This window comes from Coturnix japonica, chromosome 1 (assembly GCF_054131305.1).
Source record: "Coturnix japonica strain WE chromosome 1, WE-NBRP24, whole genome shotgun sequence".
Lineage (NCBI taxonomy): Eukaryota > Metazoa > Chordata > Aves > Galliformes > Phasianidae > Coturnix > Coturnix japonica.
Window position 1 is genome coordinate 19,596,413 of NC_140663.1, and position 126,559 is coordinate 19,722,971.

At 40.0% G+C, this 126,559-nt stretch overlaps 5 protein-coding genes across 12 annotated transcripts; 3 read left to right on the top strand and 2 right to left on the bottom strand.

Moving 5' to 3' along the window:
- Positions 1-2,212: 2,212 nt before the first annotated feature.
- On the bottom strand, positions 2,213-10,548 carry LMOD2 (leiomodin 2). 2 transcript variants are annotated; one of them, XM_015853098.3, is made up of 3 exons: positions 10,043-10,533; positions 5,226-6,587; positions 2,213-2,395 (listed from the first exon to the last, which is right to left on the bottom strand). In XM_015853098.3, exons 1-3 carry the CDS (start codon positions 10,313-10,315, stop codon positions 2,285-2,287), a joined length of 1,746 nt encoding a protein of 581 aa, XP_015708584.2. In that variant the 5' UTR covers positions 10,316-10,533; the 3' UTR covers positions 2,213-2,284. The 2 variants fall into 2 exon arrangements, with proteins under 2 accessions (XP_015708584.2, XP_015708594.2); XM_015853108.3 differs by lacking the exon at positions 2,213-2,395 and adding an exon at positions 4,442-4,889 and having other exon boundaries at positions 10,043-10,548.
- A 6,977-nt stretch (positions 10,549-17,525) lies between these two features.
- ASB15 (ankyrin repeat and SOCS box containing 15) lies at positions 17,526-31,444 on the bottom strand. 2 transcript variants are annotated; one of them, XM_085522657.1, is made up of 10 exons: positions 31,315-31,444; positions 27,285-27,424; positions 25,712-25,764; positions 25,484-25,615; positions 24,893-25,051; positions 22,349-22,594; positions 21,782-21,953; positions 20,868-21,438; positions 20,169-20,322; positions 17,526-18,782 (listed from the first exon to the last, which is right to left on the bottom strand). In XM_085522657.1, exons 1-10 carry the CDS (start codon positions 31,441-31,443, stop codon positions 18,610-18,612), a joined length of 1,929 nt encoding a protein of 642 aa, XP_085378783.1. In that variant the 5' UTR covers position 31,444; the 3' UTR covers positions 17,526-18,609. The 2 variants fall into 2 exon arrangements, with proteins under 2 accessions (XP_085378783.1, XP_015708557.2); XM_015853071.3 differs by lacking the exon at positions 31,315-31,444 and adding an exon at positions 28,907-29,015.
- Positions 31,445-31,478: 34 nt separating this feature from the next.
- NDUFA5 (NADH:ubiquinone oxidoreductase subunit A5) lies at positions 31,479-35,924 on the top strand. 4 transcript variants are annotated; one of them, XM_015853047.2, is made up of 5 exons: positions 31,479-31,570; positions 31,791-31,835; positions 33,929-34,045; positions 35,078-35,143; positions 35,728-35,924. In XM_015853047.2, exons 1-5 carry the CDS (start codon positions 31,550-31,552, stop codon positions 35,827-35,829), a joined length of 351 nt encoding a protein of 116 aa, XP_015708533.1. In that variant the 5' UTR covers positions 31,479-31,549; the 3' UTR covers positions 35,830-35,924. The 4 variants fall into 4 exon arrangements, with proteins under 4 accessions (XP_015708533.1, XP_015708535.1, XP_015708539.1 ...); XM_015853049.3 differs by having other exon boundaries at positions 33,971-34,045; XM_015853053.3 differs by lacking the exon at positions 33,929-34,045.
- Positions 35,925-37,409: 1,485 nt separating this feature from the next.
- On the top strand, positions 37,410-57,802 carry IQUB (IQ motif and ubiquitin domain containing). The gene is made up of 12 exons (XM_085543085.1): positions 37,410-37,429; positions 37,597-38,051; positions 40,063-40,238; positions 40,487-40,642; positions 40,961-41,068; positions 42,436-42,646; positions 46,012-46,187; positions 49,593-49,763; positions 51,175-51,351; positions 51,984-52,232; positions 55,266-55,451; positions 57,492-57,802. The coding sequence occupies exons 1-12, from the start codon at positions 37,410-37,412 to the stop codon at positions 57,615-57,617; spliced, it is 2,211 nt and encodes a 736-aa protein (XP_085399211.1). The 3' UTR covers positions 57,618-57,802.
- Positions 57,803-66,152: 8,350 nt separating this feature from the next.
- Positions 66,153-114,181, top strand: ATP6AP1 (ATPase H+ transporting accessory protein 1). 3 transcript variants are annotated; one of them, XM_085523238.1, is made up of 10 exons: positions 66,153-66,470; positions 71,452-71,578; positions 71,684-71,752; positions 77,496-77,689; positions 78,881-78,915; positions 84,151-84,236; positions 103,468-103,709; positions 104,321-104,374; positions 107,999-108,236; positions 113,358-114,181. In XM_085523238.1, exons 7-10 carry the CDS (start codon positions 103,489-103,491, stop codon positions 113,565-113,567), a joined length of 723 nt encoding a protein of 240 aa, XP_085379364.1. In that variant the 5' UTR covers positions 66,153-66,470; positions 71,452-71,578; positions 71,684-71,752; positions 77,496-77,689; positions 78,881-78,915; positions 84,151-84,236; positions 103,468-103,488; the 3' UTR covers positions 113,568-114,181. The 3 variants fall into 3 exon arrangements, with proteins under 3 accessions (XP_085379364.1, XP_015708500.2, XP_015708508.2); XM_015853014.3 differs by having other exon boundaries at positions 66,153-66,277; XM_015853022.3 differs by lacking the exon at positions 66,153-66,470 and adding an exon at positions 71,160-71,281.
- The last annotated feature ends 12,378 nt before the right edge of the window (positions 114,182-126,559 follow it).

The following is a 126,559-nucleotide window of genomic DNA, read 5'->3' on the forward strand; positions in this document are numbered from 1 at the left end:
ATTAAATGAATGCATCTAAAAATGAATTCTGTCTTAACTGCGGGGTTTTGAAAACAGAGGCCCATCAGAAAAGGACAGCTGGACTTAGCAATATGTGAACTACATTTTGTTCTCTCTTGTACTTGGTTCCTGTCGGTATCAAGTGTAGATGGTATTAGGCCAGCATCTAGTGAAAGACTTGGGCTTCCATGTCATAAGCTTTTTATAAAGCTGCAGCTGACTTGCAGATTTGAAGATAAGAAGTCTTACTGCAAATTGTAGGAGCTTTTTACAACTTTTCATACTATCACAATTTGCAGATCTTGTGGAGTTATCACATTTACTTGCGTTAAAATAACAATGGCAGGACCTTCTATGTCACCAGCTTCAGGCTTCTGCTACTGAACGTACCATACTATACCTCTCTTTTTATGAGCTTCCTGCATTATCTTAACATCAAATTTGCCCATTCTTTTCTTAATGAGAAAGTTCTTTTAACAACTCTCATGTTCCGTTGAGAAATTTCTTCTGATTTCTAATCCAAATGTAGCCACACACAGTTTATACCTATTGTTTTTCTACTGCTAACAGCGTCCTGTGGCTGAATAGCTCTTTCCCCTTTGCAGTATTTATAGACATGAGCTGAAATCCTTTTGAGCCTTTGTTTGGCTAGACTGATCCCACCACCTGTTCCTATTTCTTCTCATTGGACAGCTTCTTCAGCTTCCCAATTATCCCAGCCATTTTCTGTCTCGCTTCCAATTCAAAACAATTTGTCATGACTGTTACCAGAATTGTACGCGCTCTCCCAGATGATGTTTCACTTAGGCTTACACCCAGGAATAGTTCTTGGATCTACTTCTCCCATTACATCCACCAACTGCAGGTACTTTAAGGTAGTTAGGAGTCATTTCTCTTTTGACTAGGGAGGTGGTCTACATTAATCATTACTTTCACCTATCTGATGAACTTCTGAGGAAACCATATGAGTTGGGGGGTGGGAGTTTTGAATACTCACAGCTTCTCTTCTATGCTGAGGTGGATGGTGTGCAGGTGAGGGAGGGTCCTCTGCAATAACCTCCTGCTCCCCTCCGCCCTGCATCCTCCCAGACCATCCAGGGACCTCCCGGGTCATCCGTCCTTCATAAAATCTTGCTAGAACTGTGTTCATAAGCTCCTCTGGCTTCCCATCTGCACGTAGCACAGACTCAGGCTCCAGCAATGTAGGTGTCTTTACCCAGATGGAGCTCTGCTTCCCACCTCTGCTCAGTGGGAAGGAGCAACCTCCATGGGGCCAAAGGGGTGATCAGAGTGTGTTGCTGGACCAGCACATCTACCGCTACTGAGTCCCCAGCTGCAGGGGAACACAGGTCGCTCTATAAAACTTTTAACAAGGGACTCAGCAGGAGGGCATATAATTTCAGAAGACATAGAAACAGAATCTCTTGGACTTTTTCAGGTTTCTTTTCCTTCTATAGGCACAGGCACTTCCCCAGGTGATAAAGCACTAACTAAAAAGTCTGCATCTACAGGTAAAAATTAATCTCTGATTTTTTTTCTGATGCACTGCTATGTCAGCAGCTAGGTGAGGCTTCTCTGTGTCACATGGTGCAGAGCAGCTGGGTAGCAGGAGGACTCAGGGCCAGTCTCAGCCACAGAGTGTAGCCTCAATGGTCTGTAGGGTCCCCCCTTCCTCACCAGCCTGTATTTGGGGGACACTCACAGGAGAGATTCAGCTCAGTGTAAACAGGGGAGGCAGGTTTTGCTTTATTTCTTCATCAGAAAGCTAATTATTTCTGCTTTTCATGGGGGTGGCCATTTCTGCCTTTCACAATGAGACAAATTAAGTTTGAAGAGCATGTGGGCTGCTCCTAAAGACACTCTAATCTGCTGTATTTGCCTTCCTCTTCACCTCTTTGGTGACAGCAAGGACTTGATTGTCATTTGTAGCTCTTCCATTGTTGACCAGTTCATTTGGAGAGATTTTTTGTGTGTATGATTTCTCTGTCTCATCTTTGACAGGGAGTGGACAGGCAATACTTCAGATTCATTCGAGGAACTTCCTGCATCCCAGAGCCTCTTCATTGAGGCACTCAGCCTCGATGAAAGCATAGGGACGTGTAGGAGCTGATACACTTACCAAATAGGCCAAACAAAAGGCAGTCGAGCCTTCAAAGGAGGTTGTTTTTCTTCCTGTGACTGAAGGGAAGTGTGTAAAGAATGATGTAAGCTCAGCAGCAGGCCCCAGGTCCCAGGCCCCAGGGGATGCACAACTACAGGGTGTTTGCACCAAGTGAGCTGAAACTCAGCAGGAACACAACTTGGCATCTCTCCACTCCTGGCTAGTGCTAAACTGGGAGGCGACACTGTATCTCTCAGAGCTGTGCTGTGTACTTGTCATATGGTGCTCCATCACCTATTTGAAAAGAAAACAAATGGCTTCTTGGAAGCTGTTTATGCCCCTGGGAGAAGAGGGTGCAGGACTGCTGCCCACCCAGGGAGGGAAGGGGCTGCCTTCCCCTTCAGCAGGGCATCAAGTGTTAACAAGGTGTATTTAAGAGCCCTGCCTCACAGCTCTGCTAGGAAACAGGCTTTGAAATGCCTCCAAGTGAAAGTGCTGTGAAGTTTATGTAGGCAGAAGGTAATTACCCAGATTAGAATTTGGCCAGGACACAGAACTGACACTTCAGGAAGGAGTGTGCCTCAGGAGCTTAAATAACCACAAGTGATCGGCGCTTCTGTGACTTTACATTTTAGCTGAAACACTAATCTCCATCAGCAGAGCAGTGATGGAGACAGGACTGATGAACAAGGTGTCAGCAACTGCAGGCTGCAGCTTGGACTGCGTCTATTTCTCTTCCCCTTCTCAAATATATGAACTGTAAAGAAGTAACTCAAGCTGTTACTGACCTGAAACCTGAATTCTACCTTCCTTTACTTTTTCTAGGTTTCATTCTCTTCTCTCATCTGCCACTTTTCAGTGTTCATTTTCTGTGAATTATCCTCCTTTCTGATAGCAGTTTTTACCTCCTGTGCAAGTACTTCCCTCACTTCCCCCTCTTCTCTCTTTCCTTGAAGTCTTTTATTCCATTTCCTTGCCTTCCTCCAAGTTGCCTGCACTGTGTTTTCCCTGATTTCGCCCTTTTGTTGCCTTTTGCAACTACCGAGTTGCTTCTGTCATTCCATGTAACATTTTGCTGCTTCTCATCCTTCACACAGCCGTCCAAGGTTGCAGGTCCCCTCTTAACCATGGCTGAATTCCAGCACTGCTTCCATCCTTGAAAGATCCCAAGTTCCAGCTTCTATTTGGCCACGGGATACTGACCACAGTTGATTGTTTTTTGTGCTATGGGAGACTATGCCATTATAAAGGCACTAAAGGCTACTTGTTAGTACCATATATCCTGTGACAGTAGGTTTTGACCCTGAGAGCAGAGGAATAAGGTTGGGAAGTGTTTCAGTTAGTTGGTTCTTTGGTATGCTTCTACTCAGTGACTTCCAAAGCAAAGAAATTTAAAATAGAAAACAAATCTTCATTATTTTCTTTCTATAACAGTAACTTCTCTGGTGATTCACTAATGCATTCTTTCTTTCTTATTACACTTAATTGCCTTAATTAATACCATGTTGGGTAACCAAAAATCATCTCTCCTGTGTAGTTTCATGTAGAAGAGATCTTAATTCTGTTACTTATTGCTGCAATAAGTGAACTAATTAATATTTACTTGCTTTTAAAAAACATGTATTCCTTCTTGACCTTCAATATCTTGGCCGCTGCTTGGTTTTCTTCTGGATAACACACCTTCACATAAGCTAAAGCACCCAGAACTGTGTCTAATTGGACAGAGTGGGACTGTCCAGTACTATATGAAGAAGAGCATCACCTGCAGTGAGATGCCTTCAGCTGTGCATCTCCAAATCAGACTGCCTCTGCTTCCACTTTATCATATTGACAATTCACACCAAGCTCGTTGCTCAACTGGTATCTCATGGAAGTCCTCTTCTACCTGATTGCTAGTTTCCCCTTTACATTTCTCTGTCTGACTCAATCCCTGCTCTGGGCTTAGTTCTGCCTGGATACAGCAGTTTGCACTTGTACAACATGGATTTCTGCTCTAATCTTAAAATATCCATGAAAGTTTTAAAGCCTAAGTCACCATGAACTGTAGTTCTATTGATCACTCATCCTTCCTTTCCTGCTAAATCATTTAGGACCTGGTACACAAAACCAGTGGCCTGACACAGCCCGCCACTTGATTTGAGTTGCATGTAGCATTATGAACCATATTCTTTTCTACATCAGCATGAAATTGCACTAATACAGGCTCAGGTACGATCCTCTAAACATGCTTCATTGATGTGGTTGAGGAAGATGCTGGGCTCTTTTGAGAGAAGTTCCTAATGTTCATGGATTTGACACAAACATCCAGAAGGTTTCCAGGCACAAAAACTCAGGACTAAGTTTCTGCTTAAAAGCTTCAAACTGCATTTATTGTAAATTCATGAAAAAAAAAGAAAGAAAGGGAAAAAGAAGTAGGAAGAAACCAGAGGCTGGTAAACTATTACATTTCATTGTGAAGAACTTGTCCAGTGATTTGCAATCCGATATTGAAAAGAATATCTAAATAAGCAGCAATTTCCCAATAGAAATCTCATTAAATAAAAAATTATTTCCATATTTACAGATTATAAGGCAAATGTATCTTTAAAGCACTGTTTAGTAGTTAGTGGGTTTATTTCTTTGAAAAGAAAAGATAAACTGTTTGAACCTAAGAGAATACTTTAGAAGCAGCTGGCTATACAGTCTATTTTACCATCGGTGAACAGCCCAACAGCCTTCCTTTGGCCACTGCAGTGCTCTGCTTCTTCTGTCACCCAGGCTTTCACCGAAGGGCTTCTGGTACCTCCACCTACAAAATGGGGAGTGGGGGAATCCTGTTATATTTGTTGTACATTCTATATCTCAAAATTCCTTCCTAAGCTGCTGGCCTTCTCCCAAGATCTTTTTGCTAATGCATGTCCTGTAGCAGGCCTGAAACTAGGAAAGTAACCCACTTTATGTCACAGTCCCAATTAAATAGAAATCGGAGAGCTGATAAAAGCCTAATCAGAGGAAAACAGCCTCCTAAGCATTTTATGTTCACATTTCTATGAGTGTTTTTATCAAATATCCATGTTCTAAAATTAATTGAGCTTGTTCTATATCTGATCCACAGTCAGTTACTGAAATAAGATCTCTTACTTACCCGCCGTAGTTGTTTTATGCTGCTTGCTCGAATTGCTTCCATGAGGTTGTCATGGAGGGACCTTTGTGGGGTGGAGGGTCGGGTGGAGGGCCGTGAACCTTCTTCTGATCTTCTGTCTGGGATGGATTTCAGAGAATCTTTAATTTCTTTCAGTATACTGTTCTCATGCTTTTTGCTTTTTTTGCCTTTTTTCTTTTTCTGTCCATTCTGTAAGGCTCTTTTTGAACTTTCTTGCTGTTTGATAACCTCAGCTATGTTCCTGGTTGGTGCTTTCTTGTCTGGGATGACAGGAGGAGGAGGAGGAGGGGGTGGAGGTGGAGGTGGAGGCGGAGGGGGAGGAGGGGTTGCGGGTGCTGGAGGTTGACTTTTTGCTGGTGCTGATTTCCTAGGGAGCTTTGGAGAGGACCAAGGTGAGCTCTTAGGTGACGTGTAGGGTGAGGAACGAGGAGTGCCTTTTTGCAAGGTTTTGGTCTTTGGGTTGATAGCTCCATCACAACCATACTCTTGTTGCCGTTGCTCCTGCATGCGCTTTTGCCTTTGTTTATCCATATTTCTTGTCAAGATGCTTGTCATGCTCATTCTTGGGCCAGCAAGGTCAAAGTGGTACCCCAGCTTGACCAGAGTAGTGTTCTCTTTTAACAGTTTAACTATGTCCATTTCCACCTGGCTGCCCATGATATGCCTTTGGTTGTGGAACCGTAACTCTGTTAGAACCTTGTTATGCTGCAAAGCTCTCATGATGGCCAATACTCCTTTGCCTGTGATAAAATTTGACTCAATATTCAGACTAGTGATATGCTGATTTACTTTTAACATACCAGCAATGGCTATTGCGACGTTGTCATCAGCATGTGTGTTAGCCAAGCTGAATGACTTAACTACAGTGTTGTCCCTCAGGGCTTGAGAAAATTGTATAAGCATCTGCGAAGTAATATTTTCAATGTTATTTAGATTAACCTCTGTGGTCTCAGGGTCATTGCTCCGAACTTTTTCCAGAGCGTCCTCAATAACTGTTGGATTTCCACATGGGTGGATGGCACTGCTTTTAAAGCTCAGATTTTCAGTGTCTTTCCCATCATGGCCATTGAACAAGTTTTCACTGTTCTTTGCACTGCTACACTTCTTGTGTCTAACATGGCCAGAACTCCTGCCACCCTCACAATTCACTGGTCTTTCACTAGCTGCAGAATTTTGTGTTTCCTCATCCTCGTCATCACTGTCATCTTCATCTTCCTCTTCCTCCTCCTCTTCTTCCTCTTCATCATCCTCTTCAGTATATGCCTCCTCAGATACTTCACTATTGCTTTCTGTGAAACACTCTTCTTGAATGTCTTCTGAATTGTCTTCTTCTTGCTCGGAATCCTGAACACAAATGTAAGTGCGGGTGTTAAAATGATTGCAGTAATGTAATGCTGCCTTTTTTTCTTTTTTTTTCTTTCGAAAATGATTACCTTGAAACTGTGTAAGTTAATGCTGAAAGCTAAAAATAAAGCCTCACAAACAAAGCCAGTTAAGTGAGCAGAAAAACTATTTCAGCACCTAACCGGTTATTACCATTATTTCTTTAATTTTCTTTAAAATACATATGCTTAATGTAAATTGGTTTAGATTTCCTGATGTCAACAATCATTCCCAAGAGAAAACTTGATACAAGATATTGTGATGTGGATGCTGCTTATGATTTGGCATGCCTACAAGGGGCTGTTATGAAACCATCCTTGCCAGCGGAAACGCAAGACTGTAATTTCAGAATGAATGTGATCTGTGAGCAACAAATTCCCTGTTTCACAAACATTAGGCAGCTGTATCAATGCACAGTCTCCCTTTCATTTACTAGCACACCCAAAAAGCTAAAGAACATTTGATTTACAAATAGTGTCTGCATGTGCCAACATGTGTATTGATGTGAAAAACTAATATAGAATTGCAAGAGTTACACAGAAAATACTCTGGATATACTAAAGGTTCAATATGCACTTCACAGCTATTTGTGAAGAAAAGAGTCATACACATCCCCGCAGCTAACAAGTAATCATCCCAATAAACCACAGATCACTTCAGGATTGACAAGAGGTAAGACTCTGTTCAGCTGTCAGGTCAGCTCCAACACTTCAACACGTTATTGCCCAAGCAATCCTTTCTTTTCTAAACTCCATGGTTATTTCAGTGTATTTTGTGGGCACCAAAATGTCAGTTTGGGATCCATGTCTCACAGTTCTTTCAGAGGCACTCAGCAGTTTTGGCTGCATAGGACAGTACCTCACATGCAGGACCAGCAAGGCCTGTGCCCCAGAAAAGCCCCCCTTTCCTCATGGAGAGCTCCAGAAGCACGGCCATGTTTTATGGGCCCTGACTGAGCCCTCAAGCTATGACCACCCCTCAACCTCCTGCCCAGAAAGATCGCTTATAAGCTTTATAGCCTACTGGACAAGCCACAGTGTAACCCTTTTTAATTCCATTGCTAAATGCTGATAAAATTTTAGAGGTAGAATAGTTGTTGCACAAACTACCTTATCAACATCCAGGTTTTAGCCTTTGTAAAATACTAAAGGGAAAATGGGTCCACTTTGTGGATACACAGTGACTGGGTTTCTTGTTTCCGGAAAACATGGTTGTTGTTGATCTGGTAGCTTAATTTTATAAACCATGGGCAGCTTTAAGTTTGCTTAATTATCTGGTTCTAAAAACACAGAAAGGTTAAAAGAAGGGTAATAACAGATTGCACGGTATTGTTTCACAGCCTTAAGCAGATTTCTGCATTGGGGCACATGCAAAACATACGGTACTTGTTAATGTTCAGATACATTTGACTCAAATGAAACATGACATCAAACTGTTCCAACCCGCTGTCCCTGAGAGCACAGTGCTGGGAGGGCTTGCAGGGTCCCAGCCCCATTGCCCTGCCAATGCTGAGCAAGAAGGCACTGCACTGCATGTGGAAACAGGGCTGGGTTTATTAAGGCACTGAGATTTGTATTTGCAGCTTCTGCACATGTGTGCAGCCTTTTAAAAGCTGAAAACAAGTTATCCAGGAAGCCATTCTTATGGTATGCTTATATCTACCCAGACACGATTACAGCCTTCAACACAGCTACATATGAGCACAAGCTTACGCCTCTAAAACAACTGCTGGTATCTTTTGATGACACCAGATTAATGATAAAAAAGTGCTTGAATTTTTGGAATGGCGCTTCAGGAGTAATGGTGTTTATTTTTCCATAACACACGTTGTGAGGTGCTGTATTTCATAGCAATCTGAAGAATAATTTTGAAATTGAGTTGTTTTCTTTGCAGATCTCTGGAGTCATGCCCTGGTACTGTGGCAGCATTTTGGTACAGGACTGCTGCTGGCAGCCTGTAGGGCTTCATCCTACGGCTTGGTAGCAGCTCGATGAAAAGTTTGGCCTGAGATAGATAGTACAGAGAGAGAAATTCCTCTGGAAGGCAAGGCATTCCCCTTGCATGGCTATCTACAGGATTTTGCCTGCTGAAGGGGCTGATGTCTCACCACTAACTATAGAAAGGGCACAAATAGATATCTTAAGTAAGGTGTCTAACTTTCAGACAGTTGAGGCCAAGAAGGTTGCTTCCAAGAGACTAAGAAGGTGTTTCTTATTGCCTTTAGTAGAGTGAGCATTCGTGCCTTCTACATCAGCATGTGAACATTTCCCTGTTTATGAACACATTTAGACATCCACATCTCTGAAAATATAAAGGCTTTTCTGAGCACTATAAGTTTTAGCCAGTGCACGCTGTTAATGCTATACAGACACGGAAAAGCTTTGTATGACACAGAACCAGATCCATACAGAAAGTTTTTGGAACCGTCTAGGTTTTGGATTCCAGGCTCAGCTGAAATAAAACATTAATCCTTCCATTCCCTTCCTGGGACTTGACAAGCAGGGAGTGAAGCCCACGTCTGCAAGCTGACACTAACAGTCTGATGACAGCTAGTGCTCTGTGTGCTTGCCTGCAAAGTCACTACAGCACCATTCACTAGCAGGAAAGGACAATTTAAAGAAACATTTAAAGCAATCGTGACTATTATTACTGTGAGCTAAGTTAAGTCCAAGTGATTTTTCTCTAAGGAAGTATTTTATCTAATGCACCGACTGTAATTATTTCCTTGCAAATGAGCTGAACTCCTGAATCAAGGCTCTTTGAAGTTAAAAGTAGTTTTGCTTTCCTTTTATTTTTAATGAATTTATTTATTTTTAATTATTTAAACATAGGAAAGCAAGTCTTTGTAAGTCAGGACTTGGAATGGAGCAGTGCTTATAAATTAAGATCTTACTAGCATCCCCAAATCCTCGCTTTGGTTGAAATTACAGAGCCTTTATGAAGACAAAAACTGCTTTTTGAATGAGCCTGGGCTTGCAGCCTGTTTTTGCAAGGGCTCAGAGGCTGCCAATATGAACAATAACTCAGGCTGAGAGTGCTCATCACCTGCTAAGACCGAGTCCTCGCTGTACTGTTGCTTTGTAGCTCATGAATCAGCATTTATTATGACAGTCTTTATTTGGGGAACAAATTGCCTGACAAGCAGTGAGTTGTTCTTCGGGGAACACAGGTGTTTGACCCATCCCCTGCTCCAGGCCAACTTCTGAATATCTTACAGCCACCCTCCGACCACCGCTGCCAGCAGACCCTGGAGCCAAGGATGCTCAAGCAGCACCAAGGCATGACAATTCTGATGGCTGCAATGCCGCTTCCTTCCAGTGAGAGTGGAACCTCTCTGCCGCTTACTCAACTTCTGACATGCATTGTATTCAAGCAAGCCCTAACAGTTACAGGGAGCAGAGCGCCTGGTGCCTTACCTTCTCACACGCGCCCAGCCTCTCTTTCTCCAAGAGCTTTTTGGTCTCCCGCTCCCAGTAGGCCATCAGCGCTTCCCTGCTGAAAGTCCCGGTGGGTGTTTTCTCTGTCAGACTCTTTTGCCGTTGTCCTACGGGGAGGTTGCGGTCGGGCTCAATGTCCTCCAGTTCCCGCTCCAGCTCCTTCAGCTCCTCTTCTGTGAGAGAAGCGAGGAGCTCATCCTCATCAATGTCCTCATATTTGCTAAGCTCTCTTCTGTAGCCAAAGGTAGACATGGTCCCGATGGGTCAGGCTGGTATGGAACTGGAAGGATCAGGCATTCACAAGGGCTGGATTGAGCACACCCTGTCCTGTTTGGTCAGCAACTGTTTCCCTGTGTAGCTGAGGCACCCTTTTAAGAGTAACCACTGGGAGCTTGCGACAATGCGCGGAGGGATGAAAGCATGCTCTGTTTTAAGCATCAGACGTCAGCCAGACATCTGAACAGAAAGAATGTCCCTCCACTGGTGTTTGCAGGTCCTTGGAAGAGGGGATTACTGACACAGTGACCATTGCCTTATTTAGAGCAGCGGGCTTGCAGGGGGTGGGGAGAACACTGCCGGCCTAGCACCGGCCTCGCCTCTAACAACAGGAGGGAAGAGCCGTGAAAATCCACATAATCCCAGGCTGCTGCAGGGCTGCCAGTGGAACCAGCTCCCTGGGGCCCAGTGGGGCCCCACAGCCTTGCCGTGGAACTGCCTTCAAAGCGAGGCATCGGCAGGAGGCTGCAGCAGTGGAGTGGTGGCTGGAGAAGGTGGGCAGCCCGTGCCTCACAAACCACGCATCCATTGCTCAGTGAAGTGCCAGTCAATTCACCTTGCTCCAGTGATGGGGGGATCAAGTCATTGCTTTGCAGCTGTTCCCAGATGTTGTTAATGGAGAGGGCTGTGTACTGCGATATCTCACTGAGGTTTGGGGCAGCTGGGATCTTGTGTCTCTACCTTCAGTAGATTGGGCAGACTCTAACAAATGAAGGCCTCTAGTGGGCATTTTGGTCAACAGCTGTGGCTCGCTAGAGGTGACAGATGCCAGCTGGAGAACACCTTCACATTTATATCTGCATTTATGTGTGTATATGTATACCACTATAGATACATGAAAATGTTCTCACACACAAACATAAATACATGGGAGCAATGAATAGATATGTATATGCACATTATCACATCTTCTACTGCATTATTCTGATTATTTTTAGAAAGAGATATCTTCCAATATAAGGAACCACAGAATGAAAGCTTTAAACTTCCCACTATTGTTTATCTATTTATGAACATAGAGCGAGTGAGGTTTTGCGAAACACCCAGCCCAGCAATATCTGCAAACCGGTGCTCTGGGAGAGAAAGGGAGAAAGAAAAGACAGAGTCAGTTACATTACAAGGAAGGAACGATAATGATAAATGTTAACATGATGAAAAGATAAAAGTTTGGGTTTTTTTTTAATTATTTTTATTGGCAAAGACAGTATTTAATATAAATGTAATTGAAAATAATTTGACACTTGTTGAACATTTATAGAGACCAAACATTGGTCATTTGTGACATTGGTCACAAATGTTCACAGAGGAACAGAAAGAACACCAAGTTTGCCAGGATCTACTGAACCATTACGGTTCATGTATGTGGTGTCATCACTACAAGCCAGAATCAAAACAGCAGTCCATGGAGTGGTGATATGTGAATTCCCCAATGAAGAAAAAGAACATTCAAGACACAGCCCTCAGTGGGTAAAGTGATGTGCACTGTCTTTTGAGATATGAAAAGGAAAATCCTTCTGGATTTCCTGGAACACCAGGAAGCCATCAACTCGGACTGCTCCATTGCAGCTCAAACTTTCAGAGTCAGCCCAGAGAAGAAAACCTTTCTCTTGCAACACAAGACAGGCCTCATACCAATTTAGTCCAAAGACTGTGGAGCACATTGCCAGTCTTGTCTGGACTGTCCTACCACACCTACCTTATAGTCTAGATTTGGCACCTCCTGGCATCCATCTTCTCAGACCGATGGAAAATGGACTCTGTGGACAACATTTTTCTAGTGATGATGCCACTACAACAGCTGTGAAACAGTGGGTCAGCTCTGCTGGTGCAGGTTTTTACGAGATCAGCATGCAGGCTTTCTGCTCATTGCTGGAGTAAATGTATGGCTGTCAGTGGTGACTGTGTTGAAAATCAGTTTTGTAGCTGAGAGTTTGCTGTCAAATAGTGTTACTGTGCTCTCTGTACCTGTTGTAGTTTCTGTGGAAAAAAACAGGAGGAATTACTTTTTTAGTGATCTTTGTATTTCAAGTAGTGGCTTCAGAAATGTTCTGTTTTTCACAAGTTTCCATAATTCGTTGACCCAGCTATTGAAAGGAAGAGAGCAGCATCAGACAGGCAGTATGCATCCTCAACCAAGCAAAATCCAAAGCTTAAACTTCACTTTTAGTCTGGTGAGCACAGGGCAAAAGATAGGAAAGCACAGTGTTGTACAACCTTGTCCTCAGGCGTGGGACGTGGCCTGTCCCCATGACACTGGCTATTTCAGTCACAGCTCATGAGGACAGCCTGTCAGACAGATGCGTTGGCTTGTATCAAAACGCCAGCCCACGCGGCAGGAATGGGTCCAATTGCCATAGAGCATGTTAAAAACAATGCAGCCACAGCACGTCTGGGCTTTCCTGCTCCCTCCCATTGTGCATTCTTGCCTTTCCCCACCTCTTTTGCACTCATATTCCTTACCTAGTGCCTTCTCTGGTGTACAGCCCTCCTGAAGGCCTCAAGCTCCATTCTCAGTCTCCTCAATGCTGTGGCCTTCCATGCCTCCTTTCCCTGGCCTCTCCTTTCCTCCGCTCTTTCCACACCCCTCTCCTGCCTCACACTCCTTTCTCCTTCCTCCCCCTATATGTACGTATATAGAGTTATCTATCTCAATTTCCATATACTGCATCTGCAGGCCCAGGTGGAACGCAGAGTCAAATGGCCAGAAAAGACAAAGGGTCAGCTACCTGGCATCCAAGCACGTCTGCCAGACTGGCAGACTGATGGGACAAGCTGTAGCTCTTTCTATTGAGAGACCAGTATTGCTTTTGAAAAGCGTGCACACCATACTGTTCTTGAAAAGGATGTGTCATCACCTACATTTATCAGCATTGCAAACGGCATAAAGCATGCACTTGAAGGTATTTGAAAGAACAGTTTTTCAGCTGATTTTCTCTATGCCAGATTATTCTGCTGTCCATCATCTCTACTAGTGTTGTTGTAAGCAGGGAGTCTGCAGAGAGAGAAAGACCTTACCCTTTAGCTCTGCTGGGGATGAGTTCAAAGACAACTGAACCAAAAGCAGCATTTGCTCAGGAGTTAGGCTCCACAGCCTAATTCAATGATAGATTTTTCCTGCTGACCCCTGGCAGCACACCCTAAGGCCAATGGGAGGGCAGATTCCAGGTCCTGATTGTAGCTTAACAACTCAGTCCCATCACAAACAATGATCAGCTTTCACTCAAAAATGTGTGCACGTGGACGGCCTTGCTGCTCAGATTCGTTTTGAAAACAGCAGGTGGGAGTATCAGCTGCTGGGATGGCAACCAGAAGTCTGGAGAACATCACACACCACCAAGCCACGGGGTAACCCATAATCTAATGCGTTTTGATGGCAGGAGTGTTGGGTTGCCTTGTGCTTATCCAGAAAACAGAACAGTCATAGAAATACACGTCATGGAAAATAAATGAAGGGGCTTTGGTAGTACTGGTGAAGGGAAGAGTGCAAGGATGCATCTTGGAAGGGGACTCAAGAGGTGAACCTGACTGCTGGGAAAAAATTCATCTGGGTAAAAATAAAAACATTTCCAGACTAACAAACTCCTCAGCCTATTAAGAAAAGTGAAAAGGTGTGATGAACCTGCTTATCTCTATCAGCACAAACTATTCTTGCCATGGATTTGCTCAATGTAAGCTCTTCCCCATATCGCTAATGAGTGTTCATTTCCCCAGTGCCAATTTCAGCCACCCCGAAAAGATCAATTGCTTTGTACACAGTGATGATCCTAACGCTCTTGCTTTCATAAAGCTGCTCCTATCTTTCCAAAGAATCTTGGTGTTCTTTGCAAACATTGCCAACAGATTTAAGAGCTATATATAGAAATCATTTCACTCACTACTGATGTACAGACATTCAGGCTGTGTAGAATTACAGGGCAATATTGCTCAATGGTTTGGGGCAGGAAGTAGAGGTCGCTGTATTGCAGAGAAAGGAGCAGATATACTCTTGAATGCAGATAAAGCAGTTTTTGGTTTCCATGGGACACTATTTAGGCAGCTGTGCTCAGATTAGTCTTCCCCTAAAAGCATGATAAAATATATAACATCTGTCAACAGCATTTGTAAATATACCCTAAGTCGTATGTCCACATGAGAGCACGCACTATTATGTTTTAAGTAAGTATATAAAGTGCATGGATTTAGTCCTTTATTGAATGCCAAAGGCCCAGTTCTCCTGTGCAGCTTAGCCAAACCTACCATTTGCCTTTCAGATTAAAACAAACCCGAATACCTCTATGTCTTTACACTCAAGGAGCAGCGCATGTACTTCTATAATTAGCGTTTCCTTATTTTTATGTCGGAGTATTTTTAACAGTGTGTTGGCAATATAAACAAATGATGCAAATAATAAGGAATGAAATACAAGCAACAGTGGGAAGTAAATTTTCTATTTGATTCTCTTTATTTATGTCTGTTTTTAAATAGGCCATATCAGTGTTGATAGGAGTTCTGGGCACTGTGTCTACCATGCACACAATATGTAGAGCGTCAGTGAGAAGTCAATGGCTTTGCATTAAGACTTGATCAACTGTAGGATTTCTACTGAAAATGTGAACTTTGAAAATGCAATTAAATATTGGATGGCATTGTTCCAGTTTTAATTCCTGCATCCTAAACAAACGATTTCCAGTAGAAAGGTCAGGCAGAGAATAAGACAGAATAGAGCCATTAAGGCTGAAATTCACTTGGGCTGGTATTACTTTTCATAATATCAACTTCTTGAGCAAAGATCTATCAGAGCTAAGGCTCATATGTGTAACAAAAGAAGGGGGAAAGAAGGCTTTAAATGGTCTGCCTCAGCAGGCAGACTAGAGTTGTGGCCAAGTGTAGTAGAGAGGTAAAGCTGGCTACAAAGATGAAGACAGAGGTAAAGAGAGTAATGACAAGGCTCATATTAAAGGGATTTCTGGGAAAGCCTAAAGAGATGAGACCTGTTCTACTACCTAGACAAGCGTTCATGAGTTTACGCCACTTTTCCCCCATGCAAACCATAGCTAAATGGTTGGCTATTTTAGAAGCCTTTTTCTTCCTCAAATAAATGTTAGGAAAATCCTTTTATCTAACCAAAGGTAGACACAAAAGAGCACTACATTGTGACTGTTTCTCCATGCTTGGCTCACATGCTATCAGAAATAAACTGAGAAAAGGCAGCTCAGGCATGAAGAGCCCAAGCCAGAACACTGACACCTGCAGAGAAACAGTAAAACTGACCCCCACACGATATCCAGAGCAAGGATCTGCCCTGACAGCTTCCAAGATTAGATAGTAGCCAGTGCATGGAAATTTTGTGGAAGGCATAAGCAATATTATGGACTCTAAAGGGAATAGCTGGTCCTAGAACTCATGGATGTGGTTTGGATCTATACCAAGCTATGAAAACATAGCTACAAAGTCCATCTCACTGGTACTGCAAAGGCTGATGTAACCATAGTTGAATGCCTGGCTCTTCAGAGAGCTGATCAGCATGGTGCAGCTGTTTCTGTCAGATTTTATGAGAAACAGAGACCAAATGATATCACTGCTTTCAGACATTGCCCCCAAACTGATTGGAGTCCCTACCCCAAAGCATGCCTGGATCAAAGCCAGGGCATTTAATTACATCTAGTCAATGTGTGCCCCGGTGGCGCAGTGGTTAAAGACGCCGCCTTGCAACACTGGGGCCCGGAGTTCGAATCCCCCCTGTGGCGCAAGTGGTAGAAGTGCCGCTCTGCTACACAGAGGCTCGAATCCCGGGGGCTGGACACGATGACCTCTAAGGTCCCTTCCAACCCGCACGAAACTATGAAACTATGAAACTATGAAATGTCGCTGATCGGGTAGATATGCTATGGAACTGGATTGCGATGGAACATCCAATGAAACACACCTAAATAGCAGAGAAAACGAAAACCCAGCATTCCAAAGGTTCAATCAGTATCCAAATAGGGAGAAAAAAGAGTAGCTTTTTCTTAGCGATCTCTTCTCTTAGCTGGGGCTGCTGCCTTATCTTCACACATTTCCTGCTCTCGTATGTCCAATATTAGCACATATTCAACCCCCCAAATGTATTCAGTGCTCTGGCTCTAAAACATGGGAATCAAAAGGCCTGTGTTCAGTTCCTAACTTTGCCAAAAGCATGGCACAAACTAAATAGCTTCCTTTCCGTATCCATATATATCTTCTCACATTCCATTTAAACACATTTTGCCCCTCACTTTTCCATTCAGACCACAGTGTCTTGGAGGCATTCCAGACATGTTCCTATAATGTTATATCTCCTTTAAGGTCTGAAGGGAGGAGGAAGTCTTTGGTAAGTAAGCAGTTCAGTGTTGAGGAAAAGAAAAACTTTAACAGGGGATTATGCCATGATATTGTTTCAACAGGATGACAAATAACAAAAATGGTCCAGATGCATTGTTAAAAAGGTAACCTCACTAAAGGCTTTTACCTTACCTAATGATATTTTAGGGAGCTGTCCATGATATTTAAACATTTCAGGCAATACTTTGCCCTAGAGCTGAATGCTTTGATGCCAGAGGCAACGTAACTATTGCCTGAGGAGTACATAGAGCCCTAAATATAAACCATGGTCTATGAACTAAAATTACTGATGGAATTTGGCTCTAGCCACAGAAAGGGTTTTAAGCCTCCTGTCTAAAGCCCATTTGATCTTGTTTCCTTCACTGGTTGCAGTATACAGTATCAAATATGTGACTATTCAGATCTGCATGTTGTGGCCACTGGATTCACTGAAACTACCACCATTAAAGGCTTATTAAGCCCACATTTCTGTTTAGAAATCCCCACACGGAGAAACCAGCTTATAGGTTATGCAGCACACATGCACATAGATTGGTGTGCCCAGGATGAGTTGGCCTGGGGAGCCTTGCCTGTGGACAACCATGTCGGTTTCATCACACACTCGGCCTCAGGCCATGTGTGGAGCCATCGATCACCTGGGACATTCTGCTGGCAGTGGCCTAGTGTGTCTGCCAGATACCTAGAGATTTTGCACAAATCACCAATTTTTTTCTTTTTATCCTAGTAAAAATGTCTGGCAAAGCAACAGAGGATGTGTCTTGGAAAGGCAGATGAGTATTAGCCCTTGTGAGAGCAGAAGCAATGACTAAGCCTTCTTTTAAAGCACTCTTCATGTCCTTGACCAGTAGTCTTCACTTCTTCCATTTTATCCTGTAAATATGTTGTGAGAAAGGACAGACTCACAAATGACTGACACATCTGCTTTTGGAAGTGGAATTCACAATGCTGACTGAGGTGTTCAGTTATATACGCCAATCACACACAGCTCTGGAGAACATGGGAAGCCAGCCTAAGGATCTGGGCAGAAGGATGATTCAGCTGATCTTGCGTCTGTGTGTGTAGCAAAAGGATAAGTGCAATCCACTTCTAATGAAATAATATAAAGGACACTTAATCAGATGTGTTTTATTCTGGGCAAGCACAGAAACATGCTGCCAAGTATATCACAGTATGTGACTAAGGGTCTCGTTTAGTCTGGTTGAGAAATGATCTGACAAAAGTCTGTAGGAATCATGATTAAATTATGACGTTGTACCATTTCTCAACTAAGGGGAAAAGCTACTTGATACCTGCTTGGTTTGTTGGTCAAAATCTACTCTTTCTTTAAAAGAGCCTGAAGTCCCCCAATCTTTGATTGAAACCTTCTATGCTGACACACTGTACTGACAAGTAAATGTACCTGGGAACACTCATCGGTAAAAATAGCTAAAAAGACTCTTCAAAGTGTTTGGAGAATTTTATAATAGAATAATGATTTTCCAAATACAAAATGTGCTGTATTTCCTGACAATTACATGTCAGATAACTGCATTTAGAGGTTTAATTCTCCTTACCAAGTTAAATTAGGCGCTTCTTCTCTTTTCTAGACAAACTCATGCCACCAGCTGAGAGGAGCGTGCATTTATCATCCTCACTGGGAAGACTATCAGGAAAATTCTTTTGTCTTTTATACACCTACGTTCCCATTTAGAGTGATTCTTTTCTATGTAATTACTGTAGTGTCCTTACTGTGATTTTAGCCTAGATTTGGGTAGTATAATCTTGTGTTAAAACATACTAGGTCTGAAGAAAAATTTGTTCCCATAAAAGTACTAATTACAATAAATAGCAGAATGTTGTGAACGTATATAAAATATAGAACTGTCAATCAAATCTTCAGATAGTAAAAAACAGTAAAGAAATTACAAATCGTGCACAGTTCTTATTAAAAACTATTCTAAATGTATCTCTTTTCCATACAGATCATACTCTTTGTATAGGATGTAGTTCTTGAGAACTGGAGGAAGTGGAAACTTCTTCATGGATGACAGTTTCTGGAGCCTCCACAACCCCATGAGTTTACGTATCTTCAGGCGACACAGATGTTTCAGTGGGCGAGGATTATCTAAAAATAGCAGTGAGAGAGAAATAGTGGAAAAAAAACAATGCCATCAACAATGAGTGACTGCACTAATAAAATTAATATTAAAATCCACCGTGGGGCAAATTTTGCCACTTCTGAATATGTGATGTTACACATTGTTGATATTAATCAAACTTCTTTTGGATCTCTACTAACACTATATTCCTCCTTTTAAGAAATATGCACACTGTACCATGTCACCTAAACTGGACATTATTTAATGTAATCAGTGGTAACTGATAAGTGATCTCTCCTTTCTCTATGTGTATATTCAAAAAAATCTGCAGGTTGAAGCCAGCTGTATAAATGACCTGACACTTCCATTTCTGCTCTATGAAGAAGGCACCAGGACCAGACCTTACCATGCTTGGATCTAAACCAACACTTCCTACCAGACTTTACTTCACTGGAAGACTTTGGTTTGACTTAGCTTTCCTGAACACTTCAACAGTTTTCAACATACCTGTTATAGTTGATGCAACACAATTATTTTGATGTGCCTGTGACACCAACACTAAATTAAAGACATCCTCTGCATGCCAGTATAAAATATCACAATAAAATTAAACACCAGATTAAAATTTAAATGTTTTGCTCCTTTATAATTGATGTTGAACAAAATTCTATTAAAAAACTGAAAACAGTCAAATAAAAGTAGTTCCTGTAAAGAGAGCATTTCCTATATTTCGCAACTTCCTAAAGTTTTCACTAAGGTGGATAAAACCTATTTCCAGTGCCACCTGCAGTGGAATATCTAAACTAGGTTGTGGATCTTCAAAAGAGAAAGCATACATAGAAGTATTAATTACTAAATGGCAACTCTAAATGTGTATCTTGTAAATCAGGAAATGATGGTACGCTGCGATGGTGCGCTCATTGTCAACACCTCTCATCTTGAACATAATAGCATCTGAAACATGCTCTTATGATAATCCTTGAATGACTAATAGACTTGGGAGATCAAGGGAGGAAAAGAAGATGAAGTATCAGCAATATTCCTTCATAAAACATGTGTCTCATAGCTGTGCAATGATCGGCGTTACAAGGCTTCATGTGAAGTATGAGAAGTACCTCAGTGGTCTTGCTTAGCTGAAGAGGTTTCCCACACAACAGTAACATTCCTTACAAGACTGGTAAGGTGCACACGGGGTTCATTTTCACCTACCATGTTCCAGTCCAATTAACTATGACCAGTGGCAACAGGTAAAGATCTGACTCATCTGAGAAATGGATGACAGGTACAACCTGGCTTTTAAGTTAGTACACACTTGTATTGCTATTGAATTTTGGACTAATATGACCTGATAAAAGCAATTAAAGTCTCCTGTAATAAAACATAACATAATTAGTTGGAAGTTAGATATTTACCCAATATCTGACGTATCTCTGTCCATTCCTTCTGTGTTTCTAGAACAAATTTAATTTTTGTGCATAGTGGAACGTAATCCATGTAATCTATAAAAATACGAACAACTTTTCCAGCTAAGTGCTTCAACCAAGGAACAGCAATAAAGTCACAGAACTGAAAGAGAAAAGATATCAGAGAATAATTTCAAAATAAGCGCAGTGGAATGCCAAAATAACACATTTTAAATCAATTACAAAAGGTGATTCAAACAGTATTAGGAATGAGCTTTAACAGCCATAATGGTTCCACATGTAAATTACTTTATATTTGCTTCCATGCTTAGTCTTTGTGATCTCTTAATTACTCTGGACAGGCTTGAAGGCCAAACAGCCATTACAATGTTGCTATAATTTCCAGCACTCTTCCGTTCAACGGTGATTTCTCTTTGGAAATGCATCACTTCCACTGGTTTGGATAAGGACAGAAATAACAATATCCTGATTTGGAGCTTCTTAAGTCTTCCTCACTAAATCTCTAATGTACCGGCACCAAACTAAAGCACTCTACATTTCTTTCCCTCAGTGTCAAAAATGTTTTATTTTTTTAGGTTGTTTTAAAAGGATTTTGTGAGTATATTAAGCTTAGTTCTGTACAATAATATGGAATTTTTAAAGCTGGCTAATGGAAAGAAGAGAGAGAAAAGGAAGTTGTGTATTTACCGGATTATCCTTTATTACAGAAGAAGTCCACCCTGGGAGAATCTCTTCCTCTGGAGTTGACCACACAAAAGAATTTCCAAAGATATCTTGATGCATACAGTCAAAACACAACTCCACATTATACCCATGATTCAGCAACAGCCTTAGCATCACCTCATCATTCAAGGCATACTGGATGGCACTGGGAAAATGCGTATCATTAACCATCATAAAGTAACAATTGACGTTTGCTCCATAGGATAGAAGCAGCCTTACTATTTCATGGTTACCACCTCTCACTGCCACAAGAAGACAGTTTAAAGGATCCTTGTTTGGATTTGCACCAGCTTTCAGTAATATTTCAGTGCAAAGGATGTCGTTGTTAGAAACAGCAAAATAGAGCGCAGTTTTCCTTTCATCATCGTAACTATTTGAAATGTGATCATCCAAGAGGGTATTGACATCAAAATCATTTTCAATAAGGAGCTCTAGACACTGTGAATTTTGGCCATCTGCAGCTGAGTGAACAGGGCTTATCCCACTTCTCTGGATTGCAGTTTGGGATGTGACTGGAATGAGATACTTCAGGACCCTAAAAAACAGTGAAGAAAGTAAGGCACCACTCCTCTGCATTACGAAAATGACCACCACACACACAGGAAAATCCTAACACAGAAGCACCTGTTCGGGAAGTATCAAATGGGACCTTGTCTTGAAGATGTTTCAGTGCTTTTTACTTAGCTCTAAAGCAGTATATTTTACATTTTCTTCTGTTTCTGCTAAAATAACACTTAGAAGTTGATTCAAGTTGATGCAACATAGCCATTTCTGAAATATAGGTGGTCTCTACATATTCATGTTTAACACTGTTCTTCAGTGTGACCTTGAGCCATTCTATATCTTAAAGAAAACTTGAAGTTCAAACTTCTACTCACAGGTAATGCCCCTCATAAGCTGCCTTATGTATGGGAAGCAGTCCTGCCTTATTGGGCACATTGCCACTTCCTCCATACTCCAGAAGAAGTGCTATGCAGTCTGGATTTCCTCCTCCTGCTGCCTCAAACAGTATTGATGAACCATCATCTTCTAAGGCCTGGACATCACCACCTTGAAGAACGATAGAGAGTTTAGAATTACACCCAAATTGATTTGCAGATCAACATAAAAACAAGCCCAGAATACTCTCCTTCATATTTTTAAATGCATGTAAATTAAAATTTTATGTAAACAAGAAATACTTCTTGTGACAAATTTAGCTTTCAAAGGCAAAAACATTTCCCTCCTTGATGGAAATGGACTGGTATCAACTCTATCACTCCTCTGACATGGATTATGGAAGTGCAGGAATGCTCACACATGCTTGCTTTCTTTCCAAGAAACCAAATCTTCTCATTTGTTGCTCCTATTTCTCTCCTGTTCCATTACCACTCTAAAACACCTCAGCAACCAGGCAGGATGCACGCCAGAGCAGAGGCCCAATTCTTTCTTACCTGACTACATACCTTTATGAATTAGATGCTCCAGCACATCACAGTGACCATATTCAGCAGCAACACCTAATGGTGTTACTCCATATCCATCCTTAAGGTTGACATTTCCACCATTCTTCAGAAGAAGAGAAACAATATCTTTGCGTCCCTGTTTTGCAGCTTCATGCATTGCAGACCAACGTTTTGCACATGGCTGGTGGATCCTACAGTTGTGTTTAATCAGAGTAGATGCCATTTCAAAAGAGCCACTTCTTACAGCTTGAAGATATTAAAGAAGGAAAGAAAAAATAATGTAATTATATTTTCAAGTATGTTGTCCTGAAGTTAAAAGACATCTATTAAGTTTAGAGAATTTTTTTCTTCTGTACTGATATGAGGAAATTCAAAAGACTTCCAGTCCTAGGAATCTGGGGGTCCAATTCAATGGTAAATAAATGATGATGTGAGCTGCACAGAAAATTCAAGCTTGTAGTCACAGGTAATCCCTCTCATAAGTTGCTTTGTGTATAAGAAACAGTCCTTATCAGGTACCTTGCCTAAACCATCTTAATCTGTAAAAAATATCAGTTAGGAATATGGAGGACAGCAGCATCAGATCAACTGCAAGGAAAAGCAACAATAAAAACAATAAAGTATTAGACAATAGTATTTACTCGTAAAATTGATGCAAACATTACAATGTCCATGAAAAAATCTCAGTTGTAATTTATTCATCTGGTAATTCTAATCCTAGCATGTACTCAGTGGCTGCTGTTAGTCAAAACACAACTGACATCTGCCATCCCATATTCTACTCTTTTGACATTCCAAGTTTGAAATTTGCATAGATAACTACAACTGCAAATCATTCACACATAAAACAGTGATCCAGATAGGAGTCCAATCTCACATCTGAACTATCCTTTGGAATAGCAGATCTCTTTTCTGACTGATAAGGCAGCTGAAAAAGGTCAGCATCACAGGGATAGCAAATTTAACTTCAGTGGATGTCCTTTTAAACATGTAAGAAGTTTTTTATGAAGCAAGAGTCTTTTTAATTACTCACATTTCAAAGAATCACAGAATCACAGAATTATCAAGGTTGGAAAAGACCTAGAAGATCATCCAGTCCAACCATCATGAATACTTCCCAGTTAAATCATTTGTTCTGAGAAGAAGCATTACTGAACACAGTGGGAAGTAGAAATTATCACACTGGATTTTATTTTTTTTTATTTTTTTTGGGGGGGGGGCATTTATTTTGAATTGGATTCAAAATGTGCCCTTCAATCCAAAGTTTTAGAATTAAAAGGAGAAAGAAAATGATATTAAGCTCTCAGCATCATCTATGAAGTGTTAAACATCCAATTCTCTGTTTCACCAAGGCTAAAATGCGTGATGCACAACAATATCTACATCTACCTTCTCAACTCTGAGTGGCACAAAAACACAAAAACCATCACATAAACAGTTCACATCTGGCAAACCTCATTTTCAGGAGTTTGTACAGAGAAATATGTAGGAAAATAAACTGCCACTACAAGGGGAATTCTTTTTTGATCTGCCCCAGTTATTCCTTCCAAGTCTCATTAAAACCAAAACTGAAAATAGCTTAAATTTATGGACTACAACTACTGAAAAGAGCTGAAACAATGGAAAGCAGGACACCTCAAAGGAAAACTTCAGAAAACCCTCAGAGCCTTAAGATGTTAACATCTCAATTGCTTCTGAAGGAAGTTAACCAAAATTCATAGAATTTAATATTTTAATATTGATATCTGTCATAAAGATTGCAGTTCGTTATGCAGTATAATGGTACTTTGCTGTATATATGAGAATTGGATTAAGTTCAGAGATTTGTTCTCTTCAGAAGAATGGAGACATTTGACTTTCAACAGCAACTAGAAACTGATAATTGCTAAGCTACCCATGTGTACCAATGCTCATTTAAGTCTACCAACAGCTAAAAATCTTCCACAGAATCAGCTTTCTTTAGACTGAGATGTTATTTAGAAATGCAGTAGAAGCTTGCTTTCATTGCGAGAAGGAAGAGAAATGAGATGGGAGGTTTTGGAATCAAAAATGCCTTTCTGCTCTTGAAGAAATAATTCAAAAAATATAAAAATCCTCTGTAACCTCCAGACCCCCACAGAAAGTACTTTCTAGTTAAAATAAAGCTTATTCTTGTACCTGACTTAAACCTTAAGATGGACAGCTTGCTAATGGCCTTACAGAATCTTAAGATACAGAGAAGATGCCTCAAACAACAACAAAAAATAGGTCACATTCTCAGGTTTATCTTTAAACACATCTCAGGAATGACTTAGAGAAAAATGATTGCTGAAGTGAAAGCTGGGCACATTTCAGTAAAATGCTGGATATTTCACCTCATTTACCAACAGCCAGAACATACAGCCCCGTGTAGTATTGGAGTGACTAGGAATTACACACAGAGACGAGAATTCACAGACATGGAGCTAAATTCCCCGTGTCAGGGTTAGCTTTCAAGTGTGATGAAGCAGACGTGCCAGTTTAGTGGAGTGGATGGGCCGCAGTACAGGGAAAGGAGGCAGTTACCAATCAGGAGTGGAGTCTCGCCTTTGTCATTAGTGGTGTTGGGCCATACACCTTTTTCCAGCAACGCTCGGACATTTCCCACAAAACCAGCTTTGGCTGCCAAAGTTAGCGGTGTTTCTCCATCAGATGTTTTGTATTCCCACATTGTTTTATAAGATGCTGGAAGTAAGAAAGTGAGGAAACATAAAACTAAATTAAAGCACAGTGCTGTTAATGCACACATGTAAACCAGCAGTTCTTAAATGCTTTAAGTCCTTAATCTTTATGAAAATTGCTTGTAATTAGATTTATCTTAATCTAACTTGTACTTCCAGACTGAATACTGAATATTCACTTTAGCTCTGTTCATTCTATAGGATTCTGAACAAAGCATTAAACAAGACTCCAAGCTCTTTGCCAGTGTAAATCAATTTAACATCCCAAGAACAAAATTTGCCTGAGATGCAAATAACATTTGTAAGATGCTCCATGGAGAATTTCTTCATACTATTTTAGTAATCAGTTCTAGCCCATTGCTATCCACGTCTGGTTTTTTTGTTCTATGCTTCTTTGCTACTTCTTCTGTCCCATGGGACATCCTCATTTACTCACCATCTAAAATAATTTCCAGTATTTGTTGAATTGGCTGAGCTGCAGCCTCGTGCAGAGGAAACCACCCTCTTTCATCAGCTTCATCCAGAGCATATTTCCATTTCACAAGCTCTTGGAGCCCAAATATTTGACCTTAAGAAACCCAATAGATAAATGAGATGCAGTTGGAAAAATATTATGAGGAAAGCTCTGTTTCGCAAAGGGACAGTTTTGTTGAAGGGGTTTTACCTTCCTTTATGGCTGTTACAATTTTCCTATTTTCTTCACTAGGTGGCACAAAACTACCCAAAAGAAAACAGAAAATAGAAAATATAAACAAGTGGTAAATACATTACATTATTTATTCAGTATTTTCCACGAGGTTCTCATCTGAGCCAACTATCCTTTGAATATATCATTTATAGTCCTCACTAGCCTTGTGACCTCTTAAGGTACACCTGAAACACAGGCCTTCAGAGTAGCCAAAGCTTTCAAGGGAGGTGCAGGTCCCTTGTGTCCCTTCCCCTGCCCTCCCCTGGTATGGCAGCTTCCAGGAGGAGCTGTGAGCTGCTCTGACAAAGCTCTTTATGTGGTAAAGAATTCTCATGTGTACTAATAAGGCGTATTTGCCACACAGCACAGGAATGATCCCCTCAGACTCAGAAACTTTAGGAAGCGAATGAAAACATGATGGCACCAGAATGTTAATATTTGTTAATGAATGAAAGTTTGATTTATGCAAATAATGTCGTTTTCCCTGGAAAACAAATGTCAGTATTTTTAACAGTATTATTTGAACCTCCATAAAACATAAGTTAAGTGCTGGTTTCTGCTAGTGCATTGAGCATCTTAAAAACTAGATTAGATTAAAAAGAAGAAAAAAAAGGGGAGCAGCCAAGTAAAAACAAAGATTCCAGCAAACACCAGTGACCAAGAGTCAAAATCTCATGAGAGCCCAAAGGAAATTAAGGCTGACAGTGCTCCCAGACTTACAGTTCTGCATCTTGGGTGGTGACACACTGGAACAGGTTGCCCAAGGAGGCTGTGGATGCCCCATCCCTGGAGGCATTCAAGGCCAGGCTGTATGTGGCTCTGGGCAGCCTGGTCTGGTGGTTGGCAACCCTGAACATAGCAGGGGGGTTGAAACTAAATGATCATTGTGGTCCTTTTCAACCCAGGCCATTCTATGATTCTATGATCTCCCTTTCAGTACCAAGATAGATTAACCTACAATATGTATTTATGGGATTATTTCCAAAGAACCTTTCTGCTAAGACAAAGTTCACTTTTGTTTCACGTGTACTCTTCTCACAAGAATGGCCTAAAAGCCACAGGAAGTATTACTTTAGTCAAGTGAGTCCCGTCTCCCTTAACCTCTCTACAACTCCAAAAGATGGGTTGCTCCAGATAGCAAAGCAGAGCTGGATCTCAGCTTTGCCTCCAGCACAGAGCCCTGATTGATGCCAGGACGATGATTTCCATCATCCCACACAGTTAGGTGAAGCCTCCACTGAATCAAAGGATTCAATCAGTCTAATTTAATGTCACATCCTAATTCTTGCTGAACACTTCTGTAGGATCCTTTGGTTTTCTGGTTTGCATTTTTCTTGTACACATTCACACCTGAGCGCACAGGGGAATATGGAGTGCATACAGATAAGTTCACTAACAAATTTCTGTTTTCTTTATTCTTTCAGGCAGCGTTTCACTTGGCAAAATGCATAACAGCCACACCAAGAACTGCTTTAAGGACAATATCAAGCACTAAATGTCAGCATCTCAAAACACTAAAATTATGGCATAAGTTCTGAATTTACAGTACCTGTCACTAAAGCTGGACATTCGTGGTTTGGCTGCATTCGATTCCTGAATGCTGAGCTGTATGGCATACTCAGCGAGCAGATCTTCGACCACATCTTCACTTTCATCCATCATTTTTTTATGGCACATTATATTCATATGCTGTTTTGAAGTACACACAAAAATACACTGGTTAGGATTGTGCACTATTTAAGGTTGTTGGTTTTGTTTTTTTTTTTTTTTATTTTTAATAATAAAATCAAGTGTTTTAATCAACTTATTTTAATTTCATAACATCTTGTTGAGTTTGTTTCTACTGTTCACAAATGTTCATAAACAGTTTAATCTTGCAAGTGGATCAGTACCATCCAACTTCACTTATTCCAAGGGGGAATACAAGCACAGAACAGCTTGTAGGATACTCCAATGCAGGACAGCAAGCAAATTCTTTTATGAAAAACAATAATATATATATACTGCTTCTCTACCTCCACTTTATCTCTGGACAACTAGGGGATGAAATTAGTCATCATCTAAATGTGTAGCTCCTTTCTGGTCCTACAAATCCCATAGCCCATTTTGCTGGCTATCCCCTGCTTTGTTGTAATCCACAGAGCTGATAATGCCACAGGCAACCCAGAGCTCTGCTTTTACACAGTCTTAACCGGGAAGGTGTTAAGTAAGCAGTGTTTTACAATTGTTGTGTGTGCCATTTTCAAATTATCACACAAAAATTAATAGTGTATTTTCAAATGATAAATTTAGTAAGGTAGCAACTGACTGACACGGCAGAATAAGTAGAATGTAAATGGCTCACCACAGCACAAGTGCTGGACGCATAGCTAGAGGTCTATACATGCCTTGAGAGCCTGATTTGCTATATCACTGCTGGTAATACGCTGTGCTAAAGCGACGAGCTCTGACAGAAGCATGGATGTTCCACTGGGATCACACAGGAGTATAGCAGCACAGCCGGCATGCTGAGCAGCAGCAGCAGCGTCTCTCTTATGCAATGCAGCAGTGAAAAGGCTAAAAAGCTCAGCAGCAAAATTTTCTTCCAGTCAGCTATGGGTATTTGGCAGCTACCAGAACACGGCACTAGGTCACAAGAAACAACTACAAAAGCTTATTCCACAATTTAATTGCTTTATATTGACTATTTTACTTAAATAACATTTGGAGTAACCTGATACTCTTCTGACATATTTTTCTATTTCTACCCGAAAAAAGGCATTACTTACTATTGTTTTGCATACAAAAAAATAATGAAATCAGTCTTTTTTTGCTGTTGTAAAGTCATCATTTTAACTAAAAAAACCTGAACAACTCACTAATAGGGAGTTCTGAGTCTCTCCCTGGAAGAAGCATATCAAGAACTTATCATTTTTAAACATATAGATAAATGTTTATCACTTTTAAATGCTTAAAGTTAATAATGTTTATGTTACTCTCATTTCTTATCCTTAAAATAAACCGGACAAAACTAGCTTTTCTCTCTAGAAACAGAAGGCCCTTCGGCATGCAAAGAGGTTATTCGCAGCAATAAAATAACAGCGGTCCAAATTTGGACTCAGTCTATTAAATATCACAGTTTTAAACGATTTCACCGTTAGTCTAATTGGCGAGCACAACGTATAGCCTCACCTTTTCAACCCATTATCTTGCCACTGTTAGTCTGGGGCCTGCATTTTGAACAGCCAGGAATAGAGACCTGCAAGCTAATGTGTCCTGTGATATTTCTAAAATTAAATACGCAGTTGCTTGATAAATTAAGGTCTGACCTTGTACAACTGTAACACGAGCAGACTCAACCCACAGGAAAGTATTACACATGACTTCTCTAAAATCTCATCAAATGTAACATGAGGTCTGGATGGTATAGTAAGATTATCTGTGCCCTCATTGGTTCAACAGCTCTCATTAAGAACATAAAGTAATTGCCAACTTGGCTTCAAGGATGCCATTAACATCCTGTAACATATTAACATAAATTAAAAGGAATCCGGGAAGGTTTAGCATTTAACTATTTGTAGATGTGTAGATTCTGACAAATTCTATGGCCAAATAGCAATCACTATGTCTGAAGCAGATATGATGCAAAGCTTTATAGATTTGATGATAGTCAGTTATAGCGCTTACTTGCCTAGATTCAGTAACTTGATATTGGTCAAAGAAGCAGGAGATACAGTACAGAATACAAATACAAGGTCCTGCATTGCACCTGGATCAAGGCAATCCCAAGCACATACAGTTTGGGCAAAGAATGGCTTGAGAGCAGCTCTGAGAGGGATTTGGGGGTGTCAGTTGATAGAAGACTCAACATGAGTCAGCAGTGTGCACTTGCAGCCCAGAAGGCCAGCCATGTCCTGGGCTAGATCAAGAAAAGTGAGACCAGCGGAAAGAAGGAGATTCTGCATCTCTGCTCTCGTGAGAAGCCACCTAGAGTACTGCATCCAGTTCTGGGACCTCCAGCACAAGGACATTGGGCTGCTGCAGTGGGTCCAGAGGAGGGCCACAAAGATGATTAGAGGGCAGGAGCAGCTCCCTGCAGGGACAGCCTTAGAGAGCTAATTCCTTACTGTGAGGGTGGGGAGACACTGGAACAGGTTGCCCAAGGAGGTTGTGGATGCCCCTTCCTATCCAAGGCCAGGCTGGATGGGGCTGTGAGCAACGTGGTCTAGAGGGAGGTGTGCCTGCCTATAGCAGAGGTTGGAACTAGATGATCTTAAAGGTCCCTTCCAAATCAAACCATTCTATGATTCTGTCATTCTATAGTGCAAGTAGAAGTGATACAAAAACACAGTAACCCAACAGTAACATGAAGAACAGCTGTACCCAGAAAGTGTGGAAGAAGTTGGATGGTTGCTTTTTTTTCCCTTCAGCTCCTTATTTTTTCTCACTCATATCACTGATACAATACTTGCGTACTGAAACAATAAACACCCAAGGTGTTGTTAAATATAACTATCTGATACAATGAAATTTTACACTGGGAACTCCTGACAGAACAAAATGTCAGAACCCCACTGCTCTTCTGTGCCCCACAGTTTATTCATGTTTGTAGAACTTTAAAGACATGGAGATTTTGGAAAGGGTCCAGAGGAGGGCCACAAAGATGATCAGGAGGCTGGAGCACCTCCCCTGTGAGGACACAGGCTGAGGGAGTTGGGTTTGTTCAGCCTGGAGAAGAGAAGGTTGCGGGGTGAATTCATTGCAGCCTTTCAATACCTGAAGGGAACCTACACCCAGGAGGGGAGTAAACTCTTCGAAAGGGCTGACAATAACGGGACACGGGGAAATGGTTTTAAGTTAAAAGAGGGAATATTTAGGTTGGATGTTAGGGGGAAGTTCTTCACTAGGAGAGTGGTTAGGCCCTGGAACAGGCTGCCCAGGGAGGTTGTGGATGCCCCGTCCTTGGAGGTGTTCAAGACCAGGTTGGACGGGGCCCTGGGCAACCTGATGTAGTAAATGTGTATGTTTGGTGGCCCTGCCAGGCAGGGGGGTTGGAACTACATGATCCTTGAGGTCCCTTCCAACCCGGGTCATTCTGTGATTCTGTGATTATGTGAACTGTAAAACTGTAAACTCAACCAATATGTGACGTGCACCTCATCTTTGGATGCAAGATCAAGAAGGTGATTTAATGATGATAAACAATATTAAATGCAACTGCTGCTAGTGTGATACAGTCAAGCACAGTGAGCATTCAAGATATTGTGTCCCGGTGACGCAGTGGTAGCAATGCCGCGTTGCAACACCAGAGGCCCTGGGTTCGAATCCCCCCTGTGGCGCAAGTGGTAGAAGTGCCGCTCTGCAGCACAGAGGCTCGAACCCCAGGGGTTGGACTCGATGATCTCTAAGGTCCCTTCCAACCCACACGAGACTATGAGACTATGATGATACTATGATATAGTGCAATACAAGTAGGCATGCAGAGTGCCAAGGCCCTGCTGGACTGCTGGCTCACAGCGGCTAAGAACAGCACACCGCACTGCCCGCTCTCCCTTCCCCACACACTGAACACACTCCCACCTCCCCGCCTTTCCACTCACACACGCATCCGCCCCGCGTTCCAACAGCGCATGCGCACACCCACACGCACGCGTCGGTTTCGGACCGGGCGGTTCCGCTCTCGGCTGAGGGCGACTACGGCGCATGCGCAGTGCAGCGCCCTTCTCCATGTCCTCTAACCGGTGACCTCAGACGCCCGCGCGCTGTCGCGCATGCGCCTGGCGGCCCAGTCGGCGGCGGTGCCGGCGGTGCCCGGTGTGTGAGCGGGACGCGGCCATGGCGGGGGCGCTGAGGAAGGTGAGCGGGCAATGATGAGGCTTTTAGTTGGGCCGTGGCTGCTTTCCTGAGGGAGAACAGGGATCGGAGCGAGGGGGCGAGCGGGTGTCCTGTCGTGCGGCCCTCACAGCGCTGCAGGATCGTGGGAGGGAGGCTCGTGTGACAGGCACGGCTGGGTCGGGGGGTAGCGGTGTGGGAGTGATGGCTTTGTGCAGTAAATGGTTGTGTGTGCTTTGTGCAGACCACTGGGCTCGTGGGACTGGCTGTGGCTGAAAACCCCCATGAGGTACGTTGTGTGTCTGATTTCTGATCTACTGTGTGTCGTCAGTCAGCGTTTCTGTTTATAGTGTTTGTGCATGTAGGTGCAGTGGGACCAACTAAAAGGGAGATGGTAGAAATGTTACCAAGTAAGAGAGGAAGAAAATGAATTCCTGACAGTTTAGTTCAGATCACTGGAAGTTATTCTGCACGTTTACTTTCTGCTGCAAATGTTGATTTCAGAAACCTTTCTTGCATAAGTGCTGTTATTTATCTCTTATCTCCAAAGTAAAAGTGAAGAACTCCTTAAATTCAGTCCTTCATAAATGTAACATCCCATTCACAGAATTGTAGGGGCTGGAAGGGACCTTTAGAGATCACCTAGTGTAACCCCCCTGCCAAAGCAGGCTGCACTGACCAGGTTACACTGGTAGGTGTCCAAGCAGGTCTTGAACATCTCTAGAGAAGGAGACTCCGCAGTCTCTCTGGGCAGCTCTTGTGCTCTTGTCACCCTTACTGTGAAGAAGTTCTTACACACATTAATGTGGAACTTCCTATGTTTCAGTTTGCAGCCATTCCCCCTTGTCCTATTGCCGTGCACTGCTGTGGTGTCATCCCTTTGCCTCCTGAACTTCACATATTATTAGACATTGATCAGATTCCCACTCAATCTTCTTTTCTCAAGGCTGAACAGGCCCAGGTCACTCAGCCTTTCTTCATCAGAGAGGTGCTTCAGGCCCCCTATTATTTCTGTGGCCTTCTGCTGGACTCTTTCTGGGAGGTCCCTGTCTTTTGTGCAGGGGATCCCAGAACTGGACACAGTACTCCAGGTAAAGCCTCACCAGGGCAGAGTAGAGGGGGAGGATCACCTCCCTTGACCTGGCTGCGCTCTCTTTAATGCACGCCAGGATCCAATTGGCCTTGATCACCAGGGCACACTGCTGGCTCATGGCACCCGCAGAATTCAGAAGCATACAGTCATTTTCCTACCCCGTTGTGCTGTGTTTCCAAAAAATGCTGAAATAACCTCTATCTGTGCCAAGGGAGAAGGTTGATTTCACCCTAAACAGGCACCATTTGCTGCAAAGCAGGCTCAGGACTCTGTGATGGTGAGCACTGCAAAACCTCAGTGGTTCTCAGGAACCACAGCCAAGGATTTGTGTAGCAGATTGGTGCTTGTTTTTTGCTCCCCAGGGCCAGTATCACACAGAATCACAGAATCACAGAATGACCCGGGTTGGAAGGGACCTCAAAGATCATGTAGTTCCAACCCCCCTGCCAAGCAGGGCACCAAACATACACCTTTACTAGATCAGGTTGCCCAGGGCCCCGTCCAACCTGGTCTTGAACACCTCCAAGGACGGGGCATCCACAACCTCCCTGGGCAGTAATGAAAGTATGTTTACCACATTGTGTATTCAGGAAGCATGGGCTTTGAAAGCACTTGAGTAATTCTTTCGTTTATCTCTGCTTTGAAATTCCCAACTATGCAACAAGTCCATTTTGGAAATGCCACCAATATTTAGGAATAGTGTCACAAACAACAATTGTGGCAAACAATATTGTGATAAGCAAATGACTCTGGTTCTTCATGATCCTCGTGTGGCCTTCATCACTACATTTTAATTCAGCATTAGAAGTTTCAGATGTCAGTTTCATTTAGATCTGGTTATCACTCAGAACTTAGCACTAGCATAGGAAGAAGTGCTAAATACCACCACCAAACAAAAAAACCGAGCTATAATCTGGAAGATGATGTACTTCTTTATATCTTTCTCAAGCAGTTTTTCAGAAGCTGGTCTAGACGTGAGTTTGCCTGATTTGTGAAAAGTACAGTTAGCATTAGACCTGCAGTTATTGTTGTTTCAGCTTTGCATTAAATACGCTTAATATCCTTACATATGCAGTTTGGTTTTGTTTAAGGGATGTGCTAGTGGAAGCTTCTTGTTCTGACAAATCTAAAACAGAATTCTTTGTTTCAGGCCGGGTCCTTTTGTTAATCTTACATTTGAATATCCTAACAAACTATAACACAAAACATAGGGTGCTGTCAGCTGTAGTGGGACAAGTAATTGTGTAATTCTGGTTGCACATTTTAACCACGTGTTGCCATTGTTTCAGCGCCTGCGAATACTGTACTCCAAAATCCTTGCTGTCCTGCAGAACATTCCCAGAGACGCAGCGTATAGGAAATACACTGAGCAGATTGTAAATCAGCGATACAATTTGGTGCAAACAGTAAGTACTTCTTAAGATTGATGAAACTGGTAGGTACTTATCACGCGATTGCACAAAACCTGTGTCCTCTTACCAGCGTGTTATATTAATACAGTCTTTGTAGTCTTAGGCCACACCTCAAGTACTGTGTTCAGTTTTGGGCCCCTCACTGCAAGAAAGACATTGAGGCCCTGGAATGTGTTCAGAGGAGGGCTACAAAGTTGGTGAGGGGTCTGGAGCACAGGCCTTATGAGGAGAAGCTGAGGGAGCTAGGATTGTTCAGCCTGGAGAAGAGGAGGCTCAGGGGAGACCTTATAGCTCTCTATAACTTCCTGAAGGGAGGTTGTAGTGGTTGTAGATGTGGGTCGGCCTTTTCTCTCATGTAGACAGTGATAGAACTAGAGGGGATGGTTTTAAGCTGCGCCAGGGGAGATTCAGGCTGGACATTAGGAAGTATTGCTTCTCAGAAAGGGTGGTCAGGCATTGGAATGCACTGCCCAGGGAGGTGGTGGAGTCACCGACCATGGGAGTGTTCAAGAAACGTTTGGATGTTGTGTTGAGAGATATGATTTAACTGGGAAGTATCGGTGATGGTTGGACTGGATGATCTTCTAGGTCTTTTCCAACCTTGATAATTCTGTGATTCTGTGATTCTTTGATTCTTTGTCTTCCACATTTAAAAGCAGGTTTTGGTACATTAAACCATACAGTACTGATACTGGTAACATAACTATTAGGAAGTTGCATATCGTTCTCTATAGATCTTAAGATCAAAATCTTTGAAGATTGGTTATTATTGCCTGTTTGGATAGCACTAAGTAGTACTCCATTGTAGTATTTATTTCTCCTGGGGAGGTTGATGTTTGGTTTCCAATAAGAAACCTGTGAGGGATTTTTTTTTCTGTTTTTCATAATGTAAACAACAAAGGCCAGCGAACTAAACAGTACTTTTGTGGAAAGCTGGAATATGAGCTACCCAAATTAGTGTTTTTATGATGTGTCCATCCTTTCTGTTTCTCAGTAAAGCTAATCTCTATTTGTTTGAATACTCAGGAAACCGATGTGCAGAAGCTACAGGACAAACTGAATGGTGGTCAAATAGAAGAAGTCATTCTACAGGTAAAAGAGGGAAAGTTAAGATCGGGTATAAGCTGAGTTAGTGATTTTTAGTGTTTCTTTAGCTGTTCAGAAAATGGGCTTTTTTTCCCCATATTTTTCCTCTGCTGCAAAACAAACAGTGTATAAATGTGTATATATGTATTACAAGAATCTGAGTCATCATATAGTGAATGGGATGACTGTATTAAAAATGAACATGATAATCTGCATTTACTGTGTTAAGCGTAATATAGATACCATGCGTACTTACCTTGCGGAGTCTGAATCAACAGACAGAAGATGGCAGAATGATATGGGATAGACTGGAAAATGTTGGGGATGAGCTTATCATAAAGTAGGTATTGGGAATGAGTAGGTGAACAGACTGCAGGTGTATGGGGGTGACGTGGCACATCTTAAAGTCACACAGTTATTTTCTGGGGAGAAAAAACCATACCACAATTAAAGGTAAAATTTGAGATTCTCCCTGACCATGGCAGGTAGCAGCACATCACTGAGATGATGAACTGAATTCAAGGTAGTTTAATATTCTGGCAGTTGTATTGGATTTAAGAACTTGTTTATCTTATGGTCTTTATTAACAGGCGGAAAATGAGCTTTCCCTGGCAAGAAAAATGTTACAGTGGAAACCATGGGAGCCTCTAGTTGAAGAACCTCCTACTGACCAGTGGAGATGGCCAATATAATACTGAAACCGGTGTAACCTCTTGAAAGTCAAAAAAAGTTCAAATATAATCTATTACTGACAGTACCTTTAAATTAAAAAAGTGACTTGATAAAACCATGTTTTGTCTTGATGTCCACTATACACAGCCATCTAAAGATCGCTACCAGTTTCTTGCAGTAATGGCTTTAAGAACAGTCAGCTTCTTTACAACCATTGACTCATTTCTTTTTGTCACTTGCTGATTGACAGGGTATTTATTTGTGGTTGATAATGTTATAATCTGTATTTGTATATTAGCAGATAGGACTTCTGTTGACGTGTGCTCTTTCCATCTAAATGCTTGAAAGTAGAACCTAGCCACGCATATCCAGACTCAAAACTCCTTTAGAAATCTAAATGTGGCACTGAGATCCAGGAGCAATGTGCAAGTTTGTCTTTGCTCACAGTCTTTCAGCACTATTAATGAAGTTGATGCAAGTTTAAAGATGAGGCCTGTGACAAAAATCTGTAGCTTGGCAAAGGTTTACAGTTTTAGTGCAAAACATTACTTATGTATGTTGTAATAGGTAACATTACATACATGCTTTGTAATAGGTATACAGACTTTAGAACCATCAGTTTACCTCTGTGTAATTACCTGTGACTAATTATATCGTACGTATAACATGTACAGGTAAGGTACTAAGAGCCATTTGGATGTGGTGCTCAGGAATATGATTTAGCAGAGGGTTTTTAGAGTTCACACAGAATCACAGAATGACCCGGGTTGGAAGGGACCTCAAGGATCATGTAGTTCCAACCCCCCTGCCTGGCAGGGCCACCAAACATACACCTTTACTAGATCAGGTTGCCCAGGGCCCCGTCCAACCTGGCCTTGAACACCTCCAAGGACGGGGCATCCACAACCTCCCTGGGCAGCCTGTTCCAGGGCCTAACCACTCTCCTAGTGAAGAACTTCCCCCTAACATCCAACCTAAATCTTCCCTCTTTCGACTTAAAACCATTTCCCCGTGTCCTGCTATTGTCAGCCCTTTCGAAGAGTTTACTCCCCTCCTGGGTGTAGGTTCCTTTCAGGTATTGAAAGACTGCAATGAGGTCACCCTGCAACCTTCTCCAGGCTGAACAAGCCCAACTCCCTCAGCCTGTCCTCATAGACATGGGTACTGTGGCTAGGGTACTTGTTAGAGTTAGGGTACTATGGTTAGGCTGCGGATGGACCTGATGATCTTCAAGGTCTTTTCCAGCCTGGGTAATTCTATCATTTTATGATTCTTTAGGACAAGCAGAAGAGAAGCTATTGGGTATAACTAGTATAAGCTATGTATTGCCGTGTGGACTTGAGTAATTACTTCTGTAGCAGATTTGTAGAGGGATTTTTCCCATTCATTATTAGTGTAATCACAAAAGTCTTAAACTGTCGACAGTTCAAAAAGCTGAAGATATCCTTCTCTGGTTGATTTTGACAGCTATTTCAGCCTTGTGGAAAGTAAAAGCTGGTTTCTTCTGAGCTCAAGCCACTAGGTGGCGTTATAGAAAAGGACTTCACTGTGCCTTGCAAAGAGTTTCCATGTGAGAAATACTAAAGGACTGTAAACCTGAATGAGCATCAGTGATGTCAGGTGAGAAATGAAGACAAACACTTTTAGGTAGTAACCGTTGAGGTCGTGATTAGAAGGAAGGGGGGGCGCTCCAAAACAAAGTATTTGGGCTTGTGATATAAAGTATTTCTATGCTTTATTATACTTTTATACATTATTGCTGGCTAAATTTTGCTCTACTATTTTAGAAAGCAGGGATTAACTCCATTTACGCTATTTGAGGTTATTACATTAGTAAGTTGTAGGTTACTGAGAGAGGCGATAGCGCCAGGCCTCATCGCGCCCATTGCGCATGCGCGAGTGCCCCTGCGTTGCCATGGCTACCGCAACGCGCTGCCGGCGCCGCCATGGAGAGCGGCTTGGGACGGGGGGTCCTGCCAGAGCCCTGCGGGGCCTGCACCGGGGTGGGGGGTGCCCGCTGGCGCTGAGCGGTACCCAGCAGGAACACAGGCAGCAGAGCAGCCTCCTGCAGGGCCCAGGCAGGCAGGTAGCACAGAGCAGTCCAGTGGGGCCTGGCTTCGCCTCGCTGTCAGCACCATGCAGGCTGATGGGGGCTACAAAGCGCCGGCATCCGGGGAGCGGGAAGGGGCAGCTGTGCAGGAGCCGCCTGGAGGAGGACTCGGGCTTCGTGATGGCCACCAAGGTAAGCTGGAGCCACAGGGCCCGTTCAGGGCATCACCTGGGAATGCAGCACCTGTTGCCGTTACAAATCCCTCTACTTTACCTGAATTAAGAAGTTCAGAAAGGGAAAAAGAAACATCTCAAAATGCAGCGCTGTCAGAGAATGTGGCAAGTTCAACAGGGGCAGGTAAAGAAGTTGTTGACATGTTGGATTTGCTGCTCTAAAGGGCTTCTTCAGTCTTATTATGCCTTCCTGTGCTCCCCACACTCTTGTTCTGTTTATGTTTGCAGGTTCTGAGGTGACTTTTAAAATTCTTAAATGAAAAGATGTATTGCTTATATCATATTATGATAGCAGCGTACGGATTAATATGACATTATAGCGAGTGATCCTTGTATCAAGAAATGCATACAACTTTTGTACAGCACAGGTATTTTAAAATGAGCAGTGCATATTTCAAACACAACATGAACTCCTATCATTTTAGACTAGATTGTAGCACTCACCTTACTATTTTATCTCCTAGGTCTCCTGTCACTTACCAGCCACCCTCTGTGCATTTCTCCTGCAGTCCCTGAAACAGCACAGTATTTCCTACACTTTGTTCTCTCTTCTGGGTGTCCTGTCTTGCTTCCTCTTTTCAGTTCTTGCTTCCTTTAGGCCTTCAGAGCTGAAGGAACACATCTAGTTCCATATGTGGGCACAGTGGCTGACTGTTCAGGATATGGAGTTGCTGGCTGCCTTCTCTTGCTTGAGTTGTGTTCAGATGCTCTTATTCTCAAGTAGCTGGCCATCCCTTCCTGGGAAATGCACTGTACCGAAGCCAGATGGCGTGTTGTATCTCTAAATCAAACCAGATTAATTTCTGGGAGCATCAAGCTAAGTAAATCTGGTTCGGAATGTAGTCTTTGAATAAACACCACAAAGTCAAGTGCTGTGTGGAAAAAAAACCACACAGATTCAGCCGCTGTATGCTGAGGTCTAATTTGGAGCAGGCTTTGGTAAGATTTTCCGTGTTCACTGTGTATGTGGGTAACTTTGGTTTAAAATACTCTGTTTGCAAATAAAGATATTTATTTACTGTATCTTTTCCAACTGGAATATGAATGATTTTTTTATGTAATGACAGGTTAGATCTCTCTTGAAGTGTATTTAATACTGTTTCATTCTTTTGTTGAAGAAAACTTGTTCAGCTCAAAAATCTATGGTTGTTCTCGCTTGCTTCAGTAAAGTCATTTGAGATGAATTTGAAAAGCTTTTTTTGTTATTGTTTGAGAACCACATCATGAACTGTCTTTCTTACCTTTTAGGAAGCATAATTGAGGGTACTCAAACTGTTATGTGGAGCAGGGCTGAATTTCATGCAACTATCTAGTCTGGGAAGTTGCGTCTTGAACTTTTACCTAGCGAAGCAGCTCAATGGGATTACCACATGCCAGGTGTCATCACTGTCAGGGTACACATGGGTAAATGGCACTTTTAAATGTGTATCTCTCTTCCCCTATGAAGACAGGCTGAGGGAGCTGGGCTTGTTCAGCCTGGAGAAAAGAAGGCTGTGGGGTGACCTCATTGCAGCCTTTCAGTACCTGAAGGGAACCTATATCCAGGAGGGGAGTAAACTCTTCGAAAGGGCTGATAACAGCAGGACAAGTGGAAATGGATTTAAGTTGAAAGAGAGTATATTTAGGTTGGGAAGTTCTTTACTAGTAGAGTGGTGAGGTCCTGGAACAGGCTGCCCAGGGAGGCTGTGGATGCCCCGTCCTTGGAGGTGTTCAAGACCAGGTTGGATGGGGCCATGGGCAACCTGATCTAGTAAAGGTGTATGTTTGGTGGCCCTGCCAGGCAGGGGGTTGGAACTTCATGATCCTTGAGGTCCCTTCCAACCTGGGTCATTCTGTGATTCTGTGATCTGTAGATATATTTGTATACCCATGGATATCTATGTGAATATAGTTAATAAACAAACCTGCTGTAATCTCAATCTGTTATCAAAAGAAATAATATTTCTATCCTGTAACTTCCATTTTAACAGGTTCTGATTCATTCCGCAATGTAGCTGTGAAAATTGAAAGATCTACTTTTCGTAAACCGTTTCTGGGTGGATTTAAGAACAAAGTAACGGGAGTGGAATATCATAATGCAGGGTCACAAACGGTACCCAAGAAAAGACCTGAAAAAGGAACTACGGTATTTTGTAGAGAAACACAGGTAATGGTCCAATGGTGTCTTTTTAAGATACATTTAATTTTGCCAAACAACAGAATGTTTACACAATTATTTCAAACAGGAATGAGGAAGTAAATAAGTCAACAGTATGTATGCAATGGAATATATTTAATGGATTTATATAATGAGTTGTGTGATTTGGGTTTATAAATAGCTAATTTTTTGTTCTTCTTGTAATAAGAAAGCAATCTGTGTATTGTCTCATAATTTGACGTGTGTTTTCTTTCTAGACAGTTTTAGAAAGAAATAGATATCAACAAACAACAAATCCAACATCAACCCAGATGACTAAAAGGGGCGTGTATGTGTCAAACATGACTGACAAACTAATAACCCCTGGAAAGTACTTTACAGCAGAGGAATACCACAAGCGTCGGCTTGACGCAGTAAGTTCTCATCGGTTTGCAGCTGTATCTGCAAAGAAAAGTAGCAAGAAGATTATCTGAATATTTAGTGAGTGTTCAGAGAGTAATTTTTAACAGTGAACTTTAAAATGTTCACATTTCCATATCTTTCTGATATAAGGGTAAGTGTGAGTGTGCACGTTTACACTATTGGTGTTTCCAGCAACATTTGAGACCGTACAGTTTCTTAAATATTAATCATTGGGAACTTACTGGCTTCTGTCTTAAGTTAAACTTTTACCTATACTGTTAGGTATTAAAATAGACTTCTGCCATTGGCATTGTCTTGATCTCTTTTAGGAGGACCCGAACTACATGCTTAATGCCGTGTATGACATAATGGCTAGAATATTGGATCAGGATTTATGTGACTTACATTCAACTTCTGGATTTTATGGGTTTTTTTCTGTTTGTTTGTTGTTGTTGTTCTTTTCTGTGTGTATTTACTTAATTATTTTAAGAACAGACTAGATGGATGCTGTGGCCTTCTGGGTTTTTTGGTTCAGAGTCTTTTGGTGCAGTGAGATGTTCATTGTAGCCAATTCTGACAACAGTTGCTGGATAGTCATTGTACAGAGGATGTCTCTTTAGGCATCCTGAACTTCTCTTTGCAAACCATCTATTCAGTGACTGCACACCTATGTTATTTACTCCCTGGCATCATGTTAGCTTGGATGCTGCTTTGTAAATGCTCCAGTTCCTAATTTAATGCTTAAAATAAGCAGCCTGAGTCTTACGAACTAGATAAAAAGTTGGTTTTCCCAAGCGTTTAAGTGGGATCATTGTATTAATGTGGCTGACAAGATGCTTTTTAAATCTTGTTATAACTTTCCGTAAGAAATTCTTATTTGGTCAGCATTAGCTGACAGCAATAAGCATCTTGTAGGAATGGAAACCAAGTAGTTAGCTGTTTCCTCAGGACTACGAGTGAGTTTTACTGTGATCATTAGTGCTACTCACTGACATCTGTAACGTATCTGTAGGTAACCTATGATGCTGCTGTAAATGTTACTGCAGAATGATTTTCTTTGGTTTTCACTTCAAAAGCACTTTGTAAATGTATTCAAAAATACTTTCTCTCTTCCCAGCAGCTTCTTATAACTAAAACTGGCCTTCAGGTCTTAATACTGTGGGTATTGGTTAGTTTTCTGTATGTATTTTTTTCACAGTACAATAAAAGCACAGAAATATGTTTGTATTGTTGATATATAATATTTTAAAATGATTTATTTTTTAGAGTGCATCTGTGTCAAGGAATAGAGCACAGTGGAGACATCAGCTTGGTGTTGATTCAGTTTGGTGGATTTGCACAACATAATGTAGTTCTATACTGAAATAATAACTGGAGACATATCCAAGGGAAGTGTTAGGTTAAGATATCTCTAGAGGCTGTTTAGCTCTATGAGCATGGTTTTGTGTTTGGCGGCCTTCTGCACTGAATAATGCTTAATAAACTCAAAATGGCATTAAATTAACCTGACTCAAGTGCATTTGGTGCAGGTGCTAACTCAGCTGGCAGAAGAAGTTCAGGCCTGCGTATTGTCCTTCCTACTGTGATATATCTAGGCTACCTCCCTAGTATCCCTACTAAAAGAGTAAGCAGGCTAGTGTTTAGGCTAATAGTACATAACTGTTTGTAAAGCATTTAAATTAGTCTAAGTACAAGACAGATCTTAGAAAATGTAGTTAAAACGCTAAAAAATAATGGTTAAGAACAAAATGCTGTGCTGTTTGTTTTTAAATTGATGGTTCTGTGACATTTTTGTCATATGTAGGTAATAGTGTTACAGAAAAATTTCCGTCGTTGGTATGCTACGAAACTAGTAGAAAACCTGAAGGAAAAAAAGAGATTAAGGCTGGAATGGGAAGCACAGGAAGAGTTAAGGAAGAAAAAAGAGAAGGAAGACAAACTGAGAATGGAGCAGGAGAGAAAACTGAACCCTAAAACCAAAGAAGATTTCGACTTGCTGTACCACGCTTTAGAATGTAAGTTTTTCTTAAGGGGGCACTCTTAAGTCAGCAAAAAAAAAAAAAAAGCATAGTTGAGGAGTTTTCTGGTCTTGGCAGGTTTCTTTTCCTTTTGGATCATCTCCGTTTCCATCTCCTTTTCCTTTTTCTAAGCAGTGGAATTAATTTCATTTTAAAAGATTTTCTTGCCTTTTATACATTTCTAGAAGCTTTTTTATGGGGAAAAAAACCCCAACAAATTAACCTATGAAACAATGCTAGTAGTTGTGTTATTTGGAAGGTATTTTTGTTTGTTTTCCCATTCATCTGTAATGATGTGAGATAGAGGAACAAGATGACCTGATATAGGTCAATAAGAAGAACAAGATTCATCTATTGTTTTCTTTTAAGGATCAGAAGACTAAGTTAGTTCTGATGCATTTAAGTCACTGAAAATAATGTCTTGAAGGAATTGCAATTAAAATTCGTCATCTGCCATTTAATTTTCATAATGGATTAAATTTTACCCTGAATTTTATGAAAGGTAAATGAGGTTCTTCATTTCATCCATGCCCTCTTCTGCTGCTGTTTCTCATCTCTAATGTATTTTGTTCATAGAACTGCTGTAACTGCAATAAAAATTTGACAAATATTTTAAAATAATATAAATAATAATATAAAATAATAAAATATTTTTAAATCTTAAATGAAAGAAAAAAAAAGAAAGAAAATTAAATCTTAAGAATATTTTTTTTAAGCTCCTATAGGGCAGCATGAAATGTGTCTCCTAGCAGAGGGGATGGTGTCTGCAGACAAGCTCTTGTAAACTTCCCTGGCAAAATAAGTGAATGCTGCAAATAATTGGTTTAAAATCTTGCACAAGAATGATCTTCTAACTGTAACAAAAAATTAACATATGGCCTTTTGGAAAAATGAAACAATGGAAAACAATGTGATGGCCTATAAAAAACCCCAACGTTGCTGTAGCTCTTTTAAAATGACCCCTTTTAAGCAAAATACTTGCACTGTCACTTTGGACAGCTCATTTTACCTAAGCTTAAGTGCTTGCTTATGGTTTAGTTCCTTGGCAGTTTTTGCATTGCTGTCCCTATAGCAGAACTGACGGAATGGATTCCTTATTCATTGCAAAGCTACCGGACCCACCTTAAACCATCCTAGCTATTTTTCCTACGGTAAACTGAGCATGAATTTGGCAGCATGTGTTATTCATGGGGCCTAAGCTCATGATTCAAGAAATCCCAAGTTATCCACTTATCTTTCAATCCTGTCATACTTTGTGTGGCATTGAACAAATTGGTCTGTCTAAATGTACAAACGACATAAATATTACTGTTCTTTATGACAAATGTTAAAAGTTGCTTCCGGTCTTAAGCTTTTAAATTTGGGGAATTATATCATCCTGGGATTTGTTGTTCTGAATAAGCACGCTGGTTTATTTCCTGATATTCTCAGATTTAAAATGTATGGTTACATACATCTCTTTTGCCTAATTTAGTATAGTTGGATTCACAAACAATAAAAAAAAGTCCAGCTTTGGATATTGAGGAAATCTGAGAAGCATTTGCCTCTTCAAGATCTATAAATGAGTAAACTAAATGCTGATATTTGAAGTGTCTTTTTAACATTTTGCTGGAGATAATTGTCTACTATCAATCATACTGTCTGGTCTTTGTTTACCATTGTTGACTTGTTGCTTCTCTGGAGACTTGCAGTCATGCTCTTTATTATAATAGAGCTTAGTGGTTCTAGGAAGTCTTTTTTTTTCCTACCTGCATCTGAAGCTACTTTTACATTCTTACAGTGTCAACAGTCTACACAAGCTAAATCATTGTGACAGTAATAGAATGAGGTTATTGTCCTCTACAGATCTGTGAAGGTTATTGCTGCTGATCACAACATGGGGTTACTATTACAGAGTCAGCCAGGAGAAGCAATTCCTTTTGGTACAAAAACTTGCCTGTTGGCTGTATGGGGCAAATGAGATGTATCTAAATATTCTGTGTGTCTGTATACAGACACATTCATTATTTATTTGAAAAGTATGAACTACTTCATTTGCTTTATAAACGCTGGAATAAAAAAATATGAGTAAAATAGGTAAAATAGGTCATCTAAGAGGAATGTCTGACTTGATAAAATGTACGTGGTGAATCAGTAGATGAGTATTGGTAACTGTTTGACAGTCCCTTCGTTTCTGCAAGTACAAAGTTGCTTATTGTATTAATTAACTCTACCTTTGAAGTTGCTGCCCCCTTCAGGCACATAAAGCCTCATGTAAATTAATTCTGCGTGGAGCTTTTATTTGCTGAAATGGCTTTATTTAAAAATATATCTTTGGATACTCAGAACTTGTCAGACAGCTGTCACATTAATACCAAAGCTTGCAAAGCCTTAAGGAAATGAATCAAATATTTTAAAATATAAAACATAAGGCATTGTAGATAAGGAAGCCACAGGCAGAAAATAAACTTTCCTCCCTTCCTTCCTCCTGCCTTTAATCTTACCTGATACAGGATGTTATAGGCTGTTTTATTTTTTTCCAGTAGGTGTTCATCACTTATTGGATTGTTTTCTTTACACTGTTTTTCTTTTGCATAAATATTCTGAAACAATAACTTTGAGATATTATTAAGGAATGTGGAAGTTTTGGATCTCACAGAACTCCCTGCAAAAATCTTTGCATGTCCTTGAAATGGAGCATGCTCTTCAAAATAGGCAGGAATTGTTATGATGGATGCAAAGGAAAGCAATATTATGTAAATGGTGATTTTACTGAGGGATTTCTGTAAGGACATACAGGCTGGATGTCAGTTATATTCAAGAAATGGGTACTGCAAAATAAGCTACGAGAGATGATTCTGCATTTTAGTCATTAGGTCTTTTGGCTTATATTTCAAAATGCAGCAGGTACCACCTGTGGTTTGGTGATTTGCCCCTGAGTCTGAAGGCCAGATGTTTTTATAGCATCTACTGATTTACTTGCTGCTATCATCAGCATGTTTGTATATCACTTCCTTCCACTGGAAGGGTTCTGCTGCCAAAGAGGAAAGGGAGACTAAAATGATGATTGTCTAAAGCAATCACTGTACCACACACTTCCAGAGAAGCTAAATTCTCACTGATTTTTCCCTTAAACCATTTCTGAGTTTGCAGTAATTCCTGGCAGTGTGGAATTGATGTATACTTGCACTCTCAGAACATCTTTATCCTTGGCATTATTTCCTGTGATGTTTTTTATGTGTATTATGCATAATGATTGATTTGCTAATACAAAAACTTGTTATTATTATAGGAAAATAATTATGTTATTTCTTGAACATGAAAGTAGAAATCTCACTGGAAAGCATTTTCTAAAAATCTACCTGGAATATTTGTATCTGCAGTATGGAGGCAGGAGGAGACGGAACGGATTAACAAAACTCTTACTGGAGCTGAAAGAAAGGCAGCACTTTGTGGACTCCTAGAAGAAGAGACACAGCTGATTGCTTCCATTGGGAGACACAAGCTAAATGCAGACAAGGACAATCAACATAAAGCAATACTGCACTTTCTGGATAAGGTCAGTGAAATAATTTTAGACTGAACATAAAGAAAGTTCCAAGGTACAGGAACAGAAAAGGCATCTGCAAACTGCTTGCCAGAAGTAACTTTTGTAGCTCTGTGAGTGATTATCAGAAGTCAAACAGCGCAACATTAAGATTGTGAGATTTATCAGAGACACAACTATTTGTGTATGTGATAAAGAATTAGCACTGAGTGGATTAATTTTTTATCCTTTAACCATCCCACATCAAGGATGGAATTCTGATGGCCCTGTTAAGATCATTCGGACAGAATTCAGAAAGGCTAATTTGAGGTTATGAAACATAGCAACACTGCAAATCATTCTGTATTTTATATTCTGTGAATTAGAATGCTGTAGTAATTCAAGCATGAAACTGTGATCTTTAGAAATCTGCCTATAAGCTTCTCTTTCAAAAACATTCTGTTTCTCTAAATGAAAGTAATGACTAGGTGACCTTCCCTCTGCTGTCTTTGTTCATTTTCTTTCTAGAGTGAAATGTTTGCTATTGCAGTTAAACACAAATGTTAAGCATGTATTTAGTATTTATGAAATTAATCTTAACCCCCAGAGATTTAATTATGTAATCCTTTTTTCTTTTATCTTCCCTCAAAAAAGTTATCCTGTGGAATCTAGATTTAATGTTCATTTCTGCATTCAGCGTAGGCCTTTGTTCCTAGGTCATAATTTCTGATTTTAAAGGAAGTATTTATTCAGTGTTCGTGTACAGGATAGAAACCCAGGAGAGCTTTAATTGAATTGTATTGATTTCAGTGATTAATTGACTGCTCTTAGTTGAACAACAAATTTTACATGAGAGTTTAATTTTGTATTATCTTGAGGATAAATTTATTAAAAACAAAGACAAAGAATTCATTCCGTTCATTCCCATAAAGACAGTTTAGTGACATTAGATTCAATGGATCTTCAGTGTAAAATACAATGAGAAGTCCTTTCAAGTTAAAGCAATGTCTCAGCAATCCATCTCTTAAGAAGATTTTTGTTGTCTGCTTTCATAGTTGTGAAATAACTATGAAAAAATGCACTGCAACTGCAAGAGGTTTTAAATATTGAAGTTGTTTGTTTTCTGTTTTTAACTGGCACTGCTTAGTTCTCAAAGTGACTCTTGTACAAAGGAAACTTCATTGTTTTTGTTATTGATGCATGGGAACAGGTTCACAAAAACTGATTTGGTAAAATAGATCATCTTTCTTCATCATGAATATAAATTACTTATCTGAAATGTTGGTGGAACTGTTACGAGCTTTATTGATGTGATGCGATTGAATTCTCTATTACTGCTTTCAGGAGTGAAAAATGCCAGGAAACTAAATATTTGGAAACGACACCAAAACTATAAATCATTTTGTTGTTAAATATTTGCTTCTACTATTTGATGTTCTTCTGTCATCTCAGCAGAAGAGGCTTGGAACAGTTTAAAGCAACCATATTTATTAAGTTGGAGTTCTTCTGAAACCCTGGAAATACTGTTTTAATGATGAGGCTTCTGTTTGTTTGTTTTCAATAGAAAGTTGTTGACATTCTTTTTTGTTTAAATTTATTTTATGAAATGCTCAGTTTTGATGAAGTAGTGAGGAAGAAATGACAGAATTTACAGTCTTGAGTTGAATAATGTAAATGTGATCATAAGATAGTTGGCTCATGTTGCAGGTTGTATTCAGTGTGCAATAGTGAGGCTGCTGGGTCATATATGGGCTGCGTAGACTGATGAGAAGAACCCAGCTTTAATAATCCTTTCCTAGGCAAAGTTGTGCTCATTGACTCATTGTGCTCATAGTGTAAGCAAATGGCCCTTCTGTCTTAGAAAGAGTGGTTTCATTAGGAGGACCAAATGAAGGTAATGAATTCAAGTACCCCATGGAAAACAGGGATTGTTGCTTATCTGCTGTGTGATAAAGCTGCAGCAGGATACTTCTACACTGCTGGTTGTTGTTTGCTTGTTTTCTTTCTTTCTTCTTCTTTTTTAAACATTTCTGGTAATGCGCAATGTTAGCGTAGGAAAGGAATGGAGATATGGTGGAGTGCTCCTTTTTTAAGACAGAAAATGACTTCTTGCTAATTCTGCATAAGTTCAAAGATTTAATGAAGGAGATAAGAGTTTTATTGTCACTAGTTCCTGTTCTGCTCTTGTGTTTTGTAATCAATGTCTGCTCTGGATTGTTACTGTTGATAAACAGCAGTCTAATTATAGTTCCATCCCCATCAATAACATAGTCAAACGTTATTCAGTATTGGACTCCATTTTCAGTTGCTTTGTTTTTATTCTGCTTACCTATTTTTATAATGTGATAATTTATTTTAAACAGAGGAAAGCCCTACATGGACTGTGTTCATATATGCTCTATCTTTCTTGCTGTTTTTATGACACCACCATAGAAGGCCAATATATTTGATCGTAGTAATAATCACAGAGGTACTGGGGTGTTCTCCGCAAAACTACTCAAGTATCTGAAGGCTTCATGTTGTGTTTCTGAAGCCAGTGTCCACTGAAATCACCAAGTGAAGTTCACCGATGTTTTTGAATGCTCAAGTTTCAAATACAGTGAGAGTGAATAATTAGCACAGAGAATTAAGTTCAAAGTAACTGTTCCACTGTATGATTAAGGACAGGGAGTGGAGTTGGGCAGTGATGGGGAGAGGGTTTAGGATGCTGTATTTAGATATCTACCTCCATGGGTAATTAGCCCTCAGAGCCAGACCTGCAAAAGACAACAGTGTTTGGACTTTTCAAAGTAGTGCAACCAATACCATGCAAGTTCTCACTGTCTTTAGAAGATAAAGATATGCAAAGAGAATTGAAGTAGTAGGCATATGTTATGTGGTTAAGTTTGCAAGCAGGGAGCTAGCGCAAGTATCCAATAATCTGTAAAGTCTTCTTGTCGTTTAGTTTACCAAAGTCTATGCCTTCTACAGATGTCTGTGTAGCCAGCATAAATAGAGCAGTTCCCTGGAGATGTTCTGTACTGCAGCAGACTTTGAGGGCTTAAATTTGTGATCTTTACACAGTCAACAGTCCCATTGATCTTACTGATACTGTAGAGGAATTTATGACTGCAAGATGAAATACAGAGCAAATGTATTCTAACACCACCATCAGTAAATTTGTTTTAGAGAAGTAGAGCATATCCTTGTAGGAGAATATTATTTACTATTAATTTACTCCAAAATTTAATGACCTGTGATTTTAAAAAAAGTGTGCAATTGAATGCTTGCTCTAGTGGAAAAGGAACTGTAGAAGTATCAGCAATAGAATTAGATTTTGGTGTTTGTCAACCGTTAAAGTCATGTCCCAGTTTGCTCCGGTGAAACTTCATGTAACTGTACACTTGTTCAGCTGGTGATCAGTTTATAATAGCTCAGTCATACAAATTGTTTCTGAAGTGTGCACAACCTAAGAGATGGAAAGCATTTGATGGAAAAATCACTGAAATGGATACTCCATACAAACTCCGTGCCAGAGAACTACTTGAACTCTACCGCAGTGTTAGCATGAATGACATCCCGGTAGATGAGAGAAGAGATGTGCTGTTAGTGCTCAGAGGTACAGTGAAGGTATGTTTTTATTTTTCTAATTATGTTTGGATTTAAGCTGAACTTTCAAAAGGCAACAGTCATTTATGATTCTCTGATTTAATTATGTTGATACATAAGCAACGCTTCCTCTAGCAAATAGGTGCCAGGGAGATCAGTTGGCAGCAAGAGAAAGTCTAGTTTATCAACTGGCATGAGAGAATGATTTGTATTCCATGTGTACTTAAAATTCATGTTGCACTTTGTGGCGTACACATTTTTTTTCAAGATGCATTAAGATTTTAACCCTATAGCTTTAGTCTTTTTTTTTGTGTATTACTGCATAATACAAATTTAGTACAAAGTTTTGCTTAATATTTGTAACAACCTGGTGAAAGTCATGACATAAATGTTAGTGGCTATTACTGTACTTCTGTTTTTCTCAATTGTTTGCCATATCTGTTTAGAACCTTGCCATCACTGTAGGTTTGTTGCCACTGTCTCTGGCTGGCAAATACTAATATTCTTTTCTCTTCCACTCCGTGTCCCCACTACTTGCTGCCAGTGTTCCCAGTGGAATAAAACTTGCCTGCCTTTCTTTTAATCTCTCTCTTTCTCTCCTTTTTTTTTTTTTTTTTTTTTTTTTTTTATATTCATATACAAAAAGAATACCAAGTTAAGTTTTCAAGTACTTTTGAGATGACAGCGTTGACAATAAGGTAGAATAGTTTCATGGTTCTTAAGGAATGAAATGAATTGGTTTTTGGTCATGGCAGAATTTGATTTAAAGTCTATATGACACTGGGAGCATTGCTAATTTATGAACTTCTGTTCATCTTAATACAATTCAATGTTGTGTAGTAAACAAACTCTGTAGAATTTCTACAGATTAGCACTCATGTTTCAGGTGAAGAAATACTGACCTAAATCACCTAAGTTTCTATCTTCGAAGTATCTCTATCTGAAACGCTGAAAGGACTAATTTCAAGCATGGTTCTAAGTCTCTTAGGCATTTTGTGTGGTTATTTTTTTTTTCTTCCTTTTCCCCTTTCCTTTCTACCAGTTTATGAAAATTTCCTATCACAGAGCCAAAGGAAGCTTCCCATAGAGACGCTTCTTGGGGCTTTTGGAGGAAAAGAACAGTTTTCAACCTCATTTTAGATGTTCAGAATTTTTTAGTGCCTCCAGATTTACAGTTCTTCCCAGTTTCAGTATATATACAGGCTCATTAAAGCAAAATCTGTATGTATTCTTGTTTCTTTCCTTAACTTTTGACATTAGTGTGCCTGGAGGTTATTTTCTTAAGACACTAAGGGTTCTTTTATTGTGAACATACAGAGCTTTGAATTACACAGAAGCCATAATTTGCTTTCATATCTTCATTAAGAGTTATTTTGTTCACTTCTTTATTGTTGTGTTTTCTTTTCCTTTCTAATTTTGTGTTTTCCTTCAGGAACATGAATGTAAATTAACAGAAGAAATAGTGCAATTGATTGACAGGGAAATTGATCTTATGTCAAGAGAAGTAAAAGAATGTAACTTAGAAGGACTGAGGAAAAGAATTTGTGCGCTATTTCTGCAGTTTATTAAAATTCCGAAGTTCAACCCTGAAGTTGCAAAGTTTCTTAAGGTAGTACTCCTAGACTGTAGTCTGACTTAATGGCTCTGAAACTAAAGATAAAGAAGGGGAGTTGAAAGCCGCAAATTCTCTTTTACTTCCTATAAGCTTTTGCTGTAAATTGCTGTGGGTGTTCCTCAAGAAGTAAAAATGGATACAAATATCACACAGATAAACTTATATGGTCATTTAGGAAGCACAGACATGTTTTTAACAATTTGTCAGGTAGTGGAGAGAGAGCCAAGAGCTCCAGCTATGAACTGAGAAATGAGTGTTTGAAATGACCTTACACATCTTAAAAATGTTAACAGTAAATGGTAATAGCAGGTGGGGAACCCATAGAAAGATTTGAAAGCAGTTTTTTTTCTTCCACTGTAGGAAGGGCAGTACCCCATGAGTCCAGAAAGGAAGAATATTTACTTCCTGAAAAGCAGAAACATATACAAAGGAAAAATAGTGGTAGACACCTCTTTTAAGTCTTCTGTTTAAAATCATATTGAGTATTTTGAAATAAATTATTGGCTTTTAAATATTATTTTCATAAACATTTGTAAAATCTGTTCCTACCAGAATCTGGGTAACACACGAGTAACAGTAAGATAAGTTGTGAGAAAATAACTTCTTTCTTTAATTTTATCTTTTAGGTTCCACCAGATCCCATGAAGCTTTATAAAAACATTCACTTCTGTCGCAGTTGTGAAAATTACTTACCAGCCTCTGAGTTTCCTATTCCTGCTAATTCCCGCACCATTGGCAGATGTCACTTGTGTTGCAAGCTTGATAATGAGGCTCGGCAACGAGAATCATTTCTGAAGTACAGACTTATTCTAGAAAATCTCAGGAAGTCTGAAGCTGATTATCAGGATGATGCTAGAATTGTTTTCTTAGTTCAGGTAACGTCTGAACAAGAATTGCTAATAATGGAAACTGGCAGCTTTGGCCATCATTTTTATGTTGTGGATGTAGCTGACGGGAAGAGAAATGGGCTAAAAGCTATAAAATCTTCGTGTGGTCTGTGATGTTCAGTACTATTAAGATAAAGCACTTAAGCTCTTTACGTATACCTGTATTTTCGAAAGTGGTTACAAGCAATAAATTAAAAGAAATGGATGTTCAGCTAACAGAATCACAGAATCACAGACTGACCTGGGTTGGAAGGGACCTCAAGGATCATGAAGCTCCATCCCCCTGCCTGGCAGGGCCACCAAACATACACCTTTACTAGATCAGGTTGCCCAGGGCCCCGTCCAACCTGGTCTTGAACACCTCCAAGGACGGGGCATCCACAGCCTCCCTGGGCAGCCTGTTCCAGAATCATATGATCCAAATTCTCTGGCACTACCCTGGCCATCCTGCTGCTTAAATATACTGGCTTAGTCTCTAGAAGAATAATGACTGTTGTTTGACCCTGTTACTTTTAGCCAAATGAATTAGAAGTTCTTCTGTTTCAAGCTATAGATATCTAAACAGCCAAGATTTGTATATTCAGCTACTAATTTCCTTTTTTTTTTTTCCTCTAACATTTACTTAAATCGTTTCATTTTTTTACTGAGCTATTTTCTTTTTTATTCACCTCCCAACAACTGTCTGTCCTCTACTTCTACTCAGAAAACAGCTGTTCATCCAGAAGTGACTGTCAGAACCAGAAGTCTTGCAGCAGCTATGACTTGATTCATTGCCCAGCTCAGTACCAAAATAGGCTCTGATTGTGTTGTTTGTGGATAGATGTAAGATTTTCGTGACAAATGATTTTTATTCAGGTATCTTGCAAGCTGATTCTAACCATGCTTGGGCTGAACACCAGGAGTGCTACTAAGGCAAAAAAGCAGTTGGTGTGTTATGGAAGCTCTACTAAATTCAGTTCACTGCAGCTAAAGACCTGCTTTTTAGTATCAAAATGAATTAGGTCAGCAATTGTGTCAAATCCTGAGGCTGCCTTTTCTTCTTTCAGAGGAATTTTTAGCATAGTTAAAATGTTGTTCTCCTTAAAATCAATAGTACAAAGCGTGGCTTTGATTTTTCTTGAAGAACAACATCCTGATGGGAGTGCTCCTTTGAACTAATGGATAAGATGAACTCCTTTATCTATACTTTGCCTTCACTCATTTCTCAGTCTTAGTTGCTAACTATTCTATGATACTTGATCCCAACTTATCAGGTGGTGGTGGCTGAAAGACTTTTCTGTTACTTGTGAGAGCAGAACAAGTTACTTGGGGGTGGGGGTGGAGGAACAGTGTCATGATATAAATTGTCAATTTTCACAGCAAAATGCATATCTACCTTAACAAAGTGCAGAAGTTATCTCTTAAATCAAACTTTTCCCCATAACCAGAAAAGTTTTCACACAGAACAGGCTTTTGTCTATTTTTCAGGCAGAAAAAAACAACAAACCATGATCCAGAAAAATGATGAGTCAGGTTGTGGCCCTGTTTTAGATGGTATTTTATATACTTCAACATAGATTTTAGTCAATTATTTGAGATTCACAGCTTAGCACAAAAACAGTAACAATAATAATAGTACATGACAATATGTCCACTTATAAATGTCTGATTTCTTTGAAAAAGATAGAGTTATTCAAAATATTATTCAAAACATGAAAAGGAGGAAATACTGAAAATATACACCAATTAATGAAAGCTAATAAAGGAGAACCAGATTTAAGACCAGATGTAGCAGCAGTCTTATGTTCTTGGAACCAGTAAACATATAATTATTATAATGGATGTTCTAGGCCCCAATTTTATCATACATTTTTTCCTGGCAACAATTTAGGTGGGTTCCTGGAAGCAAGGTAGTTGAGAATACATGAGACTTCATTTCACTAAAGCATTGTGTTGGTGTAGTTCCATCCATATTTTGTCAGGGATCTAGTAACTAATATGGAAACACTAATTTAAGTAAGTCATGATCTCTCCTTGGAGGAATGAGCCTTTTTCAAATGGCTTGCTGGAGGAAAACCTGTTTAAATTCTGCTGAATACAGGCTCCTCCTGTAGATAAGGATCTTCTAATAATGTTTCCATGACTGAGACAGAGAAGAATCAACATAGGGTGCCTGAAAAACTCACCGAGTTCAGTGGCAACTGCTCTCCCGATTAATGTTTTTGTTATGTGTGATTAAAAATAACAAATCGTAAGTTCATAGTAATTTCAGATGACTTGTAAAAATTAAACAAATTAAGATCAATATAAATTAACATGAAAAGTATACCTAAAGTATACCTAAAGACCTTTTTATACCAGATAACCTTTACACACAGCCCTTCCATTACCTTTTGTTAATGTTGTAGTATAACAACCTGATCTTAAGTCACTACATTTGGTAAAATGAGAAACAGTAGTAAACTCTTAGTATGCCAGTAACAGAGTGAGAGCAAGGAAGCAGAGTGGACCATGATTTAATGTCTGTCACAGGTAGGACTTTTCATTGTCATAATTTTCCACATTTTTCAGGCCAGATTATTCTTATTTCATGTAAACTTTAAGTTATTTAGTAGTATAATAAATTATTTATTCAATAACAGTAATTCTGAACCCTTGAATGGGGGATAACAGGGATGGATTATTATCATCAACCAAAGAAGTCTCAACAGGTTAAAGCATGCCACATGAGAAAGAAAACAAGTTCTGAGAAGCTTTATAAGAGCGTTTAAGCAATTAGAATGTCAAAGGAAGATAGCAAATTGCCTTTGGCAGAAATAATCCAAGTAAGAATGTAGCATTTTAGCAATGATGTAAGAAAGAAGTAGTTAATAATTGCCACACCCTGCTAAAGGAAGATGCAAGTCTAAATATCCATTAGCCAAGTGATTGTATGACATGCATAGAAGTATTTTACTCAAAAATTTGGACTCTTAAATGGTTACCATTTTTGCTGCAGAATGAAATACACTTCACCTTTCTTACTCTTGTTTTCCATTTCAGCAGCAGCATCTGCAGTACATGATAGAGAACATATGGGGCTGTCAGTCAGCTCTTAGCGCTTGCAGTGACCTCTATGATTTGGTTATGGTCAGATGGGATAAGCAGCAAGAGTGGTCTCCATGGAACACTATTCTCCTCACTAAAGATGAAGCAGATGCACATCTTAAGCTGGATAACCTTCAGGAGGTAATATCTGATGGCTTATTTTTTTTCACAAGCTCTACTGTTTTAGTAGAATCCTGTGAGTAACGATGTTTGGCCAAAGTCCTTACGCTCATTCATGTTTAAATTGGCCCACTGTGACTATTTAAATGATTGTGTTTGTGCTATTAAATAGATAAGGGAGTAGTCCAGAGGGCAGCTGGCAGAGTACATACCTAACTGCCTTGCTTTGGTTCTCCCACCTGTAATGCAAGAAGCTTAGTAGCCTTTTATAAGCCTTAGTAACTGTACCTGTGATGCTCCCTCATTTCTGCTTAGATGAAAAATCTACTAGGGATTAACTGTAAATGCTGTGACAGTACCTTTGATCTAGCATGGACTGCAGATGATATTCATTTTGGAAATTTTGAGATTATCCAAGAACTAAATTGACAAAGTAAATGAATTACTCACACAATGAATGTTTCGTTTTGGGAGCAAAATACATTGGGGAATTTGAAGTGTGAAGGGAATTCAGCTATCCGTATCTTTTCTGTGCATGCCTAGCTTGGGTTTTCAATCAGACGCATGCTTACATGAACATTACCTTTAAAATCAATATCAGTTTAATAATGGAAATTCCTATATTAACTCCTCTGCCTCACCTCTAGGCCACAAGGCTGTTGAGGCAGTCTGAATCTAATAATACCCCTTTGCATCCATAAATCTGTCTTCCTGGTATGATGGCAGGCAAATGTTCTGTTTATGTACTTTCCTGGTTTAACTTCTTAAGGCTGGATTGTCACTGTCAGAGATGCTTCAAACTTGATTAGGTCCAAAGCTTCAATTTGAGATTTTAATATGAGTGATAAATTCTAGTAAAAAAGATTTCATTACTTTAACACAATAGAAATAGAAATATTTTCTAATTTGGCCTTATACTTTCTATGTAACTAGATTTATTCCAAATAATGAAACTGAAACTACATGAGATGTTGATGTATTTTTACGTTTCTCATGTACAATGAAAGTAAACAAGCTTCATCTATGATGACAAGTACAAGTCTTGAATTTCATGTGTTATTAAATGTGTTCTAAGCTGGTCTGCACTTTGTAATTATAGATTCTGGAATAGTAAAACTAATGGTTCTTTTCAGAATGCTTTCATTCTAAGGTGGAAATGAAAACTTTTGAGCTACTCAGCTGCCTTCTGTGTGAGTGACAGTGGGCAGTAGAAGGTTAATAGGAAAAGGCCTCCACATCTCCTGTTACAGTAGAGGGGGGAGATAGGCCAGAAGAGCAGCAGATTAGATATACAAGTCTATGTTAATGCTGCATGTTATTTTCAGTTAGCTCTTGATGCAGAAATGGAAGTGGGCCAGCGGAGAGTTGCTTTTCTTCAGTGGTAATGGCCAAAGCTTTGTTTCAAAAAATGTTTGTGAAATAAGAGAAAATGAGGCAAAGTTAAAATGCCATAAATTGAATCACTGTTTGTTATTCACCAAAACAAAAAAATGGCCTCTTAAGCACTTTATGTAGCAGTCATTCATAGCTATGACTTCAGAGTTAGCAAAAAAAAAAAAATGTTTTTCAACTAAATATTCTGGCTATATACATCATGTTCTGAGCTAGGACTGATCATGAGAAATCAGGAAAATATGCTGACTCAAACACAATGAAATGCTTGCTGTCGTAGTTACTTGTAAATAATCATTCTGATTCTTACTAAGGAGATTTCACCTATTAACTACCTTACAAGTGCTGATATTTAACCATTTCTTACTTTGAAATTTTCTTCCTTGAGAAGAAATAAATGAAACTTACCTTGGATGAATAAAAAACTGCCAGAAGTTTTTCTGTTTTTAACAGCTGATTAATATTTCACCATGAGTGGTTTGTGATTTTCACCATAAGGTAGCAGTATAGAACTATAAAATGCTTTATTTCATTCTATATTAGATACAAATACATTACATAATTTACTTCAGTAAAGAGTTGCTATTTATGTTGTCAAAAATAGAACAACAAGTATATTGCTGAATATTTTAATTGTATTTAATAGGATTGGATTTTCTTTCCTTCCAGGCTTATGAGGCACCATTTATTCACGGAATAAAGCATAAGCATATCCGGGCAAAAAAATACTTTGCTCAGATCCCAGTGATGACATCACTTTTCCACAGGAGTGACAAGCAGGCTAATGCAAGTTAATTTTTAATAGCTACCCATATTCCTACCGATATGAAAACATAACTCTTCAACTATGATAGCAGAAGTCAAAGAAGTTCACTGAAATATTTATTAATACAATTCCTCTGCTTTTAAAGAAACATGTTGTTTCGCCTACACCTTATTTGTATTACACAGGTCAAAATAAAATTCTGAGTATAAAACAATTCAGTCCTGACCAGTCCATGTAACTGCATTAAATGCTTTATAACCTCATTATTTAAAAGGTAGGTTATTGTCAATGAGCTATTTACATTCATGAGCCATGACTGTTTTGCTACATATGCCTGTGCTACTTGGAATATTTTGTTTGCGGGGTAATATTTCGATTAAGTAATTAAGCTAAAACTTTGTTTTTTACTTATAAAAGTACTACTAAATACATGAGATTTATTTCTATGTCTTAAGCATTAGGCAGAAAACCCATCAAAAACCCATCATATCATAACCTATTGAAAACAAAATTGATATTTTCTTCCAAAAAAAGCAACTATGTCTTGGAAACATTGGTGTAAAAAAAGTTTCCAATCTTTTTGTGGCTCATCCGGTTGGTCATAATGGAACTGCCAGCATACAGTTACTGGATCCAAGATCTTGAAGTTATTGTGAATCAGGCTTAACATTTGGAAATACACAGTGCAGACTGTTCAGAACTTGTTTATTTTTTGAGAGGCTTGTGTTATTTAAAGTAAAAGTTAATTGCCTCCCTAAACTTACACAGTTATGTTTATATTTGATTATAGTTAGAGAGAAAAATATTTTATGGTGTACATTCATAGAACCATAGAATGATTTGGGTTGGGAGGGGCCTCTTTAAGATCATCTAGTTTCAAACCGCTGCTGTAGGTACAGACACCTCCCTCTGGGACCCCTCTGGCCTGGCCTTAGATGTTTCCAGGGAGGGGCCATCCACAACCTCACTGGACAACCTCTTCCAGTGTCTCACCACCTCAGAGTAAAGAATTCCCTTCTTCCTTCCTGGCTAAATCTACCCTCTTCCAGTTTAAAGCCATTTCCCCTCATGCTATCACTACATCACTACAAGATGTGGAACTGTTGGGTCTCATTTCAGCCTTCTAGTACTTAAAATGAGCTTACAAACAGGAAGGAGATCGATTTTTTTACATAAGCAGATAGTGATAGGGCAAGGGGGAGCATTTCTAAACTACAAGAGGAGAGATTTAGATAATATATTAGGAGGAATTTTTTTTACTCAGGGCGTGGTGAGATGCTGGCACAGCTGCCCAGAGAAGCTGTGGATACCCAATCCCTGGACATGCTCATGACCAGGTTGGTTGGGGATCTGGGCAGATGGGGACCTGGGCAGTCTGAGCTGCTGGATGGCAACTCTGCCCTTGGCAGGAGAGATGGAACCAGATGGTCTTTAAGGTGCCTTCCAACCCAAGTCATTCTATGATTCTATGAATTGCTTAGGGCTCTATCCATTCCTATCTTCAAAGTGTTCACAGATGGAGAATGCACAACATCTAGTATCAGTCTGGTCCAGTGTTTGACTATCCTCAACTCAAAAAAGAAATTTACACTCCTATCCAGTTGAGAGCTGCTATCTTTCAGTGAAGTCTGACGTCTCTTTTACTGTGTACGCCTGCCTTAATTTTGATAGTCACTTTCTAGATTTCAAAAAGCTTCTGAAATTCCTAAGCCTTCTGTTCTCCAGGCTAAACAAGTACAGCCTCTACTCCTACATCGAGTGATTCTACCTCCTTTGGTTCTCTGTGGAATGCTGTTCAGCTCGCTCCATTTATTGTAGTCCCTTTGATTTGAAGGACGTGAAACTAGATGCAGAGTTATGAACTCATGCTTAAAGAGCTCTAGATTCTGCATTCAGTTGAGCATTAGCAACCAAGCCTGTTTTAGTCTGCGAGAGAATTGCTCACAAACAGGTTTTTATGTTTGTTTATGCAGAAGTCCGCTTGACTATTGTCTGGGACGTGACCGTCCTTTGTGATTTTGAACTTTCACAGTATCACAGTATCAGAGTATCACAGTCTCGTGCGGGTTGGAAGGGACCTTAGAGATCATCGAGTCCAACCCCCAGGATTCGAGCCTCCTGTGTAGCAGAGCGGCACTTCTACCACTTGCGCCACAGGGGGGATTTGAACCCGGGCCTCCCGTGTTGCAACGCGGCATTCCTATCACTGCGCCACTGGAGGCACCCAGGGGAAGGAAATAAATAACTACCTGCACACACAATGAAAACTCATGTCTTCCTTCAAGCTGGTGTCCAAAAATGGCTTTTGAAAGCACGGAAGTTGAGTGTTTTGAAGAATGCAGTATACTGAAAAAAACACTGCTGAAAAATCTAAAATTAGCAATTTATTGGATATCTAGTTGAAACTTGTTGTCAGATGAAAGCCAAATACTGCCACCTCAATTGTAAAGTAGAGTAATTTTTTAAATCTTAACGTGACTTGAATTATCATGCAGTATTTCATGTTACATATGCTGCTTTGAAAGCAAAGCCTTCTCTTCATTTCCATGGAAAGCAAAACAGATACAAAAAGCACAGTACTGTTATTCATTAGAACAAATTCTCAGCTATAAAATACTATTTTTCAACATAGCTCATACTGATAACTGTGTTGACTATGCATTTTCACCAGTGATGAACAAGAACCTGCATGTCATGCTCATAAAAAATCTGCTGTCATTGCTACTGAAATGCATCACCCACCGCCTCACTTTTGGTCTCCATCAATGTTCATCAAATGTCAAAGATTGTCAGTGGATGCCATTTTTTTCCACATGGAGGAATTCAGTGATACGCCTTTGCTTTATATGCTCTTTGTCTGACTGCTCCTCTGCTGCCATCTGTTGTATGGTAACAAAATGTAACAGCGTATTGGTGGGAAGGTTCAGTCTACTGCTATACCACCAACATCTGTCTCTGGTGCTGCTGGCCAACATAATAAAATAAGAGGCATTACTTTTGGAACAACGTTAATAGTCTTCTTTGACTGCTACTTTTGTCATCTTACATGTGGTTTTTATCTTGTTACTTAATTTTTAAAAAGATTTTCAGCATTATTTGTCCACAGCATTTATGATTGCATTATGCTTTGAAAAGGCGTTAATTTGAAAGTTTTCTACAATAGTTACTATGTTGGTTCACTTGTTGATATGGGTTACAAAGGTGCAGAACAGGTATGAAGGATGTAAGTTTTCTCTGCATCAGACAGTGGTAAAGACTAGAGATTCCAAGTCAGGAGGTCAGAGTCAGATCAGAGACATTCTATTCCTAGCAGGCATTTTCTGGGAAAGCTGCCTAGGCTCATTTACCTTCATTTACCTTCAATTGTCATTGCATTTCATCAGGAGAAGGAAACTGTTCAGATAAAGGGTCAGATCAGACGGTTTCTATTAGAACTGAGTAAATACTTTAAAAGTACGGCTAATCATCATTTCTTGAATTTCAGAGATACACAAAAGATGATTTTGGAATCTATTTGTGTAATAGCCTCTGCTTTGGAGCCTAGGTTTTTCCTGGATGATGAGAACAAATTATTGTAAAACATCGGTGCCTCTTCAAAGGATAACAGACTAAGATGAAATTCTGACCTCCTTTAGCTTTGGGGATGTGGCTTATGAAGTCTTAAATTCTACCTTAAAGGTTGAGCCCACAAGGACTCCAGAAATGCTGGTGAGAAATACTGGCTTTGCCTCAGTTCTTTCCCATCCGTAGATACTATAAGGAATGGGGTTTGGCCCATATGGCTTGCATTTCTCATTCTGCACTAGCAGAGACACCTGGACAGTTAACACCTTAAGTTTACTTTGCAGGACTCAGTTGTGAGCAGGACTTCTCAAGAATGAAGGAAAATTTGCCTTCTCCTACCAGAACCATTTCCAGAAGGAAAAGTTCCAGCCTTCCCCCCCCACATACAGAAGTGGATAATATGTTAGTTTGGCAGAGAACAGGCATTTTTCCTACCCACTCCTGAGATGAAATACAGCTTTTTCCATGATGTAAATTTTCCTATTTATTTCCCAAAGGAAGAGGAACTCAAAGTAATCACTCTTTCCACCTCCTTGACCCCAAAAGATCTCCCAGTTAACAATGCATTCATTCCCTCCTTGTATTATAATGTGGTTGTAAACACTGATAAAACAGTATTATAGACAAAATATGTGAGGGTAGCAAAGCAGTTGCTAGCCAATATTTGGCATATAGTATTATTTCTTACTAAAAATGTATTTTCTAATGGTAACCTTATATATATGTTTAGATGAGAAATATACATACATATATATATATATATATAATCTAAATCTTGATTTATTTATTTTTTATGCCTAAATTTGAATAGGCTTACTGCCTGAGCTAGGTAAAAAGATTTTCTAATATACTATTGCAGTACCATGTTAGCTTCCAAACCTATGGCTGCAGAATCATACTTGTATATTAAATGTCTGGCATTTATTTTTATCACTGGTCTTTTAGCTTATCTTGTAAATTGTCCTTGTTGCAGGAGCGATCCCTTTTAGTCTGATTTACAGACTTAACTTTACCATCATCTCACAGAGATCTGGCATTCACACTTTTTTATATCCAGCAGTACTTACATCAGGAATTATGAACATAAGAGAATTATGGTTATTTTCTAAAGAAAAGCTTTCAGGAACTCTTGGAAGGTGCCCAGAGGAAGGAAATAACTCTTGGAAGGTGATCAGAGGGCTGGTGCATCTCTCCTATGAGGAAAGGTTGAGGGAACTGGGCTTGTTTAGCTTGAAGAGAAGGCTACAGGAAGACCTCATTGTGGCCTTCCAGTACTTGAAGGGAGAGGGGGTATGGCTGTTTATGAGGGTGGATAGTGATAGGACAAGGGGGAATGTTTTTAAACTAAGGCAGGAGAGGTTTAGGTTAGAGATTAGGAGGAATTTTTTCACTCAGAGGGTGGTGATGCACTGGAACACGTTGTCCAAGGAGGCTGTGGATGCCCCATCCCTGGAGGCATTCAAGGCTGGATGTGGCTCTGGACAGCCTGGTCTGGTGGTTGGTGACCCTGCACATAGCAGGAGAGTTGAAGCTCTATGATCATTGTGGTCCTTTTCAGCCCAGGCCATTCTGTGATAATTAAGCCTACTTCATTTTGTTCCATTTCTTCCCATTATTTTTGAGTTTCGTGTTTCAACTCTGACAGGATGAGAAATATGTCGGATACGTGATATGAACACAGTTGTAAAAGAAATAGTGCATAAATTCAGAACAGTGGGTATGAATAGATGGCAAAAACAAGGTATGTCAGTATTACAGCTTCTTTTAATGAAATTATTTTAATTGAGAAACGGCGATTGAATGATTTTATTCTTTATTGCAGTTTTATAATGATTTCACAGCATTTTGTGTTTCAAGGTTTTGGATTTGTGTGAGATTAAGAAAAAAAATCTTCATGTAGAGGCAGTTTGAAACCTGTATTCAAGAACACCTGTGGGTTTCCTAGGAGAAACCTGCATAGAAAATACATGAGGAAATCGAGTGTGCTTTTGTGTATACTGAAAGATATCAGTCTGTACTGTATTTAGGTTCCTGCTTGTGGATAAAAAAACTTCTCATTTTAATTTATTCAGAGAAAAGAATCTTTGATAAATCTATCTTTGCAGTAGCGAAGTTTCTTTTTCGTCATTTGGCAAGAAATTTTTATTTTTAGAAGTGAAGGGGAAAAAAAAGGAGCAAATATATGCAGAAATATTGAAGAGCCAAATTTTCCGGGGGAGGCAGATGAAGATCCAAATCAATGGGTTCTTCTCATTCCTTTTTTTGGAACTTTCTTCACTTCAGTCATTCCCAGACTGTGCTTTGTGGAGAGTTATTACAGAGGAAAATTGGGTTTGTTTTCAGTTGGAAGCTCAATCAGAAGTGATGTTGGGAATCTGAGAGAAAACAATCTGGTTTTGTTTCAAAAAACTTGACGATTGTTTCTGCAAGTCAGGATATGGGGAGTATATCCACCAGCTGCACTTCATTTCTCTTGTGTGTGATCTGTGCAGGGTGTGCAAATCCCCTCTGAAAGATCCCACTCAAACCAAGGGATGATCAGTTCTTAAGATATAATCAACCAGAAACAAGGACACTATGCCTTTATTTTACATCTCTCTCCCTTGTATCAGCTTCTCTTTGATCTTCATCAGTCTACTTTACGTCAACTGTTTCAGGAATAAGAAGCCAGGAATCTCTTGACTTGGGATCTGAATTCATGCTGTCAGCATTTGAGTGTGGACTTGCAAAAGAAGTTTCACATGCCAGCAGTTGAGTTTTGAAATGGTGCGAGTGCTCTGTGGAGGCAGTAGTGGACTCAATGATCCTTGTGGGTCCCTTCCAACTCAGGATATTCTATGATTCTGTTATTTTTCAGCCCTTTGAAAATGCAGCAGTCACCCATTAATAAATAAATAAATCAAGATGGAATCTTCACATGCTAATGAATCATTTGCTCTTGTGGTTAGGTTCCTGTCAAGGTGTAATATATCTGTCTGTGTATTTGTTGGCCTTGAATTCCATACATTCAGGTCAGACTGTTAATGTCTGATTCATATATATAAATCCTGGCAGCACTGGTCCAGTTTAACAACTGTATTAGGAATGGAGAAGAGCCACTAGAGCCTACTTTTCATTGGCTGTTTGAAAAACAGTGAAATAGGCTGCTTTACTTCTCTGCTTCACAAAAAAAGAGCTCTGCATTGTGAGAACTGCAGAATGAATGGAGTCAGCCTCAGAAGGCATGAGTTATTGGGATAAAAGCTAGGGTAGGAGCAGTCCGTGCTACTTCTCTAGACTGCCAACTGCAGTACGGATCTAGTTTGTTCTGCAAAATGGAAAGTTACGTGAGAAAGCAGGTATCTCACACTCTGAAAGATGCCATGGATAAGTCATCCACCTCTAGGATTACAAAGAATTTTGCTTATGTTGACTGAATGATTTCAATCTATACTAAATTCTCTCGAGGACGCTCCAGTTCTACATCTGTCCTCTGTGGTCTGATTGTCCTTACATGTGTGCTCCCTCAGACATGCAGTGAAAAGGGAGATGAAGGAGTTTTGAAATATCTCTGAGAAGGGGAAAGTGCAATAAAAGGGTTAACTTCAGTGTTATGGAAAGGTACATATAGAAGACTGGCTTGGTTACTTCCCTCATTAATATTATTTTTGTAACTTAAATCTGATTTGAGATATAATTGAACAAAGTGTCTCATTAGACAACAGTGCTGGAATAATACGCTGTGAATTAAGGCAAATGGACTTGATGAGTCAAGCTATGTGTGCTCTGATTCAGAACTGCATGTCTTCAGCTGGTGTTTACATCCTCAAAAATTTTCATTGTGCTTCCTTATTTCTCCCTTGTTCTAACTTGTTTTAGCACAGCTAACCATTCCCTTTGTATAACATCCTTACTATTTTGCTGTGCTTGGGATGAGGCACCCATGTGCTCACCATGTGCTGCATGACTCCTGCTGCCTCATGCTGTCAGGTGGTGGCAGAGACAGCTCAGCGCCGGCAGGGATTAAGGAGGACTGCAGAAGGAGCCACTTCCTGGCAGCAGGAGCATCTCTAGGGCAATTTTCTACTGCAGTGAGCATAATTTGCTCCTCACTTCTGAAATCTGGTATTTTGGGGATAGTATCACTCCATGCAGAAGGTAGATGAACAGTCCCATGTTTTTAGTGGGTACACTCCAAGCATTCCAAGCTTTGTAGCACCTCCATTACAGGGATAGGCTGAGAGAGCTGGGGTTCTTCAGCCTGGAGAAGGCTCTGAGGGAACCTTATAGCAGCCTTCTAGTATTGGAACAGTCCTACAGGAAAGCTGGGAAAGGACTTTTTATAAGGGCACGTAGTGACAGCATGAAGGGAAATGGCTTTAAACTGGAAGAGGGTACATTTAGACTAGATATCAGGAAGAAATTCTTTACTGTGAGGGTGGTGAGACACTGGAACAGGTTGCCCCCTCCCTGGGAGCATTCAAGGCCAGGCTGGATGTGGCTGTGAGCAACCTGGACTAGAAGGAGGTTGGAACTGGATGACCTTACAGGTCCTTTCCAACCCAAACCATTCTTACGATCCCATTTTCTCACTTTCTCTTCCTTTGCTGGAACCGCAGCTGAGATGTGCTGCAGATTTCAAACCTGTCAACACCCGAATATGTGACACATGTGAAGGAGCTGAGGGACACTAACAAACACACAGCAGGGCGAGAAGCGCTGCGGAACACATTTGCTGCAGCACAGAAAACTTTCCTACGAACTCCACTCTGAAGTTCAGCACAGCTGTTATCAAGGAGCTATAGCAAACACGGCGGCGGGGATCTGGCCTTCACGAGGTGAAGCCGTGAGGTGTCAGAGCAGCACAGACACCGAGGCACACAGCGCGGCCCAGCCCGGTCTGGCCGGGGCAGCCCGCCCGCATCAGCCGCTCTCCGCGTGACGGGCGGCCCCGAGCCGGCTCAGAGCAGGAAGTGCCGCGTGCCGGTGCCGCCGCTCGCCCTGCCTCCCCCGGGCCGGCCAGTTCCGCCGGGCGCGGCAGCATGGCTGGGCTGGGGCCCGCCGCGCTGCTGCTGCTGCTGGCCGCGCTGCTGCTGCCCGGCCTGCCCGCGGAGCACGTCCCCGCGCTGCTGTGGTCCACGGGCAGGTAGGAGAGCGAGCGGAGGGAGCGTGCCGCTCTGCGTGCGTGAGGCCGTGGGGAAAGTGCTGCTGCGTGACCGCCTGTGGGAGAGAACCGCTGGCTGCCAACTGACCCAGGGAATCAATTTGCCTCCGGGCACGCTACCTAACGGGAGGGTTTGCCCGTTTATACTTGTGATGTCGGTGTTCTGAACCGGGCGGTAAGACCCATGTTACTCAGATCCGAAGTGGCCGGGCTTTATTCACTACAAGGCACCCCAGCTGCAGCTCTGCTGGTTTAAAGGCGTAGCGAGGGGCAGCCTGGCGGAGGAGCTGGCCAGGAGCTGCGGCCGGGCTCACTCCTCCGGCTCCTCCACCCTGCTTTCATCCAGTGTTGTTCTCCTTTCCTTCCTTCTTCTTCTTTCTTTTTCTTTTTTAACTTTAAATGCAGTTCCTAATTTTAATAGGAAGTACTTCTTTGTGCGTAGTTTTCACTTGTTAGGAATAACTCAGCGTTATCTTATTTGCAAACCCTCCAGTGGAGAGCTCCTGCCCTCTACACAACGCGTGCTATACCCGGTTCAGCAGCAGGCCTGCTCACAGCTGGGTTCTTACTCATTTCTCTAATACGCACAGTCAGAATTTGGCACACCCCAGCCAGGGGTTCAACCCTATGTACCTTCCTCTTTACCCTTCTGTAAAGCAAGAAGGGAATCTGCCAGTTGGTGATAAGCGCCCTTTCAGCTGCTCGGGCCATGCTCACTCTGCCTTTCAAGAGGCTTTGAGCTGATGAAGATGTTTAAGCGCAGTGATCTATCTAAGCGCCACCAGGCAGATGGGCTGAACACTGCTGTCATTTATCACATCCTGCATCTCATGTCTTTGGGCAAGATTACTGAAATTAAGGTCTCAGAGCTAAATCCTTGTGTGTTGTTGTGGTTTTGCTGTTTGTTTGTTTGTTCTATAATGTAGTTGTTTGAAGATAGCGAAAGGAGAGGTCTTATGACCATTAGCAGTTACGCTGTTGAAGTTCTTCAGGGAATTCTCCATGTATAGTGCAATACAGACAAGCATGATACTCTTGTTTTTCCATGCTGAGAGATGCTGATAAATTGCATTTGAAGACATATGGGTAGGAGATGCTTGTTGGGTTTGTGTATGTGTATCCTTGACATCGTATTCTTTTCTCAGTGGTAATGAATAGCAACATTGATAAATGTCTGCCCTTCTCTTAAAAGTTTCCAGAGTGTCGTTAAGCATTTCCTCTGGCCCCAGGCAGCCACAGCATACAAGAACCTGAAAATCTTCCCATTTCGATGAGTTTCATTAGGTAACTGACCCATAAACAGATATTCCAGCATTAAGGTCTTTTGTATTCAAAATACTTAATCTGTTTACCTTCATATAACTCAGTAATGCGAGCTACATCTATATGTAAAAGCAAAGTAGGTGTTGGAGAGAGTTGTTCTTAGGATAAAAGTGATCTTGAGAGTCTGAGAAAAAAACAGTGCTGCCTTTGGCCTAGTTTATATATATACTACACATGTTGTCAATGTAAGCAGTATCCCAGAGAGGTCATAAAACAAGCCTAGATGCAATTAGCAACTCGCTCTACTGCAGATTGTTCAGGTCTGTACAAATATAGAGCAAGAAAATCAGGATGGTGGACTGTTTAAACCAGTTTGGTGTTTCCATCAATAGAAGAATAGAAGTGTTCCTCCTTCTCCTCTGTGTTTTTGAAAGGGGAAGTTTTTGTGAGGGAAAAGATGTTTCTTGTGAAATCCTTTGAAGTTGCAGGAAAGGAGATTTATGTTAGTTTATAAAATAAAGGAACAGCAACAGGAATTTTTGTTTGCATCTTGGTGTTTTGTGGCAATGTGAGGTTTACGGTGGGTGTTCTGCAGCCCTCTGCAATGTGGGAGCTGCTGGTGAGAGTTTCTGGAGGGGGTGGCTGAAGAAGTGCAGTAATTATCGGTGGGTTTCTATTCACTTTGTGAAAAAATCCCTCCGATTTAAAACTTCAATTTCATCCATTGCCAGACAGGAGTTGAGATGCACCCATCTGTTCCATCACCTGGGTTATCTGTCAGGACACCATACTGAATCCTTAAGGGATAATACAGTGTTTGAAGAGCTGCAGTAGGAGAATACGTCGTCTTCAAATCTCTCATGTTACTGTACTGTAACTGATCGTGCTATTCAAGGTTAATATTAGACAAGAGATGCAGAGGTTTATTATATATATTTTTTTGTACCAAACAGCAATCTTCCCCCATTGCATTTGGAAAGATGAAGGGAATAAGACAGTAGGTCATGGTGTCCTGCTTTTCACAAAGAGATACCAAATTATCAGTGGGCATTTTCCAAAATAACTTTGCCCTGGGAAAATGAGCCTTATCTTAAATCAGACTTTAAGCTGAAGCCGTTAATGTTGCTGCTTCCCAGAGCAGGAGGGATGGGGGAGAGGTTCCTCTTACATGTGATTCAGAACGGAAACATGATTTAGCCATTTTGAAACAGTATTCAAAAGAATTTCTTTCTCTCCACAGATAGAGAGAGCCTGAGGAAATAAACTCATTAAAAGTAGCTTCTGTGGTTGCCCTCCGTGTGCCTCTGTTTTTTGCTTGTAGCCACTGAGAATTTATTACTACCTTCGTTTATGCAGCTCTGTGAATCTTTTTTGCTGGTATATCCAGATTACAAGTGATTTTGAGAAAGTGTTAGTGCCAAATGGGACATCTGCCATGTTTCCTCAAGCTGCAAGGAATTTACTGAAAAATCTTGCTGGGAGGAGGTGTAGCTTAGAAAGGAGATGGTGAAAACAGTGTATTATTTTAGCTGTAAGTTTTCTGGACTTCTGTGCCGATGCTCTGAGCCTTCGTGTTTGCTTGAGGAGCCCCTTGAGTTGTTCTTTCTTGTAGTCACCAGTTGTCAATGTACTAGTGCTGCTAGGAGTGGTGACACGAGCTTTTTGTGCAGAAGATCATTGCCAATGTTTTATTAATAAACTTACTGGCTTCTTCTGTGCAGGGGAAAATGGTATTTCTTATGTGGTAATCTAGTGTGGTAATAGTGACTAAAAGAGACCATGTACAAGAATAACTTGTAGGTGGGAGTTCAGATTGCAGCTGAAGAGTAAGTATGTATTGGTGACAATAGGCCTGAGCGAGGAAGCCCTGCTTGTTTACCATCTGTCCTCTCAGAGGTCCAGATAGAAGAATTGTTGAAATCTTTGCTACCCCTTCTGCCTATGAGGAAGACACATCAATGCTGTAGTAGACTGCATGCTTAGGCTTCTTGCCCAAGCAGTTAAGAGCAAGAAGGAAGCAGAGAACTCTTTTCTTTACCACACTGTCTGGCTGCAGAGTGAAGCTGAGCATTGAGCTTCTGCATTTCTAGCCCAAGGAGAGCACAAGCACTAGCAGAGGTCCCCATGGCTGAAACACGGCTGTGCTGCAGGATGCAGGGCCTGCTGGGCCTGCAGATGGCTGTGCTGCTCTGGGCGTCACATTTTGCGTGAGCCATCAATAAATAGCAGCAATCGATACATGTGCTGGCTTACTGCCTACCTCATCCTCTGCCATCTCTCACTCGGACACTGCTGGAGGTGAAGAGTTAAAAGGAATAGTTGGGTTCATTGCAGGCAGTAATGCACACCCTCAGCGTATCCACCACATGGGCACATATCTCCATTTCATTCTGCACTTAATGGTAAGCAGCCAGCAAAACACATCTGACATTTCCCATCTGACTTGTGGTGAGAGTTCTGTTGCACCATGGTACCAGCTCATTAGGTGAGGCACACTGTGCAACACCTGGCAGGCTAGTGAAGGGAAACAAAATACGTGTATCAAATGGGAAATAGGAGGATTAGGAAAACACTGTACTGTGGTAGAATTATTAACCAGCTGAGCGAGATTTATTTTTCTAATGGTGCCGCTGGAGCTATTGAAGTTGATGTCTGAAAGCTAAAAGATCTCATAAAAGGTGCTTTTGCAGGTTAGATAGCTTGCAAGGGCTGCTCCAAGGAACAAGGAAGCCTTAGAAGAGAAGAACGGTTCAAAAGAGAATCATTAAATTTCGGAGGGTTTTAAGACAAAAGCCTTGTTATTTTTTTTTTTTACTTAATTGCAAATCCAGAGGGTTCTCAAAATCTTCAAGTTTTTTTTTAATGCTAGACAGGTAAAAGATGTTATCAGTTACCTGATTTGCAAAAATAAACATAACAAGGTATTCACTATCGCTTCCCTTCATACAAACAGTTCTTTAACATTTCCCAATTGAATCTATCTTCTTTTCCTTCAGTATTACTAGTATTTTCGTGTAGCCCTGCACTCCTTAATGTCCCTCTAAAATGTCACTCAGCTGCTGAATTTAGGATCTTTGAGAGTTTTTTCTTCAAATTCTTTATTCTTAAAGTTTGTATGTAAATCTGTGACATCCTGAGGTCAGCCTTCTCGAAAAGTTATCACATCTATTGCAATTTCTAAGCTCGTGGTCTTCAGAAATACAAATTAATGTGGATTGCTGAGCACAAATGAACACAGAAATGAAGGAGCTGGGGAAAACTAAGGAAACGCTGAATGATAATTTCTGCCTAATAGGAAGAAATTTCCTTCTTGCACAGCAGTGTTTACATCTAGAGCTGAAAAACAGACAGGCAAGAGGCATGGTAGGATCCAGTTTGAACATCTGCAGCACCTGGTCTTGGAAAAGTCCACCAGAAATAGCATGGGTTCTAGTACTTGCCCAAATCTGAAGGGAGTTGGATATCCACTGCTGTACAATTACATCTTTCTTATCTCTGCTGTGGATGCAGTTGGAGGCTTTGGATTCCCTTTCTGTAGTAGCTGATGCTATATTCTGTTCTTTGCAAATAGCTCCTTTCAGAGGGACCAAAGTACCAGATTTTCAGGCCATAGCAAATGATATGTGCTTGTGGAAGAGGAGAGCTAAAGCTTCCCGGTCTGAGTTTTGTATCCTGTCTGGACAAATTTTATTCCTGCTGTAATCCAGTTCACAGGATAAGGATGTAAGTGGGCAAATTCTTTTCCTCTTAAGTGGGATAAAAGTAAACTGAACAGTAAACACGATCTTCATCCAAAGGTGATGATATCACAAACTGGTTCTGAGCGTTTGCAGAAAGGAGCTGTGTCATCCCTGGCAGCAAATTCAATGTTTAAAAAAATATTTTCTTCACAGGCCCCAGTGGAATCCAGACCCTGCTTTGCATGAAGGACACATTGTCTCAGCGCAGGAGCTGGCTGTACTTCTGCAACCTGTTTTTACTCCAAATCCCAGCAACCTTGTTTTGTTCTTTCAAGAGAGGGTATGTAACATTAATTCCATTTCCTTTAGCAGTGCCAAGTTTAAGTCTGTATCTGCATGAGATAATATGGCTCCTTCTCACCAATCTGCTCTCTTTGTTTTTCAGCTTAGCATAGACGATTTCACGTACTACAGTGAATCCTATGGTAACAAGAATCCATTTCAAAATGTTCAGGCAAGCACTTCTCTCTTTTTACTTCCTTATATGCGTGTTTTTAAATTAAAAATTATGTAAGAAGTGTGCAAACAGACAGTAACTGGCAATATTAAACTAAGCTGCTGCAGTTTGCCTATTTATTTATTTATTTACTGGGATTATTTCAGTTTGAGCATATGGGCTTTTGTGTCTGTTTTATTTCAAAAAGTAGGTTTTCAGAATTATCTTAACTGAAAATAATCTTTCTAGGCATGTTGCAGTTTTGAATAATAAAAAAAAACTTTGTCTAGACATAGACGTAATTCCCAGACTGGCACCCCAAAATAGTGTTTTGAAGCCACACAAAGAAAAGAAGTAAGGAATCAAGTATGTACTCCAGATTTTCAAAACTGAATACTTATTTTATCTTCATGCAAAGTGCAGCTGACTTATCCAGACAGCTAATTTATTCCTAGAATCGTAGAATATACTGAGCTGGAGGGGACCCATAAGGATAGTCAAGTCCAGCTCCTGGCTCCTCACAGAACCGCACATAAACATGTGTGAGGACACTGTCCAAGTGCTTGTTGAACTCTAGAAAGCTCAGTGCCACGACCAGTTCTCTGGGGAGATGCCGTCTTGGTGAAGAACTTTTTGCTGATAGCCAGCTTGAATTTTCCCTTGTTGCAGCTCCATGTCATTCCCTGTTTGAAGAGTGTGAATATATGCCTAGATACTGGATTACTTTAGTATCTGTACTACTTCAGTAATCCAAAATAAATTCCAGACACAGACTCTGAGCTGGTCATGAGCTTAAACTTCTGTTCCTGGTGAAAAGGTTTATAGATTTTTTGCTTAGTATCTGTGGTTGAACTTCCTTGACAGTTTATTGAATTGTTATTGGAAAAAGGAAGTGTTCATACCTGAAAGTCATTAAGGTGTTCCTGTGGGCAGTGCAGGAGGAACAGAGCTGATATCAGAGCACATGAAGTGTTAATTCTTAGTCACCACGTAGCAAGCTGTATGTATAGTCAAATATATAAATATTCACATATTACCTATCTACATTTATGCTGTCTAGGAACCTCACATCTTCATTGTATCCTTAATACAAACCTTCATCTCTTTGCCATATGACAGCATTTTAACAATTATGCTGGAACAAAAACAACTATTCAGTGTAGGTACGTGGCTTTTTTGAGGCGAGAAAGGGAGTAATATTTATCTGCAGCATAAGGATTAGTGACTCCATCCTGAGGCAGATGTATTGGTACTTTTCTGGAATGCTGTACTTTCTCTCTGGGTTCCAAATCTATGCACAATTGTGTCTGAACTAAATTTTGTTTGCGTTTACATAACTGTAAAGCTGGTTTGATTTTATTAAGAAGCTGTGTGTACATGACTGCTGCAAGTCCCTAATGATGTATTGGTCTGCATCATGTTTAAGTGAGTCTTTGGTCAGTATCTGGCAGAAGAAAGTTTTGAATTCACATTCTCAGCAAGCTGAACTCATGTCAGTAACAGTTCACTTGCTTTCAGACCTTGACTCTGTTTCTTTTCGGTCTTGGAGTAGATAAACTTTTTCCAATTGCAGCTTCTTTGAAACTGGGAAGTTTCTTTCAAAAAATTGGTAACCTTAACTCCAACACTTCCTAGATTTGTTCTGGATTGGGCAATCTTAACACCTGTCTAGCATAGTTTTCTGAGGATGAATTGCTCTTAGAAAAAAGAAAATAGGAAGTGAAAGAAAATAAATGAAGTACTTGTTTTTCATTTACATGCCCATATGGATAATTTTGACTCTGTCTATCTGTGTGCATCATCATATAGCATTTTAGGTGTAGAAGGGATCTTCATAATCATAGAATGGTTTGGGTTGGAAGAAACCTTAAAGATCATCTGGTCATCCAGTTCAATCCCGCGTGCAACAAAGACTACAAAATATGCTCAGTAGCTATTGCATTGATTGTGCTCCAATTGAGTTACTTTGGGAAAGAAATCCCTTCTTAATCATGCTACAAAAGACTCTACAGTAATACTCACAGAGCACTAGACAAAGAAAAGGTCAGATCTGGATTTTCTCACTAGGTAAATTAGAATCTTTCATGTTGCGTAATCTGAAAGTTTTATACTTTCACAATCTAAGCTATGGAAGTGATTCTTTAAACTATTATAGATGTTCTGTACCACTCCAGCATATTCCTTTTAAACTTCAGCAATTCAAATTTATTCACAAACTTAATCTGGAGATTTCCTTTAGTGAGTGTATGTGCATGTAGCAGCACGTTTACTACAAAAAGAATGTAATATTTGTAAGAGTTATAGACATGTAAACCACATTTGCAGATATTAGATTTGTTCAGCTACATTAACAGCTGGAATCAGTGGTTTTGTATGCAATGAAAGAATTCCATTTCCACTTAATATAGAAAGGAGTCTTGTAAATAGATCATCTATCTTAAATATTCAATAACTTTTTAATTGAATAATAAAATACAAAGATTAGCATTTCGGGATTTGGTGTGTGTGTTAAGTAGCCACCTATTCTACAAACTGTTTTTCTTTAATATTAGCATTGGCTTTCCCCAGGCAATAACCGAACTCCTTAGAACTGCAGCGTACAGTAGCAAACTCCCATTAGTTGCTAGCTGGGTGGCTGCATAATTATTATTGTAAGTCATTGCCTACTGTGGTTCTGGATCTCCATCATATTCATCATTCAGTAGTCATTTCTCCAGACTGTAGAGTACTTCTCAGTCACATTCAGCACAGAGGCCCTACTGTAGATTTGTCTTTGTTGCCGTTCCATGTGCCTCTTTCAGTTTTATGGGTTTGTTCATTTTTGGTGGTTTTTTTTTTTGTTATAGACTGGGGAACTTGCAGAACCGCACGTGCAACAAGATACAAGTGCATCATAATTCATTCAGTCTCATGGTGATTTGTTCTGTATCATTCCCTAGTATTTTCCATAAAAACCTGCTAGTATTTTGTTTTGATCGCTGTCAGATCTGACACTAGGTTTCCTATGTGGAAGATGGCATTCAGTTCTCAGTTCTCACACCTACCTTCAGAAAAAACCCGAACAGTGGGATATGTAAACAAGTCATGGCGCTTCTTGCAGTATTTCACTCATGAGCGGTCCTTCAGGAGATGTTACAGAAGGCAAATTAATCTGAGCAATTTGTAGATCCATTAAAAATTCTCAGTGTAGGAATTTGTGCTATCAGTCATCAGGTCAGTCGGAGGATTTTTTTCCCCTGTTCCCTTGCCAGCTACTATGCGGTTATACCTTTTTGTTTAGACGTTTTGCAGAATGCAGTGCCAGGTGTTTCTCAGTCGTCCTCTTCACTCTCTGTCCTCTTCTGGAGGTTTGGTATTTTGAACGCTCGTGGTACCTGAAATGCCAGAATGCCTAGAGCAACATACTGGCATTTGAAGAACAAGTGTACAGTGGTCAAATGTCAAGATGCATGTGATCAAAATGTCTGTCTGATGCTAATGAGGAGATATCCAGCTGTGTGTGCTCTTCGAATGGAAAATGGTTGAGTACAAATGGCTGGAAGCTGAGACAGATGGCACTGCAGGATTGGTTAGAAGCAGAGGCACAGCTCAGACATTACTCAGTAATTATGCATTTTATCTCTTATTCTATAATAAATGAGTAAACTGCTTAATATATATCCTTGGTAGAATTGGCTGTTGCCATTCTGGCTGCTGCTAAGCAGTGGGGGATTAAAATATTAAAAGAAATAATTGACTGTTGGAATGTTGCTCAGGATTTTAGCTATAAATTCATATATGCAAAACAAACTAGAAGTGAATATATCATCCTTTCCTTCTAGGAGGTGCTAAGCACCCTGCTCAAAGACTTGTAAATGAGATCGGTGTTTTCTGATCTATTTTAGTTTCTGTGGTTATTTTTCTATCAGTATGGCAAATCAGTCAATACTACATAGTCCTCCTGTATGAGCATCTATGGAAATGTGGAAATAACTAACCTTTACTTAGGAAGGAAAACGTGCAAGCATTTAGAAAGGAACTGAGGAGGCCAGAAAAGTGGTAGGCAGTCAGAGAACAGACAAAAAGAAAAAAGAGTAGGAGGGGAAAAGTGTTAGCAACACCACAACACATATCACTAAGTGGGAGAAAAAGAGTCTCTAACAACTCGGATATTTGAATGTTGGATGAAGTGACAGACTTGATCTAAGAGTTAAATATAAAAAATGTGAAAGCAAAGTTAACAAGTTGTAAACTGGAACTCAGGAAAAAAATGTTCAAATCTTCGTATGAAATTTTGTGCACATCAGTTTTGATCCTTCTCAACTCTCTGTCATTTATGTTCTTACCCGGAATTTTTCAAGTGTATTTTATCGTTCAGAAAAATCTTTGGGAAGGTGTTTTTCAGCTGTGCAGGCTTCAAATTTATAGAACAAGAATGTTTAGAATTCATTTTACTCAAGAGTTCTCATCAGAAACTCATCAATGAGAATTATAATAGATACCCTGGTGCTTCATTATTTGAGCCGTCTCAGCCTGAGCCTTGTAATCTGTGTTTTGAATAGATAGACAGAAAGAAAGCACTCAATATGAAATTTGTGTGTGCCTCCATACCAAGAAGAGAATCGTTCAGTTCAATTGGGAGGGACCTTCAAAAGTCCAACTGCCCGACTTCTTCAGAGCCAGTCAGGAGTTAAAGTGAGGATATTGTCCAGATTTTTAACACTCACAGGGAAGGGGATCATCTGCCACTATAGGAAGTCTGTTCCAGTTTCTAACATGAAATTTTTCATACTGAATCTCAGAATGGTGCATTGAATTTCTCCTGGTGTATCTTTGTTCTGTTCCCATGCATTCTATCATTAGATCCCAGGAGCAGAGCTTGGCACCACCCTCTCCAGTTTCCTTCCTCAGGGAGCTGCAGAGAGCAATGAGGTTGCCTCTTGGCCTCATCCAGTCTAGACAGCTCAGGTGTCCTCAGCCTCACTGGACATGCCTTCCAGAGGTCATACATAAACAAGTTCCTTGTTTAGCTAAGTCAGTGTTCTGCTCTGCTCTCTTGACTTACGATACAATGGGTTTATATGCTAGTGGGCTTTTAAGAGGTGGTTCTTGAAAAGTAGCCAGCTGTCCTGGACCATAAACCCTCTCAAGCAGAACCCCAGGGCACAATGTGAACTGGCTCCTTGAATGCTTAAGGTTTGCTCTCTTAGAGCTCATGGTGACAACTGTTGTGTAGATCCTAAAATATGCAGATTTGTTTAATTAATAGTTACGAATTAGACATCATCTGTATTGCTCGCTAAACCACAACACAAAGGAAGGTAATTTGTTAAGTGAAGTATCACTCCCTACTAACTAGAGCTGAAGTTTCCAACATTGATGGTTTTCACCTACGAAGCCATTTATTTCCTGTCTCATGGCCCTCTGATGCCTCATCTTTTTGCCTCATATTCTCCAGTACACTCTCCACCTTCCTCACCTTGAGAACTTCCGCACCATCTGCCTCTCCTTTTCCATTATACTCATGGAAAAGGCAGTGAGATTTTGAGGTCACAGTGTGTCTTAAGCTTGCTCCAAAACAGTGCAGGAGTATGAGTGATGGAGATGTCAGTTCACTGCACCTTTCCAGGAGCAGCCTGCAGCCAGCATCAGGCTGGTGAGAGCTAACTAAGTGTTTACCACGCTGTTTTCTCACCTTTAATATTAAATGAAGGATAGAGAAAATAAATGATTTGTGTTTAATATTAACTAATTAAATAAACTGTCTATAAATTTGTTACAGGAAATTCTTCAGTCTTCTCCTTCATCTTTAGTTTTGCCTGCTGTTGACTGCAGGGCTACCAGGGATCTTTTGAGCTTTCTTCAGGCATCAGGAGATTGGGATTTGAAAACCTTGACAAATCTTGATATCTCTCAGCTGGAAGTGAATGCATCTAAACCATTCTTACTTGTAACTGAGCTACAACCACCTACCAGGTAGGACCTTGTCACAAACACACTGACCCAAATGTATGCAAGATTTTTACAGCTTTTTGAAAATATCAGCTATGTTCGGGAAATTTAAGAATCCAAAGAGTAGTTTACAGAGTTAACAAAGTTACTTTTCCAGCAAGTGTGAATTCAGTGTTTTTTAATGTCCTCTGATGAGCTTACCAGGTATAATAACTGAATTACATTGAGAAAGTCAGTCATGCATTACTATTTTGTCTGCTTCATTATATGAGAACAAAGGGACAACTAATAAACTAAATGGCAGCACTCTTTAAGCAGAAAAGCTGAGTTATTTTATGCAACATGTGATTAACCTGCTGAATTAATTGCTAGAAGACATTCCAGGGGTCAAAGAACTGGCAGGAAAGATAAACAAATAAACATCCTAGAATTTAGTATGAATAAGAAGACTGGTTTTCATCAGTCTTAAAGGAATAGGAAGGCTATAAAGCTTCTTGTTTCCTGACCTGTAACTGCTGCCTAATGGAGGCAAAGTCTTCCTTTCAGGTGAATGCTAGTGTCTGGCTGTTACCTGTAGGGCTTTTACACCACTGTGGATTGTCTGGTATAGAGTACTCATGGCCACTGGCTGTGGGTCATGGAGCTGATCTAGATTGTCTGCTATTTGTATCATGTCATACTGAAAGCTGTGAAGTCGTACTGAGGACAGCATTGTTGGTGTAGGAAGTATAAGGCATGGGTACAGTGAGCCCAGAGTCTCTGCTCAGCTTATCCTGCACTTTCCTTCTCCTAAACTGTTTCTTGGGCATTTATACATGTCATTGTATGGTGCATATATGGCTGGGCCCTAAGAGTACGCAATTAAAAATTGCACAAATAAAGATGTGAGACCCATTCAGAAGAGCTCATGTACAAATTTCAGATTAATTAACACCATAAAATGCAAGGAAATCTGAGGAGAGAATGGTCAAAAGATCAATGATCTGGCTTCTCTGCAGCTAAGGACATTTGAGGTTTTGGAGGAAGCAGCTAAAGATGTGGTCCTTGTATGAAGTGCTGTGCAGAAGAAGTTCATAAGGAGGAGATGAGATAAAGATGAAAAAACTTTGTAGTCTGCTGAAAGTAATGTGCTGATTAGTATATACCTGTATACATTTCTGATTCACATTGTTGTCTAGAAAAAAAATTAATTATCTTTCTCCCACTTCTTTCTAGTGAGATTTCCACCCTGGAAGCAATTGCTGAAAATGGTAAGCAATATAGCCAGGACATAACAACATTTCACCACTTAAGCCTGTTTTTGCTTGAACAGATTGTATTTCCTGTTTTTTCCAGTTTTTGTTGTAATGCTGTTTAAAGCTTTTTCTGCCATCTACATACCTATAAGCAGCCAATTATCATCCCGTTAAACTACTGAGTAACTAATTCAAAATCCACTGAATTGGATACATCTCTGTGTCTTGAAATGTGGTGATTATTCACCATTGCCATAGGCATTCCAAATCCCTGCCATGGACAAGGCACCTCCCACCAAGTCAGGCTTCCCAGGGTCCCATCCAACGTAGCACTGAACACCTCCAGGGATGGTGCATGCACAGCTTCTCTGGACCACTTATTTCTGTGCATCACCAGCCTCTGAGTAAAGAATGTCTTAATTATATCCTAAATATACCCTCTTTCAGTTTAAAACCATTACTTTTCAGTTCGTCCTTCTTGTCTCCAAAAGCTTTGACTTAATGTTGGCCTTGGCTAAACATTACCTTCTTTTTTTATGGGACATTTCTTTCATCAGCTGCACAAGCACAAGAACAGGCCTCCCAGACCCTGTTTCAGGCTGTTTTTGTTTTGGAACAGCAAAGTTAATGGGAGACCTTTGGAGTGACACAGGAACAGGCTATATCAGCTTTGTGATTAGTGTCAACTACCTGCTCTCAGGAAAAAAGTGTGTGGATTGTGGAAGATGTGCTGCTTTGTATGGCCAAGTGCAAAATCTTTGCACTGTGTTCAGAGCTGCAGCTATGCTCTAGAAAAGTGATAATGTAGGCTAAATACTCACATTCTGGCACATCTGAACACATTGCAGAGTAGAACCTGCAGATGTCGTCAGCGGGAAATTTTAATTCACATGCAAGCTGCTGAGCTGCAGTTTTTTAAAGTTATCCTACTGAAATCTGTGCAGTGGAAAGGACAAACTTGGGAGGGTCATAGCAAAGCTGCCAGAGAAAGATCCCAGTTCCCGTGGTCGGGCAAGTGTGGGTGTCCAAGCACTTGCTGCCAGATGACCATAGCCATTTGCAGAATACTGTTGTCAGGACATCTGTCAAGGTCAAAGGGGCTTGCAAGGCCATGAATTATTGGTGTTTGTTATGGAGTGAGTGCTGCTAGCACTATCTGGATAAGCAAACAAAGATACCAAGGTGTGTATCACATCTTTAATGTGACAAGAGAATTGTTAACCAGTACAGTGCTGCTTGTAATTTTTGCACAGTATTAACTGTAAACCCATAGTAAACGAGGGCAGATCTGTATTATCCTGCCTAGAAGTTCGCAAAGACTCTTGTTTGTCACATCAACTTAATTCCTTTCTGCTGTAGAGGGTTTTAAAATCTGCTGCTATCAGACATCAGAGAAATCTCTCCTGCTGTTTTACTCACTGCAGACAGCAATCTCTGTCAGACAGAGCAAATGGGCTCAGATTCTGCCCAGAGGAAATGTGTGGTTCTGAGCACTCCAGGAGCTGGACTAAGGAGGAGTTTTAGCATGTTATTAAAATGAGACTCATTACAAAATCCAAACTGGAATTCAGAATTCAAACCCTCTTAAAGTTTTGCAGATTCAGAATTGTTTCCAGTCTCTCCTTTCATACATGCACAGATAGGCAGATATTGAGTAATTTCTATAAAACAGGTGCTAGAAATGCTATTTCTTTCTCTCTCTCTCTCTTTTTTTTTTTTTAATTGTAACAAGGTTTTTAGAGAATGAATCCTCCTTTCTCAGCCTTAACCCAACCAGAACATACATTTCTTCTTGCTTTTTGCTGTGCTGTGTGTGTGTTGCTTTGCAGTGTTTCTTTCTTTCATTTGCCTGAAATACTGTTTGAGATTATTACACAGGTTTTGCCAGTTCTCCTGAACATTTCTCTGCTCAGAAGGTTGCACTGTGCCTTATCAGTCCTACCTGTTGTGTGCCGCATACCTCAGAATTAATGTCAAAGCTGCCTATGACTCTGTGTAAGAATGAGGCTCTTTAATTCTTTGTGTGTATTCTTCTTACTCTCTGATTCTCAGTTTATTCCACTCTTTCTCCTCTCCCATCCCACTCCCCCCCCCATCTTGCTCTATTCTTTTCTTTCCCTCTTATCCATAGTATACATTCTTTATTTCTCTTTCCTTTTCTCCCTCTCAGTTCCTCTATCCATTCCATCCATGTGTAAAAGCATGCAATGAAAGTAAAGTAGATTAGAAATTAATAACAGCACTAATCCTGCAGTCCCTGGTGAAATTCAGGGGACATGTCTTCAATGAGACAGAAAAGTTTAATCCATCCACCAGAGCATAGCATGCAATTAAGCTAACTGCAGAGGGTTATCCTGGACAAACTGTTTCAAATTCATAGACCTACATAGTGTTTCTTAGATTCATACTGACTAAAATACCTGCAATAATACCACTCTAAAATCCCTCCAACATTAATATCACCATCTGGAGATGCCTCTTTTTCCACTACAGAAAGAGTCTGGATTAACTGATGTTCCCATGTAGGCAAGCAGTTCCAGTACTTCAAGATAGAGTGGACAAATCATGGCTGTTTTCCTGGGAGGTCTGCAAATCCTTCGTTAGCAAGGTGTCTGGCTTGGGAGAGTCTTGATCACATAAAAACAAAGATCTGTATCAATTTTACTGTGAATGAATGAAGAAATTTCCTCTAGAATCTTCCCAAAGGCTAAAGTTGTAGATTTTAGTGGTAACTATAGTTACACGTAGCTCCTTAGTGAAGCAAAATGTAAATCGTGTGTCATTTCATAAGGTAATCAGTTGTTTTAATGGAAGAAAAATCTGTGCATTTTTCAATGCAGTATTTTTCTTCCTGTAAGGACTGGCTGAGGCTGCTGAGAATTTCTAATGAACTACCCTCAGTGCATGTAGATTTGCATACTAATCTACATTATGTAATTCCTTGGACACCTACACCCAGTATAATTTCACTAGTAGTGTATACGCACTTGATTTTCTGACCAAGTCTGCTTCTTATTTAATAGTAGATGTTTTTAATGATAATTTTTTAGAAGGAAACTTTACACAGCTATGATTCTTGACTGACATGAGGAAATCAGCTTGCAACCGTTATGCAATCTTACATAAAAAGTGATACTTATATCTTCACAAAAGCTAGGCATTTTACTCGGCCAGAAAGCCAGTGTCACAGCTCACAGGGCTGTGATCAGTGGCATGATTTCCAGTTAGAGGCTTATAGCTGAGGCTGTTCCCCTTGGGTCAGTACTGGGTCCCATCTTGTTCAGTTTCTTCATTGATGACCAGAATGAAGTGCACCCTAAGAAGATTTACTGATGACACAAAGCTGAGATGAGTGGTTAACACACAAGAAGGTTATGCTACCAATCAGTGAGACTTGAACAGGCTGGATAGTTGGGTTGAGAAGCCTGATGAGGTTCAACATGGGCAAGTGTAGAGTCCTACACCTGAAGAGGAATAACAACCATGCATGAGTGCAGTTTAGGGGCTGGCCTACTGGAAAGTAGCTCAGCATGCCCTTATGGCCAAGAAGACCAATGGTATTCTGGAGTGCATTAAAAAAAAACACGATCAGCAGGTCAGCAGAGGTGATCATTCCTTTCTTCTCTGTCTTGAGGCCATATCTGGAGTACTGTGTCCAGTTTTGGGCTCCTTGGTTCAATAAAGAAGGGGAACTACTAGAGTGAGTCCAGCGGAGGGCTACAAAGATGATGCTGGGCATGGAGCATCTCCCATATGAGAAAAAGCTGAGTGACTTGTGATATGGGGCTGCTCAGCTTAAAAAAGAGAAGGCTGAGAGAGGACCTTGTCAACACTTAAAAATATCTGAAGAGTGGGATTGAAGTGCATGGGACCAGCAGTGGTGCTCAGCAGCAGGACCAGACACAAAGGGCACAAACTGAAATACAGGGAATTCCATCTGAGCAAGAGAAAAACTACTTCACTTTGAGGCTGATAGAGCACTGGAACAGGCTGTGCAGGGAGACTGTGGAATCTGTTTCTCTGGAGATACTCAAAACCTACCCGGATGCTTTTCTGTGTGACCTACTTTAGGGAACTTTCTTTAGTGGCTTGTTGGACTAGATGATCTCCAGAAAGCTCTTCCAAACCCTGCAATTATGGGATTCAGTGAGTCTATGTGATTCTGTAAGTTAAAGAGGTTAAAAAGGGTAATAATATAAGCTCCACTTCCAGTACGTGAAAATAAAATATAATTTTCTGTAAAGTATAACCTTGTAATCTAGGAAACCTGCATGTGCAGGCTTTGTAATAGCTGTTCACTAGAGTATTACACGGACAAGTAGTGAAGTGGCACAACCTGTGTCAGTCTGCTGGCTTATTTCTTTCTTAGTCCTAATGACAATTCTAATATCAGTTCTTGAATCACAACTATTATTTTCCTCACCATAAGTAGATGTTAATATTTGCACACAGGTTGAAAATGCTTACTAATTCTAAGTATTTGTCACAGCTACCTGTCATCTCAGAGCTAGAAGTGAGTCTTCTGCACAGTTCCTTGGACCACACTGAGAGATCCTCTCTTCCTTATTTAATTTTCCTTCCTTTTTCAGGAATATGTCAGCGTATTTCTACCTTGCTATCCACTTTAGTAAACAGCAAAACTTTCCATTCTGTATTCTGTTGAGAGTACAGAATCAAGCTTTAAATCCACTGAAGCAAAAAAAAGAATGTCAAGGCCAATATTATACATATCATGTCCCAGACTAAGTACTGCTGCTATTTTGAGTATTGCTTCTCAGAGATCTGTTGTTCTCTGTGCTTTGTAATTCACAGACTGTTACTAGTTCAGCTTTATTAGTTATTTATTTATTAACTGGTCACTTGACTGACAGGATATGCATCCTGCTTTCATCTCTTGAAGGATTTATTCTTCTCTTGCATTGAATTTCTCAGACTTCTGTGTTTCAGGTATTATTTTTCTTGTATTTACTTGTCAGCTTCAAAACTATCTTTTTTTTTTTTTTTTTTTTTTTCTGTACAGCTTTTAGCACATTTGTTTTTGTATCGTCTCACTGAATTGTTCAATTTTCAGGACACTGAACACGTCTTATCCCATTTGTACCTACTGACATATGAATGGTACCAGCAACTAAACTGCATAAATAAACTAAATAAGCTTAAGCATCTTTCTCATTACTTTGCTGGCTACTGTAGGATTATGGCTTCCTCAGCATACAGCATTTGTTAAATTATACATGTTTCTATTTATAGACAAAATAATTGGAAGACTGACCAGGGATCTGCAGGAGCGAGGGGTTCATTTTTCAGTAATTTATACTGCAGTGAGACCTTCAAGGGTGAGTAATCTTCAGTGCCTAGAACTGCCAAATGGTTGTCATCTAACAACTTAATGCTTACAGAAGAATGCTGTAGCTGATTTTCAAGATTACACATGCAAGCAATCTGTATTACATGAGGTTTTGACCAGAAATGACTGTGTGGGTTTTCAGAAGCAATAGCTGTATCACAAAACTACTAAAATCTAGGAGACTGTATGTTTGCTATGTCTTTAGTTGTCCTTAGAACTTACTTTTAATGACTATAATGTTTAATAGTTTTCTTATAATAGTTTTTTTATAGTAAGCTTTATGTGTAACATTATTAGGCTTTTTCAGGTCAGTAAAGATGGAACATATTTAATAAACTGAAGGCTGATAATTTAGTTATTTTTAAAGTAACTGGTTTAATTCCCTTTAGTCAATATTTAGTATTTACATCTGGAGCACAAGTTTCCACCACCATTGCTGATAGTCAAAACATCATGTACAGATCGATGTGTCACATTAACAGTAAGTAGCAGTGCAGAATATTTACTTAATGGTGTCTGTTTTGTGTGACATACAGGTTGTCATGAATCAATAACTACATTGTAATGTAATTAAATGACTCGAGGAAAACAGAATGCAGTTCCCTCTCAAGAGAGGCATAGGAGGGATGTGCTGTATCCCATAAAGTAGCCACTTTGAATGAAAATTATCTGATGCAGTGGATAATACAGCTGAGCTGCTAATACAATGCCTAGTTTAGTTTTATTTTAATTCAATCTCAGGGTAATGTCAATCTAAAATACAGAAGTTATAATTTTCTTGGGTTTGGGAACAGGAGTAATGACTGAGATTGTCTAAATCTCCAGTGAGCCCTGCAGGCAGCATCTTGAGAAGCTGGAGGGTTTTCAGGAGGGAACACTACAAACACAGTGAATTGTCTGTAGCCCAAGAATACCTAGAAAACCTGCTTAAAATGGGACTGAAGTTTGTTTAGCCTACCCGAAAGAAGAGTAAGTGGGAACTTAACTGCACTTCATAAATGCTTTTTTTTTTTTTTAAAGCCAAAATTGAACGGGTTTCTCAAAGGTGTCCTGGGTTTGATCAGAAATAAATTGAGGAAGTAGCATATTGCATACAAAGTAGCATATAAACTACAAGGAAGTAGCAAATTGAACCTCCAGCTAGATAGTCAGAATAGTCCCTTCAGACTGCAGGCAAAAGGCTAATGCTACTGAAGAAAAACAGAACTTTCTTCAGTCATCCATTCTGTAAACTTCGCTTAGTTTTCAAGACCTGGGTTAGAACACACAGAATCAGAGCAGCATGTGGAAGCTCACGCTGATACTCTTGTGATGTGCATTTCTTGTGGATAGGAGAGGGTAGGAGTTCAGGACTTACAATCTCTATTTTTTTTCTTCTTCTTTTTTTTTTTTTTTTCCCTTTTTTTTTTTTTTTTCAAATACTCCATTTTTTTTCTTTTAATGAAGATATAACAAAAATTACTCAGTTATTATGTCTCTTGACTCTTGAAATCAAAGGGGCAATGGGCATTCTTAGCTGAAAACTGCATTCAGAACAATTAGAATGAAGAATATTTTTAATAATGAAAGAATTGGTATCAAGAGAAGGAATTTTTAGAGTAATTGTAAAAGTTTGTTGAATTTTAAAACTGCAGATATCAAAAGACTTCTTAAATTAAAGTGACTTAGTTTGAGCATCTGAAGCACTTTTAAATAGTTAAAGTGATGCATTTTAGATGTTCTACATTTTAAAAAGTAAGCAATTTAAACTTTTCTTAATTCTGTGAATTTAATACCATATAAAACTATTGGAAGCACTTTTTACACAATTACTTTAAGTTATTGCAGTGCATTCAGGGTTATCAACTTCTGTACAGGGCTAGGAGAGTCAAAATGGTAAGTGCCTTTCAGGGTTCATCTGTCTGCATTTGCATGTAACCTCTTCTTAGTATGTATTACATATCTTTAGTGTACTTGAACTGTGGAAGATGTGAATTGTTTTGCATCCATAATTTAGAGGACTGATTCCCTCCGCTTAAACTGTAGGCACCATATTCAATGATCTAGGAGTTACAGGGTCTCTCCCAAGTGATAACCTAAAACTCAGTGTGAGAAGTAAAAGGATTTCATTGTGTGGGAAGAGATTTCACATTACTCATTACATTTGAAAATCAATACCAATCATTTCCTGTGAAAGATTTGCATTTGCTAAGTGGGCTTTTTCTTTTCCTGCTGATGTGGAAAATGAGCTTTAAACATGATATTCTCAAGAATGAAGGAAAAAAAAAAGATCTCATTCTGATGGATTAAATTAATTTTATGCAATGAAGCTTCCAAACTCTGGGCTTGTTAGATATTTCTGTCTTGACAGCTATACCTCTGCTGCTGGACAGTTACTGGTTTCATAGCACCTTCTTGTTTTGTTCATTCATTCTTCCATTGCCTCTAGCAAAGAAAAATAAATGTAAAAAATGCATATGTTGGAAAAGATTGCAGATTGGTATTGGCTTTGCAGAAAGTAAATTAATGAGACAGGAAGCAAAATACTCCTATGACTAAGTTCCTGTTCTGATTTGATGAGAAGTGCTGTTCAGTTTACTCAATATAACCACAGATCCCTTTAGGCCATCATGGTTATCAGTTAATAACCCCAGTGTATGAAGGAGATTTATTCCACCTGGTTCCTCCTGTTCTGTTCCAGTTTCAGAACTTGAAGCTGGGAGACAGAATTTAGACCGTGAAACAGAGTCTGTTTGAAACATGGAATAGTTTCACTATTCAGTTGCTGTGGTATAACTGAGCTGCCTTCCTCCAACAAGGCAAGAGCCACTTCTTATGACCCTTCTCAGATGCTTTGCCCTTGAGGTCTGGCTGAGTTGGGCTGGCATTGAGAGACCGGTTTGTGTCATCTAATTCTGGGCAAGTGAAATGTAAATGTCATCAACCAAGGCTCTCTTTATCGTCAAAGTACTGACTGAAATGGTCTTTTTAGGCTATATTTCTTTTGCCTCTTATTGGTGGTTACTGTAGGATGAGAGGAAGTGCACCCTTTGTCTCTGACAAGCATAACAACAATCTACATGCTTAGGTCAAATTTCAGCATAGGTGTGTTTAGTCAGGCAGCACTTGTTGAGCAATAGCTGTAATGTCGTTTTCCATTAAAAGCCAGAAGCTTGTCTCAAGACTTGAGGAGTATCTTCCCAAGACCCATCTTCTCCTTAAAACATTTGTTAGCTTAGTTTCTTTGGGAGAATCATCCTCCTTCACAGTCCCTGTTCCATTCTTGCATCAGGAAGTCATCTTCCCTCCAGAGGGAGCATTTCCTTTCTTCCTCAGCTTCTGTGAAGACTGAGCTGCTGGGGATGGTGGAGTGCTCTCATCTGGAGAATCAAGACAAGAAGATGTGCTGGCTTGAACTGCCATGCACTGCTGTCTCTTGCTGGAGCAGGGTGTCCTTTCTTGTTATTGAACTCCCTTAGAATTGGAGGACAGGAAAATTGGGATTTGGTCTATTTGTTGATAGACTGTGCTGCATATCTCTGCTGGTTTGTCACCACCAAATCTTGATCACTGAGGAAATTACTTCGGTGTTCTCTGATGAAAGCTTACAGAATCCTCATGCCAATATCATAAAGGGGCTACAATCAGGTTTAGCTTACTTCGAGTCTTCTTGAATGTATGAACTTTAGTGTTTTGGAGAGCTGTGGTCAAAGTCACCCCTTCTATGTGTGCTCACTGCTATCTATTTTTTTTTGGCTTGTGTTTGTGAACATGACTTCACTTGTTCTGTTGTAACTGGAATGGTTAGAAGACTGTGGTGATTGAAAGACAGGTGTGCCTCAAATTGTGAATCTCATGATGTTTCCCATCTTTCAGGTCTTTGTGCTGTCCATGTCAGTTTTTTACAAGTTTGCTTCTGAAACTTCTGCAAGACAGTTTTATAATTTCCTAGTTGGATTGAATTTTGACTAAACGCATACTGCCAAAAGGGAATTTATGGCTACTTCCCAGCTGATGTTCATTTTGTTGACACCACTTTTTACAGATGCATTGTAAAGTGCTGTTCAAACCTCCTCTACTGGCTTCACATTTTCAGAGAATTTCATCTACCGTGGGTTTTTGACTGCTTCAGTGTACCAGCTGTCAGCTCTAGGGAGCATCTAAGTTTCTTGATTCTTTGGTCCCACAAAGAGATGAGCAGTCTGAACTACAAGATCAACCATAAGTAATGTGGGCAGCACAAATGGTTGACTCTTCAGAAAGTCTCTTGGTAATAGATAATAATAATGGATAATAGTCTCATGTAGGTTGGAAGGGACCTTAGAGATCATCGAGTCCAACCCCCACGATTCGAGCCTCTGTGTAGCAGAGCGGCACTTCTACCACTTGCGCCACAGGGGGATTCGAACTCCGGGCCCCAGTGTTGCAACGTGGCATTGCTACCACTGCGCCACCGGGGCACACAGGTGTGAATCCTCAGGTGATACAGAAATTAGCCTCGATTTAAAAAGAGTTGGAAAAGGTTTCATCTTCCTTGGCAAGTATCTGTGGTTTTATTTTCTTTGTTTCTGCTTTATACCTACTACTTTTTCAATTGCATTTTGCAGTGCTGCATCTTCTACTGGCATGCAGCTCCTCTCTTGTTCACCATGCTGAGGAGACTAAACACTGCAACCCCACTGACTTCACAGCTTCTGATTAATGAAATGCTTGAAATTGTTAAATATAATGAAACATTTTAATGGGAATTTTTCTATGAACCAAATGTTATAAAAGTGATTATAATGCCACTTATTGAAGTTGGGGTTGTAAGGTAGATGCCCTCATGCATCATTAAATAGGGGAAGACCCTTAATCATTTACTCTTGTATTTTTCACATTTGAAAGAGCAATTATAGATTGACATGGTTTAATAAAGCATCAGGGCTTCCAACATGAAAGAAGAAACACATGAATTCTTCATCCTTAGGTCTTCTCCCTCTTTTTATAATTCTATTATAATAAAAAATAAACTTTAACTTGTAGATGAAGAATATGCACTTAATTATTTCCTAGCTAACTCAGTTCTTTTTTGACTTAGATGAGGTAGAGTCTTTTTAAATAATTACAGAAGAACTGCTTAAGGCAGGTTGAAGCCAGTTATGTGTTGCTCTAGAGCAAAAAAAAAGAAGAAAACATTTAGTCAGATTAGTGTGGAAATTCAATGCTAGGGATGAGAAAAATGCTAGCCAGCAATTCTGTATAATTCGTTCCACTTGTTAGTGGGGAAAGGCAAGGTAGTGTTTTACCTTTAACCCTAGGCTTTGTGCTACTCTTTTCTAGACACTGGCATTAAGAATCACTTATTTTAAACATACTTTGCAAACTTTGTTTCCAGTTTATTCTTATGTTTATGTATATACATATATATAAATGTATATGTACGTGTATATATATATATGTACATTGACTTCCCTGAGAAATGAAAGGCAACACAGAACCAACCTATTATTCTTATCTGATGACAGCAGTCTTTTTTCTTTTCAGTTTCTAACTTTTGGGGTATAGGCAGATTCTATGGAAACAATATTAGAAATCTTTAGGGCATTTGAAATTAAGGACCAAGAAAACTGGGGTGTTTGAAAAGGAAAAGCCAGAAACTGGTAAAAGGTAGATATCTAAGAACTACCAAGAAAACTCGTAAAAATACATTAATCTACAGCTAGAGGTGATCAAAATGATTATTCAGATAAAAATTAAGACTAAGACTAAAATAAAGTAAGATATATGGAATACATAATTGCAAGCAACCATATTGATACAGCATTTTGGCAGCATATTAAAATATTGTGGAAAATACCAAGATAGATATGTTTTTGGAATGACAGATTGGCAAAGAACTGCTTTTTAAAGTTTGAATTCAAGGAGAGAAGGATAAATATTCTAGGATTTCCTGTAGTGTCTATCAGTATGGAAGTGGGGGGAGAATCTGAAGGCACTGCAGTTTGCCGATGTAGTGACGAGTCAGAGAAACAACTCGCAGCACTGTGTTACTGGATGATAAAATGACTGATGGAATCCAGTGTACTGGATAGTAACACACATGAGGAAAACCTTAAATGTGCATGTTGCACTGTGGTCAGAGGCTGCTGTTACTTAGAGGAGATTATGGTGTGACTTTGGGCACATCTATTGGAACATCACAATGCTTAGAAGTGAGAAGAATAGCAAGCAGAAAATTAGGAATTATTTGGAACGGAAGAGAGTAAAGCAGCAAGCATCATTTATTTCACTATATAAGTCCTTGGTGAGTGCAAGTCTGTGAGTGACATAATGTGTGCAGTTCTGGCTACCCCATCTCCAAAGGGATACATTAGAAATCAGTACAAGACATAAATATTTCATCTAGAAAAAGTAGCAGCTCAAGGGGAAATGATAAATAAAAACACCAGTAACATGGAGAAGTTAAACAGGAAATAATTATTAACTATCTCTGGCTTCTACTGATGATGATCAGAACTTACAGGCTGCAATCGGGAATTCAGGAGCATCACATTTCTTAGAAGAAACAAAATAAACTGATTATCACACTACATATCTTTGGATGACAAAAGTACGTAGGTCGCTCTGAAAGTAATGCCTCCTATTTATTTCCACAGAAACTACAATAGATAAAAAGAGCTTTCAACTCTGAAAGTCATTATTCCAAGATGTAGGGAATCAAGGAGGGTATCCTCAGACAATTGTTTTTATGCACCTTTTTCTTATTCTTCATCGTCCAGTTATGATCAGTAGCACTGGAAGGGAGGTTGGTCGAACTTTGATCTCACAGACTGTGTCTGGTTTTGTGTCTTTACCTGGTGATGGCAGGTTGGGATACTGACATAGCATTTCTCTGTAATAGGAATGTAAAAGGTAATACGTAACGTATTTAACTAGCCAGAAGAGGCACCAACAGACTAAAAAAAGCTCTGCAAAAGGAAGTGTACAGACTTTCCTTCTTATGCTTGTCTGTGGGGCTGGTGTAGAATTGCCACATCAAAACACAGCAGCTGCATATAAATCATTGTTCTGTTGGCAACTGGAAAGTCTATAATAGGAAACAATCATGTCAGCTGGAAATCAGGTAGGTTTCACCCTGAACTCTGCAGTTTTCCCTACTTCACTGTAGTAGAACAGGTTGGATTTTCAAGATTTATCCCTGCCTTGGTAAAGATTTGTAAGTTGCTTCTGGGGCTCTGGAATTCCTTCCCTGTTCATTGCTCTTACTGATCAAAAGGAAGTTTGTTAGGGGGATGTTCTTTACTAGGAGAGTGGTGAGGTCCTGGAACAGGCTGCCCGGGGAGGTTGTGGATGCCCTGTCCCTGGAGGTGTTCAAGGCCAGGTTGGATGGGGCCCTGGGCAACCTGATCTAGTAAACGTGGAAGTTTGGTGGCCCTGCCAGGCAGGGGTGTTGGAACTTCATGATCCTTAAGGTCCCTTCCAACCCGGGTCATTCTGTGATTCTGTATTCTGATCAAAAAGAAATTTACATTCCCACTTTCTCTGGACATTGAGGTTCACAGGCATGATCTTCAGAAGTAAACATACATTCCCATTTTGAGGAAGTGGGAGATTAGAAGTGGGAATCCAGTCCCATCCACCCAGAGAATTGTAGTGTTGGTGTCTCCACCCTGACCTCTCCTGGGTCTGAAGAGCAAAGAGTTCTGTGCTGTGGGACAAGAACACTCATGCATGTGGTTGAAACACCAACCTACAGCACTTCCCATATTCCCTTCCTCTGTAGAAAACTACAGCGAAAGCTTTTATACCCTGCATCGTTTGATTTCTAGTGTGGCCTCTTGTCTGTGCTAAAGAGAGCTGTTAGATGGATGAAGGCAACCTTTACCAGCACATGACAAAAATTTGCCAGCAATTAGTGAAATGCAGGTATCCCTGATATCTCTGGGAACTGTCTGTGATGTAATGGTTAGAAGCAGTTTAACAAACCCCTGAGTTTTAGTGCATCCAATCTGTAACATGGTTATAACTAATTAGAAGAAATTTGAACTGTTTCGTTTTCATTTCCTCTGGCATATTGTATTTCGTCTTTCCCTTCATTTTAGAAGATAATATGTTCAGTTTATGTAGTGCAACAGAATATTACAACTTTAAAAATTCAGTGTTTTTTTGGTATGGAGACATTTTGTGGAGCAGTTCTAGATCTGCCATTTTTGTGCACGTAACAGTTGTGTTTTCTCTCTTACCCTGTCTGAAGTATTAGATTTGATCCAAAGCCATCAGCTAATGACTTTCTGCCATTAGAAGCAGGTAGAAGGAGAGGTCATCATTACTCAAGCATAACCATTGTACATGTGCAGCCATTACTTCTTAAGTTCAGCATGCACACCTCTAAAATTAGAGCAGGACATGATAATTAATAATGAAATGTTTTTATGACATTAGCAGAGAAATATGTCCTTCCTTTTGATGGATAGCTCTACTGAAATGCTCTCTCTAAAAGTTACTTTTATTAAATATTACAGGCTTTTCCATAAAAATCTATTAGCCTGGAATTGCATGCAAGCCTTTATTCACAAAAATTGCACATTAGAGCTTTAGCAGACAAAGGTAAGAATTAGACCAGGTCGGTAATAAAGTACTGCCTGTTACAGAAACGCTTGTGTAGTAGAAGTTTTTCCTTTCTGAGGACCATACTAGCTGTGCCTTGTAGTTGACAGCTTTGGATTCAATAGAATTTCAGTCAGATAATAAACGATATTTTTCTTGCTACCATTTTGGCTTAGAAAGTTGTCAAACTTGGAAAACAAACAAAAAAGAGACAAGGAGCCCATACTTTTCCTGCCAAAATGCCATAGGCATCTTTTTTAATTTGTTAATGGAAGCCTTATTGTAAAGTGGTACCTGACATCAGATTTAATATTACATGGCGTGTTTTGTTCCGTCCTTGTCATTTTTCTAAAACCTCAGTGTTTACACTTGTAGCCACATTGCAGCTGTTCTTCTCTGATGGGATTTCTGTTTTAAGTCAAATGATTGAGTCATTTCACAGATAGATATTTAATGATTCATAAGCAGCAGCGTCCTGTGTTTTAGTGCGGTACAGCATGTAAGTTAAACCCCTGGTATTCCAACAGCAAGATAGCTCTGCCTCTGGGGCTTTCAAATGAAACACTGACAAAATCCTGGAACAGAATAGGAAGGATTTCTTGCCTTACACTGAGCAGAGCTATTGCAAGGTGAATATTAGATCCTACTTTGCCTTTTCACTGTTGAAAACTCTTTCCTTCTTCCCAGCATATGCTTTCTTTATGAACCTAATTATCTGCCTTTTGACTGCTCCACAGTTCTTCTCAGGGTGTGAACTGCCATCCACCATCAATTGGTGATTGAACCAAATCCCCAGACAGGCTCTGAATTGCCTGGCTGTGGGGTAAGAACAGCACTAGGCATGGGGTCACTGAAGCAACCCCTCTGTGGTGCTGGAAGGGCATTGGTCTTTTGTTTTCTGATACACCTCACCTTACAAAGTTCAGTTTTCCATAGTTTATTAAGGTATGGCAAGGGTCAGTAACTAACAGCCCCAGAGGTGGCAGTTACAACCAACTGCTGGCAGTGCTTGCATGGGCTGGAAACTGGCAGGAGATGAAGGAAATTATAAAGGTGAGATTGGTAATGAAGGCTTAGTTGTGTTAACTGGGTGAATTAACTAAGCTTGGTGGAAATACAGCTATTTTGAGGCAAACCTGTAATGTTTTGTTTCTCAAGAAAAAAAGAAAGCGTGCTAATCTTCCAACATGTGTGGCTGTTAGTTCTAAGATAAGCTTTTTCTAGGCTTTCTGATGTGGTTTCCATTTATACATACACCTTCCAGCTTCATGCAACTGTCAGGAAAATTAAGTGGATTAGTGAGTGTAAGAAAACAGAGTAGAAAGTAAGCACTTTTTTATTGATTTTCTGTTAAAAAAAAAAATAAAAATGCTTGTTTCAACTTCCATGTTCAAAAAAAGAAAAAAAAAAGTGCAGTTTGCTTGAATTATTGGCCTTTGCCTTTTGATTCATCAAAACTAGACAGACAGTGCCAGACTCCCCTCACAAGTTCCTTCAGTGCAAGTTTTGACTTTCTCCAAAAGGGTTGTGACAAACAGATGGAGCTGCTGCAATATCATTGTCACATTGAACACAGTATTTTGTAGGGACCGTTTGAGAAACATAACCAGTGTTTAGACTTCTATTCATTACAGACAAACTCAAGGAGTAGTAAGAACAATATATAAATTTTAAAGCAAAAAATAATTTAATCGAAGTTTCAGTAAAAAAATAAGTGTAGCATATATTACTGTCATTCTCTCCACATCTTTCTCTTTAGTCAGGATGACAGGCTTCCCAGTTTTGCAGCTTAGTCATCCAAAGTGCTATGGGATCAAAGTTTTAAGTGGAGGAAGAGAGGTATTTATGGATGTTCATGTTTCTAAATCTCCTGTGTCTACTCTACACTGGGGAAAAAAACAGTGCTGGCAACTCTCCCAGGCCTAGGAGTGAAGCATTATACCCTGTCTGCATTTTTCAGTGACATAGCCTACCAGACCACTGTCTACGCTCAGTCCAACATTCATTGCATATCTCTTTCTTCTTCCTGCAGCAGAGACTCCTCATCCTTTTTTTACATCTCCCATGGCAACTTGGATTCTATATACAGATATAAGAAAGTGGGGAAAACAGTTAGATGGAGTGGGTATTCCCCTTAGCAGTCTAAGACTGATGTAAAATCTGCAGCATCTTTTATTTTTATGGCAGAATTGCCTGAAATCAGGCCCAACATTTAATGTTAAAGCCGGGGATATTGGCATCAGAATATTGCTTTAATAATAAATCTGGTAGATTCTTTGCAGAATTAAATCTATGTTATATAGAAGTTGTCTGTACTTTTTCACCCACAATTTTGTATTCACGATTAAAAAATTTGGTTAGTTAAAAGGATTCAGATGAGTTTTAAGAATTTGGTAGATGACCAGGACATTGTTTTTACTGGAATCATTATATTTGGGGTAGTTGTCATAAGTGAAATATAAGTGGTGAATCTAAGCATGGCCGCTCTTTTCAGTGCTACATACTCTCTTCTACACAGAACAGAGTCGTACTGTTTTATACAGTGTTTTACTTTCTAAAATCAAGAGTTTTTTTTGTGGAGTCGTTCCTTTTATTCCACAAGTTAACTGAAAAAGTGTAGTGTAAAAATCAATTAAAAGTTGGAGCTATAAAATAACAGGAAATACTGCAGTTTCCTTCAGAAGAATTGAGACTACGCTGGCATTTGTGGATATGGTTGTTAGCCTATACACGCAAAATGTTCTGTGCCTCATTTTAAGGCCCTTTAAGTAGAATGGTAATCTCAAGTGCTGCATCTCAGCACCTTTCCGTGCTCTGGGTTCTGGTAAGTGCATGGTTGGCCAGAACCATGGCTGACTGTGGCTCTAGCTCATTCACCTCTGCACTATATTTAATTGCACAGACTAGCCCTGTGCTTGGTAAACATAAGCCAAGAGATCTCGTAGAGCCCAGTGCTGCAAAAGGACAGACCTGTGAAGAAACACATCTAGCCATAAGCATAAGGAATAACACCACAGACTGTGTTTACACAGGCCACTGAGCTCAGTAGTTATATTGCGGCTGTACTGTCCCTTCTAATCAGAGATCTCAAAATGTCATAACAATGCAATCAATTATAGAAGGGAGCCTTATCTCTTAGAGTCAGGCTTATATCTTCACTTTTGTGAAGAATTCTGGGAGTTGAGATGCAGAATGGCAGGTCACAGTCCCTGAGCTGTTTGGGTTGCTGATAGAAGCATTCATGCTTGGGGAAGGAGGCATCAGGTGATAATATGAACCAGTAAGCTTGGTCATATATCCTGCAAGGCACTAAAGTGTTAGTAATCATTGTTGATAAATGATTGCCATTGACACAATAACCTCATTTCTATGCATTCTTTTTTTTTTTTTTTTTTTTTTCCCCCTGCTCTGTGAGAATATTAATAAAAATGTGAAAAAGAAGCTAAGAACTCCACTGAGCAAAAGGACATGCTACTCAGTTATATTCAGATATCTTGATTAGGCTTACAGCTGCTTTACAAAGGTGCGAAATGGCATGCAGTTCACTTCAGTGTGGTAGCATTAGTGGTCTAATGAATTCCTGCCAACTGCTGAACTGGAAATGGGAAGGGGAAAGTATAATCTTTGAGGCAGGCCATTTTCTAGAAGTTTCATTTCCCTCTTTTTTGGTGAGGAGCCCGTTCCATTTTCAGCAATGTTAATTAAACTGGCTTTGGAAACATGATTCCTGCTGTGCACTGTTAAGTATGACCATCTTAAGCTCCTTTTGTTCCTCCTGCAAATGCCACTAGATCTGCAGCTTTGTGTTCTACGTCTAGATCCGGCTGAAGATCCATGCAGTCAGCTGGGATAAGAATGAGATTTCTGAGTAAGGAATTGTCTGCTTCAAAGTATGATTTTAATGTGCTGAATCCTGTTCTTCCATAAGCCAGCCTTCTGCATGGTGCACTTGGATCTTTGTGCTTCGTGTAATTCTTTCTACATACATACATATGTGAACACTACAGGCAACCAAGTCCATACTTACCTCATGTATTGTCATAGTTCAATTATGCATAGATTTTGAATTAAGTCTCTTAAAGTATGTTTCTCTTACAAAGAACAACTTTTCTATGTTGTAAGAGAAGCATGTCACCTGCCTTGCAGCATGTTCTGTGTGCACTAGTGATTCTGGTCAGTTTGATGCTTTTATTTAGGAAAAAAACTGTTGACAGGAAATGTGTCTAAGTAAAAAAATAATGTCAGGACTTCTCTCAATCCCAAGTGCTTACTATGGCTTACATATGTATGCATGGAAATAAGTTTTTCTAAACCAATTCTCTAAATTTTATCAAATCTGCATGGTATACATTTTTGCCTGTTCCGTTCTGTTGAAAACTCTATGTTAGCTTTACCTTATGCTGTTGGTATTGAAGAGGCGTTATGTGGAAGAAAAGAACAATTTGGAAACTTAGTTTTGTTTCTGATAACACCAGCACGTGCAATTACTTGGGATCTGTGCAGTTTTAAGATATGTAAGTTTTACTGTATTAATATGCAAGTTGTAAAATATCAGGTGATCTAAGTATGAATAGAAACTTCAAATGTGAAAAACCACCTTGAAGTTGTGATAACCTACTGCTTTCAAAAGAGATAGTTAAAGGAGCAAGAAAGCTTCATTCAAATGAGCTTCTGGTAATTCCTGATAAGCTAAGCGTCTCTACTAGAAATGTTCACAAGATTCTGAGTACAAACATGTCACCCTACAAACATTCCTGGTGGAAAATGCAGTTTAAACATCCTCTGGGTTCAGTTGCAGCAGCACAGAAATGTTATCTCAGTCAGTTTTAGTAATAAGGAATGAATGTCAAAAGTAGTTGCAGGTAAGTGAGATAATTTGCAACTGAGTATGAAAGACTGTTGTTACTCCATCAAAGTTTGCATTTGGATTTGAAGTTACTCAGATTTTTTTGCTACTGTGAATGAGGTTCTTTTTGTTTGTTTAGTACTATTTCTGATTAAATGTCTGTGTAGATGATGGACAGATCTTAGGATCTTAGGGTTCACACATTGTATTGGCAAGTTAATTCACACAGAATCACAGAATTTCAGGGGTTGGAAGGGATGTCTAGAGATGACTGAGTCCTACATCCCTGCTAAAATAAGTTCCCTGCAGTAGGTTGCACAGGAAAGTGTCCAGAATATCTCCATAAATGCAGACCTCACAGCCTCTCTGGGCAGCCTGTTCCAGTGCTTTGTTACCCTCACTGTCAAGAAGTTCTTTCTCGTATTTGTTGGGAGCTTTCTGTGTTCTGGTTTTTAGCCACTGCTCCTTGTTTTGGCCTCATCCAATTGCCTCTCGCACTTAAGATATTTATAAACATTTACCAGATTCACTCTCAGTATTTGCTTCTCCAGTATAGCCCCAGGTCTCAGCCTCTCCTTATACAGGAGATGCTTCAGATCCCTTATCATCTTTGTTGCCCTCTGCTAGGCTCTCTCTAGAACTTCCCTGTCTTTCTTGAACTGAGGAGCCCAGAACTGGATGCAGTACTCCAGATGTAGCCTCATCAAGACAGAGTAGAGGGGGAGGATTACTTCCCTTGACCTGCTGGACACACTTCTTTTTAGTGCACTCCAGGATGGTAATTGGCCTTCTTGTCCAATTCAAACAGTAGGAATAGCAAAAAGCAGTAGAAAAAATGTGCAATTTGTTTAGTAGATAGGAAATAACATCTTAACAATATGGGGCTTCTAACTTTTGAAGTACAGGAACCCAAGCTTTGAACACTGTGATGAAAATCTTCCTCATCATGCCTCCTAATCTAGTAGATATTATGTCTACATCTTTAGATGACTTAGGACAGAATAACACAAAACCACAGAATGGTTGTGGCTGGTAGGGACATCTGGGTCCATCTGCTCCAACCACTGCTCCATCAGGGACACATAGAGCAGACTGACCAGGTGGCTTTTGAAAACCTCCAATGAGGAGACTGCACAGCCTTTGGGCAACCTGTGCCAGTGCTCCATCACCCACATGGTACAGAAATGCAGTTAGAACCTTCAGTGTTTGTACCATTGCCTCTCATCCTGGCACTGCACAACACAGAGGGGAGAATGTCTTTGTCCTCTTTGCACACTGCCTTCAGGTATGTATGCACATTGATGAGATTACCACAGGACTTCTCTAGACTGAACAGACCCAGTGCTCTCAGTCTTTCTTCACAGGAGGGTTGTTCCAGTCCCTTCAGCATCTCTTTCCAGTAACTCCTTATCTCACTTCTACTGGGGAGAGGGCAGAACTGGATACAACACTCCAGGCATGGAGCCTTAGCAGTGCTCACTAGAAGTGAAAGATCCCCTCTCTAGACCTTTTGGGGGTACTTTGCCTAACACAGCCAAGGATACCATTGGCCTTCTTTGAGGCAAGGGTCCATTGCTGGTGCATGTTCAGCATGGTGTCCACCTTGACTCCCAGCTTCTTTTCTGCTTTCCAGCTGTGCAATTACCTGTGTGACCTGGTGCCTTCAGTTATTCTTTGTCTGGTGCAGAATTTGCACTTCACTGCAGTGAACTTGCTGAGGTTTTAGTCAGACTATTTCTTCAGTCTGTCAAATTTCCTCTGGATGGCAGCACAACACACTGGTGTATCAGAGAATGAATCCAAGTACATCCAGTCTGCTTAGGAGAAAAAAAAAAAAAGGAGAGAGAGCTTGAGATTTCAGTGGAACACAAAGTTCGCCAAAGGCAACACCAAAAGTGAGGTGATATTTTAAAATAGTTTGGGAGGGAGGTGAGGAGGGGGGAAAGCAACAGCAACAATAAAATGGAAATCATAAAAACCTTGAAAAGCACAAACTCAGAACCAGAGATAACTGGTAACTACTTGACATTCTACTTTTTTACAGGTCAGAGTGCTGTTAGGCTATAGGCCTCTGTCAGTGGATCAATAAAATAGGTTTGAGCTTAGACATTACTTCCCCTTGTATATGATTCTTCTAAACCTGACTCTGGAAATAACATACTGTGATCTTGAATTCTCAGACTTACATTACCATGAGCCCACAGCTCAGATTTTTGTTGCAGCATCTTTTAGCCAAACTGATGTATTGGCAGGGCTGGGACTGGACTAGTGGTGGTGTTGCTGTCTGTGTTGAGGCTGTGATGTTACATCAGTTTAAAATAACATAAGAAACTGACCTTTTTCACATGAACAAAAGGAAAGTGGAGGTTTCAGGAATAGGAGGGGAAACATGCTTATTCTTGGCTGAAACATGAACACTGAGTGACCTCTGATATGCAAGACCCCAGCAAGCAGCATTATGTGTTCTGTTCTGGGGCCAGCAGCACAGCATTCAGCATACAGCAGCTTTCTAGCATTGTTTTTAAAAAGATGCCTTTTGAGAAAACATTGTAATGGTCCCTCATATTAAAAAATTGCATTTCTGCATTCAGCTTGGGGTCCTGTCAAGAGGTCTGCTGATGGTACATTACATGTAGATGTAATTCAAGCTGTTGAGGCAAATTGTACTCCAGCTACCAAGTATTTGTCTTTGGAGTGCTCTGATCACATGGTTGCAGTGCCTTCCCTCTTCTGATGTCACACCGAGCTCATGATTCGGGCTTACATTTCCAAGTGACCCAAAAGGATTTTTTTATGTCCTCTCTCACAATGCATTTCAAAATACAGCCCCTTAATATTTTCTTTGTTTATCAGGATAACCTAATAGTAAAATATTACATCAGTATCTGGTTCTTATACTGCATTTCTGTATTTTATTGTGTTTTGCTTTTAATGGAAGCTGAGATTTTATGTAGTTTTGTGATTCCAACAGTTGGTTTAATTGTATTACAACCACTTTGAGAAAAACAATCATTTGCCATCTAAGCATGATATATACATAGAACACATCACAGATCACAGTACCAGTATGGGGGCAAGGACTGGGGCACAACCCAAAAAGTGAAATGTAACCTTATTCCCCATTCCTTCTCTTCCCTGAAACTATAGAATGACCTTTCATTTCCTGTAATTGTTACAACAAGAGCAACAGCTCCTCAGAGATGAGGTTATGGACCTATAATGTTAGAGATGAAAAGGAGCAGTGGACACCGTCAGGATGCTATTTGTATTCTTACTGATGTTCACACTTAAACATAGCCAGTAACAAGCAAAGAAGTACAAGACTGAAAAAAAAGGCATAACCATCTGTTGAACTGTTATCCAAAAATCTGGCTTTCAAAAACTAGTGCAAAATGTAGCCTGTTTTATGGTTCATTACCATTCATAATTTCAGCCAATTAAATTTTATTTCCCAGTATTTTATGTGTTTGTTTTTTGTTTTTGTTTTTTAACATGTTTTTGAAACCATTCAGTTTCTACATGTTTGTATTTTCAGATATATAAAATGGCCCCAAATCTTTTCTCTTGTTCTGTTTTGGAACAGCCAGCAATAAGCCAGCAATGACAGCAGAACAAGTGAATAATTTTGGATCTTTTTGCTTTGAAAAGAGATCAGTGTGTTTGTGCATCAAACTGTAGCCAGATTGGCTAGCTTGCTCCTTTGCAAGAGATGATTGCAAGCCAGATCAAAGGCAAGAATCTTGTCCAAGCTTCCACTGTAGGTTGAGTTAGAAACCATAGCATGCAATTGAGATCTAAGACAATGTCAGTTACACTTTTTCTTTCCCCTGTATCTTGTTTGATCTTGTCTTGTGATTGTTCACTGCCAATCTGAAGAAAGAAATGCCACTGATAAATCCAGACAAACAAGACAGTGACTTGCAGTCACTGCAGCCAATGTACTGCCAATAGCAGTGTACATAAGGACTTACTGGCCTGCTCAATCCAAGACTTTCTCTATTTTCAGTTACAGGTATGACTGAAACAAAGCCCACTTTTAGAAATGTGCCTGGCAAGCTGTATTGCCTCGCTTCTTCAGCGTGGGTAAATTGGTTAAAACAGGTGTAGTCAGGGAAAACGAATGGATTTCTTAGTCCCCGACACCCCTAGTTTACAGGTAAATGCTCTTCTAGTTTATATGCTTTTTCTGAGACCAAAGGGAATCTTTATGTGAAAGCTTCATGACAAAGTACTGGCAGCAGAGCAATAGAAGTAAAGCTGCAGTCTCATGATGATATCCTAATGGCTTTCTTTTTATTTTAAGATACTTTAAACTAATCCCCAAACTCAGCCCAATCTCAGTCTCCAATGCAGCATTGTTTTCAGCTATTAGCAGGTGGTTTTTAAAGCCCTCTTTAGATGATATGCGGGGCCCACATAGTGAAGTCAATTGTTAGACAGGATATAATTTAGACTTCAGCTCTTCCTCTCAGTTTGAAATAAAATGATTACATTTCAGGAGAGCCTAAGGGAAGATTAAAAGTTTTATATCAAAAGTTGAATATTTTCTTTTGTTGTGCACTCTTCTTTTAAAGGAAATGGTATTCATTTAAAATAATGCATGTTCTGATGTATTTGAAAAGGCACTACTCTGCATTAAAAAGAAATTCATAAAGTATGCATGTATGGGAGAGGAAGATTGCAATCTTCATTTGAGTGTTTAGCTAAAGGTTTTTTACTCTACCCATTCTGTATTGTTCCTAGAATGAGATAGTTATCTGCAAAGACACACTGTAAATAACAGATGTCCCACAGTGTTTAGAGGGCAACAGGTAATGTGACAAAATCCTTTGGGTGCTCCTCTCCACAATCAGGTTATAAAGTCATATTATAACATCTCTTCCATACTGGGAAAAAAAAAGTCCTTACCTATCTTTAAACTTGTTAGATATGGTTTCAGGCAGTAGATCAACATAATTACACTTCTGGTAACTCCTGTGACACTTCTCATTTCTTACATTCTAAAGATATCCAAGGGCAGAGGCCACTTGTAGGATATCAAGTTGTAAAGCTGATGCACGTGTTAGAAATAAATGGCATAGTACAGGTATGAGTAAGAAGTGAAGACATGAACAAAAGGATAAAGTTTTTATCCAGTACAGCCAGATAGCTTTTACTACTGGTATCAGTGAGGCTGTATTTAAAAAAGATGCCCTGGGCACATTTGCAAGAAGGCACCAATTAAAGGAATTCCTGGAAGCTTCCTTAAAGCAAATGTATCTGTAGTGAAGTCTCATATAAAACTTTTCCTTCTCATCCAACTGAGCACAGATCTTCCAGAAGCCATCAGAAGAGCCTAAATACAGAACTGATGCAGCTTAGTAGCCTTTTTTCCTGCTTATTAGAATGAAGAGTGTGAAAACTGTTACTGTTATCAAGGAGCATGGTCACTGAACTGTTAAGTTGAAATTTTCTTGTGATATTATCAGAGAAGAGATTAAATTATTTCACTACATTATTCTGCAATCTAACTATATACATTTACATGTTAACAGAAATGGATGCTGCCATCTTAAGGTGCCTCTAGTGTAGTTTTATATTCACATGTGTCATATAAGTGGTACTCGTTTTACTCACCTGACAAGGGAATCAAAGTTAATATCACCCAGTTAGCCACCATTCTGCCCATTAAAAAGGCAGATAATTATAAATATTAAGTTTAGCTGCAGATTTAAGGATGGAGGTTCATGGGACAGAGTGGTTAAGATCTGTGTTCAGCTGACATCTCTCTCAAAGGTTACGAAGTGTTAATGTGCTGTTGTTCCAGGTATCTAGGAAAACTGATGTGATGTGGAAATTAAGACGACAGCTAATGGCTACTGAAGAAGAAGACGGTTTATCATATCCACCTCTGAGTGTGACCACAGGAAATAATACATGCATCCTTTTCTATGCTAGTAATTTCAGCCTTGTTGCCAATGATTCAGTTTTAATAGAATTGACAAATGCGACGTTTACTACGCGGAGTGTGGATATTTCTTCCTCTACGTGCTCAGACACCAACGCAACGTGAGTAGAACAAGAGACTTTAAATTTCACATGCATTTTGTTCTGGAAGCTAGCAGCTAAATGGAAAGAATAGAAACTTAATTTTCTTCTACTGAAGCATACCAAATAAAAAACACTAAATTCAATATTCTTGAAAGAAGAAGATTGAATCAAGACACAGCAGTTTTTCTGATGCTACATCTATATTTACTGTTTTTTCCTTCTGCATTATTTAGTTGCTTTCTTGTTTATGTTTGGTCCAAATGGGTTTCTCTGTGCCTGATCTTGCCATCACAGAGATCTCCACTAGCATTAACGAGATGATTGTTTCATTGTAAAATTCCCTTGAAGTGCCGTATTGCCATTTGGTAGGTGATACTTCAGTTGGAAATACATTAATGAAACATGATCTCTGCTTTCATTTGTTTTGAAGCACCTGCTCTGGGTTAAAAAGAAAAAAGGCTATAGAAATATTTTGTCATATTTTTCTGTGTGCTTTTTGTACTGTGAACCTTTTCTACATGACTTTTGTAATTGCCTATTGATTTAGAATATTCCTTCTGATTGAAATGTCACAGTGATTTAATTAAAGCTGACTACTCTAACATTAAAAATCTTTTTCTTACTCTTAGACTGTCATTAAAATACACAAAGCCAGTGAATGGAATCAACAGCCTAGAGATAAGGTAACTTATGATTTATTCTTAAATAAATCTTTGTGATGTACGAACCTCATTTGTAAAATTAAGACAAAGAAAAAAAAAAAAAAAGTGGTGAAAAGGTTATTAAAATCACAGTTTTGTTTTTTATTGCTGAGGAGTTACCGTATAGTAAAGAATATTTAAGCGTGCTCAGGTAAAGTTCTGAAAACAGTGTAAACAAACAACCATTCTGTGAGACAGTGGCACACAAAACATCTTATTTTAATTTGGAAATAATTCCAGGAGCTGAAGTCTGCTTGCCTTGCCAGGCTTTGTGTTTCATCCTGATATAGATTACCAGTGTACTCTGTTGGAGTTAGCCTGTGGCTAACGAGGGCTGCAAAAACTGATAATTTTTCTGCTCTGTAGATGATGACAAAAGCAAGCTTCTTCCACCATGAGAACAGGGAAGAGAAAATGAGGCAACAGGAGGACTTAGGATGAAAACTTGAAGAGAAAACATGCTGCTTTTGCTGTCTCTGGTGGACTCCAGGATAGCATCTGTACTGCTGTGAGGATTGCCATACAGCTGCTGGTCAACAAACCTCAGTTCTTTCCTCAGCAGCAGGAACAGCAGTTAAATGTTTTCCGTAATCTCTGTTAAAGACAATGTGGCTGGCTCTTTTCATTTCAGTTTCTCTCCTGCTTAAAGAGACAGTCATGCCATTTTAGGCCTCTACTAGCTCCCATAATACAATACTTCGTGGTATATAATCCACACTTAACAGAACCGGGACAGCCCATTGATCTTTTCATGATTCGGGAAGACTTCGTTTACTTTGCTCATCCCAGCATGTCTGTTCTCAAGAACTAAAACCCACAGAGAGACATTATAAGTTCTGTTTTCCCCTGCTTGTTCATTTCAATTACATTTGTTGTTGAAGATGACTTCTTAGTAAGATTACATTCTGGCTCAGTAGACAGGACATGAGCAGGGCGAAGAGGTGAGAAGGCATAGAAGACAGAGCCATAACTGCATTATTTTTTCTCTGCAAAGGTCATTTAATAAAATAAAATGACACCAGACAGGACCATGGTCAAATAGCTCAATTTGTTTCTGACTGAGCTCAATAAACTCTAACCTCAACAGCATAAACTCAATCCAGAGCTCATCCTTACCGCCCCCAAGCCACATTGCACTGAGCAGCTAGGCACAGCCCACCTCCTTCCTACAAGCAGCTGCAGTAGCTGCCTCTTCTTATGGAAATGTGCCTCTCTCTTTTCTCCAGCAAGAGCAGTGGTCACCCTCCTGCACTTGCCATAGAAGGGTGAGCTGTTCAGGTTTTCTGGCTGCTTTGAGAAAAGTGAAGTAATGCTCCACCAGGAGTAGGAGCAGTGGGCAATAGATTTTGCTTGAAGAAGCACCTCAGCTTTCCCAGCAGCTGACGACATCCAGCTGTTCACACATCTGTCATCTTTTCTGGAGAAAGGTACCAAATTGGACAGAAGTGCTGAGCATTAGCTGGATAGTGCTTCATTTCTCTATTCCCTACTTAAAGTTCTAAGAATGTGACTGTTCTTGTACAGCATGTATTAAATGGAATTGCTCCAAGAACTGTGGTGCAAAGTCTGGTACATTTCAACTGTGCTTCTCTTATTGGAACAATGGTAATTCCAGATAACTTCCTTTTCAGAAACATTTCTCCTTGCAGTGAATAGCCACGTGAAATGGTGATCAGTAACAAGTAGAGACAGTTAGAGTTCAGAGGGTTATCCGCCACAAAGGGAGTCTAGCATGCAGCCAAGAACTGTTTGTGCCACAATAATTAAAGAGTATAATGGCTTTGTGATAGTTCGCTTCCTGTATTGGCTGTAATGTTCAATGTGAGCACAGCATTTCCTCTGAAAGGCAAGATAAAGGCCTTCTAAAACTTGTTTGTTCATACAGTGTGTTTCCAAAGAATTTCCTTCTTTTTGTTTCCTTGACTTCTTAGCAAGGGTTCAGAGCACACTCAGCACTTGTGGCTGGCACAAGGTTTAAGTATGGTTATGTATATGTTACGTATTTATGTATATTTATAAATGGCCATGTCCTTAGGTTGAAGAAGTGCTTTTAGAGCCTGCAGCTGAAAATTCAGTTCAAACTGTGCTATATATCAGGAAAAGATTCTCACAATTAGTATCTTTGCTAATGCATTTGTAAATGTTGTACCTTTATCATTATAACAATAGGATAATTTTCCATATAAACTTATATGTTAGATGCAGTTCTTTTATTCTTTTTTTCACTGATGTTTATAGCTGAATATAGTGTGGAAGGAGCAGTTTAAGTTCAAGAGAGGAATGACAAAAGACAAAACATCCTTTTCTCACCTGATTGATGCTTGGAGTTCTGTGATCTCTTCTGAGAATTTCAGAACTCTTCAGGATTATATGAATCAAAAACCACTGATCATTAACAAACAATCAAACAAAAAAACACCATAAGAAAACAGCTCAATGTAGTAATTTGTTATTTTACTCCTAAGAAACACTGATTGTATTGAGTTTAGGCTTTAAGTTGAATGGATGATATGCTACTAAAAGCAACTGATTTAAAGAGTCGATAGAGAACACTACTACTCTATATTGTGCACTGTTTATAGGCAACTGCTTATTTTTTAAACCTGTCATCATTGCATTTAAATATTACCCCAGATTTTAAAATCACACACGGTGATGCCAATAGTGGTGTGGATAGACATTACAGTATTTCATTTTGAATCAAGTCTGGATTACTCTTAGAGACTTTTTGTGGTTATGTGACTCAGCAAACTACAGAGAGATAAATATGTAAAACAAGTGGGGACTAAGTATGGAGCAAAATATAAGGAGAAAAGTTTATCACTTCCTGAAGAGATAACTTGATTACCTAAAAACTACTGGGTAAGAATGGTAAAGATTAGGACGTAGTCCTGGTATTTATAGATAAGAATTTACTTCTGTGCATTCTCAGTAATTTTTCTTTCAGAACATTTGTTTATACCGCAGTGGTAGTAACACTTTTAGTTAAATCCCATGGTTGTAAACTACCAGAAACTGTTTTTTGCAACATGAGAAAATGTTCATTTGTGGCTAAACAGCTACAAATCAGGAAAGTGGGGCTGAGTAACCTTCCTCCCATCTAGTGAGAGAAAACTCTCTTGTACTGTAAATGCAGACATTTGCAAAGGTAGATTGCCACTTAAGCATCTAAACCAAAGAATAATTACAACAAATCAAAATGGTTATCATGGCTGTACCTATCATAAAAGCAGGGTTTTTTGTTTGTTTTTTTTTTTTTTCCAAAAAATCCCATAAATTGTTTATTGAGAGCCACTGCAGGCCTATTGGCAGTGTCTTAAGTTCTGGTCCACTCATTATAAACTGTTGGCAACTGATGAGATATTGCATCGGCATAAGCCGTTGAAGAATGAAATCACATTGTTTTGCTCCTTGCCTGCCACAGTTTGTGAGATGAAACTCAAAGAAGCAGTAGAAATGTTCACAAAGGGTATTCACTTATGAACAGTCCTAATGACGTGAGACGCCGGCTGTGATGTACCTTTATTTGCCACCAGTGCTTTATCAAATTAATGTTAATTTTTTCCTTCTGGCATTCTAACTTTTTTTATTCTGTTGTCTTTCTAGGTTTTTAATGACCAATATGTTGTATGGAGGCTCAGATAGAAATTGGTTCACTTTGGATTCAGTTGAGATTGTACAAGATGAAGGAAAACTTGCAAAGTATAATGTATCTGTCATCTCTGCTCCTGCAGAGTACTCATTTCATTGTCAGCTGGTGGGAACAAGTAGTCTCGATCTGGCAAGTCTGATTCCATCCAACTTAGAAGCAATCAACTGGGATGTTTTCATTTCCAGGTTCCAAGTGAGTACACACTGCTATTTCAGAGATAATTCCAAGAACTATTACTTGCTATTGTAGGTGCCGAACGACACAAATTCATAATGCCCTTACTTTCAATTCAACCTGAGGAAAAATGTAAAAGAAAATCTGTTCCCCCTAGGTGAGCTATTCAAAAAAGGGGCAAAAGAGATGGCAGTTGCTGAACAGTAAGAACATGGAAGTGCAGCTGTGAAAAACAAAAACTCCAAAGTTGTCCACAAAAAAGAAAAAACAATAAAACCAAATGCGCTTAATCAGGCAAAGAATGACTAAGTCTCCATGCCTGTTTAATGAATTGGGCTGCTGCTGGAAATGCAGACCTCTTAGGTGGGTGGCTTTATGCTGCTTACTTTGTTTCTGCTTGATTTCTTTGCACTTTGTTTACCTAGAAAAGTACAGCTTAGTGTGGTTACAGCTTTCAATGGCATAGATAGTCTGAACTCCTACAGACAGAAACAATGCCCAGTAGGATTAAATGTAATGGAAGGTTTGCCATGGATTTCGATCAGGAGAAATACTAGATACCACATGGCCCAGAAGGAAAATATTTTGCTTCTTCTTTGTTTTTTTTTGTTTTTTTTTTTAATGAAATACAGATCTTCTCTTTATTTTGTGTAGATGTAGATGACTGGCTATCATTGCAGGCACTGATTTTCAGTTAGGGAGAGATACATCAGCAAACTGGACTCTCTTTGTCAAAGATGAGCTAATCTCATAACTGGATACAAGTGCTGATATAGTCATATTAATAATTTCATTATCAAAAAATCTCAGTGATCTGAATTCACATTTAACACTTCAGTTTAAGCACTGAAATCTCAAAAGAATGGCATTGGTAGTGAGATTAACTTTCCTCCTACTACCCAGAGCTGCTTAGGTCCATTGCAGATTTGGATTCTAAAAGAAGATGGAATGCAAATTTAATATCTTTAGTCATTATTCAGCCACACAAAAACACCAGACCTAAGTATCTCTGGCAGCCTTCCTTCTGAATCATTGTTTTCCGTCTTCCCCTCTGCAGACTGTAAGATTAAGTCCTACAGTTTTTGAGAAGCAATACAGCAGTACATACCATTGTTGTGAAGGTTCCTCCTGATGGTGGTGCTTTATGGAAAGGCTCAATAATGTCTGAATCCAGGCAGCTGTATCTTGTCTAGTCAAATCCTTGAATTGCAGGTCACAGACTTTGACATCACTAGTCTGTGAACTGTGAGAATACTCAGGCTGTGAAAATACAGAGGGTCCACTTACAACAACAACCTATCTTTTCCTAGAATTTCTAAATGAATTAGTGCTGCTATCTTCTCAAAGCCTAATGAGAAGTCTTGTTCCATCTTTAGCAGGCATCCATTCAATCTAATTTTAATAAGATAAATAATAGTTTACCCAACTTTCTTCTTCACTCCTATGGAGCAACAGCTGCTTTCACTGCTCAGACAACAGAACTTTCCTTTGGAAGAAGGCCTTTTTCTCTAATCTTGTCTTTGGTGTTAAAAACAGTCCGGAAAGTCTTTTTCTGAGCATTTTTGTTATATGATTCCCTGTCAAGCCAGAATGTCACAATTTTTGACCACTTTCTAAGTTCTGTCTAAACTAGATCATACCTTCCCAGTTATCTTCTACTGATACTTAAAGAAGTCTGAATGGTATCACTGTTGGTCTTTGTCCAAGAATGAGATTTGCTAACTCCCAAGCTGTGTTGCAAGATGAAAAAAACACGTGGGATGTGCTTAGTGATTGCAGCCAGCACAGAAGCTGCTTGTTGACACTGATGATCATGACTTTCATTGTCAATGTTATGCAGTGAGTCAGAAATCAGGACCCAGTGCCAATCTAGATGGTACAATTGCACTTTGCTACTTTGGAAGGTCAAAATAGTATCCCCATACTAAAGAGGTTGTGGCACCTGCACAGTGAAGGCTTCCATAGAATGTTCCAGGGCCAGGCTGAAATGGTGCAGGTATTGCTTTAGTTCTGGCACTAGCTTGATCACTGCCTTGTAAAGAACCTCCATAGGATGCTATTTAGACAAAGCCTTGGCCTGCAGTGTCACCTCTCACAGATGTAAACTGTACTAATATCACTCTGCTATGTTTTTCTTTTGTGGCGAGAAAGGTTATTCTGCCATTTTAAGTCTTATCTTTTTGAGGGGCTCCAGGGTTTTGTAAGGAATTAAAGAGGAAGCAACCACCAAGTACTGCATTTCTTTACTATGTGTCATACTGGTTTTCAAACCAATTTGCTCTTAACAAAAATGGCCAAAAACTTTAAAGGTACTAATTTTAGGATTCTTTCTGGCTGAAACATTACTATGTTCAAAAATTAGATGTCCAGCATACATTTAAGAACAATGGAAACAAGAGATCTTATTTGAAGGCTTTGTCAGAGACCAGATGATGAAGAGACTCAATTCAGGACAAATAATTTAAAACATATTCAGTAAATGCTTGCTAGTATGGACAAGACAAATAATTCTAGTCCAAACAGTAAAACCAGAACTTCCACAGGAAGTGAGACTTGGATCCTGTATGCTGTATTTTGCATTCATAAAAATTAGAGGAATTTAAGTAATTTTAATTTCTTCGTGGTAGAAATGCTGCTAGTAATGACATTTTTATCGCCTAGCTGCAATGTAACACCCCCACAGGAATGATAAAGCTTCAGAAAAGCAATAAAAGAATCCCACATATAATTCTTCCTGAACGTAGATATCACATCTTAAGAATGTACAATTAAAGCTTTCATCTCAGAGGTTCAATAAGCATAATCGTTCTTTAAAAAAAAAAGCACCAAAAACCCCACAAAAAAAAACTACCACCAGTAGGATCGGCAAAATAAAATACAGTATTTCTGGCTCTAAACTAGAAGCGATAATGTCTTGCTAAAGCAAATATAGGTGCTGAGTGCTTCAGAGATTTCCTGTAAATGTGGTAATGCAAATGCACTGCTTTTCAGAACTTCAGTCTTTTTTTTTTCCTACTGAAATAACATAAATCATCACCTGCTTTTTATTGTAAACAAGTTTTTCAGGTTATATTTCTTGACTACAATTTACATTTTCATCTGTTGTCAAAGCAGTGGCTTAACAAGAAACAGCTTTGGTAAGCACCTGTATTCTCTGGAACTGCGCAGTTATCCAACCCAAAAGCTTATTGCCAGTAATCCTGCTTTAATCAGAACTCTGACTGCCCATAGTGAAAGCATTTAGGATTTGCAAGTAGCGGCAGAGATCTCACTCAGAAACGTTCTTCTACAAGGTCCAAAAAATCTCATGATGTTAAAATTATCTTCACCTCCATGTTGCCTTATGCCTGCATATGATAATAGCTTTATTAATCAGCATTTCACAAGGTATAGGCATTGCTTTTAACACTTATTATATGCACATTAACTTCAGTTGCCTGAACCATGAATTAACTCAGACTCCGAGTACTTACTGAAGTAGCGTTATCTACAAGCTACAGACAGATTTCTTTAGTTTGTTCAGCATCTTTCGTAGGAAGTGCAAAATTAATTAACACAAAAATGTTATGTTAATTTATCTTAAAGCATAGAGTGATCATGGAGAGGGAACACATAAATTAAAAATCCATGATCTTTTTTTCCTTCATTTTCTTCCACTAGTTTCCCTTCCTTCTGAAGGAGTGCTTCTTTCTGAAGGAGTGGGTGCTTATGTCATTATGTGCCTGTTTGTTTTTCGCAAATTATCTTCCCTTTGTATCTTTTGAATCCTTTAGCTGGTTTTAACAAAAGTTTAAGTATGGTATCAGTCTCAGAGGCATTCAATTTGTTCATACCTTTTGCAAAACCTGGAGATCTATCGGAATAGATAATTGATCCCCAGGTAGGTCACAAAATCAGTTGACTTTTCTGAGGATAATAACAGCCATGAGCTCAACCAGTAGCAGATCTCAAGAAACCAATCACAGGAGAAATATTACAGGTTTCCCAAAGTATGTGAAAAGCCTATAACAGAATCATAAAATGGCTTAGGTTGGCAGGAACCTTAAAGATCATCATGTTCCATCCACCTGCTGTGGTCAGAGTTGTCTGCTCCTAGATCAGGCTGCCTGGGTCCCCATCCGCAGGTACTGTGGGCAACTGTTCCAGTGCTCCACCATCCTCTGTGTAAAATATTTCCTCCCAATATCCAATCTAAATGTTCTCTCTCTTTAGCATCCCTTCTTTCTGTTGTATCAGCCGCACCACTCTGCTCAGTGTCATCAGCAAACTCAGTGAGGGTTCACTCAATCCCCCTGTCTGTATCACTGATAAAGACATTGAAGAGTACCAGTCCTAAGACAGACCCTTTTTGAGCATAACTTGTCAGCAGCCTCCAATTGAGCATAGAGCTGTTGACCACAACCTTCTGGCTGCAAAATTATTTATCTACCAAGTTGTCCAGCCTTCAAGTCTATATTTCTACAATTTAGAGATAAGGATGTGGTGGGGGGCCTATTGGAGGTAATTCTTACTTCTCATTAGTCAGAGGAAGTACGCTTTTCTTTGCCTGTGTCCTCTGCCCAGTGTGCCTATAGAATCCCCTATTGTTATTTTTTCGCATCCCTCACCAAGTCCATTTCCATATGTGGGCTTTTGTATGTGAAAACACAGCATGGAGTCCACACCTAAATGGAGGATAAAAAACCTTACCAACTGTTTTCTTCTTAAACTTTAACTAAAACTCAGCTAAAATATTATGTATCATTAAAGGCATTTTAAAGTAGGCTCTAGAAGTTCTACTCATAAAGGAAATATTATCTAAAAATCTCAAGATATTTTGACAAATCGTATCATTTGAGGAACATTACCTCATATGCCCTTGAATTCCCTGATTCTGAAGTGGTCATTGAGCTATGCTGATCACACATGCTGCGTGATCAAAACTAACACAAATTTGTGAAGTGGGAACACAACCTCTCTCCTGCCAAACAAACAACTGCTGCATATTACATTTTTAAGTGGAAAGGAGACCTGGAAAATTGTTAGGCAAGGTATTTGTTCTCACTCTTTTTAAAGGGCTGAGTGAGAGAGGCATACATCCTGAAGGTAAGGTCTATACTTTACATTTAATTTCACTCATCTGTCTTTCTTCCTTCTCAGATTCAAGGATTCAATGTGGAAAATGGCCAGTTTTCCTATGCCAGTGACTGTACAGGTTTCTTCAGCCCTGCAATCTGGATGGGCTTGTTGACATCTATAATTTTACTCTGGATCCTGACCTACGGAATTCACATGATCATGCAGCTCACAACAAACAGCAGATTTGATGATCCCAAAGGTCCAGCTCTGTCAGTTCCTCAGACAGAATAGCCATGGATTTATTTAATACTGCTTCAGCGTTTTCTGGGTTGATATTTATGATTTTTCTAAGCCTTCTACTTTATGACATGTGTAACCTGAAAAGATGTCATCGTGGAAAAGGATAATCAAATGACATATTAAACAGATACTTATGGTTAGCAAAAATAATAATAATTCTACTTGTTATTAACTTCCTTTTTTTTTAATAATGTTCGTTATTGAGGTCTAAGGTGAGGTTGTCAAGATTATTACTCTAGTTATTAAAAAGACCAGAACAAGCTGCCTTCAGATTAAATATTTTTGGCAAAGAAAGACTATCACAACAGAGAGAAATGAGAAGGATTTATAAATAACTAATTCAATAAGAAACTGAACGTATTATCATACTAAGTATGATTAAATGTGCCAACGCAGATGGAAATAATGTAATTTTCTTAGCATTCTTCCTTTGCCAGGTATCTTTGGAGTAGTTTTGAAGGTTGTACAAAAGAGGGGAAAAAAGATAGTGGTACTCTACTGTTTAAGTCTGAATGTGTTTATGGTCATCTCACTGCTTCCAGAAGCCTGATAGAGCTCAGTGTGATTAATTCTTTTGCAATTAATAAAGATGCTACAACCTCTCACTGAGCAATCTGTCTGTGGGGGGAATTGCTAAATATTATGGGACAGTAAATGGTAAAATGGTGAAAAAAAGGTAAAATAATATTCTTATTTTTTTGTTAGCAATGTATTGTTGAGTGTACATTAGTTTAAGAACAAAAAGATACAATTTAACAAAGTTATATTAGTCACATGAGGAAAATTCTCTTTTTTCTTCAATCTCGGTCCATCTCACAGACAGTGATTAAGAGGAAAGATGGTTAGAATAAGCTATTTAACTAAGCTAGTAATAGTTTATACTCGTCATTTCTGGATGCTACATTTTTGCTTCGAAGCCAAAGAGGTAAGTTAAATGCTACCTGGAGCTATTTCTTCTGAATCATTCAGTCCTGACTTGGAAGACAAAAAGGAAACTGGTGTATAACCAGGAAAGGTGACTCCACTGCTGTAGTATTTTCCCCAAATGTTTTTCAAAACCTTGAGGAATGCTGCCATTTGGTCTGCACAGAAATGCAGTGTTAGAAAGGCACTTTTTCTTAGCAAAAATAAGTTGCCAGGAGAGATAACTGTACTTCATTAGTTCTCTCTTTAAAGAATGAGTCTTCCCTGAAAATTGACATGATAGTCGTGAAATTGATAGCTAGAACAGACGAAGGACATCACAAGGGTTTTGGTTTGTTGAAGACAGCTTTCTTATGACTCTTCTGTAGATTCCCCAAAATTTGAAATAGATTTTGTTCACTGGTGATGATATATGAGAACTGAAGAACAGCTACACAAGGCCACCTAGATTGGGATCCAGTACCCAGCAGCAGAATGAGTACAGTGAACATGTACAAGAATAGTGCTTCCTGCAGACATTCTCCTGGTCTTAGCCATTTAAATTCATGGACTTCCTCAGCCAGAGATGGTGACCGTGTTTAATAACTCTCAGTATACCTACATTCCTGAATTTGTCCAGTTTCCCCTTTGAGCCCATGGACTCCTCAAGCTCACAGTATCCTGACTAAAGTGTGGCACTGAGGATAGGCTTAACCCTCCCTTTCTTGCCTAGGCTGGACTTGGAAAAGAGGAGAAAATAGTCTCACGTAAGCTGTGAAGAGGCAGGCCTCTTCCAGAAGAGACTGAGTTGTAAGAGATGTTGGAAGGTAGGTTTGTTGGATTAGCATCAGTAAAAGTGGACACCTCAGAAGAAGGGCAGACTGAACAATATGCTGTGTTTGATATTACACTTTCCTGGTTATGGTAGAAAATACACTGGGGGGGAGCCACGCATTGCAGCGCTGGATGGGGCAGGTTTACTGTTGCGAGGTCTGTGCTGGGAAGGAGCAGGAAAGGAGGGGAGTTAACTGCAACCCTCAGCATCCTGCGGCCCAGGTGGCCTGGGCTCTGGGCACCATGGCTGATCCCTCATCCCTCATGCCCAGGGAGGTGGTGGAGTCTCCTTCTCTGGAGATATTCAAGACCTGCCTGGACGCCTACCTGTGTGACGTGGTGTAGGGAGCCTGCTTTGGCAGGGGGTTGGACTCGATGAGGTCCCTTCCAACCCCTACAATTCTGTGATTCTGTGATTCTCATAGAAGAGGCTAAGCTGGTCAGTTTCCACGTGGCAGATTGACACTGCCCAGCTGGCAGATGCCTACCAAGCTGCTGTAGCCTCTTTTCACTGAGGCCCCCCTACAACATTCCACTACCAACACCAGGACACAGACACCCAAAACACCATTCCAGGGCTGTGCACCACCACAGCCCCTGTACATTTTGGAACCCTTGCAGCTGTATGTTATGCTGCTCCACAGCCATGGACAGCAACAAGACACTGATTTCAGCAGGGCTCGGCCTCCAGAAATTTAAGCAGGATTTTACACCTGCCTGTGTTTGCCTGCCTTGCCAAATAAAGTTAGAAAGCTGCCAGGGGCCTCTCAGTTCTGTGTACTTCTGTTTTCGCAGTTCAGCTTAATCACAGGTGCACTTGTTAAAACACGCCTGCTTCAGGAACTGTTCCAGTGAGAACATTAGCTGTGTCTGGAAGGTGTGAGCCATCATGACTTACCCTGGAGCTCATTGAAGTTAGCAAAAGTATTTCCAAAGACTTTAGTGAGTGCCAGCTCATTTTCTACAGAGTACAAAATAATAAAGTGGGGAGGGCGGCAAAGGAAAAACATTAATAAATGAAACTTTATTGATAGTTTCTGTTCTTTTTCCTCAGAAAACAAACAAAACTAAACAAAAAACCCCTCCCAAAATCTACAGTGCAACTTGAGAAAAAATCAGTTTCCCTATGAGAAATCAAGAAGGTTAAAATCAGAGAAAAAACAAACTGAAACGTAAAAGTATTGAATCCATAAGACATTTAAAGCATTTCAGCTCAAAACTCAGCAATGATCACTTGCTGGAGGGGAGAAGAGAGATGGAGCTGCAGTCTGAGTCTTCTGACTCCTGTTCATGTGAGGGGTACAGGTTTGTTTTGTCTTGCTGTGCTGGTTTCTCTACTTGTAAAACAGCTTCTTTCTCAAACCATGTGGAAACCTATAAATGATTTGCAGTGAAACAGACTATAATGGAAACTGCCTACGAGCAGTGTTTGTATATAGACTGTAAAAGGAAGGTAAGTCATTCCATCTGTGAAGGCAAGACTCGATTAAGTAATTGGTTCCTCCCTTTCTTCTGGGTGCCCGGTAGATAATTAATTTGCAAATATGTATCAGCTGAATTAGGCAGTGTCAGGAAATCAGAGCTCCTTAATTCTTTTGACATAAGCTATGTCAAGTCAAGTAAAGGGAGGAAGAAGCGTGACTATGAGAAGCTAACCTGAGATACAAGAGGAAGTTTGAATATTGGGTATTGATCACTGCTGGCAGAATGCTGGCATCTGTCTCAGCAGGTGGTGATGACTGCAGGAGTAAGTGTAGTGACAGTCTCCTTAGATTGCCCAAGAGAAGCAGATAACATGCACTTAGTCAAGAGGGCAGGAAGTTTTTCTCCTGAATGCTGTTGTTTATGCTGTACCTTGAGGTGAGTTGTCTGTGGCCAGATGTCAGAAGCCAACCCAGCTGTTCTCTCACTGCTTGTCTTTAGTAGGCTGGGGGAGAAAACAGGATGGGAAAGAGAATGGGTCAAGATGAGGATGTAGAAGTCAGTTGTCACTTCCATGGGCAAAAACGGACTTGGGGAAGATTAATTCATTGCCAATTGAAACAGGTGGGATAGTGAGTGAGAAACAAAACACTTTCAGTTGGCTCAAAATAATTATGCCAAAATATCCTAATAATCTTTGAGTAAAGGAACCCAGTCGTACTCTTTTTGCTAATAAATGTTCTCTCAGATTAGTTTGTTCCCTATCAAAATTCAGCAGTGTAAAATCGAAGAGGAAAAAACTGTTTCTTTAGAACTCAGATTTCTAAAAGCTTAAAAAAATATTGAAGGGGGAGGGGGAAGAAAAATAAAAGAGCCATGATCGTGCCAAGGGGTGGTTCCCTGAGTAACTAGTCTCACTTCCAGAATGCAGGTCAATGTCTTTCCTAGTCTTCCTGCCTGTGTGGGTGGAAGGAAGGCTTAATGTGGTGACTGAAAGAAAGGAACATACCACCTGCTATTGATGTTCCACAAATGAAGAGGCTTGTTGTTCTTCATCACGACTCTTTGAACACCACCTGTTTGAACAAAGATTGCTTGCTCTAGATTAGCTGGATTTCTTTATACCCCTGGACCTGGTATGTTCTTGAATTATTATAACTGAGCTTAATTTTAGACTGTTTTATATATAACTTATTACTACCATGAATGAATGAACATATATTTTCAGCTTTGCAAATGGCAACATGGATGTGAAACCCACTTCCAGTCTTAGCACTGTAAACACTGTACTGAAGTATAGTGACCATGACATCATACACAGTTGTTAGTTAATGAAAACTCTGCAATAATAATGTTTGAAATGTTGGGGGGGGGGAAAAACCATTAAAGTTCCTTTGGGGGATGGGTAAGTTAAGGACGTAATGTTATAATGTCAGAATTGTAATTTTATATATCATATTTATCCCAGATAAATATGGATACATACATATAGTGAAGTGATAATTCCACCAATTAATGGATATCCTTCACTGGAGCATACTGACATGATTTATGACATTACGTCTCCTTGTTTTCCATCCATGTGTAACTGTGCCTCAGCTGTTCATTCAGTTCACACTGCTGTGCTCTCTTCTTTCACCAAGAAGGTAATATATCATTTTGCACAAGAGTAGATGAGACGCAGGTGCCTGTCTGGGTCTGTCATTCTTGAGGCTGAGTAATAAAATTCTGGCTGAGCAGCAAAGCAGATAGCTGCAAACATTGATGTCTTAACACATTACGTTGATATTGGTGAAGGATTTTTGTCATGCTTATTGAAAAGGGAGACCAAAGCAGCCAGTTGACTTGTCAGGGTCGGGGACCACACTGTAGGCAGCCTGAGAGGCAGGACCAGCTCTATTCTTGGGCACTGTTTTCTGTCTCTGCCTGTCTGAACGCAGTGCAGCTGACCACGTACATGAGGGCAGTGTCAGGAATGCTCTTGTATCCTGCTGCATAGATCTGAAGCTGGACATATATAGAGGGCCCTGTGGTCCAGGTCTGGCCTGGACCTCTCTATTTCTTCACAATGCAGTTGAATAAAGATGTCCCAGATCTTCAATGGTCTCAACCTTTACCTTTAACAAAAGGAAATGTGGAAGACGAGGGGCAATATGGGCCATCCTGTTTTCCTCAGTTGTCTGAGTTGAAGTTCTTAGCTGTTCAATTGGCCATCAGTCCTGCACAAACACAGGTGGCAATGGAGGTCCCTGTGGCTGCAGGTGAGGATGTGCATACCTGTGTGATGCTGGGCTAGCTCAGAAGGCTCCCATGTCTTCAGCACTGGCTCCCTTAATTGCAGCCAGGCTTGTGTGAAGGCTGAGGTCAGAGCCCATGCCTTGGCAGGCCTCCAGGAGCCTGAGGTGTCTGAAAGGCAGGTATTCTGCATTTATTCTACTACATGCATGAAGCAACAGAATTGGTCCCTGGAGGGTTTGAACGGGCAGTTGAATTTTGAATGGAAGAGTCTGAGGCTTTATCTGTCTCTTTATAACTAGCTTGTATTACAGTTACAGAACAGATGGCCTGCTTTTTCTTGTGCAGCTTTTGTGGATTTATACGTATGTGGCAGGAGTGGCACAGTTGCATGATGTTTCATTGATTTAGATTTTCACAGAAGTTTTTGGGGGTGTACCGGCTGATCCTATTGCCAAAATGTGAAACCTTAATGGGTTACTACTAGCTTGCTTGGCCTACTGGTGATGTTCTCTAAACAGAGAGAAAGATCGCCGAGCCTTGCCTTTCTTTGCCCTAAATAGCACAACAATAATTTACTGAATACATGGGGAAATCAGGGTTTGTTCGTGTTCTGACCTAATTTTAACCCATTTCTGCTATAGTAGCTGTTATAGCACTATTTGAAGTTCAAGGGGGCAGAAAGATCTGAGCATGCTTCCGGCATCTGTGAAAGGAGTTAAAGATTAACTGATAGTTTTCTGAACTGTAATATTTGAAACACTTTCTGGAATAAAATTAGTGTCTAAGTCTTAAATGTGACAGCATTTTGCATAATAACATCCACCTTCTGTTTGTTGTGAAACTCTTGGTTAGCACATACGAGCTAGTTACTTTTACCACCTCCCCTTATCAGAAAGGTGAAGGATCTTTCAGTATGTCATGGTTTTCATCTGGAATAGCCAAAGGTTTCACTTCAAAGATTCAGTAAGAAAGATTGCATGTTACTCATTAAGTCTGCATCTTGTCTAATCAGCATTGTGTATGCACGCTACAAACCCAGGACTGGATTCAGCTGCTGTGCAGTGCAGTGTGACTTATTCCAAAAGCTGTTTATAGTGCAACTGTTTCTGTTCATGCAGATTTAATCAAAAATTAAAGCTCCGGTGTTCCTCTTTGATACCTTAATATATTGAGCCTCCTGTCTCAAAGTGAACAATACAGAGCTTCAACTGCAATATAATCTGTGCTCCACCTTTTGTACCTTCTGTAAGGAAGGCAAAGGAGCTCTCGCAGCAGAGCAAATGTCTGTTGTTGGTGTTCCAAGTGAAATTGTTTTATTATTGTCACTAATTATTATTTTAGTGCATTTGGAAGAAGGCTGATCTTTCCCCTCTAAACAAATGTCTAATGTTAAACAATCACTTATTAGACCTTTATAATGCTGTTAAGGAATACAATGACCTTGCTTTATTAGCAGCACTGTTGTCATTTAATATCCAACACTAATGCATGCTTCTCGTACAGATAGGGTCTCCAAATAAAAATGCACTGATGGAAGTTGCTTCAACTGCATGGAAACACAGCAGCTTTCTGACTGAACGTACTGACTGGTTCTATTTATTGTTGTACTACAGCATTATGTGAAATTGTCTATTAAGTGTAGAACACAGCTTATACCTCAGATAACACTGGCTGCATAGGGCATGCAGTCTGACAAAGACACTAAAATTAGCCCTTTTCCTCCATTTCCTGAAGGACTAATGTGCAGAGCGTTCAGATCAACATCTCCCTGCTCTGCAGGGTGGTACTACCATCACCTTCCTGAGACACCGCTACTCAGTGCCGCTCAGCAGTATGACCACTTGGTCTGGTGATCCCGTTGACTGGGTCTAGCTTTGCTTAGTGTGATCATTAAGATGATGGTCTGGCATCCCTCAGATCCTCTTGTGATTTAGGAAGCAGAGAAGCAAGGTGTCCTTCCCTCCCTCCTCTGTCCTTGCATGCAGCACAGCAGGAGTACTGATGTTATGCTGATCTTTGGTGTTTATGAAAAACACATCAAGTGATGTTAGCAGTCCTCTCCAGTAAAGACATCGTCCTGCTTCCTAATAGACACAGCTGGGTTGGCAGCTGAATACTCAGCCTAATGTTGGTTCATCATTTTTACTCAGGAGTTTATGGCGTCCACCTGGACACCTGACTTCAAGCTTCACCTGAGCTTCAGCTCACCTCATCTCTCCTTTCCTTCATGTTTGCAATGGGTCTGTTTGTGTGTACGCAGCAGGAGGGTGAACCAGGTTTGATTTGGAAACGCTGGGATGTCAGTAACTCCAAAACATCCTCTCCTGCGCATAGCCAGGGCTGCACCTCCTTGCTGGCCCTTCCTGTTTGGTGACCCAGTTGCTTGGAGTTGAGCACAGCACTTAAAAACATTTGGCAAGTGCAGTGTCTATCTGAGAACAACACAAGTGCCATTTGCCGTCCTTTACAGAAAGAAAAGCTGCTTATTTGTTTAGGAAATAGAGGCTATAATGTTTAACTTGTGATATTTCAGTCACTTCCATGGCAACAGATTCCAAGAGAACAAAGCAGAACTTCACCAGAGCATGTAACAACTTGGAAATGGAATAGAGGAAATTAAGCATAGCAATACTATGAAGTTTCCTTTAACTTTTGAATGTTACCTCTGTTAGTTAACTGATAAATTAATCACTGAAGTAAGCACTGTATTGCTAAGCTATTGCAGACAAATGGCTTTGACTTCCCCAGCACTCTGACATCCTTGTTTCTGTGGGGATGGGGATGTACCAGCCCAGCATGGCACCCTTTCCTGCCCAACATCTTACACTGCCCTTGGACAATGCCCAAATTCCAGCAGTTGTCCAGCAATAACTGTACCTGAGGGGCAGCAAAAGTTAGAAACAAGGGTTCAGAGGCATTGGATTTTTCCATCTCCTCCTGTTGGCTTCAGATTTGGCCTTATCTTAGAAATCTGGCATAGCTCACTGCAGAGCAGACTGAGTCAGAGGTTGCAAGACACAGGGCTGAATTATTGTGAGCCTGCTGTGTTTAAGGGCAAACCCCTTATGTTCCCAGGCCAAATCAGACCCAGTCACTGGGTTCTTTAACCCCTCACCACTGGCACAGAGAGACTGATTTACTTTTTGTGTTTTGGTGTTGTGTGTATGATTTATTCCATTTCCTTATACTTGATCATGCAAGTAGCACCAAAAAGGGCACAGTGCCCAGGTATATAGTATATCCAGTGGAAAAAACATATCTTGTTTCATTAATAAAATCTTACGTCATGCATCTCCAGTAAATAAATCAGAAATTGCTGCTACAGGAAGATGTACCGAAATAATAATAATAAAGTAATAATAAAAAGACACAAAACGCAACTGGGTAAAAAGACACAAAATGCAACTGGGTTTGTGTTTAACTTCAAATACAAATGACAGCATTTGAGTCAATTATGATGTAAGTAACTGGGTAAGTAGCTCCATAAGCGAAGCCTGGACTTTTAAAACTTCAATTAAGTCTATTGCTAGAAGTGTGCCACTTAGTTAAACCAATTATTCCTGAAGAGTATTTCTGCCATATCTCTGACAGTGTAGCCTTCGCCCTGAGCTGCACAAGAGAGTGTGAGGTTTGGTCATTTTTTTAGCAAACAACGTAGGGACTGACAGATTTCACTGCGACTTTCAATTTTTGAACATGCTGGCAAAAATGAAGTGCTTGTCAACCCTGTTAGCTTAATCGTTTTCTTTTTTTTTTTTCTTTTTTTTTTTTTTTCTGCAGCTTGATGACTGCAAACTAGTGGAGAGGGCTGACAGCCAGATGTCTCAGCTCAAAGGTTTAGCCTTCCTTGTTTTCTCTTGCCCAGCCCTTGTGTGCTCTGGTACTTGTGCCACTAGCCTTCCACAAGCCTTGTCTAAGGCAGCTTAGGGAGTAAAGAAGGGAACCTGCTGCTCCTCAAAGCTTCCAGTATATGTAGTTTTATACTCTGCCTTCAGTAACTTCAGCTTATACAGCAGAGGACACAATAAGGTGATTGTAGGAGCTGTGATCTCATTGCGGTTGCTGGAGTATCACAGAAGTCTGTACTGCAGTGTGGTGTTTGGTCCAGCGTAGAGGTAGGTGTCCCTGGCAGCGTGGTTTGTGTGTCGAATATTCATGTGTTAGTGTGGTTTTAAGTTCATTGTTTTTCCTATTTACTTGATATGAAGCAGACACTTGAGGTAAGATGCTTCCTTCTCACTTCCCTTAAAGCATTACACTCCTAATACAGCTCTTCAAAGCAGAATGTTCTGAGCACATCAGGAAGTTTTGGAGCAGGGAGGCAAAATTACCTGGAGGTTAGAACAGAGGAAATCTGTTTTCTTCTGTCTGACATTTGGTCTACTGATAATCTACAACGTGTCATTCAGTGCTAAATCCTCAGCCTCCAATTTCGGGCACAATTTTTAATATCTGCAGTTGGAACAGTGATGAAGAGCTGAGCTGAAAGCCCTCAGACATCAGGCAGGTTAATGCAAGCATGAGATGCCCAATGTAGCTGAACACTGTGACAGCTGAACCTAAACTTTCAGGTTCTGACTGGAAATGAACCTTGTTGAAGATGAGCCCCTGACACAGGAGCCATCCCAATGACAGGCTGCTTTAGATAATTCAGACCTTCTTCTCTGTGTGCCATGATTTCTGCTTCAGTAAAATGGCAAACCACTGAGATGTGCTTTGAGATACTCAGCTAGATGATACTGTGCCACTGCAAAGGATTTTAGGCTTCTTTTGATAGCCAGTCATCTACTTTTGCAAGTAAGTGACCTGAATAATTATTTCTTTTGTGTCAGAAAAACAGCATTCTTTTAAAATAAATTGGAAAAGGAGACATTTTTTGGTTCAGATTTCATTGTAGATTAAATGGTGCTTAGACTCTTGACAGCAGTCCTAATTTTCCCCTCACTTAGTGTAGTGGTGAAGTCAGTTTTGTTTTGTCTAAGTCAACAAAAAAGCACTTCTAATGTTGGTTGTTTTCTTGCATTTTTCCTCTTTCTTTTCAAGAAAAGTGCAATTTACAAGCTATAAAGAAATTAGGCATTAAACTCTCAGTGCAGTGCACCCTCAGTTTCAGGCTGAGCCTTGTAGGCCTGACTGCAATATAAATAATTTAGCACAAGGATAAGGCTGATTTAAAAAACATACCCCTGCCCCCCAAACCAAAACTTTGATCAAAGTTTGTTTACTTAGATGATTTAATAACAGACCCTTTTCTGTAGTGTAAATGGAGCATTTCTCTGGAGGCTGGAGGTTTTCCTGCTTCTTTCACTTGATGCCGTCCCCTCCCCCAGCACTTTTTACCCGCTCTTGAGAAACAGAACAAAGATTGCAAATTCTTAAAAAAATTATAATTCTTTCTGCCTTTGTTTGTGGAAGTTTCTGTCCAGATGGTCCTAGAAGGCATCAGGGAAGGCCAAGTGCCCTGACATCCCAATGGCTGCCAAATACAGCTAGGAGAGCAAGGATTATTCAACCTGGGGAAGATGAGGCTCAGGGGAGACCTTATCGCAGTCTACAACTGCCTGAAGGGAGGTTGTGGAGAGGTGGGGCTTGGCCTCTTCTCCCGCATAACTTGTGATAAAACTAGAGGGAATGGCCTCAAGTTGCGTCAGGGGAGGTTCAGGTTGGAAGTCAGGAAAAACTTCTCTGAAAGAATGGTATTGACACAGGCTGCTCAGGGAGGTGCTGGACTCACCGTCCCTGGAGGTGCTCAAGACATTTGCAGATGTGATACTGAGTGATGTGGTTTAGTGGGCAACATTGGCGGTAAGTGCACAGTTGGTTTAGAAGATCTTAGAGGTCTTTTTCAACCTTGATGATTCTATGACTCTACACTAATGTTTTATTCTCTTATCATTGCAATGTATTTTGCATCTGGATCGCACAGTTTATTGAGCCTAAAACAAAAATGCCAAATTCATTTTCTGTTGTTGTCTTTCTCTGCTTTCAGTTCATGTGCAGTTTTCTTTACAGTTAATTCCAGGAGTTTTAGGAATTCCTAAAAAGGAATGTGATTTTACAGCAGAAAGACGAGGGCACCAAGCTGCAGCCCTGTTGTGGAGCCCAGGTCCTTTAGGCATAAGCTTATTCACTGTGTTGGACTCAAAACAAAGCACTGAGGAAAGCTAGGCCCTCAGTCAGTATTTATTAAGCTAAAGACATAGGCTTTTTACAGAAATTTGGGAAGCCAGCTGCTGTTCTGGATGCTGATGCTCAGCAGTCGAGCGTGTTGCTGTCACTTGGAGGGAAGAAGTACTGCAATACTGCCCTGAGAGCTATGCAGGGGCACTGCCATTGCTGGGCCTGGTTGCACACTGAGCCCCACAGCAGCTCCTTGTGTCACTGACAGCTACATCACTTCGTCAGTCCTTGGACCTTACGTCGTTGTCACTGCTTCCATCCAGTACTCCCATGAACTTCCTTCAGTATCGGCTCTGTTAGGTAATTGGGTTTGGTATCGGGAACATTTGTCATACTGTCAGATCTTGGGAACATTTTAATTTCTTCAGTGCTGTCTCCCTGGCTTTCCTTGTCCTTTTAACCCCCGTGTCAGTGACTATCTGTAACAGTGCCAGATCATCGGATATCTAATGCACGCTGCTTCATCGTGATTTGCTGAGAGTAGAGAAACATTCTGACTCTTTAATTGTGAATGAGACAGAAAAAGTAAGAAGAATCTCTATGAACCATCTTCTATTCAGTGGGTTTTTAAGAGCTGCAAGTGGGAGAAGTGAGCTCCGCTTAATCTCTTACTCTTCCTGCAGGAGGAATCTGACCTCTCTCAGCCCGCCTTTGGGTAGGAAGTAACCCTTAAACTGGAAAACCTCAGAAGCGTGATGCTGCCTTTTATTTTTCATTATCCAAGGAATGAATGAAGATTAATAGGACTTTTTTAAAAATTTACCTATATTAGAGACAAATGACCCAAAGGGTTTGATTCCTTGTGAAAGCTCTGTTCAGCTGCAGAGATTAGCCAGCATTAATTAGTATTAGGTGAGGGTGTTAGTGCCTAATCATTACTTCTATCATTGCACTGCTTTCAGTATCGGTATCAGAGGGCACAGATGAAAGATGAACATTGTTTTGCAATGATTCAATTTGTAGCACTGAATGATTCTGCAGGTCTGCTGCTGGCTCTCTCCAAAGTCTGGCCATGCCCTTCAGATCTGGACTTTAACTTGGGGTAAAATATCACTCCTTTCAGAGTTTGTTCACAAATAACAGGGCTGAAGTGCATTACCACTTAGTATGGAATAGCCTGGGGAGTCCTGTGCATCTGCCTTGCATGGTCAGGGCCCTGCAGGGCATGTCCCAAGCTCCTGCTGTCAGTGCTGGCACAAAAGTTAACTTCAAACAGGCAGATTTGAGGTTTGAACTGTTGGTACTAATGTTTTCATGCTGTTTTTTCAAACAGAAACTAGATCAGCTGCAGCCAATTGGAAAGAAGGAAAGGTAGGGAAACTGCTCCCAAGCAGATGTGCTTCAGGACAAGGAGAGCTGGCAGGGAATGGTAACTGGGGAGCAGGGTGCAGAGCTGGGAACCTGCA

What these genes read in the sequence shown, in the direction of transcription:
- LMOD2 (XM_015853098.3), bottom strand. Translation starts at nt 10,315, where the DNA reads ATGTCTACCTTTGGCTACAGAAGAGAGCTTAGCAAATATGAGGACATT. An exon ending in GGCTGGGCGCGTGTGAGAAG is followed by an intron (nt 6,588 to 10,042) that starts GTAAGGCACCAG and finishes ATTTGTGTTCAG; the next exon opens with GATTCCGAGCAAGAAGAAGA. An exon ending in GCATAAAACAACTACGGCGG is followed by an intron (nt 2,396 to 5,225) that starts GTAAGTAAGAGA and finishes CTTTTCAAATAG; the next exon opens with GTGATGGAGCACCATATGAC.
- NDUFA5 (XM_015853047.2), top strand. Translation starts at nt 31,550, where the DNA reads ATGGCGGGGGCGCTGAGGAAG. An exon ending in GATACAATTTGGTGCAAACA is followed by an intron (nt 34,046 to 35,077) that starts GTAAGTACTTCT and finishes TTGAATACTCAG; the next exon opens with GAAACCGATGTGCAGAAGCT. An exon ending in TAGAAGAAGTCATTCTACAG is followed by an intron (nt 35,144 to 35,727) that starts GTAAAAGAGGGA and finishes CTTTATTAACAG; the next exon opens with GCGGAAAATGAGCTTTCCCT.
- ATP6AP1 (XM_015853022.3), top strand. Translation starts at nt 71,175, where the DNA reads ATGATATGTGCTTGTGGAAGAGGAGAGCTAAAGCTTCCCGGTCTGAGT. An exon ending in CCAGTTCACAGGATAAGGAT is followed by an intron (nt 71,282 to 71,451) that starts GTAAGTGGGCAA and finishes TTTTCTTCACAG; the next exon opens with GCCCCAGTGGAATCCAGACC. An exon ending in CTGCAGTGAGACCTTCAAGG is followed by an intron (nt 84,237 to 103,467) that starts GTGAGTAATCTT and finishes CTGTTGTTCCAG; the next exon opens with GTATCTAGGAAAACTGATGT.
- ASB15 (XM_085522657.1), bottom strand. Translation starts at nt 31,443, where the DNA reads ATGGAGAAGGGCGCTGCACTGCGCATGCGCCGTAGTCGCCCTCAGCCG. An exon ending in CGAGACTCCACTCCTGATTG is followed by an intron (nt 22,595 to 24,892) that starts GTAACTGCCTCC and finishes AATATCTTCAAG; the next exon opens with CTGTAAGAAGTGGCTCTTTT. An exon ending in GCTTATGAGGGGCATTACCT is followed by an intron (nt 21,439 to 21,781) that starts GTGAGTAGAAGT and finishes ACTGTTTTTTAG; the next exon opens with GGTCCTGAAGTATCTCATTC.
- IQUB (XM_085543085.1), top strand. Translation starts at nt 37,410, where the DNA reads ATGAGCATCAGTGATGTCAG. An exon ending in TATTTTGTAGAGAAACACAG is followed by an intron (nt 40,239 to 40,486) that starts GTAATGGTCCAA and finishes TTTTCTTTCTAG; the next exon opens with ACAGTTTTAGAAAGAAATAG. An exon ending in AAGTTGCAAAGTTTCTTAAG is followed by an intron (nt 51,352 to 51,983) that starts GTAGTACTCCTA and finishes TTTATCTTTTAG; the next exon opens with GTTCCACCAGATCCCATGAA.